Here is a 144,179-nt window from a genome sequence, read left to right as displayed (position 1 = left end):
TCCAGTGGGGAGCTACAGAGCAGGAACCAATTATCTCCACAAGCGGAACACCAAAAGGAAGATCTTTGCAGGCACCATACCACACTGGTGTGAATTACTCGACATGGGTTCAGCCTTCACACAGCAGCTTGTATACTGTGGAGAGCCAGCCTGAATATCAACCCTATCCACAAATAGACCAACATCACGACTCTACAAAAAGAGGGCTCACATCACACACAAGTGACATCCCTGGAGCACCCAACTCAGGTGGATCATAAAGATTGTGCCAATGATCCTGACAAGACAATTATTACATAAGGTCATTTTACCAAGACTTGGAGGCAAAGTAGATCTACCCAATTCATAGAAACAAATACAGAGAGGCAGCTTAAATGGGAAGAAAAAGAAACATGCCCCAAATTTAAAAAATAGGAAATATCCCCAGAAAAAAAAAGAACTAAATGAAATGGAGACCAAACTGCACCTGATAAAGTTCAAAAACATGGATACAAAAAAGCTCAAGGAACATAGTGAGAAATTCAACAAAGAGAAAGCATGTACGAAAGAGGATAAATAAATCATATAAAATATCCTCTCAGAAATGAAGAAATAATACCTGAAATGAAGAATACGCAAGTAGGAATCATAGCAGAGGATGGAGCATAGAATAGAATCTTTGACTTAGAAGAGAAGGTAGCAGGAAACAAGCAATTAGAGCAGCAAAGCCACGGTGGTAGGGGCAGAGGCAGAGGTGGTTAGGGGCAATCAGGCCAGCTGGGGAGAGTGGTTAGGGCTAATCAGGCAGGCAAAAGGGTTAAGGGTGACTAGCCAGGTAGGCAGAGGCAGTTCGGGGTGATCAGGCAGGCAGACAGAGGCAGTTAGGGGCGATCTGGCAGGCAGGCAGAGTGGTTAGGGGCAATCGGGCAGGCAGGTAGGTGAGCGGTTAGGAGTAAGCGTTCCTGGATTGTGAGAGGATGTCCGACTGCCGGGATTGGGCCTAAACCGGCAGTCGGACATACCCCAAGGGGTCCCACGTTGGAGAAGTTGCAGGCCCTGCTGAGCCCCCCCCCCCCTTTTGTGCATGAATTTCCTGCATTAGGCATCTAGTATATATATAATTTTTATTAAAGAGAGTAGTTTGAGACTTCTTGGATAGCAGAAATCATAGCAACATCCACATTATATGGGTACCAGAAGGAGGAGAGTGAGAGCAAAAATAAGGACCTATTTGAGAAAATAATGACTGAAAACTTCCCTGGCCTGGTGAAGAAAAAGACACACAAGTGCAGTATGCAAAGAGAGTCCCAAACAAGACACTTTATAATTAAGATGGCAAAGGTTAAAGAAAAGGAGATCTGAGAAGCAGAGAGGGATAAACAGATGGTAACCTGTTTATGGAGCCCCCATAATTCTGTTAGATGCTTTCTCAACAGAAATATTTCAGGCTGATAATTACTGGTACAAAATAATCAAAATGATAAAACAGAAGGATCTACAACCAAGAATACTCTACCCATCAAAGCTATCATTTAAAATTGAGGAGATAAAGAGCTTCCTAAGTAACCTAAAGGAGGTCATCACACACACACAAAAAGAGACAGTATTGTGGGAAATATTAAAGGGGCTTCTAGATAAAGAAAAAGAAAAAGGCAAGAGACATAATTATAAATGATAAAATAGCAATAAGTGAGTACCTATCAGTAATCCCTGTAATGTATATATCTAAAAAGCTCCAATCAAAAGACATAGAGTAAATGGATGGCTGAGAAAACAAGATCCCTACCTGTGAACAATGGGCCTTGAAAGGACTGACTCCGTCCTGTCTTTTGCCCTCCATCTGAATCATAGGCACTTCATCTTTTTCCCGGAACCTCTATTTTCTAAGAACTGCTGTTTAAAATTTTCCACCAAACACAGATGATCCTGTGTTGTTACTTCCAGGAAGTAACTAAACCAGATAGCCTCCCTGACAGAAGTAACTCTGCTATTTCTAGCTTCTGTAAGCATGCTTGCTCGAATAATGGGGAAAATAAGACAGTTTGGAGAAGGGGCTAGCTATCAGAAAAGTAAAGCCAGTAACCTAATGCACTTCTTGTTAGCCTATAGTCTAGTCACTGCCCCCTCTTAATTATCTGGTCCTGCAAGCCAATCTGCTGGCCTGAGGGTCTGATCCATCCTTGGTTCCTTCCATGCCAGATGTCTTCTGGTTATCTGAGCTGTGCTCAAGGCTATAAGCTTTCTGCAATATATCTGCTAAACACACTGTCCCCTTCCCAGCACATGTTTTTTTGTTGTTGTTTTTTTACCTTTATAAGCTAACCCCTAAGTTCATTCGGGGCCATGAGAATTTGAGAGACACAAGTCCTCTGAGGCCACTGGCTTTTGAAATAAAGACTCCAAATTCAGCTATCCGATTATGGCATCTTCTGTTTAGCTTGCTGGATTTCCAATATAACACATATGCCATCTACAAAAGAACAACTTCAACAAAAGATACACACATACTGAAAGTAAAAGGATGGAAAAGATATTTACTGTAAATACAAACAAAAAGGGCCCTGGTCTGGTGGCTCAATTCGTTAAGAGTGTTGTCCCAATACGCCAACTTTGCAGGTTCAATCTCTCATCAGGGATATACAAGAAGCAACCAATGAATGCATAAATAAGTGGAACAACAAATCGATGTTTCTCTCTCTTTCTGTATCTCTATTTCTCTCTTTTTCTCTCTCTCTCAAATCAATAAATAAAAATTCACTTAATAAAATGTTCCCCTGACCAGTGTTGCTCAGAGGTCAAGTGTCTACCTAGAAAACAAGAGGTCACCAGTTCGATACCAGGTCAGGACACATGCCCGGGATACAGGCCCAATCCCCAGAAGGGGGCATGTGGAATGCAGAGGATGGATGTTTCTCTCTTATTGATGTTTATAGCTCTCTATCCCTCTCCCTTCCTCACCTTGAAATCAATAAAAATGTATTTAAAAAATAAAATAAAATATTTTTAAATGTTTTTAAATGCAAACCACAAAAAAAGCTGGCATAGCAATACTTATGTCAGTCAAAATAGAAGTTAAATCTAAGACTATAACAAGAGACAAAGGAGGCCATTACATAATGATATTGGATCAATCCAGCAAGAAGTAATGACCCTTATGAACAGGAGCACTTCAATATATAAAGCAAATGTTGATACAATCATAGTTAGGATGTTAAATACTCCATTGACATCAATGGATAGATGTTTCAAAAAAATCATGAAGGCAAGAGCACCCTTAAAGGACACATTTTACCTGATGCATTTCCTTTTCATTTTCAGAGCATTATTACCCTAAAATTGCAAGGTATAAATTTTCTTCAAGTGCACATGGAATAGTTTCCAAGATAGACCATGAGCAAAACCTCAGTAAATTTAAAAAGACTGAAATCATTTTACACATCTTCTCCAACCACAATAATGTTCAACTAGAAATCAATTATCAATTACAAAAACAAACAAACAAATGTAAAAAAAACAACAGCAACAAAAAAACACACACAAACACATAGAGGGTAAGTAATCTGTTGCAGGGCAGTGAATGGGTTAACAATGAGATCAAGGAAGAAATTAAAGACATGTTGAGACAAATGAGAACATGACAACCCAAAATCTATGGGACATCGGGAAAGCAGCCCTAATAGTGAAATTCACAGCAATACAGGCCTACCTCAAGAAATAAGAAAAAACTCAAATTAACAATGTAACCTTTACCAGAAGACATGTTTTAAATGAGCCTATTGGATTGTTTTAAAAGGTGTGTAACATGATCTTAATTCAATTGATTGATTATGACAGTATTCTTTTCTTAGGGATTAAACTTCAGCAAACATCAATGATTTTACAGTATAAAATTCAGTAGCATTTGGCACATGTACCATGTTGTGCAATTATCACCCATATCTATTTCCAAAACCTTTCATCACTCCAGAAGGGAACCTCATTCTCATGAAATAGGAACTCTCCATTCGCCCTATCCAGTCTCTGGAAAACACTTGTCTGATTTCTGTCTCTATGGACTCACTTATTGGGAAAATTGCATATAAAAGGAATCATGCAATAAAATAAATATATTTTGCACTGTGGCCTGTGGGGCAAAGTGGTTGGAGCGTCGACTCATGCACCGAAGGATCACAGGTTCAATTCCCAGTCAGGACATATTTCCAAGTTATCACTTCAATCCCAGTTGTGGCCCATGTGGGAGGCAGCCCACAATGTTTCTTTCTCACATCAATGTTTCTCTCTCTCTCTCTCTCTCTCTCTCTCTCTCTCTCTCTCTCCCTGCCTGTTCCACTCTCTCTAAAATCAATAAAATGAAAATCAAACCACTTTCTCACTTGTGGATTTAACTATAAAAGGACTTATTTTGCATTACAAACATAAACAATGATAGGTAGGCCACTAGAAAATTTTAAGAGTGTCACACACACACACACACACACACACACACACACAATTCAATTGAGAACAAGAAAACTAATTTCACAAAAGAGCACTTTACCTTGAAGACTACATTGTCTGATGTAGGACATGAAAGAGCAATTCGACATTTGCTGTAAAATGTACAACATTTCTTTTTAAAAAAATCCATTTATTTTAAAAAATAGCAACAAAATTTTAAGTGAAAGATCAGCTTTCTGTATATCATATAATTATTCTTGATATAATTAACACTGGGCCTATGTTTAAAAAAAGCTTTTAGTTTTTTTATTTCTGCTGTTACCTCTTCCAATCTATGAACAATTTAATGAAGACACACTGTGCCTAGGATTAATTTGTTTGCACCACTTACTGGCTGACATAACTTTTATTCCCTGAACTGGAACACATCTGATGACCTAAATAAAGGTAGGAAGATACATTGTCCCTTTCCTCATCATCTGTCCCTGGTTCAAAGACTAATGAATGTCAGTCAAAAATGCATTCTTACTCCTTTAGCATGGAAACCACTTATTAAGGAGTTCCCAATCCTTCCTTTTACCCTCAAACCATACAGGAAGTTCTCTGAAATGGCGGAAAGTTAAATGTCCAAATGTCAAAGAACAAATGTATATGCTGTTAGCCTTCCCACTCCCAGATCAGACTTTTGCAGGCTCCATGCCAGTCTCCAACATTTAAATGCTCAGCCTATGAAGGCACAGACTCATGAAACAAGGACGGGCTCTAATGACCAAGAATAGGAGCTCTCTATTTCCCCTGCTGCTGGAAAACAAACTAATGGAGTCTGAGTTATCAACTCATAACATAGGTGTGTTACCCAACTCCATTAGTGACTTGACATCTTTGCACACTACGTGTTGCAGTTCTTATTACTTGCCATTTGTTTGCGGTACAGGAAAGTATTGTTGTAGGTAACATATAATTTTTAAAAATCCACAAAATCCTACCTGCATAAAGGGTCTTCTTCAGATATATCACATACTATTAAGGAAAAAAGCAAAGTACATTTTAAAACAACAACAGAAAAATACAGGACATTAAAAGTACCTGAGTAATGCTTTGTTAGAAAATATTCCTTTGGGAACACACACCATATACCAGAGGAAATATTAAGCATATTATTGGTAGGCCATTAATACATTAAGAACACTTACTTTCTCTTTTTAAATATATCAAATGCAAGAAACAAAAGAATGGGATCTGATATTTACAATGAACATAATCCCAAACAAACCCCATTAGGCTGACAGAAAATGGTATGGCACCATTTCTAACACAAGATGAGTAGGAAAGACTTTGTGATTCCGTTTGTATAAAGTAGAACCCCTTGAGACTGGCTCCTTCCACTGCTAGAGTGTATCTGTTCCCACCTCATAGAGCAGGGTGATCTAGACAGTTAGTGCTCTGCAGTAGTGCATGAGGTCCTTATTCTTGACCCTCCCCAACAGGTGGCAAATGTCTATAGAAATCAAGCTTATTTTGCTTGTATGGCATATGTCATCAGAATCTATGCTGATGAACAACAAAAACAAGCCACAAAGGACAAAGAATGTCTTGGATAGTTACATCCAATTTTCTTGACATTTTAATTTTTAAACACTCAAAAAGATACCCACCATATGATTCCAACTATACAACACTCAGGAAAGGCAAAACTATAGAGACAGTAAAAAAGATCAGTGGTTTCCAGGGCCAAGGGAGAAGGGAGGGATGAATAAGCAGAGCACAGAGGATTTTTAGGGCAATGAAATGATTCTACATGATAATCTTAATGGTGGATTCCTGCCATCATACATTTGTCAAAACCCTAGAATGTACACCAAGAGTGAATCTTAATGTAAACTATGGACTTTGGTTGGTATGATAGGTCAGTGCCGGTCTATCCAAAGTACCTCTCTGGTGCACAATGACAAAAATGAGCAAGTCTGTGGGTGTAGGGGACGTGGGGTTTATGGGAACTCTCTGCACTTTCCCCTCCCTTATGCTGTGCACCTAAACACGCTCTAAAAGTGTCTTATTAAATTTTTACAGTATTTGCGGAAAATGCTATTAACATTTGTCAACATATTTATGCTATTTTCAAGACACAGTCACCTTGTAAATTCATATAAAAATCCAAATATCAGAATATGGGTATTATCCACACAATTGAATGAATCGTTTGAAAAGGCATAAATAAAGCCAATAATTTTAAATGTATACTAGGGAAAGAAAATAACTAATAAATATGCTTGAATATCTTGCTTTATATTACAAACAGGGATTAAGTGCAACATAAACCAAAACGGAATCATCCATGTAATTAAAAGACACGTTTTATTATAATTTTAAATCAGAAATCAGTATGTTAATTTCATCTAAAATTATTTTAAAACATTAATTGGGTAAAAAGGAAAGCTTATAATTGCCTAATATTGCCCTAGTAATTTATGTACAGATACCTGTTAAATACTCAGCAAGAGTCAGAAAAATAACCAGCAATACAAGCAATTATGGATGATGCGACAAAAACCAGTACCATGTTATATTATTATATAACTGGCTTTAAAAAAAATAGGTCGCCCTAATTGGTTTGGCTCAGCGGATAGAGCATCAGGCTGTGGACTGAAGGCTTCCAGGTTTGATTCCAGTCAAGGACATGTACCTTGGTTGCAGGCACATTCCCAGTAGGGCGTGTGCAGGAGGCAACTGATCAATATTTCTAATTCTCTATCCCTCTCCCTTCTTCTCTGTAAAAGTAATCAATACCATATTTATATATATTTAAAAGTAGGTCAATGTCAAAAATTCAGTCAGGGCTATACTGCTATGCAGAAACATTTCATACAGCAGGTCTAAGACTGCTATCCTTAGAAAGTCCTACTTAAATGGCTACCCTTTATTTGGTGTCTGAAAACTTGAATCTGGGGAGGGGGTTCCTACCTTTGCCTAACTGATAAGAGTGGCCCCCTGTGCCTGGAGTTGCACAAGCAATGGGGTTCATGCTAAATACTTGCTTTCTTCTGGGAATCTAGAATTTCGGTACATGCTATGGGGAAGACGCTTATGTCATGAAAACCTTGCCACTGAGTCTAAGAAGACTGGTTGATACATATTTCATGTGTGTGGTCAAAATTTGACACTGGAATAATTAAGCATCTTCTGCTAACTCCACAGGGAGCGGACTCTTGGGAGCTTGTGCCTGGTGTCCTCCACACATTGTCACACAAACCTTTTCTCTTGGCTCATTTTCCTTTTATCCTTTCACTGTAATAAATCTCAGGTAGGAGCATAACTATATGCTGAGTCCTGTGAACCTTTCTAGTGAATAAGCAAACTTAGGTGAGGGTTTAGGAACCTCTAACACAATTTCATTATGTGACATTTTGATAATTTGGGTTGATACATGATCACAGTCAGAACTTGATTTCACAGAATACCTTTATTTGATTTTCTTCTGATCCATGTTTGTTTTAGAGACTTCTGTAGATGAGTAACTGTTGAAATAAAGGCATGAAAGGGATAAATAAAGCATTGATGTCAGAAAACAATGTAAAACAAGCAGCAATTCTATTTACTCATAATAAAAGTCACAGAATCCTAATGATTGACAACATATTCTATAATATAAAAGTTCCTCTCAAGAAAATTGTCCTCACACTGACAATTTTCTCCAACTAAGCAGGCTTTAATTCCTTTTTGCAATAGTAGTTATGAGTCAATCAAATAACTGGGGTAGATACAGAAAAAAAAATAATTATCACATGTAGTGTAATAGTGTTCTGGTGCTTGCAGAGTTCTTTTTATTTGCTCCTAATCCTTTTCTTAATTTCTTATAAAACTGAAAGCATGGCTCACCCATTAAAGGCAATTGTTGGCAGAACAAGTCAAAAAGTCAAAGAAATATTATCCAGAAGGTAGGGATACCCATGGATATTCCACCAAACTCAACATGTATAAAAACATACTAGTCTGTCTAGTTGAACTGTGGCTCTTTCCTGCTCATCTCACAAAGTCCTATTCTTCATGTCCACTCTAAATGCCAGTGCACTACCAGGAAACCTACAAATACTTTGTATTTCTCTCTCCCCGCCAACGTTTTACATTGATTCATCACAAAATTGTATGAACTAGACCTACTTTATTTTGCTACTGTCAACTACTTTATTTTGCTACTGTCCACTATTTATTTTATTTTGCTACTGTCAACTTTATTTTGCTACTGTCAACTACTCTAGTCAAACATGGGCTCTTAACAGATGGCTCTCTCTGGGGGGAAAATACCACCAACTATTATTGTTCCCTCTTAAATTAATAAGATTTTTAAGCAGAAAAAAAAATGAGAAAGACATAGACCTAGAAAAACAACATTTTAAATGGAATAAATTGAGCTTTCTGACTCATCTCTGCATGGATAGGTGAAACTTCATAATAGACTAATGCCAGCCCAAGGAGGCAAAATCTTCCTTTGTTTCCCAATCTCTTTATGTGGTTTCCTTTCATCTATCATTTACATGGGGCGGGGGGGCGGTCACACAGGAAACGAGGAACCCCAGGACCAATACAAACTGCCATCTGGTTTTGTAAAGAAATGTCTAACTGGAACACAGTCTTGCCTATTCACTTAAAGATTGTCTAAGACTGCTCTCACAGTACAATGGCAGACTTGAGTAGATATGACATACCACATGGCCTAAAATCACATCCTTTGCCGACAAATCTTGCGGATACCTAATTCATATCACAACCAGAAGGCCCTAATCAAATCCAGTCTTGTTACACTTCTGCTCAAAACTCCAATGAATCCCCAGTAAATGTTGCTGGCTCCCTACCTCAGTCTCCATTCTTGTTGGAGAACCATATCTCTATTTGGACATTACTGTCATGATACACAAAGAAGGTGGTATCTCCCAAGCTCCAAAAAGAGAAATAATTATACTGCACTCATCACAGTAACTAGATTACCACTAACTGGTTTAAGAATGATCATGTGATGTAACCCAAGTCTATAATACATTAGGGGAAGTCAAATGCAAGGCAATCAGTTTTCTTCTGATTTAAAAGAAACATATAGGCCACGCCATTGTGGCTCGGTGGATTGAAGAGTCATCCCAGGCACTAAGAGATGGCTGGTAGGATTCCCATTTAGGGCACATGCCCAAGTTGCAGGCTGGATGCCCAGTATGTGTGGGCAGGAGGCAGCCGAGCAATGTGATTGTTTTCTTGCTATTTCCATCTCACTCTCCCTTTCCCCTCTTCTCTCACTAAATATAAATAAAAGCATATTTTTTAAAAAAAATAAAGGAAGCATATATCTCAACATCACTAATCAGGAAATGCAAATAAAAGCCATAATGAAGTACCAGCTCACTCCTCTCAGCATGGCTGTCATCAAAATATAAATAAATAACAAGTGTTGGCAAGTATTTGAAGAAAAAGGAAACCCTCGAGTCCTGTTCATATGATTGTAAATTGGTACAGTCACTGTGTAAAGCAGCATGGAGATTACTTAAAAAGTTGGAAATAAAACTGCCATTCCACTTCTGAATATTTATCCAACAAATACATGAACACAAACTTGCAAAGATTTCCACACCCCTATGTTCACTGCACCATTATTTACAATAGCCAAGATATATAAGCAAACTCTGTGTCCTTCTATAGATAAATTAATAAAGAAGATGCAGTATATGTAATATTAATTCAGACATAAAAAAGAATGAAATCTTGCTAGTTAGAGCAACATTCATGGACCAAGTGGAGGGTTATACTAAGTGAAATAAGACTGAGAAAGACAAATACCATATGATGTCACTTACATGGGCAACCTAAAACTACAAAGCAAACAAAACAGAAGCACACCCCATGGCTACAAAGAACAAACTGATGGTTGCCAGAGGGTAGTGAGTTGAGGACATGGATGAAATTAGAAGAATATGAATAAGAAGTGCAAAATTCTAGTTATAAGATATATAAGCCACAGACATCTATTGTACAGCAAAGGGAATGTGTCAATATTGTAATAACATGGCACGGTGATAGATGGTTACTAGAGTTATCATGGTGAACAAATCATAAGGTATGTAAATGTCAAACCAATATGTCATACACCTGAAAGAAATATGTTGTGTGCCAACTAGACTTTAACAAAAAATTTAAAATTAACCAAAGCAGTCCTTTGGTCTTCACATATTGTCATGTGAGAATAGGATGCTTCGGAGCCATCACTAATTAGCTCACCAGGAAAGCAGACATAAGCATTGACAACCTCACAGCTGAATAAGGGACAGCACCTGAGATCCTGATGATATCCAGTGATGGCGAACCTACGACACGCGTGTCAGCACTGACACGCGTAGCCATTTCTGATGACACGCGACCGCTGAGGCGGCCGCATGCCGAGGATGAAACATTTGCTGCTCCTGAGGATGAAACATTTGCGAAATAATGTTTTTTCCTCAAAGTGACACACTACCCGAGTTATGCTCAGTTTTTTGGCGAAGTTTGACACACCAAGCTCAAAAGGTTGCCCATCACTGGAACAACCAAAACAATCCTGGTTCCTGTAGTTTCAGCCTCTGTGAATTAGCCACCCATTATTACCTGAAGCTAAAAGCATTCTATCTTATAAATTTCCCAAGTCCAGAGGGTAAGATCTACTCCTTTTTGTGGTACTAAAGACTTTCATAAGCTTGCCTTAGCTAGGCACTCACCTCATTCCCAACCATTCCCATAGCACACATTTTGCACATTGAAACGGCAGTACTCATAAATCCCCCAAAGTTAACATGCACATACATAGTAGCCCTTGGACTCATGTTCCTGTTGCCAAACATCACCCTTCTGCACCTTTACCTGGCAAACTTCTCCATCTGCAGGCTTAATTTAAATCCCACCCACATTTTTATTTTATTTTATATTATTTATTTTATTTGTGTGTGTAGGTGAATTTTGGAGGACATTTATTATAGAAGTTGGGGATAGTGAAACAAGAAAGGGTTGGGGAAATGAGCCTAGGCTCACCAAGAAGTCAGGTTTAGAGGGTTTGCCCAGGATGAATTGCTAGTGACCATTGTTGCTCTGGGCCCTTCCTGGGGTCCCTTAGAGTTTAGGTAAATCATCCCTGTGAGGAAAGAAAAAGGGGAAGGTTTGGGTGTGCAAGAATGTCTTTATTTTTTTAACACATTTTAAACATTGGTTAAAGAAAAAAAGAGAGTGAGAGAACATTGGTTTGTTGTTCCACTTATTTAAGCATTCATTGGTTGATTCTGGTATGGACCAGGATCAAGGATCAAACCCACAACTTGGCCTATTGGTACAATACTTTAAGCAACTGACCTACAGACTTCACCACATTTTAAAAACTAATTTTCATTATGGACTAAAGTGGCTGGCACATGCTACACGACAATAAAAAAGGATAAATAATGATAATGATAATGATAAGCTCCTAGTGCGTTCTACCACCTAGCAAGCACTGAATAAAGTATAGTAACTAATAGAAATCACAATGACAATAACAAGCTCTTGGAGGGCAGAGACTGTGTTTTTAAAACATTTCAATTCTGCAACATCAGAATAGCACTCAGTACCTAAAAGGCACCTGAGAGTTAAATAGTAGACCAATAAGCAGACAAATTAATTACTGAATTTTGACATTTTCTTTGAAAATTCTGATGTGATAAACACAGAAGTAAATCAGAGACAGCTCTCATATTATGAGCTCAAGGTCAAAATGATATTGCATTTTTGTATTTCCTATAACTTGCAAAACCAACGTACACAAGTCCTCTGGTAAAAGTCTACTAAGTCCAAGGTGTCCTCATACAGTTCAGATTCGGATTGCACAATGAAGTAGGTGCCACATCTGGCTAGCACACTGGCATCTTTGTCACTGTGAAACACTTTTGTATTTTTGTTATAATTTGTGGAGTCCTGAGTTGGGCTATTTGTATATTTATTGTTATTATCTTTTGATCAGAGCTTCTTGCTCTAAATAAATTACAGTATCCTGACAATTATCCAACAAACAGAAGGAAACATCTTGTTCTAGTGAATCAACATATCTCATTCTGTTCTGACTTCTGAGGAATGAAGTTGATGATAGTGAAGCCTTTTGTCATACTATGTAAAGTATCCTATGATTCTCAACAGGTATTGCCTTCCTGACTTCTGTGCTATTGGTAGGTATCTTTAAAAAACAACCTCTTTGGACCCAGCCAGCATGGCTCAGTGGTTGAGGGTCGACCTATGAACCAGGAGGTCAAGGTCCGATTAGCTCTCAAGGCACATGCCCCCTTTGTGGGCTAGATCCCCAATGTGTGGCATGCAGGAAGCACACAATCAATGATTATCTCTTATCATTGATGTTTCTCTGTCTCTCTCTCTCACCCTACCTCTCTGAAATCAATAAAAATATATTTTTTTAAAATCTCATTAAGATCTTTGCACACTACGTGTTGCAGTTCTTATTATTTGCCATTTGTTTGCGATACAGGAAAGTATTGTTGAGTTCCCAGTTTTAGCTACTTTTTTAATGAGACAAATCACTATGTAAAACAGGTTTCATTTACTGAATGTAATCCATTGCCTGTCAAAACTAAACAAAAGGTCCATTCTGTATATACAAGTGCAATCTGTTACAAAGTGAATATAGAGGAACATATACAACATCCTAACTTAAAATCTTTTTTCTGTTTTTACATAAAGATATCATATAGGATTTTAGGGGTCAATACTAAATAAATGAACTTTTCAAACAATATCACCCCAGACTTTAAAATTACCTACAAGTAACTTTTTAAATAATACTGAATACTATTCTACTAAAAAAGAGATTAAGAAAACCTATACATGCAACATACACATTGTTTGTTTATTTTTTATTGCTCCTTCATTATCAAAACTTCCTTACTCTTAATTCATCTATGGTAGGAGCACAAAGAGTAATTCACTACCAGAAGTCTTACCAAAATTGTTACTTTCAGAAGACTCCAAATGTCTTCTTTTTTCTTTTTTTTTAGAAGTTGGTTGTTGGTTGCTGTAAATAAAAAATGGCGATAAATAATATTACTATCTTAATACAAATATAAAAACTTTTCCCAAATATTGTAAATTCTTAGCATATGTCAGATAACATAAGAGTTAATATTAAAACATTAATTATACTACACACTTCAAATTTGTAAGTTCTACAAACTTCTAACGAAGCATGTAATTTTTAAAGAACAGTAGCATAAAAGAGTCATGATTTGAAGGCAATCCAGTTCGGTGAATTAATTAGAGTTGGCTTGACATGATGGCAAGTCTCTTGAACTCAGACATCCTAGTTCTATAAACACAGCTATTTGTTCTCAAACAAGTCAGTTTTCTGTGGCTCAAGGTCCTCCTCTACAAAATAAGGATCTAACTGCCTTACTTTATTTTTCCCCATTTTTTTATTAAGGTATTATATGTGTACATATCTTACCATTGCCCCCCCACCCCACTCCCATACATGCCCTCACCCCCCAGTGTTTTGTGTCCATTGGTTATGCTTATATGCATGCATACAAGTCCTTCTTTTGATCTCTTATCTCCCCCATCTCTCCCTAACCTTCCTGCTGAAATTTGACAGTCTGATGCTTTACTGTCTCTGTATATATCTTTTTGTTCATCAGTTTATAATGTTCTTTATTATCCATAAATGAGTGAGATCATGTGGTATTTACTTTAGAAGGTTGCTATGAGATTGAAATGAAAAATACAGAAGAAAAAAAAAGAAATGCTCAGAGAAACATTAAGGCAAAGGAAAAATCTGTTATTAAACTCTATTTGTTGACACTGTTTTGGAATCCCAAAGAAATGCTAATGTGAGTTTTTTTTAAACTTTCTAACATTCGAATGTTGCTGTTTTCAGAAAATGCTATTAATTTTGGTTATTACCTGTCCTTTCTTTGTGGTTTGTAATTCAGGGGATCTCAGTTACTGTATAACTTGCAACTAAATTTATGTACAAACATATTACCTCATGAAGTCAGGTAGCACAATGCTCCCTAAGTTTTGTTTTGAATCATATGAACTGTAGAAAACTAAAGAAATCAGGATTTCACCTGGACTACTACTAGCCTTTCTCTACCTCCTCAAACTGGGAACCAGCAGATCTTTATAAGAATGATGCTTAATCTCCCTGTCCACTCCCAATTGGCTTGGAAGATACAATCCTACTTGTCACACATGGATACTGATGGGTCATGCACCCATAGCAATTGTAAAGATCAATAACCTACTTTTGAATCAGAGCTTTCTGTTGACTGGCTTCCATGTGAGGCATAATTTAAAATATTTTGAAACCTGAAGTAAATTCAACTCAGTTGGGAATGTTTCGTTGTTATGGCAAAGAGATCAGTTGAAGGGCCAACCTCAATTTTGGAATCTCAGGCAGGCTGCTGCCTACTACTCTGCAAAAGGAGAAGTGGGACCTCCCACTAACTACGCAAAGATGCTCTAAGGATATGGAGTGACCTTGGGGTACGGAACTGGTAACAAAGGAGGAAGGAACGATTGTCTTTTCCTGCAGCATTATTTGAACCTCTCTGACAGCGTAGAATGGTTCCAACTAACACCTGCTTCTTCTATCCTAAGGCCTTCCTTGTTTCACTGTCCCTAGCTTTAACAAGTGTACTCTCTAATAAAAAACAAAGAATGAACAATTGTACCTTTCCATCGGATGAACTTTCGAACTTCTAGTTACTAAAAAATGCACCATTTTCTCTTTGTTTTCATATTTCGCAAGTGAAAGTGGTGTGAAGTCATTCTGTAGAGCATAAGAAACAATTTATAAAATTACATATATCCAAACTGAATATTAGAACTCATAAAAGATTCTCTGAACTTAAACATATAATATAGAAAGTAAATAAAAAGCAGCCCCTTTTGCCCTGGCTGGTGTTCTCACTGGTTAGAGCATTAGACTGCACATTGGAGGATCCAGGTTTGATTCCCATTCAAAAGCACGTACCCAGGTTGCAGGTTTGATCCCCAACCCTGGTCTGGGCCTATGGGGAGGCACCACACCTAGATGTTCTTCCTCTCTCTCTCTCTCTCTCTCTCTCTCCTTTCACTCTGTCACTCCCTTCAATTCTCTCAAAAACCAATGGAAAAAAATATCTGCTGATGAGGATGAAAAAAATAATAATAGCAACCCATTTCTTCTCACCTCTGTGCAGTCACTGGCTGCTCCTTCCCTTTATAATGTCCTCCACTCCCTCTTCAACTGATTAACTGTAACATCATTCCCCAAACCCACCTCAAACATTTCCAACGCGGGTTCCAAGAATCTTGGTTGGTGCCATAGCATCTACCATGGTACACTGTTGTGATTATGCTGCCTGTGGACTGGGGCTTCCTCTTCCCACTTGCACTCACCCAGCTCCCCTTGCTGGGTACTAGGCCTCCTCTTCCCACCCACACCCAGCAGCGCCCATTTCTTAAACCCTGTCAGCATAGCAACCAGTCCCCAACATCACCTCAATCCCCCCACCCCCCAAGCCTTCAGTCCTTCGTGGACTCTGAGCCTATCACCCCCGCCCAAGCCCTAACAGGAAGTTCTTCCTTCTGGGGTGGAAGGGTAGCTGGGGGACAGAGCTTTGCCCCTTCCAGGGACACTGCATTTCTCCAGCCCTCCCTGACTGGGCTTTGGAGTTGTTTCCATGGTGACAGGGCCTGATACATTGTATTCAGTGTTTGTATATGAGGAAGAAAATGCTTGTTCCCAGCTGGTGTGGCCCAGTGGTTGAGTGTTGACCCTGGAACCAGGAGGCACATGTAGGGCTTGTGGGCTGGATCTCCAAACGGGGGCGTGCAGGAGGCAGCCAATGAATGATTCTCTGTCATCATTGATATTTCTATCTCTCTCTAACTCTCCCTTCTTTTCTCTTTAAAATCAATAAAACATACATTTAAAAAAAAAAAAGGCTCGAAACTGAAGTAAAAACATGAATTTCAAATATTTTGTAAAGTTACTTGGTCTATACCTTGTTTCTCGTTTCCATATTTGCCATACAGGAAAGTAGCTTTTCCACTATAGCTGTGTTGTGACCAAGGACAGCATAGTGAAGAGCAGTGTTGCCGTGGATGTCCATCACATTTGGATCGGCACCATGGTCTAGTAGAATAGTGGCACATTCTTCTTGCCCACTTTGTATGGCCTGTCAGTATTATGCCAAAAAATTGATGATAAGTTTTTGGAATGCAAAGTAAACATCCTACAAGTTTCACAATGGCTTTTAGTTAAATGAGATAAACTCATTTTTATTCTAAGTAATTAAATTAAGCCCATCTCATGTTGACATAGTTAGCTAATACATACGTGAATCAGAGCTGTTTTGTTGTCAATATCACAGAGGTTCAATAGGCAATGTCTGCGTGCTAGCAGTCTCACCACTCCTGGATGGCCCTTGCCACAGGCCACGTGCAGAGCAGTCCTATGAAAGTGAGAGGACTCCTTAGGAACTTAGCGGGCACCAGATGAAAGCATACAATTGTCCATGTTATCGTAAACATTTCTCCCTATGCCTTCAAAACACATATTTGTTTTTCTTCTGCAGACAGTACAATATTTATTAGTTCTTGTTACTCACCACAATAGTGAAGGAGAAGCCTATTTGAATAGAGAGAGGATGACCTAGGGATTCAGCTCAACTTGGTTCTGATCCTATTTTAACTGTCACTTATTAGCTGTCACTTGGCCTTTCTGTGCCTCAATTTTCTCATCAGAAAAATGGAGATAAAAATAATTGATATCTCACAGGACACCATTGTTGGCTTTAAAGAAAATCTATGCAAAGTGTTTACTACAGTTCTTAGCCCAGAAAAAAAAAAAACACAACTCAGTAATTGTTAGATAATGTCATTATCATTATTATTATTATTATTATTACTACTACAAATTTACAGAAACAACATTTCAATTAAGTAAAATGATATCATTATACCTACTTTGCAGACCTATTATAAGCATCAGAAAAACATATTATTTCAATGATTCTAAAATGCTTATTTTCTCACACTTTAACATCTCTGCCATTGGAATCCAATTTTTAATTCAGAATGTCTTACAACCATTATTGGAAGCATTTAAAAAAATAATTAATATAAAAAATACTGACATCCTGACATCCACGGTACCTTACATTTAGTGAAATAATGCTAACTACAACTTTCCTCTTGCAGTTTTATTAAATAGTTGGCATTTAAATACATTTTAATTCTTAATAGCTTTATGGGGGTAAAGAGGACACAAAAGGAAATCAAGAAAAATTTTAAAGATAATTCTTACTTTGATTTTTAAGAAAGGCAACTCAAAGGAAGGTCAGGATTCAAATATTTAGGATGGCTCATTTTGTCCAGTATTTAGATTTATAGATTGTAGGGAAAGTAGATGTTCCCAATGATCAATATTAGTACTTATTACTATTATACATTGTCAAAGGGCAGTTAAAGGTTACCTTTTACAATTTCCTACCTTCAGAAATACTTTTGTTTGGAAGCAAGGAGAAAAAGCTTCAACCTGATGATGTCCTAATACTTCAATTATGAATTTCTCATTTTACTAATATTGGGCAACATGAAGATTGTAAGGATGAAAAGGGCCTGAGAGTTGGAGGGAAAGGGTCCTGAGTAGAATATTTCTGCTACATAATAGGTATTCAGGTTATATTTTATGTAAAAATGGATTGAAAGAATGGGTACACATAGTGGAAGAATTCAATATTTTTAAATAATTCTTTATCGATTAAAAAGCACTTCAGCATTAGTAATAATCTTTTACATTTTCTCTCTTTTTAAAAAAATGTTTATGGTTGAGAGTATTACAGATGTCCTCCTTTTTTCCTTCATTGTCTCACTCCACCTCGTTCCTGCCCCACCTCAGGCTTTCAATACCCTACTGTCTTTTGTAAAGTTACTTGGTCTATACCTTGTTTCTCGTTTCCATATTTGCCATACAGGAAAGTAGCTTTTCCACTATAGCTGTGTTGTGACCAAGGACAGCATAGTGAAGAGCAGTGTTGCCGTGGATGTCCATCACATTTGGGTCGGCACCATGGTCTAGTAGAATAGTGGCACATTTACCGATTGTCCATTGGTAAAATCTTAGGTTAATCTCTTCCTGCCTCCGCTGTTCCCCCTTGCCTCTGAGATACAGCAGTCTGTTCCATGTTTCTATGCTTCTGGTTCTATTTTATTCATTGGTATTTTTGGTTTATTAGACCTCTTGTTCATATATTTTGATTTTTAGATTCAATTGATGACTTCTACACTAATAAAATAGAAATATGCAACTTGACCATACCTCCATGACGCCCACCAGCCAATCAGGATTAAATATGCAAATTAACGTAACAAAGATGCCTGCTTAATTTGCATACACAGGTGAGAAGAGGCTGGGTGGGGTCAGATGCCTGCTATGAGGGGTAGGGTGGGGGGTTGTGGAGGGAGTTACAGGAGTGGCGCTCCAGCCAGTGCAGAGAAGACTCAAGGCTCTGGCCGGGATGAAGACTCCAGCCAGTCAGAGCAAAGACAGGACTTGGCGGCCAGAGCAAAGTTTGTTTCCAGGTGTCAGAGGAAAACCGGTGCCAACAGCCAGGGGAAGGAAAGACTATTGCATGAATCGCTGTGCAACAGACCTCTAGTATAATAATAAAAGCATAATATGCTAATTAGACCAAACGTCTTTCCAGATGACCTTCCAGGCGAAGCCGGGCTATAGCCACAGGATCAAGGAAGCCACAACGGCTGCAAGGGAAGGATCCAGGCAGCTGTTGAGGCTGCAAAAGCCTACTCTTGCACAAATTTCATGCATCTGGCCTCTAGTAAATATATATTTATTGTCATATTATTGTTTAGATACTTTAACTCCTCCTCCTCTTCTTCTTCTTCTCCTTTATTGTTCTTCCTCAAGAATACCCTTCAAAATTTCATGCATTACTGTGTTAGTGGTTGTGAACTCTTTCAGGTTGTTTTTTGTCTGTGATGCTCAGAAATAAATTTTAACACATTTTGCATCTATTTTTCAGTAATGTAAGATCATAGTATGCTTGTGTGTATGTATAACCATAATGAGTTTTTCTTATTAAGACATTACCTTTTTAAGAAGTACTGAGTGAAACAAACTATATAACTTAGCTTTTAGTATAAATAGAATTGATGTGTATAGGGAATGTATCTGAACTAGAGGCCCAGTGCACAAAATTTGTGCATGGGGTGGGTTCCTCAGCCCAACCTGCACCCTCTCACAACTGGGACCCCTCAAGAGATGTCCAACTGCCGGTTTAGGCCCGATCCCGCAGAGTATCTATAATAATAAAAGGGTAATATGCTAATTAGACCAGACATCCTTCCAGACATCATTCCAGACAAAGCTGGGGTCATAGAGAAGCCAGCCCGGGTCCCTGGTGCCTGCGGGTGGCCAGAGGGAATCCAGTCTGGGTCCCAGTTGCCAGAGGGAAGCCGGTGCCGGCAGCTGGGGGAAAGGAAGGCCTACTCTTGCACAAATTTCATGCATTGAGTCTCTAGTATTAGTATATCACTCTTTTATTAGGTCTCTCGCAATCCAAGATTGATGGATTCTAACACTCACCCTCCTGTTAAATTGCCTATTGCAAATGTCAAAAGCAAATTAATTTTAAACATCAGTATAAGGACAATCACTGGTCATCTTCACAAACTTTATGGATGGAAAATATTATTTTCCTCTTTTAACTTATTCCCTTTTTTCCAGGGACACTAAATATTTTTTTATTTGTCCATTGCTCAATTATACTTATGCAAAAAGCACTTTGTTCATGTTCAAGTTAAAGATTTTGTTCTTGATTTCAAAGACTTCTCTGTAAAAGGATGACATATCTTTTCTCCGATACACATATACTGCAAATATTTTGCAAGAACATTTTCTTTTGTTTTGCTGAGATTATTTTCTGGTAGACCAAGTGTTTGAAAAATTTTTAAAATATACTTTTATTGATGCGTAAAATATATTTTATTCAATGTTGAGAGAGAATCATTGATTGGCTGCCTCTTTCACACTCCTACAAAAAATAGAGCCCACGACCCAGATATATGCCCAGACCAGTAATCGAAACATGATCTCCTGGTTCTTAGGTCGACACTCAACCACTCAGCCATGCCAGCCAGGCTTGAATTTTTATATTGCTCAATCAACCTCCAGAAATTTTTCACTTCAAGTCTTTTTCAACATTAAAATATATATATATATAGACATTTGTGTATTCTCCTGGTACTTCTCTTTCATTGTGCACTTTTCTATAGTATGTAACATTATGATATAAAAATGTGTATAGTATAAAATCCTATATAATAAAAGGCTAATATGCTGTCAGTCGTCAGTCAGCTGTTCCACCAATCAAAGTGTAACATGCTAATGATAAGCTAAGGCCACTCAGCCAGTCACTATGATGTTCACTGACCACCAGGGGGCAGACAGTTGAGTGGTCGACCAATCGCTATGATGTGCACTGACCACCGGGGGGCAGACATTCCAACTGGTAGCTTAGCTTACTGCTAGGGTTAGACCTATAGGGACTGAGCAAGACAGGCCAGACATGCCCTAGAGCCCTCCCATGGCCCCACCCCAGCTGGCCAACCTCTCGTGTCCTTCCCTGGCCCCGATTGTGCATTGGTGGGGTCCTTTGGGCTGGCCTGTGCCCTCTCACAATCTAGGACCCCTTGGAGGGTGTTTTAACCTTTTGCACTCGGATGTCGACTGTGACTCGACACGGTTAGCATTAGAATAAAGGAATCGAGAAAAAAGCAAGCGAGTTCAAAGGGTTAAAGCCAGTTACGGTCCAATCCTACAGGCCAGACTGAGGGACCCCACTGGTGCACGAAATCGTGCATCAGGCCTCTAGTCAAATATAAAAATGTTGTATATACTTAATTTCATTTCCATTATTGATACGTAGTTAAATCACTTAAAAGTTGTCAGTAAAGTGCTTTGTAAGAGGAATTATGAGTGAGTCCATGTGCTTTTATTTTTGCTGCTCATAAATTTGGTCTTCGTGCTAGACCCCAGGTCAGGTGTCCATCAGGGAGGTGCTGCTAGGTCCCGGGAAGGAAGTCAACCCAGAGCCCTGGCTGACAGGAGGTTGCGCTCCACCTGCTGAGACCTGCAAGGGTGCACCTATCCCAGGTCCACCCACCTCCTCCCAGTGGACCCCAGGCCACCAGCCTCCCAGTCTCCATTACCTGCTCATCATGTCCCTATCGTTCCGAATATTTTTCCTGAACAATAGGATTTGCTTCACTCTCTGCAGGTTGCCCTCGCTGGCAGCTTTGTGGATCTCTCCCATATGCTGGTCTCCATAGTGAGGCGTTCTGGCTCCCACGCCACTGCTCCCAGGACTGGTGGGGGAGTCCATGGCCGCCACTCTGGGACTTCTCAGAAAAGTAAAAGCCTTCTCCATGGCAGAGAGTCTAGGGCTTCAGAGAAGCCTCACCTTCCCTCTGCTTTTCGCACCTCCTGAGCTGAATACGAGCTCTCTAGTCAACCACCGCACACCACAGCATTCAAGCAGGGCAGTTTGGCAGTTTAACATCTCCTCTCAGAATCATAGTAACCAAGCAACAGCCTCTGACATCACTGCCCCTGCGAATAGAACCTTGAGGTCAAAGGTAGCCAGAACACATGTGCAAAGTGCAAATATCTCAAATCTCAGAGACTGCCCGGGTGGGCGTGTCCCCTGGTTAGAGCTCCCACCCCAGCACCAGAGGGTGGCAGGTTCCAAAACTGGTGAAGAGCATGAACCAAAGTTGCAGATTAGATCCCTGGTTCCAAGTTCAGGGCGTGCTAGGGGCCGTCAACTCAAGTCTCTCTCTCACACCCATGTTTCTCTCTCTCTCTCTCTCTCTCTCTCTCTCTCTCTCTGTGTGTGTCTCTCTCTCCTACTGCTCCCTCCATTACCTTCTTTCCACAAAGTAATAATAAATATTTAAAAATTTTAAAAATGGGAAAAATATCCTCAGTGAGGATTAACAAAAATAAAAATTAAAAAATATATATCAGTTATTGCCTGTGGGCAGGTCTGGGCTCTGCCTAGACATCCCTGGGAGTTGGCCAAGTGTTTCCAGAGGCTTACAACAGTTAGTTATCCCAGTGAAAAAGCAGTCTTTGCCTAAGAACAGAGCTAGGGTGGTGTGGAACTTCAGGAGGCTCAAGGAATTGTGACGCAGAAAACTCCCCTTAAAAGACAATTACTGCAACCAAAGGACTTGTATGCATGCATATAAGCTTTACCAATGGACACAGACACTAGGGGGTGAGAACATGTGCTAGGGGCTGGAGTGGCCAGGGAGAGACCAATGGGGAAAAAACATATTGTAATGGCTGTGTACAGTCCAGGGAGGGTGCTTGAAATATCAGGGGAAGCACTCTGTAGAATATAAGATTGGGTAACCACTATATTGTACACCTGAAACTAATCCTATATAATAATCCTATATAATAAAAGGGTAATATGCAAATAGATCAAACGATGGAACAACCAAACAACCGGTCAGTATGACATGCGCTGACCACCAGGGGAGGCGGCAGCAGGTGGCAGAATGCGGAACATGGCGTGTGTCAGCGGCGACAGGATGGTGGAGCATGTTAGTGGGGGCGCCAGACCAAGGCGGGGCACTGGTCATTGTCATCAGGGTGAGCCTCTGCTGGTTACTGAAAATTCTTTGCTCTCACATGCCGTGGTCCCACCCAGCACTCTTACCTGCTGCTGGCATCGGCCTCACTCACACCCACTGCCAGCACCTGCCCCTGGCCCCAATCGCTGGGTGCCATCAGGGGATGCGAGTGGGGCCGGTGCTGTCAGCACATGGGAGTGGCAGTGGAGGGTTAGGGGCTTCTGACAGAGGACTGGGGGCCGTGGCAGGAGGGGTCAGGCGGGGGTTGGGAGGATGGGCCGAGACCTGCCTCTGTGCCCACCGCAGCCTCGAGGCCCACAGTTTCTATCAAGGTTCACGGATTTGTGCACTGGGCCCCTAGTACAGAATAATATTGAAAAAAAAGGGGTGGGGGCGAGATACAGAATCCTGCCCAAAATCAACGGCAAATACTTTATTTTGAAGTGTTCATGAAAGAGTGATTTTCAGAAACACTATTTTTCAATCTGGCAAACCTCAAAGAATTCAAAACACATGTGTTCTACTTTTATCCCCGGCAGATACCCTCTAAAGCAGAGGTTTTCAATATTTTTATTTCCAAAGCAAATGGATTATGCTCACATGAGCACACCTCTATGGCTCCCTTGCCCTCTTCCCTAAACTGTATGGAGAAAATAAAACAAGTAGTGTTAGGGATTTTCTTACTATCCACAAAAGAATTTTAGTACAAAGATCTGAGATCATTTTGCTGATATATCTTTTAAAATATTTTTTCTGGCAAATATACCTTATAAATGACTTGGCAAAGTTGTAAGATATTAAACATTTTGTAATACATTGTACTTTTACTATTTAAAAATTACCAGTTTATAGAAATAAATTTTTATAAAAGATTCTAAATCTCCTAGTGCCTCAGTTCATGTCTGTTCCACATCCCTCTGTGCCCCAGCCAACCTCCAGGGAACTTAGCAGACTCAACGACAGTTGGGTGTTTTCATGGTTTCTGAGAATAAGTGTCTGCAAGTACAAATTTATGAGAAACCAGTGCCCGTTCTCCAGATGGAAGCACCTTTCTGCATTCCTCTTATTCCTCCCCTTTTGGCCCACCTCTTACATTTATGTTTTATTACGCCCAAATACATTTTTGATCAATCCAACACTTATTTTGGAGCATGGTGTTCACATTTAAAAACTTTTGAAAAAAATGGCTATTCACATGTCCCAAACCACTTTTTCTCACCTAGTTTAAACTGTCACTTTACGGTGCATTAAATTCTCAGGTTGTGTGTTTTGTTTTGGGGTTTTCTGTCCTATTCCATTGAATGGTCTACCTCTTTCTGCATCAGCACTGCACTATTGCAACTTCTTTATAAAATGTATCCAAGTATGTTACAGTTCCAATGAGTCACTTTCTTATTCTTCCTTTTCCGTCATCTCCTGGCAATATTTACTTTGAGATTATTTGAGATGAATTTTTAATCAGTATTCTAAGTTTTTAAAAAATTTTAGTGAGATTAATTTAATTAGCTTGAGAATTAATTTTAACTGACAATCTCTTGAATCAGTATATCCAGGTACATGTTATGTCTCTTAATTTATTTAAGTCCTGTTATATGCTCCTCTTTGCTTTTGATATTTTTTTAAGTAAATCTCTTAAAAATATTCTTATTTATTTATTTATTTATTTACTAGAGGCCTGATGTACAAAATTTGTGCAAGAGTAGGCCTTCCTTCCCACTGCTGCCGACACCGGCTTCCCTCTGGCACCTGGGACCCAGGCTTCCCTCCAGCCCTGGCTTCGTCCAGAAGGATGTCAAGAATAATGTCCAGAATGACATCCAGTCTAATTAGCATATTACCTTTTTATTATAATAGATGTATGTACTAGAGGGCCAGTGCACAGATTCATGCACTGGTGGGGTCCCTTGGCCTGGTTTGCGGGGATCAGCTGAAACTGGCTCTCTGACATCCCCAGAGTGGTCCCAGATTGCAAGAGGGTGGTTCTCAGGTGATGCACCCCAGAATTGTGCTCCCTCCTCTCTGGTTCCGGGTGTGTCACCCGAGATCCACAGCTGCCAAGTAACCGCAGCTCGGCAGCTCCTGCACTGAGTGTCTGCTCCCTGGTGGTCAGTGCGTGTCATAGCTACCAGTTGGACGGTCGGACAGTCGGCTGGTCACTTAGGTTTATATATATACAAATTTATGTATTTATTTATGTATTTTTATTTAGAGAGAAAGAAACATCGATTTGTTTTTCCACTTATTTACACTTTCATTGGTTGCTTCTTCTATGTTCCCTGACTGGGGATCGAACCCCCAACCTTAGCGTTTCCTAACAATGCTCTAACCAACTGAGCTTCCCAGCCAGAATGAGATTTTTATTTTTGTTTTTGAGGTTATTTTTGTTGTTGTTGACATTATTACAGATGTGGTACTTCTTCTTCTTATGTAAATCCTGTCTATTTCTAGACATATCAGGGATTTTTCATTTTTTATTGTAATGGAATATTGTTCCATTATCATTATAAATGTTTATTGTACTAATGTCTATACATTGACAATCAGACTGAAGAAAGCTGTAATTTTGTAAACTGGTGAAGGAGTTGAGAGTTTACGGCAGTTTTTCAGGGAAGGCAAACTGGATGGAAAGATTTCACCAGAAAGATGTAATATTGAGGAATGTTATGATGCAGATAAAAAAAAAACAAATAAAGTAAAATGCAAGTAAGAGGGATTGTTTTTATTGAAGAATAAGATAATCGCTAAAAATAAAATTTATTTATATAAAAATGCCTATTTTTTCCACAAATTGCATTAGCCAAATTTTCAGTAATTCGTTTACTGACCTTATTATCTTCACCATTATGAGATCTCTAGTGCTCCATACATGTGCCCTCCCCATGAAGAAAGTCTGAATCTGCTTGTAATAAATTTTCCAAACTTTTGCTTATATCTTCTGCTCTGCAGAGCTCATTCTTCGACCTTGTGAGACACGACCCTGGGAGAAAAACCCTTGGCTTACTGTTCCAGTTATCAGCACCACTAGGCAAGAAAGAGTGTGATAACCAGGTGATCAGACCTGTCAGTGATTACCCAAGAAAGGCCTTGGACCCAATTGGAGCAGTGTAGGAAGTCTGTGTTATAAGTCTTAGTTTTGTTGTTGTGATTGTTGTTGTTATTGTATTTATAGATAGATACATTACTGAATGAATAAACTATCAAGATGGCTGCCCCCAAGTGGACACAAGATGGCCACCACAAGATGCCCAGCAGGGGAGGGCAGTTGGAAGGGCAGTTGGGAGGGACCCAGGACTGCAGGGGAGGGCAGTTGGGGGCAAGAAGGCCTGTAGGGGAGGGCAGTTGGAGGGGACCAGGCCTGCAGGGGAGGGCAGTTGGGGGCAAGCAGGCCTGTAGAGGAGGGCAGTTGGAGGGGACCAGGCCTACAGGGGAGGGCAGTTGGGGGCAATCAGGCCAGCAGGGGAGGGCAATTAGGGGCAATTGGGCCGGCGGGGAGCAGTTAGGCATTGATCAGGCTGGCAGAAGAGTGGTTAGGGGTGATCAGGCTGGCAGGCAGAAGCGGTTAGGGGCAATCAGGCAGGCAGCAGGTGAGGGGTTAAGAGCCAGCAGTCCTGTATTGTGAGAGGGATCCCAGATTGGAGAGGGTGCAGGCTGGGCTAACAGATACATACACCCCCCACCCATGTATGAATTTCATGCACTGGGCCTCTAGTTTAATAATAATGTGATTTTTAAAATCATTAACAGAAATATCTTATGAGGCAGTTGTGAAACAACTTCTACAAGAACTGGCTGATACCCAAAGAAAACTCTCTCTGACAGAGGATCTACTGAAGGTTGAATCACATCATAGTATGTGTTCACAATACAAAATACAAGCGTTGAAAAAGGAATTAGATGAAAGCAGAAGTTCAGTATGTATGAAATTTAGCATGTCATCAGTTAATCTATAGCTGGTTAAATAATATAAAGTGTTTTAGGATATTATATTTCATGGGCAGCTTTCTTTTGTATTTTCATTGTGATTAATTTATTATAACTCTATTATCTTTATAGTGCCCTTATTTCTTAAACCCTGGGTTTAATTCTGCTATTTGTATTTTATGTATTTTCTTATAATATCTGCCCTTAAGAAAATTGAGAATTATGCATCATTCTTCATAGAAGACAAGAGGCTTTTTTTCCCTACAAAACAATATTTTTAGTGATGTCTCCATTATCATTTTGATGCAATCAGATAAAATTAGAGGATAATACTTAATGGAATATTTCAGAAAACTGTTTTATGTCTTATCTTGGTGAATGGGTATTCTATAGATTTCAGAATAACTTCTATGGAAAGGTCATTAAACAAAGCAGTTACTTCATTTTCTCTCACTTAGAAATATTATGAAAGCAGGGAAATATTCAGGTATTGTAATATGGACATTCCTAGTAGAAAATTAAGGAAATTAAATCTAGATCCACTAATAGAATTTTTAAAAAACTATTGATATAATGGACATATCATATAATTTTGCAATTTAAATTGTATGATTTTATATTTTAAAACATATTCAGAGAGTTGTGCATCAAACTATGCCCTCAATTAATTATAGAATACTTTTATCACTTCAAAACCAAACTCCACACCTGTTAGCAGTCACTAGCAGCATCTCGTCTTGCCCTGTACCATGCAACAATCAGTTTAATTTCTGGATATTTCATAAATATTCAGTCACACACATTGCAGTCCTTTGTGATTGGCTTCTTCCATTTGATGTCACATTTTCAAGATTCATCCACATTATAACACATATCAATATTTAATTTATTTATTTTTATTGTGAACAATATTTCATTGTGTCGCTAAACCACTTATCCGGTAATCATTTGATGGACCTTTGTGTTGTTTTTACTTTTTGGCTATTAATAATTCTACTATGAACATGAGTGTACAGGTCAGTGTGTGCACAAACTAGTGGGTTTTCCTTTTCCTGCCATTGGATTTTTATCCTGTGAGATAACTGGGCTAATTTCAGCATCTCTCAGCCTTTACTCATGTGGTCCATTCTGTCTTTTCAGTTTCTGTTCCTCATGCCTAATCCATCTTCTATTTGGACCTAGCTTCCAATCTCTCCTTCTCCATGAAGTGTTCTCTGACTGTTTGAACTCTCATTGACCTAATTCTTTTCAGCATTTGTCATCTCGTCTGTGCAGATCAATTTAGCCCTTAATTTCACATTGTTTTAATTTTCTTCACCAGGGGTAATCTTGTCTTTGTGAGTATAAATTAATCTGTGAAGTCTATTATTTGATATGAAGGTGTTTCTCTACTATTATATCACTGGTTGTCTTGGGATTCAAACCCAGATATTTGATCAACACAATGTTGCGGTGAGGAGTCCAAATGAGCAAGAAAACACTCTAGTTTTCTCAAGCCTTCAAAGAATATAGTTGAGTATGCCAGTGAAAAGAACTTCAGGAGACTCTTATAGGTCAGATCTCTATGGAATAGTAAATAATAATTTTTAACCCTTTGCACTCGCTTGCTTTTTTCTCGATTCCTTTATTCTAATGCTAACCCTGTCGAATCACACTCGACATCCGAGTGCAAAAGGTTAAAGGCCAATAAGTATATCCTGTTGCTTGTGAAAAACATTTGCATTATAAGACAAAAAGAAAACAGAGAATGTTGGTCAACATCCTAAGTGTGAAAGTGCCCCCAAATTCAGAACATAACACTAGTCCACTCAAAGTAACACCAATAAGAATCAACATAAAATGTAAAGATCAGCTATATACAAAGGTGATTCATATTGCTCATGGTTTATGAGTATGTGATTGAAGATATTGTCTATCAAGAGCTAAAAGTGAGAAAGAAAAGTAGAGATGACCTCAGTAAAGGGGTTAAGGCTGGAAATGTTGATTAAGAAATCTGGTTTGAAGTGTTGAGGTTTAAGTATCTCTAAGAGAATTTTTAAAAACGAATAGGCTGCTCTCCCTTATTCTGTCTGTTTTGCTTGGTATTCAGTTTGTTCATTAAATTCCACATATGAGTGAAATCATATGGTACTTGGCTGCTACTGGTGGTGTTGATGTTGGAGTGTGGTGTAGAGATGGAGTAAGTAAGAAAAAAAAAAAACTAGCGAGAACTCATGGACATGGACAACAGTGTGGTGATTTCTGGGGTGTGAGGGATTGGGTGGAGATAGAAGTGCCCATAGAGGAGATACATGGTGATGTAAAGAAAAAAAAGAGCAGTGAGGTAGAAAAAAAAAATGTTTTTTTAAATCATGGAGCTGGATGATGAACCTATTCAGGGTCAATTTAATATGTTATCTTCTATGGTTCCTGTTAGATAATTTTTATACTAAAAGGTTAAAAAAGATCACTTTATGTGACCACTTTTTTTTATTGAGGTATTATATGTGTACATATCTTACCATTGCCCCACCCCACCCCACACCCATACATGCCCTCACCCCCCAGAGTTTTGCGTCCATTGTTTATTGACCACTTTTTTTTTAACCTATCTGCTGCTGGCATGGATCTCCCCTAATTTAATTTTCAGAGTAATCCTTTTCTAAATATGTTTGGGATTTTATCTTTTCAGTTTTGATCCTATCAGCTTTCTACATTTTAGGGGTTTTTAATTGATGCTATTATCATTCTGTCTTTTTTAAAAATATTTTTTTTCATTGATTTCAGAGAGGAAGGGAGAGGGAGAGAGATTGAAACATCAATGATGAGAGAGAATCATTCATTGGCAAACTCCTGCATGCCCCCCCCCTATTGGGGACTCAGCCCACAATCTGGGCATGTGCCCTTGACTGAAATTGAACTTGGGACCCTTCAGTCCACAGGCTAATGTTCTATCCACTGAGTCAAACCAGCTACAGCTCTTTCTGTTTTTAGAAATTCCTCATAATTTCTGATATATTGATTATGCTAAGTATATAATCTCTAGCCATATCTTTAACTTAAATATTCAAAACAAAGACCATTAAATTATAAAACAAGTTATTGAGTTTCTTAAACTTGTTGTCTTCTCTCAAATTCAATGTAGTTCTAGTCCATGGCATTCAACAGGTGAAGAAAAATAACCGTGCTAATACTTCCTTCCCCTCAGAACAAGCAAAAATAAAAATGAAGATAAAAGAAATAGAAAGAGTACAGTACTGAACATCATGGCTACTGTTTAGAAATGAACTGTGGTTGGAGGGAGAGTGTGTATGTGCTCATTGTTATCAGTTGCTGGAAGCATTAAAGGACTAAAAAAGATAACCCTCAAAATTTGTGAGTGCAATTATGGGATTGAAATTCAGATTCTTTTTTTTTTTCTTTTTTTTTCAGATTCTTATGTAAAAGAAAAGAATGAGTGGTTAAAATATGAATATGTGCATGAGACTTTGCATTAATGAATGTTAGAGTTCAACAGAAGGGGACAACAGGATGATAGAAAAAGCTAAAAAAATCAAATAAAAGTTATGTTTTTATATAACAGAGAAGACACTATATTTAAAGAGAAAAGTGTTTAATAGAAAAGAAGAAATTGAAATGTGGAAGAAAGCTTACAGAGAATGAGAGTCTTTATCTCATCCTAAAGTCAGATTATCATCATAAGTTAATGGGGCTGCATCGGAATTTTTCAAAGATTACCTTAGTAAGATGCAATTTAATAGAATCTGGAATAATTGAACAATTGATGAAAATGTATTTAGGACATCTTTAGAAACTGAAATGTCAATACAGCCTTAAAAAGTATTTTAGCACTTGGTATTTTATATATCAAAAGCTTTGTTTTAACAAATTTTGGCAACTTAAGTATCAGAAAGAAAGTGATGAAAATGTAGAGTCAATTTAAACTGCTATAAGAAGTCATTATTCTTGAAGTCTGTACTTATTGGCAACTAGTTTATAAACATGTCTACTACATTTCATACACTTCTCCACACATGTTATTCATGAACCCAGGAGAAATCATATTTTTAGTAAAGAAAAGCAAATCTCTGGATTTCTACAAATAATATTATTTAATTTTTTTCAAAGTCTCATCATGAAAAGGAACAAAGAAACACATTGATTTAAATATATCTCTGCAACAGAGCTTCCATCAAGAAATAAAGAAAAATGGTGATTTAAAAAAGATATTACCAGGTAAGCTTTTAATTTCTCAGATCATTTCTACCATGAATTAAGATGTAACTGTCACTTTAATTTATTAAAACCAAAATAAAAATTTATTTTCTATTTGTAATATTCATAATTAAACATATTATCCTATTTAAAAATTGACTGCAGAGATTCACAGCACAATGTGAAACTGTTTTGAGGGCCACGGTATTGTACTTACACTTTAAGGATTCCTAAAACGACAATGAGGATGCCTTTTGCATATCTATCAACTGCAAGTTTCATGTCTACCTTGAAAGTTTATTTCTGCAAGATATCTTCTCTGTCTGCTGATCATTCCTTCTTTTTTATAGTGTGCGTCCCATCAGCATTCACATAGGTTAATCTTGATTTGGCTTATGTTTCTCTCTCTTTTTTTAGTTATAAAAGATATCATAACACAAAAATGTCCGTATGACTTAAAGAAGTTGGGTAATGCTGTTTTTCCCACTCATGACTGTACAATGACATCTTTCTCATGCCTGTGAAGCCCCCACATGGCTTCCTTTCTGTTTATTGGCTGAGTTCTTAAGTTTGTTTTCTGATTCTCAACATCAGTGCTTTTCCTGTTACTTAACCTTTTCTCTACATTGTTTCATATCCCTTTCATTTTGTTAACATTGTGCTAGCAAAGATCTCTTCTTAAAGCAGACTTGAGGAGACTGTTACACATTATCTCTCTAATTTCCCTTCTTCTAAAGCCCTGCTCCTTCCCCATTTCCCTTCCACTCAGAATTCATAGAGTTTTCTTTTATGCTTCTCCTTCTATTTTGAATGATCTCCTTGATGTTGGTACTTTTCTTTCCTCCTTGTAGACTGTTGTCAGTAGGTACCAAAAGGTATGTTGGTGTCTTTTCAAAACATTCACATATCATCATGCTTTTCTTCTTCACCTTGGATACTTATCTCTGGTTTTTAGTTGATATTTGATAATAGGTTCATGTGTTATGTTAACATAGTAAAATGAATATTAATAATAACTTACTTATAAGAACTCTATAGAGTTACTATATTAACTCCATATCACACATGTCACCACTTCTTTTTCATCTTCCTCTCTAATAAAATGGTAATATGCAAATTAACCATCACTCCGCTACATAAGCCATGCCCACCAGCCAAGCCACGCCCACCAGCCAATCAGAGCGAGTATGCAAATTAACCCTAATCCAAGATGGCTACAGCCACAGAGAGCAAGGTTTCCCAGGTAACAGAGCAAGCCAAGCTTTCCATAGCCATTGCAGGCCTAAGCCTCCACTCAAGCTACAAAGTTTCAATTATAGAAGGTAAACAAATTCAAACAAATGGCGGCAGAATGGAGCTTGAGAGAGCAGGCCAGGGTTGCCGCCGGCAACAGGGGAAGCAAAGCTTTCCGCACACCCTGGCCAGGCTCACCCGCTTAAGGCTACAAAGTTTCAATTGTAGAAGGTGAATTAACTGCCACAGAAATGGCTGCCGCCCCAGAAATGGCTGCTGCCCCAGGCTACAAAGTTTCAATTGTAGAAGGAAAATAAATTCCAGATACCAGGGCCTCCCCTTGGGTTGCCAGGGGGCATGGCCGGCCTGCAAACCACCACAGGCCCCTCGCTCAGGCTGCCCCACGCCCCAAGGGAACCCCCACCCTTATCTGTGACACCCTTCAGGGCAAACCAGCTGTCCCCCACCCGTACACCAGGCCTCTATCCTTTCTAATAAAAGAGTAATATACAGATTGATCATCACTGCAACACACAATATAGCTGCCCCCATGTGGTCAAAGATCCTGCCCCCATGTGGACACAAGATGGCCACTACAAGATGGCCAGCAGGAGAAGGCAGTTGGGAGGCACCCGGCCTGCAAGGGAGGGCAGTTGTGAGGGACCAGGCCTGCAAGGGAGGGCAGTTGAGAGGGACCAGGCTTGCAAGGGAGGGCAGTTGGAGGTGATCAACCCTGCAGGAGAGGGCAGTTAGGGGTGACCAGGCTGGCAGAGGAGGGAAGTTGGGGGCAAACAGGTTGGCAGGGGAGCAGTTAAGCATCAACCAGGCTGACAGCGGAGTGGTTAGGGGGTGATCAGGCTGGCAGACAGAAGCGGTTAGGGGCAATCAGGAAGGCAGTCAGGCAAGCAGTTGGGAGCCAGCAGTCCTGGATTGTGAGAGGGATGTCTGACTGCCCGTTTAGGCCCGATCCTAGTGGGATCGGGCCTAAACGGGCAGTCAGACATCCCTCCAGGAGTCCCAGATTGGAGAGGGTACAGGCTGGGCTGAGGGACAACCCCCCGCCGTGCACGAATTTCGTGCACCGGGCTTCTAGTATTAATATAAGATTATAATTTAACTAGTTTGCTTTCAAACAAAATTAGATTTTGACAAATAAAAAAATCATAATTTATAATTTTGTTTATTTTATATGAAGGAACATAATATCTGTTTAAATAATTATTAAGTATTTACTCTTAAAGAATTTGACATTCTCATTTTGTACATTTCTGCCGACTAAAGGAACTTTTAAACATGATCAAAAGGAAATTCAATGAATGTGAAAATGAAGAGCTCAGTTTCCCCAGAGATTTAAAACCTAGTCTAATTAAAAAGGAAATTGAGAATAGAAGGTTAAAACAGAAGGTAATTTTAAATCAGTTTTGGAACCCCAAAATCACCTAAGTCGGGGAAATAGACATCATTCAATATTTTGAGCAGTGAAATATAGATTTTTCTGTTAATATTACAGATTGGTATCAATGAAAAGGACAGCTTTTTTCTTTATCAATTTTCCATAAATGTTTTTTTAGTGTGTGGGTTTTGTTTTTGTTTTTTATCTACAGTTTTACATATGTCTACTTTTTCCCCAATTGATCCCACCGCCCCAGCCATTCCTACCCAGAGCAAGCCCCCACTGCCACAGTGTCTGTGTCCATTGGTTATGCTAATATGCATGCATATAACTCCTTTGATTTCTCTCTCAACCCCACCTCCCTTGCCATTTGTCTCTGGATGTATTCTTGTTCATCAAATTATGTTGATCATTATATCCCACATATGAGTGAGATCATGTGATATTTATGTTTCTCCGACTGGCTTATTTCACTTAGCATAATGCTCTCCAGTTCCATTCATGCAGTTGCAAATGGTAAAAGTTCATCCTTTTCTATAGTAGCCTAGTATTCCATTGTGTAGAAGTACCACAGTGTTTTAATCCACTCATCTGCTAATGGGCACTTAGGCTGTTTCCAAATCTTAGCTATGGTAAATTGTGCTGCTATGGACATATATCCTTTCTGATTGGTGTTTCTGGTTTCTTGGGATATATTCCTAGAAGTGGGATTTCTGGGCAAATGGGAGTTCCATTTTTAGTTTTTTGAGGAAACTCCATACTGTTCTCCACAGTGGCTGCACCAGTCTGCATTCCCACCAGCAGTGCAGGAGGGTTCCTTTTTCTCCACATCCTCGCCAGCACTTGTCATTTGTTGATTTGTTGATGATAGCCATTCTGACACGTGTGAGACAGTACCTCATTGTCATTTTGATTTGCATCCCTCAGGTGATTAGTGACTCTAAGCATGTTTTCATATGTCTCTGGGCCTTCTGTATGTCTTCTTTCGAAAAGTGTCTATTTAGATCCTTTGCCCATTTTTGATTGGATCATTTATCTTCCTTTTGTTAAGTTGTATGTGTTCTCTGTAAATTTTGGAAACTAAACCCTTATCAGAAATATCACTGGCAAATATGTTCTCCCATGCAGTGGGCTTTTTTGTTGTTTTGTTGATGGTTTCTTTTGCTGTGCAGAAGCTTCTTATTTTGATGTAGTCCTATTTGTTTATTTTCTCCTTAGTCTCCATTGCCCTAGGAGCTGTATCCGTAAAGATATCGCTACATATGTCTGCTATTTTGCTGCCTATCGAGTCTTCTAAGATTTTTATGGTTTCCCATCTTACTTTTAAGTCCATTATCCATTTTGAGTTTATTTTTTAGTATGGTGTAAGTTGGTGATCTAGTTTCATTTTCTTTTGCATGTATCCGACCAAATTTCGCAGCACCATTTATTGAAGAGATTGTTTTGACTCCATTGTTTGCTCTTGCCTCCTGTGTCAAAAATTAATTGAGCATAATGGCTTGGGTCGATTTCTGGGTTCTCTGTTCTGTTCCATTGATCTATATGTGTGTTCTTGTGCCAGTAGCAAGCAGTTTTGAGAACCATGGATTGGTAATATAGCTTGATAACTGCTATTGTAATCCCTCCAACTTTGTTCTTCCTTTTAAGGAATGCTGTGGCTGTTCAGAGTATTTTTTTTATTCCAGATGAATTTTTGGCGAGTTTGTTCTAGATCTTTGAAATATGCCGATGATATTTTAATTGGGATTGCATTGAATTTGTAGATTGCTTTGGGTATATGGACATTTTAATGATGTTTATTCTACCAATCCATGAACATGGTATGTTCTTCCACTTGTTTATGTCTTTCTCTATCTCTTTTTTCAATGCCCCATAGTTTTCCAAGTATAGGTCCTTTACCTCCTTAGTTAAGTATATTCCTAGGTATCTTAATTTTTTTTTGGTGCAATGGTAAATGGGATTTTTTTTCATTTCTCTTTCTGTGAGTTCATTATTGGTGTATAAAAAGTTATACAATTCTGGGTGTTAATTTTGTATCCTGCAACATTGCCAAATTCATTTATTAGTCATGGACAAGTGCCAAACAATCTGGAGACGTGCTTCAAAACTCGGCATCACTCACATTGTCTTACCAAACAATCATTGTATCTGAAGAGAAGTAGTTCTTCCCAAGTCATTATCACTGACATTCCAGCAAGTTTGCTGTTGTTGATTATGATGTTTTTGTTTATATGCTCCCTTATTTTGTGGCATGTAACAAAAAATTTCAAGATAGGACTATTGGATTAAGGTCCCCTCCCCATTTTTTTTATACTAAACAATACAGGGCTCATCTCACTAAATTTTTACAGTGAGAAATGTAATTTCTCAGTAACCCAGGGAAACATTTCATCTTGGAATTCAACTCAAATCAACATCAAATGTTTGTAGTTCAGTAAAAGACTTATGGTATTAGAATCCAAATTTATAAGATTCATTAATTATTCTCATTTTGAAAGTATTATTTTGGGAAGCATTTGGTGACTCAGTCTTGAATGCCTCAATATGATAATCCTAAAACTTTTTTACAGATTATGAAATGTTAAGATGAGGGAAGAGGTAAGGTCAACATATTAAGTGGCAACGTATAGTCATTTTGTGGAGGAGAGATATGAAAAGGTCATGAAAAACAGAGTATAAAATCAAATGCAGATGATAAAGACAGTAAATATATTTTTCGGATTCCTGGTCATTTTAACTTTGGTCTTGATTCTGAGTATTTCAAAGTTCCACATTTTAAGACTATCACAGTTCACATAACATCTACACTAATAAAAGATGATTTACTGCAGTTTTATTTTAAACTATACTGGGTTTTTGTTTGTTTTGGTTTATCCTCACCCAAAGATATTTTTCCATTGATTTTTAGAGAAAATGGAAGGGAGGGGGAGAGACAGAGAAAGAGAAACATTTATGTGAGAGACACATAGATTGGTCACCTCCTGATTTGGGGGGTTGAAATTGAGCAGACATTAGGGGGGTTAACAATTCGTTCTTTTTAAAAAATATATATATTATTGATTTTTTACAGAGAGGAAGGGAGAGGGATAGAGAGTTAGAAACATCCATCAGCTGCCTCCTGCACACCTCCCACTGGGGATGTGCCCCCAACCAAGGTACATGCCCCTGACTGGAGTCAAACTTGGGACCTTTCAGTCCATAGGCCAATGCTCTATCCACTGAGCCAAACCAGTTAGGGCAACAATTAGTTCTTCAGGAGATAGTCCAAGCAGATATCCTAGGCAGGTGTCTTATCAGTATTTTCCCCAAGCCTGTAAAACATGTTTAGAGTAAAATTTATCAAGAATTCAAAAGAGACTTGGTGTATGCAAGAATACAGCCTTGAGAGTAACTTAGGGCTTGTTTGAATCAGAGGAGCTAATAATCTTGAAACTTAATTACTAGGTGCTTCTCATAGATTGTGGAAGTCTATAGCAGTGAAAAAGAAAGGCCTTTTTCCTGTCTTTACAATACATATACAATGGAATATTACTCAGCCATAAGAAAAGATAAAATACTGCCATTTGCAACAACATAAATAGATCTTCACAATATCACACTAAGTGAAATAAGTCAGATGGGAAAATTCAATAACCATATGATTTCACTAACATATTGGATAAACTGAAAACAACAAACAAACAAAGAAGACAAATGAAACTCATAGACACAGACAGCAGTATGGTGGTTACCAGAGGGAAAGAGGAGTTGGGGGAGTAGGAAGAGGTAGAGGGGGTCAAATATATGCTGACAGAAGGAGATGACTTTGGGTGATGAACACAATGCAGAAAACAGATGACCCATTATAGAAATGTACACTTGAAACCTATGAACATTTATTAACCAATGTCAACCTATAAATTTAATAAAAAATCTTTAAAGACCATTTTTTCAATGTTTTTGTTTTTCAAATATAATTATTGTTTCATTAAACTATTAATTATGTAACATAATCTATATATATAAAAGCCTAAATGACCATCGCGACCGAACAGGCTGCGCGGGGTGACTAGGCCGGCAGCGGGGTTAGTGAGGGGCAACCAAATGAATGAATAGCAGGCTGCGTGGGGCAACCAGGCCCACAGGGGGGAAGTTGGGGGCAACCAGGTCAGTAGAGTGGGGAGGAGCAGTGAGGAGTGACCAGGCTGGCAGGGGGGCAGTAAGGGGCAACCAGGCTGGAATGGGGGGCCATTAGAGCAACCAGGCCAGCGGGGGGGAGGGGCAGTTTAGGGCAACCAGGCCAGCAGGGGGGGCAGTTGGGGGCAACCAGGCCAGTGGGGGCGGTAAAGTTGGGGGCAACCAGGCTGGGAGGGGTGTAGTTAGCGGCAATCAGGCATGCAGGCAGGTGAGCAGTTAAGAGCCAGTGGTCCTGGATTGTGAGAGAGATGTCCAACTGCCAGTTTAGGCCTGATCCTGGGTATGTCCAACTGCAGGTTTAGGCCCAATCCCAGCAGTCGGAATTCCCCTAGGGGTCCCGGACTGGAGAGGGTGCAGGCTGGGCTGAAGGGACACCCCCCCACCACCATGCACGAATTTCGGGCACCGGGCCTCTAGTGGTTTTATAATAGAATTAAGTAAATTACTAAAATATTAAAAAGTTTCCATTTTCATTTTTAGTATGCTAAATGTCAGTAGAAATGATTGTTGTAAAAAATGCCTATTGGAGATTCTGAATAATTCTTAACAGTATAAAGAGATTTGATAATGATGGTTTAGACTAAGGAATCCAATATAATTTAGGATGTGAGCATAGTTTTATAATCCAAACTGTACAAGTTTTGACTTAAAGCGGCATTTTGGTTTGAAGTGTTTTTCAAATGGTAGTGTTAAAGTAGGTTTTATAGTAATCAGACTTTCTATTATTTTAAGTCATGTTATTTTGAAACATTTCTAAACCTTCATTTTTATTTTATGTCTTTAAAATACAACAGAGGAAGCGTAAAATGAAACACAATATTTGCAAAGCTGTGTAGTTTTTTGGGGAACATTAATGTGTGCATGTTTGTTTTCGATTAACCATGGCTAATTTCCTGAACAAGCTAAATAAGATACGAGAATGCTGAAAAAGATGTATCACAATCTGGAATATTCCTGGTATCTTACATGTACAGAATGACTTAAATGGATAAAATTTTATTTTAAAAATGTACAGGCCATTGGCATTTCAGAATGTATGTGGGTGTTAATTCACCGCAATGAGAGCCCTTGCCCATTAGTGGTAACTGTTAAGTAGCATATGATGGCCATATGGTTACTGAGGTTTAGGTTTCTGATGTCTTTTTCCCTATAAGCGGGTGGTCACCATCAAGTTCCTCCGGGGCCTCTGGTCGGGTCAGGGCGTAGCTGCTCAGGTCAGCCCTGAGCCTGGCCACCTGCCCTGGGTTTGGAGCCTCACTCCCTGAGGGCTGAGCTCACCCAGCCTGCCTGCCTTAGCCGCCCCTGCTCCTCTCCAACGTCACCCAGAGGGTCCTCCAGCTGCACGGAGACCCAGGTAGAGGGAGGACACAGCGCCCGCCTCCAGCACCAGGGACCTTCCTTCCCCGCGGGCTCTGCACTCTCAGCAGAAAGGTGAGTGAGCCGCCCTTCCTCCCCCACAGTGCCCACTTTTCTCTTTCTCTGAGCGTGTTGCAGGGCAGGAAGCATTTCTCATGAAGTTGCCTGGTTTCTCAAATCTCTGGTGGGCTCCCATCGCTGGCCGCCACCTCGCCTCGCTCCCCTCCGCTTCCTTCCTGCCCCGGGTGGAGGTGCCGCGGGGCCGGCCTCCAGGGCTCTGGCCTCTGCCTCAGTGCTGTGCTCCCCAGCCACCCACTGCCTTTCCCCGCGGGGCTGCAAGCGTGGCCATGAGCAAGACCCATGCACTTAACTTCCCTGGCAGCCACCTTTCCCCTTGGGGGCCGCTCCTGCAGGAGGGCAAGTGTGAGCAAGTCTGTGAGGGCTGCTCCACCACCTGGAGCGAAATTCTTTCCTCTTGGGGAGAGCGCTGCCTCACAGGTTGAAAGGATGACTTGTCAGAGGCCCCAGGAACTTGATGGGATGAGGAGGGATGGACCCAGCCGCTAGCTGTGAATTGGTGCTGGGTCACTGCTATGTGGGAACAGTCCTGTGCTCAACCCACTTACTGGGTTTCTCGAGTGTCTACTGTAGCAGGAAACTGCACTGTGTAGCACAAGTGTGTCAAACTCAAAGGCTAACACGGGCCAAATAAACAAGGTTTAAGTTTATGTAGCCGCAAAAAAACAAAAGCTTCAATTTTTATAGAAACACTAGAGGCCCAGTGCATGAAATTCGTGCACGGAGGGGGGGTTCCCTCAACTCAGCCTGCACCCTCTCCAATTGGGGACCCCTTCCTTGCAGGATGTGTGACTGCCATTTTAGGCCCGATCCCTGGGACATCCGGACATCCCTCTCACAATCTGGGACCACTAGCTCCTAACTGCTCACCTGCCTGCCTGCTTGATTGCCCCAGACTGCCTCTGCCTACCAGCCTGATCACCCCTAACTGCCCTCCCCTGCTGGCCTGGTTGCCCCCAACTGTCCTCCCCTGCAGGTCTGATGCTGCCCCCAACTGTCCTTCTCTGCTGGCCAATTTGGTTCTGATGGGTCAGTTCCCATGCCAGCATCAAAGCTTCGCCTCCTAAACAGCCATTGACTCCCCATAGCACCCAGATTTGGTTCTGATTGGTCAGTTTCAATGCCAGGCAGTGTCAGAAGTTCTGCCTCCTAGGCAGCCATTGGTTCCCCACAGCATCCACCTTTGGTTCTGATTGGTCAGTTCTTATGTCAGTAAGCATTTCCAGGCGCATCTCTGGGCCTGATCAAAGAAGCAGAGCTTAACAGCAGCCTGGAGAGAAAGAAAAGCCTGGCTGTTGGCAAAGATCAGAAAGAAAGAGGGAGAGAAAGAGAGAGGTAAGTACACTGATCAACAGCTTCCACTGAGGCTGCAGATCAGACCCTGACTCACTTTCTGGGTCTCAACCACCTGGGCAGTCAGTGCTGGGTTGCCAGGCTGCAGCTGGGCAAATCAGTGCTGACTTCCAGATGGTCTGCCTTTGGTCATGAGCGGTAGTTATAATCCTGGGCGTTTATTATTAAGATAGGTTTAGTTTGATAGAGACATGCTGAATACAAAGAGCTGAAATAAATGAGTAATCATTAACATAAAATAATAGAACATTTTAATAAAAATTAATATTTTTCTTGAACATTAACTTACCAGACACTGAATAACTGTGCAAATTAATAAGCGTAACACAAATAAACCTATTTTTCTTGTTCTCTGAAAGAGAAATATTTCCTATTCCCCACACCAAACAAGTCAGTACCAGACTAATAACTTGGCAATTGGCTGCTAAAATATTCGCTGCTAGTATTAGTGAGGAGAAATAGTGCGCTTGTGTGTAACCCTGGTAAGGGAAATGAATGCACCACAATTATAGTAATCAGTCATTAGTGAATGTTGTAGTTTGTTATTAATAACTAGAGGCCCGGTGCACAAAATTAGTGCACGGGGGGCTGAGGGGGAGAGTGTCCCTCAGCCCAGCCTGCACCCTCTCCAATCTGGTACCCCTCAAGGGGTCGGGCCTAAACGGGCAGTCAGACATCCCTCTCACAATCCAGGACTGCTGGCTCCCAACTGCTCGCCTGCCTGCCTTCCTGATTGCCCCTAATCGCTTCTGCCTGCCAGCCTGATCACCCCCTAACCACTCCCCTGCCAGCCTGTTTGCCCCTAACTGCCTCCCCTGCAGGCCTGGTCACCCCTAACTGCTCTCCCCTGCAGGCCTGGTCCCCCCCAGCTGCTCTCCCCTGCAGGCCTGTGTCCCTCCCAACTGCCCTTCCCTGCAGGCCTGGTCACCCCCAACTTCCCTCCTCTGCCAGCTTGGTCAGCCTTAACTGCCCTCCCCTGCAGGGTTGATCGCCCCCAACTGCCCTCCCTTGCAGGCCTGGTCCCTCTCAACTGCCCTCCCCTGCTGGCCATCTTGTGGTGGCCATCTTGTATCCACATGGGGGCAGGATCTTTGACCACATGGGGGCAGCCATCTTGTGTGTTGGAGTGATGGTCAATCTGCATATTACTCTTTTATTAGATAGGATAGAGGCCTGGTACACAGGTGGGGGCCAGCTGGTTTGCCCTGAAGGATGTCCCGGATCAGGGTGGGGGTTCCCTTGGCGTGTGGGGCAGCCTGGGCGAGGGGCCTGTGGTGTGGTTTGCAGGCCGGCCACGCCCCCCGGCAACCCAAATGGAGGCCCTGGTGTCTGGGGTTTATTTATCTTATACAATTGAAACTTTGTAGCCTGGAGCGGAGCCACACCTTCTGCTTGCTCCATGGTGGTAGCCATTTCTGTTGGGACTTATGTATCTTCTATCATTGAAACTTTGTAGCCATGAGTCGAGGCCTGGGCCTGCAAGGGCAGGTGGAAAGCTTGGTTTCCTCCATCGCCAGGGAAACCCAAGCCTCCCTCCTGCTTTCTGTGGCCATAGCCATCTTGGTTGGGTTTATTTGCATATTCGCTCCTGATTGGCTGATGGGCCTGGCTTGTGGCCGTGGCTTGTGGGTGTAGCTGAGTGATGGTTAATTTGCATATTACTCTTTTATTAGATAGGATTATCTATAACAGGATATTGTAAAGATTAAGTTACAAAATTTTTATTAAAATGCTTCTTACCATTATATTGGCTGGGCCACAAAAATTTTCATTGGCAGATGAAAGGACCACACTCACAGAAAGCAGGAGGGAGGCTTGGGTTTCCCTGGCCGCAAGTTTGACATGCTTGATGTAGCATGATATCAAACTTATGTTAGTTATTCATTCCCAGCTTCCACTGCCTAAATCTATAATCTGATTTTAGTTCCTTTGTATTTACACTTAACCTCAAGAAATTGGTTTTAATGAAATATTTAAATGCAAGTATGCTTTGTAAAAGTACATATAATTTATTCTAAACATTTTTCCTAAATTTGTTGTTTAACTGTCCACTAATTACAAAATGTGTGATGAATTCTGTAATGTAATTAAAAGCTGGAAGGTTGTTGTTGTTTTTTAATAGTAGCAATTTGGAATACCATACTTCTTTCTACATGTTCCCCAGTTTGCTTTCACTCTTGTCTTATAATTTCCTTTTTAAAATGTACTTCATTGGCATCTGTCAACTGGGACTTGTCCCACCCTTCTCTCTGGAAGAGAGAGAGAGAGAGAGAGAGAGAGAGAGAGAGAGAGAGAGAAAGAGAAAGAAGAAGAAGAAGAAAAAGAAGAAGAAGAAGAAGAAGAAGAAGAAGAAGAAGAAGAAGAAGAAGAAGAAGAAGAAGAAGAAGATTAAGAGGGAGGAGGAGGAGGAAGAGGAGGAGGAGGAGGAGGAGGAGGAGGAGGAGGAAGAGGAGGAGGAGGAGGAGGAGGAGGAGAAAGTTGAAATGAGTGTGGTCCTTTCATCTGCCCTACAGTTTCAGCATATACAGCATTAGGTCCCGGAAGCTCAGAATCTTTAAGGAAGTATCTAAATGTAGAAATGGTGTCCATGGAGCTTACTTTGAAAGCAATGTCTGATTCAGACTTTGGCCATATATCTAGAAGAAGCCAGTGCTGTAAGAGGCGATGTTATGAATGCAAAATGAATCTAGGGCCCTGACTTTTATTTTCAGTTCAGTATTTTCCCTTTTAATATACTACTAGTGGCCCAATGCTTGACGATTCATGCAAGAATAGGCCTTCCTTCCCTCCGGCACCCAGGATCCAGGCCTTCCCTCTGGCCAGAGCTGCCTTCTGCCTTCACTCTGGCCCTGCCACCCTCCTGTAGCTCCCTCCACCACCACCCCGCCCACTCCCACCCACCCCCCCCCCATCATAGGAGGCATCCCGCCCCACCCTGGCCGCTCTGCACCTGTGCTGCCCAGAGGTCTGGAGTGACCAGGGCAGGGCACCACCATCTTTGTTGCATCAATTTGCATATTCCCTCCTTATTGGCTGTGGGCGCTGTCATCTTTGTTGTGGAGTTATGGTCAATTTGCATATTTTGTCTTTATTCGATAGGATAGGTATGCTGAAGAAGTTTCTGTAAAAAGTGGGTGGCCCATTTGCATGTACCTAGCCTTTCTCTCAGAGTATAATTTTAAGGAAATATTCATATACATTATTGGGTACATTGTAACTTTCCTTTAAACATACAAAACTTTTCTTCTCAATTATAGGCCACAAATTTTGTCTGTAAAATACATTTCCTGTGTTTGAAGATAAGCTAAAAAAATCCACTTAACTGAAATTTTAACTTACATGTCAAATCAATACCATTTTTATGGGAAAAATCCAATTCTGTTGCAATACTAGTGAATAAAAATATGTAAAACAAATGATATTATTTACTAAAAATAATTAATCTTGAATGATATTGCTTGATTTAAAAAAGGAAATACAAAAATAAATGAATGTGGCTATATCAAACTAAAAAGCTTATCCACAGTAAAAGAAACAGACAACAAAACAAAGAAGCAGCTAAACAGATGATATTAAACTTCTGACAAAGGTTTACTTTCCAAAATATATAAAGAACTCATAAAACTCAACAACAAACAACCCAATCAAACAGTGGGCAGAAGACCTGAAAATGCACCTCTTCCAAGAAGATGGCCAATAGTTAAACCTCACTAGCAATTAGGGAAATGCAAATCAAAACTACAATGAGATACCACCTCACATCTGTTAGAGCGGCTATTATCAACAAGACAAGTAATAACAAGTGTTGGAGAAGCTTTGGGAAAAAGAGAGCCCTCATCCACTGCTGGTGGGAATGCAAACTGGTACAACCACTATGGAAGCAGTCTGGCCATTCCTCAAAAATTAAGAATGGAGCTACCATATGACCTAGCAATCCTCTCCTGGGCATATACCCAAAAAAACTTGAAAACATGTATTGGCAAAGATATATGCACCCCTATGTTCATTGCAGCATTATTCATGGTGACCAAGATGTGGAAACAACCAAAGTGCCCTTCAATATAGGACTGGATAAAGAAGATGTGTTACATATACACAATGGAATACTATTCAGCCATAAGAAAGGATGACATACTGCCATTTGCAACAATATGAATGGACCTTGAGAATATTATGCTAAGTGAAATAAGTCAGTCAGAAAAAGCTAAGAACCATATGATTTCACTCATGTGGGATATAAAACAAACTCATGAACACAAACAGAAGTGTGGTAGTTGTCAGAAGGGGGTGGGAGATGTAGGGGGTACACAGTGCAATATATAGACCTTGTAATATAGAAACCCACACCTGAAACCTATATGATCATGTTGACCAATGTTACCCCAATAATTTTTTTAAATAAATAAATCCTAGCTAATAAAGAGGGAATATGCTAATTAACCCTCATGCTGTCATAAAGATGGTGGTGCCCATAGCCAATAAGGAGGGAATATGCTAATTGATTGTCCCGCCCTCAAAGATGGCAGCACCCACAGCCACAAGATGGCGGTGCCCAGTCCCCTCAGCTCTGCTGCATGCCTGCCTCCAGAGTCCTCCAGTCCTCTAAACCCCCCAGCAGCCCAAGGCCAGCCTGAGGCTCAGGTAACCAGGGCCGGCCGAGGCTTGCACTACTGGCAGTGGCAGCAGCAGAGGTGTGATGGGGTGTCGCCTTCCCCTAATTGCCGGGTCGCCTCCAGCACCTGATGGCTCCCGGACTGTGAGAGGGGGCAGACCGGGCTGAGGGACCCCCCTCCAGTGCATAAATTTTCATGCACCAGGCTCTAGTAAATAAATGGCCAAATATAAACCCACCTCTCATTTGAAGTTTCTCAGACAACTCTTTAATTAAATTCATCTCTCTCTTCATAGAGCTCTTGTTTCTTACTCCAACAAGAAGCCTTTTAGTGGAGCTGTTTATGTGTGTCTGTTATTTAATCATGAGTTCCAGAAGATGAAAATTATGTCTTATTAATTTTTGTGTCCCCAACCCTGCATCCCACATAGTAGTTATTCAGTAAATCTTTTTTTTTTTTTTTTTTAAGGAGAGATTTATTGATTGAGAAGGTACCAACAGAGAGGGAGATCTAATGGTGCCTCAAATCCATCTTGCTCGCTGGACTAGGTTAAGGGGCTTTAGGGAGTTGGAGGGAACAGATATACAGAAGTGCTGGTGGGGCAAGTTTTAATTGGCAGATCTTGGAACTTGGCCATTTATGGTAAGGGGCACCAACTCTGGATCTTCCTGGACAATAGACCCTTGACTTCTGAAAGGGTTCGGGTGCTTAAGTTAAGTCCAGTCCTTTGGTTCCATACTGTATGTGTTTTTTTTGTTGTTGTGTTTTTGTTTTTGTTTTTGTGTGTTTTTTTTTGGGGGGGGGGGGGGCGCTGAGGAGGGGAGAGACTGGTTTCGAAAGATTCCAGCAATTGTGTTGTCCTTGTTTTTGTAAACTGGCAGACCATGTTTAATTTTGAGAAACCAAGCACTTGAACATCTTCATTCATAACTTGTTTTTTATGACCAGGTTATCTTTTTCCCCCTTCTCAGTGGGAAAGGGGGTTTGTGATACTTAACTGGCAGGAGGTGCAGAAGGACAAACATTTACATTTTGGCAATTTGGCTTCTCTCCTCCTTGGTCTCCTCCCTTCTGCTTCCCACTTCCTCCACGCCCTGGGCACAGGCCACTTTCTCTGCAGTGTTTGCTATCAACAGTTTCCATTCAATTTGTTGGCCCTCGTAGTTTTTTTTCCAGCTTGAAATAACACCCGAAAGACACCTGTATGAGATTTTGGTCCCATTTAGTGATGGTCTGGAAGACCTGGGCAGCCGGGTTTTCTTATCTACTGCGCTCTCAACATCCAGATTCTCATGCTCAGTCTTAAAATCAGATCTCGTCGCTAAGAGGCATGACTTGCAGTGAACTAAATACCCATAGGCTTTTAGCCCTCCTTGTTCTCATCAGCGCTAGCAAGGCAGCAGTGCGGGATAATATCCTGGAGGCGCTGTCAGCGTGGTGAAGGCTTGCGCCAGCCTGGCGTTTTTCTGCAGCTCTCGGTGCGCTTGAGTGCTGGGTGAACAGTAAGGGAATCTGTGGTTGGATTCTTACTCCAGGCAGAGAGCCAGACTCAGCTGAAAGATTTCCATCCAGGGAGAAGATGGCTGAATGGAGTAGAGCTTTTCACGCCGCCTTAATAAACTCAGCTCCGTAGGGAAGAAGGTGTAGGAGACCTGGGAGTGGCTTAAAGGGCAGCTCGTAGCGCTCTGAGCATTTCGCTTTCCCCGAAAGTCCTTGCAAGAAGTTGTTTTACAAAAAAAAAACACACACACACACACACACACAAACAAGGCTTTCTCAAGCATCCCGGGCACCTCAGTAGTTAGTTTGGGGAGGGGTTGGGGGAGGGTGGAGAAACTGCTAACATTTTGTAGATGAAAATTCCGCTCCCCAAGGATTCTCGCGGAGAGTGCTGGGGGAGGCGGGGCAAGAGGACGAAACGAGGATGCCCAGGAGGCTGCTATGCTCTCAGTGCCTGTCTGGATGCTCGGGGTTGGGTGACGGAGAAGGTGGGGCGAGGGCAGCGAGCAGAAATAGGGCTTTGGGCTCAGAGCACTGCCAGTCACCAGCGCAGTCTTCTGCCCGGAGCCAGTTCCCACGGAGGCTGGTGGGGTGCAGTGCGGGACGCCCACAGGGATCCTTACTCCCCAAGAGCCTCCGTGAGTCACCCGCTGAGTTCCGTTTACAATCCAGAGGAAATCAGGCACCGGGTGGGGCGCATCCCCGGCGCCGTGGGGTCACCCCAGCTCGCCTCTCCTGGCTGGTGTTACCAGCTCTGCGTGCGCTGCGGTGGCTTCCGCGCAGTTCTGTGCCTCCAGCGGAGAAAGAGTTAATCAGCCAGCACTAGACGAGCCCAAAGGGAAGGAAGGAAATTGCCGTCTTTCTGAAACTTTTTCCTCCCTCTCTTTTTCCCCTGCAGAGGTGAATGCCCGGAGGCGGCGCTGATTCTCCCCTGCTGGGCTCTACGCCTCTGCTCCTGGAGCTGCTGCCCGACTGCCTGGGGCCATGGACAGCCTTCGCGCTCGGACCTCCACTGGGACCCCTTCCGAAAGGGTGCGCACAGCCGCGGAGGGCGCGGAGCTGGCCGGGGAGAAGCTTTTCGCCTGGCTGACGCTGGTGCTCGGCCTTATCCTCCTGCCTTCGGCCTTCAGGGTGTCTCTGGGCATCTCCGAGATGTACAAGTTCCTGGTGAAAACTCTGAGGTGAGCGCCTGCAGGCTTTCGGCGTCCTCGCACCTCCGGGGGCTTCAGGGAGAGCCCGGTGGTGGGGGTAGGGTTGGGGCCCAGGGTAGAGCTGAGTTTAGGGGGAACCAGTTCTGACGGTCATTGGTCCGCCAGGGTGTGCATTTCTGTTTATCCTCCGCAGCAGCGCAAAGACAGCTTCTGCAGAGCTGGAGAAATCCGGGTGGGACTCCTGGACCACCCTATTGTTCCTCTTCTTGGAGGCAGAACTACCCCACTTCCTGCACCGTTATTGTTCTTTTTACCGATAGATTAACAGTGCGGCCGCCTTTTATATCATTCGCTTTCTTTATACCCATCACGCAGTGCCGCTGTCACTTCCCTCTCCGAAGTTTTCACAGCCCCTGGTTTCAGAGGTCCTTTCCTGGACTCAGGCAGCATGTTTATCTATTCAGTAAATCTTTGGTGAATTAATTGTTTAACTTAAAATCTATTATTTTTAACTTGTGGACCTGGAAGCATGGGCTCTAAACAAACATTTGGGCTGATAGATGTTATTATGTCTGTATTTGTGGAAGAAGCAAAACAAAGTATAATTATGCCATGACTATTCCTCTCTAAAAAAAAGGTGGGTTGTCTCAATGGTGTGTGTTTGGGATGGCCTCCAGGCAAACCATTCCGTCTGCACCACTGTTTTCTGTGGTTAGGCGATTGAGTGTAGGTATGATCAGTAGGTACCTATAATAATGTAAAATTGTAACCTGAGAAAGCAATTTCATATTCTGAGCCAAGAAAGTTTTTAAGCTATTCACGTACACATAAAAGGTAGAAGGTATACTGGTTAATGTTGGGGGGGGGGGGGAGATCACTTTTTAATCTGTCTTTATGAAAAAATAATTAAGGTGACTTTTTAAAAATTCTTTATTGTTGAAAGAATTATGAATGTCCCCCTTCCTCCCCATTGTCCTCTCCCAACCTGCCCCCGCCCCCAGCCCAGGCCTTCACCCCCCCTCCCATTGTCTGTGTCCATTGGTTATGCTTATATGCATACTAGTAGCCCTGCGCATGAATCCGTGCGCCAGTAGCTCTCTGCAGGACCTGGCTGCTCTGCACCCGCTGCCCAGAGACCCATCCACAGCCACGCTTGCCTTGTCACCGGGGCGATGATGCAAGCATCCCCCCTCACCAACCCCTCCCCCCCCCACCACCACCACCACTCCTTGCCTGCTGCCCAGAGGCCCTTCTCGGCTGGGGTGGAATGCTTGCCTCGTCACCATGGCGACGAAGCAAGCATTCCACCAGGCCACTCACGCTGCCCGCTCTCAACAGCCACCACCACCACACACACACACCCACCCCCGCCGCCCCGGGACTGAGGACTCCGGCGGGGCTGAGAAGACTGGGCGCTGCCATCTTGTGGCTATGGGCGCCACCATCTTTGTGACAGAGTGATGGTTAATTTGCATATTACCCTTTTATTAGCTAGGATAAGTTCTTTGGTTGATCTCTTACTCCCCTCCCCCTCCTGTCCTCCCTCTAAGGTTTGACTATCTGTTTCATGAGTCTATGTCTCTGGATCTATTTTTGCTCATCAGTTTATGTTGTTCATTATATTCCACAAATGAGTGAGATCATGTTATACTTATCTTTCTCTAACTGGCTTATTTAACTTAGCATAATGCTCTCCAGTTCCATCCATGCTTTTTCACAACAGCATAGTATTCCATTATGTAGATGTACCACAGTTTTTTAATCCACTCATCTGTGGATGGGCACTTAGGCTGTTTACAATCTTAGCTATTGTAAATTGCAATGCTATGAACATAGGAGTGCATATGTTCTATCTGATTGGTGTTTTTTATTTCTTGGGATATATTCCAAGAAGTGGGATTACTAGGTCAAATGGGAGTTCCATTTTTAATTTTTTAAAAATTTATTTTTATTGATTTTGGAGAGGAAGAGATATAGACATCAATGATGAGAGGGAATCATTGATTGGCTGCCTCCTGCATGCCCCCCACTGGGGACCAAGCCTGAAACCTGGGCATGTGCCTTTGACCGGAATCGAACCCAGGACCCTTCAGTCCGCAGGCCAATGCTCTATCCACTAAGCCAAACCAGCTAGGGCTCCATTTTTAATTTTTTGAGGAAACTCCATACTGTTTTTCACAGAGGCTGCACCAGTCTGCATTCCCACCAGCAGTGAACAAGGATTCCCTTTTCTTTTTTAAATACATCTTTATGTTCAGATTATTACAGTTGTACCTCTTTTTCCCCCCATAGCTCCCCTCCACCCGGTCCCCCCCACCCCCCCTTCCTTGCTGCGCAGCTAGGTGTACTCACCTTAGGTGCTCTCCACCAGGCTCAGGTCAGTGGTCCTGAAGCTGAGCGCCGCCTTGCCCAGCACCCCGTGCGCCACCCCAAGCCCACGGCCGCCCAAGCCCGCGCCAACAGCGGGCGGGGCGCGGCGGAGGGGGGGGGGGGGGCCGCGTGGACAATCTCCGGCTGAGGTCCTGCACCAACCACGGGGTCGCTGGGCAGGCGGTGGCGCCAAAGGCTAGGGGCGGAGGGCGGAGGAGCGCACAGCAGGCGGGGCGCGCAGGCTCCCTCCAGTGGCGCCAGCGGGGAAATGGGGAGGGAGGACGCAGGACCAGCTCTGGCCCCAGTGCTGGCGCTATTTGACTCTTGGGCAGGTAATCTCCACTTTCTTGGCCTAAGGTACTGTACTTTAGGGAGCATTATATACAATGGTGTTCAAAGATTTAATGGAAAATTTAAAGGAGCAGGATACTTTTATTAATCGAAACCACATGTGGAAACCCAATGTAAAACAGATGAGCGTGGAGCTTCTTCGGTGAAGTTTGGGGCCCAGGTGGAGCTGGCAGAATGACACTGGATGAGCTGGAGTTGCTATTGACTTCCCTTTGGGGAGAAGACAGCCACTCTGTATACTTGATTGGTTGACAGCCTGTGAAACAAACCAAAAATTCATTGGAATTGAACAGAATTTAGAGTACGGTGATTAGAAATAAGGCTTCATGCATGTGCTTTATTTTGGCTCTGTACAACTCATAAGAATAGACCTCATCTTCGAGGCATTACCATTTCTTCCAAGATCCTCATTTCAACTCCCTACTCCTCCAGGAGCTTAAGCAGGGAGATAATGGCCATCCCTCTCATATGAATAGTCATTAATACAACACATCTGGAAACTACAACTGGTTGTTCATTGTTACTGATATCTATAGCTTCCTATTGTCCTCCAAGTGACCTTGGGGAAGGTCATCTTCCCTTGGAGGTTTCCTTTTGATTTTCTTCTGTTGCTCATAAAGGCTAGCCAAGGTTTTGTGCATCTCTGTGCAATTCGGAGTCTCAGATGCTAAAGTTGGAACATCCTGGGACATTGTGCTCAAAACATGGAAGGGATAAGCAGACATTTTCTTATTGGCATTAAAATTCTCTGGGAGGGCACACGATGCAATATGCAGAGGATGTTTTATTGAGTTGTACACTTGAAACCTGTTCGGTTTGGCAAACCAATGTCACCCCAGTAAATTTTTTTTTTTAAATTATCTGGAAAGACACCAAGGGAAATATAAACACAACCTGACTGTGAAATCAAAGCATCATTTAAAAAACAAACAAATAAGTTCAATAAGCTAGGATTGTTAGTCTCTTATTAAAAGCAACTTTGGGACTATACAAAACAAACACAGAATTGGAGGAGGATTATTAAATGTGAACTTGTCTGTGTGGTGCAGGAAATTTTTCCACTTGGTTACTTCATAAAGAAATACGTAAAGATGAAAGGACTTTTCTTTTTCTCCTTAGTGTTGATACAAAGCATAAGAATTAATAGAACTTGTTAAAATTACAAATTCCTGCATTCCTTCAAACCCAGAGATTCTGTTTCAGCGGGTCCTGTATGAAATATTCCATGTGCTTCTAACATGGAGTGTCCCAGGAGGAAATGATTGTATCTGAGCTACCAAAGTGAAGACAGGATGTAGTCCAGGGACTTAAGTCCACTCTTCAAAACTAATTACCGTAAAGAACCCTCCCACATGTTTCCTGTTACTTCCTGCAGTGCCTCCCTCTACAATATTTCATTAGGTGACTGCTAGTAGCAGGCTCTAAGAAAAACAGAAGTAACTATTGTCATTAGTGTTGTGTAGCATTATATAGTGTTAGTCTAAACCATAATTGAACCATTAGATTATTCTTTTTGAAATTAATCAGCTTTCTGTTCTCTGTCCACTTAAAATTATTTGGAGAATAAAAAGTTTATACATCCCCTCTGACACCAGAATGTATGAGGTTTGGAAAATTCAGGAAAACAACTGAATTTTTTCACTAGTCTTTTGAATATTAGGGCCTCTCCTGTCACTGATTCATTCACATTCTACCCCCAGCCCTCCACTCTATTCAGACTTCAACCCACCAGGGTAGTCAGGTGAGATTTTTGGCCACCCCTGGCTTAGGCCACTGTGGAGTTTGCAGCAGGCCTCTCTCATCCTGGATACCAACTTAGTCACCGAAGGGAAAGCAGAGATGCTCCCCGCTTTGCCTGCATCTCCTGTCCTCTCCAGTCTGGCATCTCTTTTTCCTCTGCTCCTTCTCCTTCAGGTTCCTTGCACTGTATGTCTTATAGGGGAGGTAAAATAAATTTTCTTCTACCCTTCTGAGTTCATGGCTGAAACCCTGTAATAAAAGATAGATTAATTAGAGAAAAACAGAGGTTTATTAGCACATAGACCTCATGCATACATGGAAGACACACAGGCAAAGATGAGAACTCCCCGAGGTGGCTTAGAATTCAGGCCTAAATACCATCCTAATAGGGAAAGGTGAGTATTGCCGGACATTGAGCACCATTTAATGCCGGTGGGCTTGATTCGGCATCTAGAAGGGTTCTGGAAACCTGGAGAAGGGGCTGTGCGTAAATTAATAAAGAGTCCAGAGACGAGACATAATTTTGAAAGGCATTTGGGGGGGCAGAGAATCTTGGCTAAAGAAGACCAAGTTCTCCTTGTCTCAGGACCCCTTGTTTTTTATTAACACAATTTGTGCTAAGGCAGGGTGGAGATATATACATCAAAGGGTAGGGTTTCATACAGAAGTATTGTCAGATTGGAGAATTGCCTTCAGCTATTCAGGTGTTTGGCCAGGAGGAGGCAATATCATGTAGATTAAGATGCCCTGAGCTGTCCGGCAGCAAGCAATCATCCTTTTCAGGTTTGGGGAAATGCCTTTCAGCCATTCCAGCAGGCAATAACATATGTGACTCAGCCCTTGTTGAGACCCCAAGTTCTATCAACCTTTCGATGAAACTCTTGCAGTTAGGACATGCTGGAACTGGCTTCCAACAGGTGAGGGGGACTTAGGCTCTTAGGTGAGAGGAAATGGTTTTCAGGAGGGTGAGGGTCCTTAGAAGAATTCCCTGGTTGATGACACTGTTCAGCGGGGAATCTATGACAGTTGAGCTCCTTTTGGAGGATCTGTTTGTAGGCAGATGAGGGGAGTTCAGAGAAGACCTTTCCCTGCATTTTCTATTTTTCAAATGCCTACAGCTCAAAATACTTTATATACCAAAGTGGCATATTTTTGGTGGCATATTCTGCTACCCCTCAGTCTCCCATCTCCAGGACTCATGATGGCTTATATGGGTGGGTGCATTGGGTGTTACAGAACAAACTGCCTCTGGGCAGAGTTCCCAGCACTTAGCACTCCTTCCTCTGAGCGGATGCAAGAGTCTAAATGCAAGGATAGAAACTGCTGAAAGATGATGAAAAGCTTCCTTGCAGAGAGCTCCTTCATTCATTTCTTCATTCCACAAATAATTGCTATGCTCACTTTATGGCAGGCATGTCCTCGTAATGAGCAACACAGAGATGAACCAGACAGACCAGGTCCTAGCCCTCGTGAGGCTTATACTCTAGTGCGAGAAAACAGACAAGGGAGAGGGGGAGGAGAAAGGGAAGAAACAAGAGAAAAGGAAGATCAAACATTGTAGGTGCTGAGGAGAGAATTAAAGTAAGATGATGGATGGTGTGACTGGAGGACTCTAGATTGGGTGGTGAGGGAAAGGCTGTCTCAGATGAAACATCGGGGCTCTGAATGTCAAATCATTAATGCTAACATCAAAGGGAAGAACATTCAGGCAAGAGGGACTATGTGCTCAGGGAATATAAATTTAAGATCAGACCAAACAAAATATAATTAAAGAATAATTTTGTACCTCCACTAAATAAGTTTTCAAAAACTTTTGATTTCCCTTATTCATATCTCTCTTAAAATGGACTATTCAGATTCCAATGTTGAGAAATACAGCTCAGCAGAAAACACAGAGACAACTGAGAAATATTAGCGGCTGAATGGAATAGTCACTTCTGATAGTGACTAGTGTGCCATTCTTCCTAGGCAGGAATCCTACCTCTTCCTGATATCAGAGTAGGAAAGAAGAAAACAGCCCCAAACCAAGAAACCAAACCCAACCTAAAACATCCCACATCACCCCAAATAGCAATAACCCATTTTATTTACCAGCTTCAGCAGTGAGAGACGAGATGGACATCAGGGTACGACGTCATTATATTCCACATTAATTGCAGCAAAAGAGCAGAGAAGAGGTGAGACTTTGGAAAGAATGCTCAAAGAACTACACCCTTCCTCCTTGATTGTTTACATCAGACTTGCAATCAAATACTAAAAATATACCAGCTATAAATTTTTTGACCAACTCACCTGCTCTGGAGTGAATTGTGTCATGCCCAAATTCATGTGCTGAAGCCCCAACCCCCTCATGTGACTGTGTTGGAGATGGGGCTTTTCAGGAGAAGATTGAGGTTAAATGAGGTCATAAGGGCAGAAACCTGCTCTTATAAGAATAGGAAGAGACACCAGAGCTGGCCTCTCTCTCTCTGCCATGTGAGGACACAGTGAGAAGGCAGCCAGAAGACAGTCTTCACCAGAACCAAACCATTCCAGTACTTTCATCTTGGACTTCCAGCCCCCAGAACTGTGACAGTCCGTGGTATTTTGTTATGGCAGACCAAGTAGACTATGAGGTCACCTTATCTCTAGGGGCACAGAGATGGTGTAGTAAAATAAGTGAAGGAGCAAGACACACACTCCAGCCCCAAATTGGTATTAGAAAAGGAGCTAATGAGACTGTGGTGTTTTGAGGATTTAGTGTAGAATTAAAAAAAAAATACTCTCTATTTTTTATAACTTTGAGTTAATATATTGTTTAAACCAAAAGTTTAGTAATATTTTAAAATATTTTTTACATTTATAGCAGGCCATTTGAAATGTGCATTGACTAAATGAATGAATATATGAAAATGATACCACTGACCCCATAATTTACATTTTTCTCCCTGGTATTGAGGTTATCTTTATGTTTGACCAAGACTGGGCCCCTATTTAGTAGGTGGGTGTCAGCTACACCCTCCCCAAACAAGTTCAGGGCTGTAGGATGACTTAGAGGGCTCTAGACCATTGCCTTAATGGGTCTCTTCCTCTATTACAAATTTAAAATTATATATTTTAGAATGGCATTCTTCTTATTTTATTTTTTAAATGTAATATTTAAAAAAAATATTTTACTATTGAGAGTATTATAGATGTCTCCCATTTCCCCACCTCTTTGCCCCCTTCCACCGATTTCCCACCCCATCCCAGGCCTTCACCCGTCTATTGTCTGTGTCCATGGGCTATGACTAATTTGTACTTCTAAATTCCATCACCTTTTTCACCCATCCCCCCAACTCTCCTCCCATCTGGCAACTGTCAAAATGTTCTCTGTATCTATGAGTCTGTTTCTGTTTTGCTTGTTCATTTATTTTGATTTTTAGATTCAATAGTTGATAGATATGTATTTATTCCATTTTATTGTTCATATTTTTTATCCTTTTTTTTCTTCTACTTCTTCTTAAAGAAGACCCTTTAACATTTCATGTAATACTGGTTTGGTGGTGATAAACTCCTGTAGCTTTTTCTTGTCTGGGAAGATATTTATCTGACCTTCAATTCTAAATAATAGCTTTGCTGGGTAGAGTCATCTTGGTTGTAGGTCCTTACTATTAATCACTTTGAATATTTTTTGCCACTCCCTTCTGGCCTGCAAAGTTTCTGTTGAAAAATCAGCTGACAATCTTATGGGAGCTCCCTTATAGGTAACTAACTGCTTTTCTCTTGCTGCTTTTAAGATTCTCTCTTTTATCTTTAACCTTTGGCATTTTAATTATGATGTGTCTTGGTATATGCCTCTTTGGGTTCATCTTGTTTGGTATTCTCTCTGCTTTCTGGACTTGTATGTCTACTTCTTTCACCAGGTAAGGGAAGTTTTATGTCATTATTTTTTCAAATAGGTTTTCAATTTCTTACCCTTCTCTTCTCTGTTTGGTATCTCCATGATTCAACTGTTAGTACACTATCTTCATTTGGGGGGATTCATTTTTCTTCTTGCTGTTCTGATTGGGTGCTTTTTGCTTCCGTATACTCCACACTTTTTATTTGATTCTTGGGATCCTCTACTCTACTGTTTATTTCCTATAAATTATTCTTTATTTCAGATAATGTGTGCTTCATTTTTGACTGATCTTTTTTGTGTTGTTGATGTTCTCATTAAGTTCCTTGAAGTTCTCAGTAAGTTCCTTGAGCATCCTTATAACCATTGTTTTGAACTCTTTATCTGCTAGTTTTCTGGCTTCCATTTCATTTTATTCTTTTTCTATTGATTTCTTCTGTTCTTGCATTTGTGACATATTTCTTTCTCTCTGCTTGTTAGCTGTTTCCCTGTGCTTGTTTCTATGTATTAAGTATATCTGCTATGTCTCCCAAACTTGGTAGAGTGGCCTTATGTAGTAGGTGTCCTGTAGGGTCCAGTGGCTCAGCCTCCCCAGTCATCTGAGCTGGCACTCCAGATGTGCCTCTGTGTGTGCTATATGAAGTGTCCTATTGTAGTTGAGCCTTGGTTGATGTTGGCATCACTGGGAGGGATTGACCCCCAGGCCAATCAGTTGTGAAGATTGGCTGCAACTACAGAGGAAGAGCTGATGTACAGGAACTGACCCTATAGAGCAAGACTTGCTTCAGTGGGCCATCGGTGTTCACCGAGTCTGCCCCTGAGTGTGTCATTCATGGAGGTGGTAGGGTTATATTCCAGCATGGTCGAAACTGATCATCGAGTACCGCTGGCTCAGGAGCCTCCCAGGAGGTGCAAAGTCAGCCACTGCCTATGCTCTGCCCGGGGCCATCCAGTGTGAGCTACAAAGCAATCTGCAGATGGTTGCTACTTGTGTTGGGCTTGGAGGTGCCTAGGAGAGACCAAGCTATGAATCAAGGCAGGCTGCTGCTAGTGCCAGGCCTGAGGCCACTTATTGAGAGGTACAGGGCACAATGAAGACAGCTGCTATTTGTTTGAGAGGTTTTAGGAAAGTCCAAAGCATGAAGCAAGAGAGGCCAGTTGTATGGAAAAACCACTGGAAATGGCTTGGATGAGCCTGCAAGTAGGGAGGAGCAGGGAATCTCCAGGACGGGGCAAAAAGTGTGAGCCAGGTTGATGGAGATTCAGATATGGTGCCCTGCCTGCCAGCTCTGTGGTGGGGAGGGCTCAGCAAATGAACAGTAACCTCTGCCAGCACTTCTGTCTGGGAGAAAACTGCCCCTCTAGCTCTCACCATGATTCCAAGTAAGTTAGATCTTCCCCAAAATGTCCCAGGTTCCTTTCAAGCTGCTGTCCCAGCACTGGAGCTCAGAGGAAGTCTGAGTAAGTCCACGCACCGGCCCTTTAAGAGGAACTACCTGGGTCTCCAGCAGCCTCCATGTCACTCAGCCACAATCCCTGCTAGTTTTTACAGCCCGAAGTTGTGGGGACTTCTCTTCCTGGTACTGGAACCCTGGGCTGGGGGGGCCTGGTGTGGGGCTGGAACCCTTTACTCCTCAGGGAAACCTCCACATCCAAGATACACCTCCTGATTTTAAACTGCCACACAATGGATGTGGGACCAGCTGGTTCCATGATTCTGCCCCATGTCTCCGCCCCTCCTACCAGTCTCAATGTGCTTCTTTAATTTTCTAGTTGTAGGACTTATGTTCAGCTAGATTTCAGGTGGTTCTGAATGATGATTGTTCTGTATTTTAGTTGTAATTTTGATGTGGTTGTGGGAGGCAGCGAGTACCACATTTAACTATGTCGCCATCTTGTCTGGAACCCCATTCTTCTTATTTTAAAGGAATGAACATGAAAACATTTTCCTGAGCCCATGAAAAATATCATGAGTCCTCGGCACTGTACCTCTGGACCCTGACAGAACGGTTCATTCTCTGTTTCTGGGGTCTAAGTCTGGCTTCCATCACTTTTTAGCTGTGAGATTGGGGAGAGTTTATAAAAATGAGATGAATGAAGGTATAACAATATGAAGAAAATATTCCTTGTTAGCAAGAAACTTGTTTGGTTGGGGAGAGACTTTGATACCCATCTTAGGGTGGGATATGTGGTAGGAATAACACATTGTGCACTGGAGCTGATAGAGGAATTTGGAGGCAGTCAAGAACAGAAATACCGAAGGGCAAATCTTACAAAAAGGCTTCTCTTCTTCATTTCCTCAGGATATCTTTAGTAACATTTCCATTTCTCTTTAAACATTCTGAGAGTTGAATCTATTTGGGAGAAATCGAAGGTACTGAGTTCTGCTCCGAGGTGAGCCTGAGTGTAGAACAGAAGTGGCAATGCCTGAGTTACCTGGGAAGTGCCTAGTTCAGTGCCTAGAAGTGCCCAATAAATACTGTCTTTTAGTATTAACAGCCCAGCACAGGATCGAAAGCTCATTTCTGCCTCACTTGCACCATCTATACTGTGTCTAACAAATACACTAACTAGCCTAGATAATTATCTCGGGCAGTGGTCCAGCGGGGGATGATTTCATGCCTTCTCCCCTAATGGATGTTTGTCAATGTCTGGAGACATTTTTGGTTGTCACAACCAGGTGGGAGTGTGCTACTGGCATCGAGTACATAGCAATTGTGGATGTTGCTAAACATTCTGCAAAGCTCAGGACAGCCCTGACAACAAAGAATTGTCTGGCCCAAAATGTCTATAGTGTCAAGATGAGAAACCCTGATATGAGTCTTTTCTCTAATGACCACCCCCTGAAATAAAAAATGAGGGAGCACACTATGGGTTTAGCTGACTCTAAAGAAAAAATACAAAGCAAACAACTATATTTATGAGCTCCTTCCTTCCCACTGCCTCAGATGAACTAACTTTAGTATATAATATAGATATAGATATATATATATAGATATATATATATATACTAACTTTAGTATATAATATATATATCTATATATATATATATTCTGCGGAATAAATTACTTTTTTCTCAGGACCAAAAAGCAAAGGCGATTTTTCTAGTCACAGTATCCTAGATGCAAGTTAGGCAGCCAAGATTTCTATCTTCATCTAAGCTACCATTGCCCTCTGCTGGGGAAGTTTATGACTGCTGCTTTAAGTACTGAACAATAATTGACCCTGGTTCATTTTAATTTAACAAGTGTCTGGGCCACTAACTTTTCTTTGAACTTGTGATTGCCTACAAGGAGTGGGTTTATATTGATTTATGGGATAAATTTCTTTCTTATAAAATTTTAGACTTTTTTATAATGATTAAATATTCCTCATCCTTCTCTATGAACACAGAATTAATTCATGAAGCAGTATTAAAGCTTAATGATAGATACAAGTGAAGCAGATCCTAGGATGTTCTTTTGAAAATTTTGATTACTTAACCATTATAGAAAATTTGGAAAAAAAATATAGAAAAGTGAAAGGATGACCCGGGCGGCATGGCTCAGTGGTTGAACATCAACCTATGAACCAGGTGGTCACCGTTGAATTCCCTGTCAGGGCACTTGCCCGGGTTGTGGGTTTGATCTCCAGTAGGGGGCGTGCAGGAGGCAGCCAATCAATGATTCTCACTCATCATTGATGTTTCTATCTCTCTTTCCCTTTCTGAAATCAATAGAAATGTATTTTTTAAATAAAAATAATTTTTTTAAAAACGAAAAGTGAAAGGAGGAAGAAAAATTATGTGCAGTCCCACTTCCAGAAGAAAAAACACACAACTTTTTACATTTTGGAATATTTTCTTCTAGTCCCTTTTCTAGGAACATAAAGATGGTTTTTACAATGTTTTTATTGTTTGTTTTGCCTAGTTGTTGCATGCTATAGATAAAAATTTGTGTCCTGTATGCTTTTCTCTCCAAACATCATAATCATTTTCCCATGTTAGTATGAGCATTTTCTCTTACTGTGAGGAACAGGTGGATGTGTCACCCAGACTCCCTTTCCGGGGGAGGACTTGGTGCCCCAACTGCTGCCTTTGGCTCCTGCGCCTCAGGGATTGCCTCAGCTGTAGGGAGCCACTTGGACCAGGCTTACATCCAAGCACAGCCCACATCCAGGGACTGGCAGAGGCAGGTAGGTGGCACAGCCATTTCGCCCAATGGGAAGACTCTGTGGGCCCTGTCGGCTCTGGAGCTCCGCAGGGGTTCGTCTGAAGCTGGCCTTCTGCTTCTGGCCATGCTGCTTCCCCTCTTATCTTCCATGGTGTTCATTGGAGGCTACTTCCTGAATACATCCCGAATTCACAAAATTCTCTCTCACCATATGCTCATATAGAGCATATCCTCTGTGCCTGTGACTTCTAATTTTTTTAATGTAGTAATACGTACATATGTTAAAAAAATTTTTTGAACTGTACAAAAGGGGTTTCAGTGCAAAAGTAAGTCTCCCTTTAATCCTGACCCCACTACCCATTGTTATCCCCAGAGGCAAACACTGTTATCCATTCTGAGGGTATCTTAACAGGACTGGGCTGTACACATTCAAACATGGATGCTGTGGTGGTTAATTTTCTGTGTCCACTTGCCTGGATCACAGGATGCCTGCATAGCTAGTTAAACATTATTTCCTAGGAGTGTGTTTCCAGAAGAGATTAGCATTGAATCAGTGAACTGAGTAAAGTGGGTGGCCCTCCCCAGTGTGCATGGGCCTCATTCAATCTGTTAAGGGCCCGACTAGAACAAAACGCTGGAGGGAGGGAGGATCCGCTCATTCTCTGCCTGACTGTGTGAACTGGAGCATTGATCTTCTGCCCTCAGAGCTCCTGGTTCTCAGGCCTCCACATCTGGACTGGAGTCAACACCACTGGGTCTCCGGCTCTCAGCCTGGGAACTGCACCACTGGCTCTCCTGTGTCTCCAGCCTGCAAGCGGCAGGTCATGGGACTCAGCCTCCATAACTGCGTGAGCAATTCCTTATAATAAAGCTCTTTCTAGAGATATTTATCCATCCATCCATCCACCCATCTATCCAACTATCCTATTGGTTTTGGTTTTCTGGAGAACCCTAATACAGATACATGTCACTTTAATTTTTTTTTTTTTGAAACAATTCTGTATTTACAGAAGAGTTGCAAAATACAGAGTTCCCTTCTTTCCTTCACGCAGCTTCATCTTTTAACATCTTGCAGCACCATATTCACCACAACTAAGAAATCAACAGTGTACAATACTGTGAATCAAACTACAAATTTAATTCAGATCTCACCATTTTCCAGTGCTTTCCTTTTTCTGGACAGTGTGGGCCCCACTTTGCATGGAGCATATCACTTTCAGTGGCTTCGTGATATTCCTTCCAGCACATGTTCTAGAATTACCACACTTGTGTTGGACTCAAAGTAATTATGTTTTTTTAATACTAATATAAATAACATGCTGGTTCACAGTGTTTTGTTTTTATAACGTTTGTTCTCAATTTCTGGTTCATTTTTGAGGATATAGGGCAGTGATGGCGAACCTATGACACGCATGTCAGCACTGACACACATAGCCATTTCTGATGACACGCGGCTGCTGAGGCAGCCGCATGCCGAGGATGAAACATTTGCTGCTCCTGAGGATGAAACATTTGCGAAATAATGTTTTTTCCTCAAAGTGACACACTACCCGAGTTATGCTCAGTTTTTTGGCGAAGTTTGACACACCAAGCTCAAAAGGTTGCCCATCACTGATATAGGGCATGGCCGTTTTTTAAGGGTGTTGATGCCTGTACCAAATTTGCCTCCTACAGAGTTGCCAGTTCGCTCCAGGAACACATCACTGCACTTTCCCACCACCTCTTGTCAGCAGGATGACCTTTGATGTGACCTAAATAGGTACGTGCTGTTTCAGTCCCTTCTTCTAGTTTTTAGGACAATTTTCCACAGCTCTGTCACATCCCATGTAAGTCTGTTGAGTTCCAGCTTATCTCTCGGACACATCCCTCATGAGGCCTCCATTCTCCTGCCTGGGCTGGGTACTCTCCTGCCTCCTGCCCAACTGTCACCCTGGGCTGTCATTTTGGGGACTCTCTTTGACCCTCTCCTGAGCTGGTGTCATAGCCTGCGTTCCCCCAGAAAGTAGAACCTGAGCCCCAAGCTGGCTTGTAGGTAGTTTATTTTGGAAAGTGAGCCTTGGGAGCAAGAGCAGGAGCAAGAAACAGGAGGGAAAGGCATACAAGTGTGTTGTGGGAGGTAAGAGAAACTGATTGTATTGGCCTCTCCCCGCCGGGTCCTGGCGCCAGGCTCCCAAGACCCTTGTCATTTCCTTAATGATAAGAGCATCAGGAGCATCTCTTGTTCTAATATTTGCTCTTTTACCTCAGTTTCTGACACTGAGCTCTTAAATCCCTTGGTATTTTCTGGGTGATAATGTTACAGGAGTCCAGGGCAGGAGGAATAGGGAAACAGACAGGAAAGTTAAAACAAGGCCAAACAGTGTGGGCCATTTGCAGCCAGCTTGTAACTAACAAACCATTATCTTCCCCAGCCGAGGACAGGAGAACAAATGGTTAAAAAACCTCCCTAGTGAGAGAATATAGAAAGGGAGCAGGAAGGGGGAACGGAAAAAAAGGCAGTTTTACTCCCTAAACAGAGAAGCCAGCAAACTCAAAGCCTGGCAAGATAAAGTGCCAGGTGCTTCTCATGAATTCTGGGAAAGCCACAGCAAAGTAAAATAAAAAGGGACCTTGAGAATTAATCTGTACCAAAATAGTCAGCAGAGGGATTCTGAGACCTATAGATGAAGCTTAGTGGTCCCTCCTTTGGAAAAACTGCTGTTTGAAACTGCTATTTGAACTAATAACTAATAACTCTGTTATTCTTAGTCTCTTATTCCGTCGGTCAACTCTGTTATTTTTAGACTGTAAAATGACTTTGTTTTTTGCTTGAATAAAAAAGATAAACTTAACTGACCTTGCAAGCTAGCCTCCTAAAGGGGCTGATACACTCTACTAATTCACATATTCTGCCAAGTGTTTGTTCATCCAAGGTTACATGTGTTTGATTAGATATAATATGTATTCAAGGTTATAAGCTTTCTTACACAAAGAACTAGAAGGATATAAAAAGGAAATACTCTGTGGGATCCCCTTTCACGTCCAGCGTGTTTCAGGGTTCCTGTTCAGGTCCGGTTTCTGGAGAAGGCCGCAATCAAAATGAAAAGAGACTGGAAAAGAATTAATTTGGGTAAATGGGGGGCCAGGCAGGAGTCCACCTCTAGGGGGAGGACTACTCACTGCTCTGGCCTTTTCCATCCCTTTTATTGGGGTTCTGAGATACACCCATATCCTCTAGGCAGGAAATTCCAACAATAGACAATCAGCAAAAATTTACATATGATTAACAGGTGAGAGTTGCTTTAACTACCAATGTCTCAACTAAACAATGAGTGACTAGCTCTGACCATTCAGAGCGATTAAGGTTGACCAAAGCATTCCGGATTCCCTTTTCACATTTAACTTCCAATGTCTCAATGTTCGGTTTCAGGCAATACTCCCTCCTGTGTTGGTTCAGAATTTGACAGAGGTAATCTGCTCTGAACCTGCGCGTAATAAAGATGACTCCTAACTAATTGGCTCATTAGGCGTCTTGTCCAGCTCGCCGATTTGCGATACAACATAGACAGGAGGGTACATAATGCCTCAGACCCCCCACCCAACCTGCTCTTCAGATTAGCTGAGAACCTGTCTGCACTTCATAAACCAGAAGTATAGGTTTGCTTTTTCAATAAAGGCGCAGGCTTAAATTGCTTTAATAAATTGGCCTTTCACAACATAGTCAAGGTCTCTCGTATAAATTCATTTATATGAGAAGACTAGGCTCACCCTTGGGAACAGCCCTCTCCCACTGACTCAGGGGGCGGTCTGGTAACACCTCTCTGTGTAGGTGAGAGGGGTCTATAACAATAGAAGTGTCTTTTGTTCTAATAAGGTTACTCTGGGATTCACTTCAAAATAGTCTGAGGTGGAAAGGGGGCAGGTAATACAAGATTGGCCAGTATGATTGATAAATCATTCATTGATAATTGTTAAAGCTGGGTAATGTGAACGTGGTAGTTTATCACTCATCCCCCCCCCCCCCCCACCCAACTTCTCCTTGTTTGAAATTGTTCACAATGAAAACCCTTTAAAAATATGCTATTCCAGGTTAGAGTCGTGTGTCTGACGGTAGGAAGGAGGAGGAGCGCACATGCAGGTTGGCATTGATGCTAATGAATGACAGGCGCTCCAGATGTCTCCAGGTGCATGAGTGTGTTAAGACAGTGCATTTGGAGGGCAAAGAAAACAGTCCATTAACAAAAGTGAACGCCTTCTTCTTCCAACACCTGCTAGTTCCAGACTTTCCAAGCACACTTGTCAATCATGGTGAGAACCTGTCGTCTTTAAGAAATAAGTCCTAGTGGTTATTTCACCCAGTTCTCCGTAATTTATTTTAAAAAGAAACAGAGAGAATTAAGCCTGAAATATGTCCTTAAAGGAATGGCGAGGCACAAGGCCAGAAGATGAGCCATTCATTAAAGGCTGGCCATTTGTCTAAATTCTCTGTGCGTGCCATAGTGGCTGCCAGTGCAGGAGGAGTATTTAAGTATGATTACCTGAGCTATTTGCTGCTGCAAAGATGGATGGTTTCTGAGTGGAACCTCTTCTCACAGTAACCAGGCATGGTATTGAGTAAAATAATGGTCAGCGAGAATATCACCAGACCCCTAATGAGAAGCTGTTGACAGAAAATTCGCTCTAACGTTCATCAAAAAGCCAATAAATGTCAAAGAAGGAACTAGAGTTGCAGCAGCTCATAAATTCCTTCTCAAGGGGCCTCTGGAGGGGAGTCTTAGGACACCACACCTGCTCTTTTTCCTGAATGTTGCTAAATGCACGTCCAGGAAGCTTAGCGCACTTCGGGGTGGCTAAGCCTGGTGGTTTTGAAGGGATATCAATAGGGAGGCTGCTCCAGCTTTTGGTCAGAGGATCCTGTTTTTGGTTTTGATCCTGGGTAGGTCTATGTTCTTGAATCTTTTACCAGTATATCTTATCTGTGTGATGTCACAGTTTGTACTTAAGATCCTGAGAGTCAAGATCCTGTCTGGCTGGAAAAGCCAAAGATTTACATAGAAGATCCCATTTGCTCACCAAAGAGTCCAAATTGATTGTTCTTCTTGAGTCCCATAATACTATCTATGGTGTTCATTTAGACACCAATCCTATTGTTTTATGGTAACAGGTCTTCTGTTAGTAAATCTTGTTTTCACTTTTTTATTAGGGGAGGTGATGTTCACTGAGTGGCTAATGTGAACCTGCTTCTTTTTAAAATATATATATATTTTTATTGAGAGGGAGAGATAGAAACATCTTTGATGAGAGAGAATCATTGATCGGCTGCCTCCTGCACATTCCCCCACTGGGGATTGAGCCCACAACCAGGGCATGTACCCTGACCGGGAATCGAACCATGACCTCCTCGTTCATAGGTCGACGCTTAACCACTGAGCCACGCTAGCTGGGCTGAACCTACTTCTTGACTGAGTTTGGGTTCTTGCAGTGGCAGACACCAAATCAAGGACTGTGTGAACTTTGTGTACCTGGAAAGTGACCCCAGGAAGCACAAGTGAGGGCATGGGCCAAGGTCAGGCAGGGAAGGAGAAAAACCAATGAGGTTTTCATTAACCAGCAAGTCGGTGCTGTGGGCAACGAGGCTCAACCCTGCTGGGCCTTCTCAGGAAACACATCTCAGAATTGTTCCCTCAGACGATGCAAGGTTGGGGCATTTATCCATGGACTCATATCTGTTGTTGCTTGAGGAGTGTCACTGGAGGACCAATATCCCTCTACTTCTAGGTTGACCTGTTGAAGGCTGAGCAAGCTCCTAGATGTCAAAAATCACCCTCAGAGAGGCAAAGACAAAGGTGCTTGAGGGAGTGACTTAGGCTGCTCAAGCTGCTATAACAAAATACCACAGACTGTGAAGCTGAAGCAGAACTCTACTTTCTCAGAGTTTTGAAGGCTGAAAGTCTAAGATCAAGGTGTGGCAGGATTCGTTTCTCCTGAGGTCTCTTTCCTTGGCCTGCAGACAGCCACCTTCTCTCTGTCCCCACATGGCCTTTCTTCTGTGCAACACATTCCTGGTATCTCTCTCCCTCTTCTTATAAGGACACTGTTCTTATTGGATTAGGGTTCCATCCTCATTTAACCTCATTACCTCTTTAGAAGCCCTTTCTCCAAATACAGTCACAGTAGGGGCGGGGCGGGGGGGAACCTAGGTCTCCATCATATGAATTTTGAGGGAACATAAATTCAGTCCATAATATGGGGAAGTTCTTACCTATGGAAACTGCTCAGCACAACTGCAGGTGAAAGGGAGGTGGGTCATCAGCAACATTGCTCCACATGTCTAGTTCAGTTTAATCCTCCCAACTACTTGGAGGTAAGTGTTATCATTATCCCTAGTATAACCATGAAGAAACTGCAACTCAAAGAGGTTAAACAACTAGCCCCACATCACAGAGCTAGTCATAAGGGGTGGGCTCAGAGGCAACCAACCATCTGACTCTTATCCCATGATAACTATTTTGTATTTTAATTTTAATGTGGTTCATGACTTACCTTGTGTCTTAGACTAAGTTCCCAGAGGGTCAGAATTGTCTTACCCAAAAATCCATTTCATAGTACCTAGCACAGTAACAAATGAGACAATTTCAGCTTAAGGTTCAAATAAGGGTTTTAACCACTTCAATCGCTTCTATTAAGATAACTCTATTAGATATCTTCACCCCTTGCCAACCTACCATATATTGCATATATCACTTTATGTGAAGAATGTTTATCACCAGAAGTGTAATCATTTGGGTACCAAAGCATGCTTCCACTATGCTTTAAAGAAAGAAAATGGGCTTTATAGAACCCCTGGGTCTGATTTCATCCAAGTGAAATCAATATCAACCTACATTTTTACAAAGAGATGATTATGACGTCCCTGGACCTACAAAGAAAATGCTGCTTTCATTCATGTTCTGCTAAGCCATTTAACTTCCCATTACTATTTAGAAAATGTGGTCTGAGAATTTAAAAAAACACACCTGTCTGTATTATGTAGCCTGTCCAGGGGAATGTACCCTGGCCATATTGAACTGGACCTAACAAGTCTGCCCTTTGCTGGGCAGTGTCTATGCTCTGAGCATGTAAGAAATGAATAAGGATTAATGTGGCCCTGCAGGGATGCACACTTTTGTTGGGGGGCAGGAAGGATGGAATGTGGGACTGCGAATTAAAAACAATAATTTAATGTGCTTTACACAGAACATTAATTATGTGCAAAGTGACGCAATGTGGCAGTCACCTACAAGCAGGTAAGAGGGGCAACAGAATGGCCTGGTGCAGGAATCACAGCCCATGTTCCTGAGTTAGACCACCTGGCCTTCAAAACCCCACTCCCCATACAGGCTACATGCTGCTGATAGGTCTTTAAAATTCTCAGACCACATTTCCTAAGTCAATTTTAGAGAATTAAAAAACTGAGTCCTGGTCGGTTTGACTCAGTGGATAGAGCATCAGCCTGTGGACCAGAGAGTCCCAGGTTCAATTTCGGTCAAGGGCATGTATCTCGGTTGCAGGCTCAAATCAATGTGTATCTCTCATATAGATGTTTCTCTCTCTGTCTCTCCCCCTCCTTTCCACTCTCTCTCAAAAAAAAAAAAAAAATCAATAGAAGAGTATCCTCAGGTGAGGATTAATAAAAAAAAAACTGAGAATATGCCCCTCAGTAGCTATGTGAAGACCGGCAAGTCATTTAATATATTTGTGTTTTGTTTTTCATTGTATAAAGGGGTTCATAAAGCCTACCTCATAGAGCTTTTGTGAGAATTAAAGTATTACTGACTGTAAAATGCTTAACACAGTGCCTGGCACAGAGCAATCACACACAAACTAGAGCATCAATCAGCACCAAGTCACACTCCACTTTGACCAATATTTTTTTTATTTCCTTTTCTAAATTCCTAGAAATATCTAAAACTGGGAGTTACCATCTCCATACAAAATTTGGTAAGATCAATATTGAAAACATTTACACTAGTAAAAGGGTAATATGCTAATTAGACCTGATAGACTGGACGTTTTCCAGACATCCAAGCCGCAGCGGCTGCGAGGGCTGAGGAGGGCTGGCGGCTGGCAGTGGCAGTGGCAGCAGCAGCAGGGTGATGGGGGCGGTGCCTTCCCCTGATCGGCCCAGTTGCCTTTCCATGGGGTGCGGGCCTAAGCCATCAGTAGGACATTCCCTGAGGGCTCCTGAACTATGAGAAGGGGCAGGCCGGGCTGAGGGAACCCCTCACTAATTTTTGTGCACCAGGCCTCTAGTATAAAATAAAATGGGAATATTTCTTAAATGTGTAAAAATAACTTGCAAATTGTTTTGTGGATTGTGCTTAAACATTTCTGGGCAGGGCAAGGAGATTCGAAGGAAATCCTATCTAATAAAGAGGGAATATGCTAATTGACGCTCACACCATTCCAAAGATGGCAGCACCTATAGCCACTCAGGGAATATGCTAATTGACTGCCCCACCCTCAAATATGGCAGTGCCCACAACCAATAAGGAGGGAATATGCTAATTGACTGTCCCGCTCTCAAAGATGGTGGTGCCACAGCCACAAGATGGCAGTGCCCAGTCCCCTCAGCCCCACTGGGGCAGCAGACGTGGCAAGGCTGGGCCTGCCCCCAGGCAGGCGCACCTGCCTCGGGAGTCCCTCAGTCCCCTCAGCCCCCCAGCTGCCCAGGGCCAGCCCAAGGTGCAGGCAAGTCTCAGATGTCGGCTGCCCAGCCGCCCAGGGCCACCCAAGGATCAGGTCACCTAGGCTGGCCGAGGCCTGCACCGCCAGCAGTGGCAGCAGCAGAGGTGTGATGGGGCATCGCCTTCCCCTGATCACCGGGTCGCCTCCCGCTCCAGAGGGCTCCCGGACTGTGAGAGGGGGCAGGCCTGGCTGAGGAACCCCCCACCTCCAGTGCATAGATTTTCATGCACCGGGCCTCTAATCCTATATAATAAAAGGGTAATATGCAAATAGACCAAACAGCAAAACAACTGAACAACCAATCAAGAGTATAATATGCTAATGATATGCTAAAGCTGCTCAACTGCTCACTATGACATGCACTGACCACCTGGGGGCAGACAGTCAACTGGTCGACCAGTCGCTATGATGTGCACTGACCACCAGGGGGCAGATGCTCCAACTGGTAGGTTAGCTTGCTGCTGGGGTCTGGCCGATCAGGACTGAGCGGGATGGACTAGGCTCACCCTGGAGCCCTCCCGCGGTTCCTCCCCAGCCTGACCGTGCACTGGTGGGGTCCCTCAGCCTGGCCTGAGCCCTCTCGTATCAATATAAAATCAATAAGGATGTCTGAAGGCTGCACACTGGGAATATAAACCTCATGACACCTGATTCACCCACTGCTTCCCCTCATCCCCATTTCCCTGTGGAACAGCCAACCACGCTAACTGTGAGCCCGGTGGACCGGTGTTCCATTCAAGAGAACCTGCATGGGTCTCTGGTTGGGACCTGAAAAATAAGTTTTGAGCCCAAAATACAATGCAAGACTGAAATTTAATATTAACTGCAAAATGTCTATTTCAATGTTGAATTTAACTCTTACCTACTTGATGATTGCCCAGAAATAATCAGTTAATGCATCAAATATTTTTAAAATATTAAAAAGCAAATAATTCCATTTCCTTCCCTAACTAGAAGAATTATATTTGCTGCACAATATGAGTGTGTTCTGGTGTTTAATGTGATAGGAGGTGGGACTTCCAAAGGCTTAAGCACCGAGGGCTGAGGAAGCCCCTAAAACCTGCCCCAGGGGAGGACTTCAAGGGGCTCCTGGAAGTGTCAAGTCTCCTCATAGTGCTCTCCAGGCCACACAACTGCTCACAATTCATCACAAAGGCCCGATGCTCCAATGTAGACACTGCCAGAGAGATATGTCATGCCCGCCCTGGTGCAGGAGTTTACACTTTAGTATGCAGCAGAATCACTTGGAAATCTCTTTTTAAAATTCATATTTTGGGGTCTCCCATACCAGAATTTATGATTCAGCAGGTCTAGTGAGGAGCTCAGGGGTCTGCACTTGTACAGTTCAGACCTTCCACGGGCCACACTTTGGAAATACTCTTAGCACAGTGGGTTTTCAGAGGAAGGAGAGAGGAGAGGGGGCTGGCTGAGTAATGCAAGGAAGGGTAGCTGCCAATTTTGATAGAGATCTGCCTGCTGTAGGGACTTCCTAGCCATGACATCAGAAGGTTCAGGTGTGGCCTGAAAACCCCTGTGTCTGTCATGGATTTCTTGTTCTCAAATGTAATAAGGTATTTTCAATGTAAAAAGAGCATGCTCATATTCCTCATTCATTAAAGAGCATTTTCTACAAACAAAAGCTTCCTGTTTCAAGTTTCACGCAAGTTTCCAAAACCAGTAGTGTAGAAGAGGAAAAGTGTCCAGTCGGGCCATTTTTATGACTGGGCAACTGAGTGCTGAAAGGGGTTAGTTACATCACCTGCAAACAGTGACACAGCTAGTTGATGGCAAACCTGGGACTAAGCGCCCTTTGTGTTCCCATTTGCACTTTTCCGAATCCTGTTTGGGAAGCAAAACGGTTGGCTTAGCTGTGCCATTTCCGACTGGCTGCCATTGAGCACTGGCAGTCTTTCTCTCCAGGCCTCAGTGTGGTAGTCACGTTGGGAGGAATCTTAATGTGGTAGTCAGGAGCACAGGCTTCAGAACCATACAGGTCCAAGCCCTCCATGGTGGCCGATGCCTTCTCTCTCTGAACTCCCGGATAGCAGGGGGACAGGAAGAGCTATTTCATCGGGCTGCCTGACAGTTCTCTTCTGTAAAGTTAATCAGTCGTTCACTCCATTTCTTTATATTTTCCAGGGCTCAGGCCAGCCTTTGGAATGGTGTCTTGTCCAGGTGAGCAGGAGTGAACACCTGTTTCACTGACCTTCCAGCCCTATACTGCTGGGGTGATGGCTGCTGGGATGAGCTCAGCAAAGCTCCCTGAGAAGTAAAATGATACAGGGAAAACTGAATATACTAGACTTTCCAGAGGCAATCATGACATGTTAGCAGAAAATGTTCATTCTATGTCCCAGTGGAAGGAAGCTGATACATATTAACCCAAAATTTATATTAGCCTTGGGGTTAATTATATGACATCAGAAGGTAGGTAGCAGACTTTCATTCTGGATTATTTATGCACAAGAGACTATTAAGATTTATAGCTAGTCTCTGAGGGCACATCAGTTCACAGGCTGGGAAGGCAGCCCAGAGGCCCCAGGATTTCATGGTTTGAGGGAATCGTGTGACTCACACAGACACTGGAAAGTTGTTAACCTTTGCTTTTCATTTGCCAAATGTGTGAGAAGGCTTTGTTACTTTCTCCAAAGCCCAGAGAGTTTGTAACACCTTCTCTACGCTGTGTGATCTGGCACTGCCAAACAGTGATTGCCACAGCAGGGCCCTGGAGAGAGGGTGCAGTAGGGACCCCACTGACTGCACTGTTCTGGCAGCTCCATCCTTCACCACCTACTTTAGAACTGCAGCCAGCTCTTTATTAGTTTTATAGAAAAACTCCATTTGTAGTCTGCCAATAACTCAAATCCGATGTCCCCTGCACACTGGCAGAGTTCTGTAGCAAGGAGCGCCTGGTCTGTTATTTTGGTTGGAAAGCTGCCATGGAGCAGGAAAGTCACTTCTTCGGGCTGGCCTCCCCATAAGGCAGTGTGGCCAGGAGAAAGCATCCATGACTTCACCATGCAGATAGAGTTTGGAACCCTCACTGTACTCAGTGTCAGCTGTTTGATCTGGGATCATGTGGGCCTCCGCTATTCACGTGTGAGATGGAGATCACTGTAGGTCCTGCTCCCTGGGTGTGGTGAGGACTGAAGGAGAATGTAGCATGTCAGGTGTCCAGCAGATGGTAGTTCTAATGATCTTTCTGCTCAGGAGGGGCACTCTTAGAACAACCTCTTCCTTTCCAAGAAAAACTCTTTTATTAACCTTTCTAAACTTGCTAAAAAAAAAAAAAAACCTACACAAAAACATGCCAATCTGAATAGAAACCTGTGAAACCACTAGAGGACATCATACCAAGAAATGCTTGCCCTGAGTGAGAACCACTGGCTGTAGAGCCACATGGTTCTCGTCTTTGGTTGGTACTAACCAAATTTAGGACCACATTCTATTCTTAGGTAAGATAAGCTGGGCAAGCTTGAGGACAGGAGATTTAGAACATTTCTTGGCCAGACTGAACCAGAAGCCAGAAAGTAGCATGTTTAGGTCCTAAGCAAAGCCCTTGCTCAGCTGGGGACTCAACTGCTCGATGCTACTGTGGATTCTCACCAGAAGCTGAGCAGAGTTTGGAAGCAAGTCCAGAGCAGGTGATCTTTAGTGGGTAGGACGTGTGTTCTGCATCCTTCCCACCTATCCTGATGTTTTTATCCTCAGGTTGTGCCCAGGGTCCCAGTTTAACAGTAGCTCCAATGGCTAGGACATTCACTACAAAAACATCAGGCACCTACTCAGTGTCGGTAGTACAAAGAAAGAATTCATTTATTTTTTTCCTCAAACAGCTTATGTTCTGGTTAAAAAGATAAAATACAAGACTCTCTAAATACTTAGTATTTTAAAGTCACATACGATTATTCCAAAGCCATAGGCATGTTTCTTTCTCAATAGAACCAAGATGTGCAATGTGGAGAATACCTCATGGAGATTGGAAACGGTTCGTGTGTCTGGGCAAACAGAACTACCTCCCACCGTATGGGACATTTCTGATAGCGGAAGCAGGTTGGCATCCTTCTTTCATGCTTCATTTTATCATCACCTTCTCCCATGTCAGTGTGGTCCCACACTTAAGGTCCCGTGAAGAAGTGTATAAAATTCCAGGCTTACTACCACAGCTGACCCCGCATAGGTGCTCACTACCCTTAAATTAGCATTTCCTTTGAGTCTCCTTTCATCCTTTCCCCATGGAACCATGGCTTTGAATACAGACCCCATGCAGTGGGACCATTACTAATGGTACTGAAGCAGTCTGTCTGCTGTTCCTGTCATGAGGCAGCGGTGGTGGTGGGGGGCGGGGGGGCGGGGAGCATCCTGAGTGCTGCTCCCTGGGTCACACTCCCCCCATCCCTCTAATATGGCCGACTCAGTGTGACCAGACAGGCTTTCTCTTCTGGATGAAGGCCTTGATTCCCTCCTGCCCATCTTGCAAGGCCACATTGTCCACCATGGTCTGGGAGGCCAGGTGGTAGGCTGTTCTAAGGTCCTGGTGCACTTGCTTGTAGAAGGCGGCCTTGCCCAAAGACACCACAGGACGGCTCAACGAAGCGATCTTTCTTGCGATTCTCATGGTCTCTTCCTCCAGCTGCTCTGCCGGCACTACTCTACTGAGCAGCCCATGGAGCAAGGCCTCCTGAGCAGATATGGGCTCCCCGGTAAAAAGCATTTCTAAGGCGACCTGGGGGAGGAAACACGGGCAGTTATTAGGCACTCTACTCCTGACCCCCTGCCACCTAAGTCCCACCCTCTCCATTTCACTCTGCTGAGATGGTTGGTGTCCTAACTTCCTGACAACCTGGGCCAGTTCTCAGGAACAGATTGGATCTTTCCAGGAGCAAGGAGAAGGAGGGACTCTCCATGTCCTCCTGTTCCTTCCCCAAGCTGAACTCCCAGCCCTACAGAGGCAGGAGATTTGAGCTGCCTCTTTCAAGGGCCACGCACAGGACAGTGGCCACATCTGATGGTATGAAACTGAAAACACCACAGAACAAGGCCCATCACCTCGCACAAGCCAGTGCAGTGGTTACTTTCCAGAAGAAAGGGATGTCCAGAGAAGCCACCACCTCAGCCTGAGTTGAAAGAGCAGCCTCGTCTCCCAGAGAAGGAGGGGAAGAAAAGGAAATGCCTTCTAGGGACAGATGGAGGGGTCCAGCATGATGTTAACTTATAAGGAGGGAATGACCTCTTTCCACAATCCTCTCCCCCCAGATTTCCGAGGCCCGCAGAAAGGGGGAGTATACCTTTCTCATTCTACAGTTTCCTCAGTTCTGTCCGCCTGCCATACTGTGCCTCAATTCTGTAATTCTAAAAAGCTGAGCTTCTTGAAACTATAATGTCTGATTTAGAAAAAGGATTTCCAGATACATAAGAAACACAGTGCCTCTCCTACCCCTCTCCCCTTGCTCACTCTCCTGCAGCCCAGCTGGCATCTTTGCTGTTCCTTGAACACACCAAGTGTGCTGTCACCGCAGTCCTATACTTGCTGTTTTCCTTGGCCTGCAATGCTGTGTCCCCAGATAGCCTCAGGGCCTGTTCCCTCATCTCCTTCAGGTCTCTGCTCACCTGTCACCTCATCAGTGAGGTACTCCATGACCATACCTATTACAATTGCAATCCAACCTCAACACTATCCCATTTCTATTTTAATCCTTTGTACTTTCATCATTTAACAAACTATATACTGTACACATTTATTTATTGTATTATCTCCTTTGCTGGCATGTGAATTTGACTAGGACAGAGATTATTTTGTTGTTATTGTTAATCCTATCCTGAGGATTAATTTTCCATTGTTTTTATTTATTTACTAGAGGCCTGGTGCACAGATTTGTAGAAGGCGGCCTTGCCCAAAGACACCACAGGACGTTGGGGTCCCTCAGCCAGGCCTGCAGGGATCGGGCTGAAACTGGCTGTCGAATATCCCCCAAGGGGTCCCAGGTTGCAAGAGGGCGCAGGCCAGGCCAAGGGACCCCACTGATGCACGATCAGGGCCAGGGAGGGACCGTGGGAGGGCTCTAGGGTGTGTCTGGCCTGTCTCGCCCAATACCTATCTGCTGGACCCCAGCAGCAAGCTAACCTACCAGTCGGAGCATCTGCCCCCTGGTGGTCAGTGCACATCATAGCGACTGGTCAAACGATTGAATGAACGGTTGGGACACTTAGCATATTAGGTTTTTATTATATTTTTTAAGGAGCTTGCTTGGTCTCACTTTATCATACTCTCAGGCTAACCTTGACTGAGGTTGGTGTTCTGTTTTAAATCTTCACCCAAGGATATTTTCCCATTGATTTTTAGAGATAGTGGAAGAGAAATGGAAAGACAGAGAGAAAATTGAGAGAAATTGTAGGGAGCGGTTATAGGGTTAAGCCTCTGACTGACCTGTGGCAGGGTCACAAACAAGTTCATTTGGAAGGCAGACCTCTCCCAGCATAATTAAGCCTAATCCTGTAACTGATCCCTAGATCCTTCCTGGGTAGCTAGTGGGCTGTGGGAGGGGCAGCAAGTGCTGCCAAAACAAGTGAAACTTACAAGAACATTGTTAATTGCCTTGTTTGTCCCTGATTATAAATAAAGCCTCAGCTTTGCAGTCTGGATCTGTTCTGTGGCCTCAGCCAGGCACAGAAAGATCCACCCAGCCCCAGCTTTCAAATCTATCTCTGTGTCTCCTCTCTTTATTTCTAATATTTCTCAATCCCTGCCCGCCTCCACTTAGAACCGGTTCGTTCATCTCTCTTTCTGCGCGGGACGCGGAAAAGGGAGATCCCCGCCATGTCTGGCCCCCGCCGCATCAGGCCCCCGCATTTTGGCGACCAACGTGGGCCATGAAAGAGGCAACAAGAGGTAAGAGGCAAGGGATCGCTCCCAAGAATTGCGCGCGCCACAGATTTAAGAAATGTAAGGTATTGGGGAGTGTATTGTATTGAACTGAATTGAAATAGCCGGGTGTAAAATGTGGGTAATCCTCAAAAATGCTTTAAACTATGCTCATAGCTCAAAGATGCTGTTAAGCATAGTCAGATTCTTGATTTCTTTCTTAAGTTTTGTTGATGAAACCTGGGAAAAGGTTAGAAAGCAGTTGTGTGACCAATACTCAGCAAAAGTCCAGAAAAAAAATTCCTATTTTAATTGGTGATGGCCTTGATTCAGCACAGGAGAGCTTAAGAATGTCTATGTGGGGTGCTGTGGAAGGGTGCAAGTCTCTAAGAATACCATCTGCACCCCCTCCGCCTCCATGTGTAAACTACTTGTAACCAGATAGAAAAGGATAAAAGGAACTTCTCAGCAACTGCCAATAATTCTTTTTTCTTAAAAATCTTTTTCTTTCCTTAAAAAATAAAAATATATAAAAATTGAAAAATAAAATAAAAATAGTAAATGCCAGACCATCACTGAATCTTTCCCCCGGAGCAAGCAGGATGTGGGGGAAGGGAGACACATGGCGATCCAATATGGATGTCACTCCCCAAGAAAGCCACTTCTTCGCCTCATCTTTGCCATCTTTTTCTTTTTTCTTTTTTCCAGCTAATGACTTAAAGCTTTTACAAATTCATAAATGCATCCGGGATTTCTGTGCACATGTAAAGGGAAAAGGCCAGTTTAAAAACGAGTGCGCATAGTTTTGAGCTGAACTTAACTTTTTGCTGTGTACAGAATAAAAACCCGAGACTGTTTTGGCCTTAAAAATGGCGAAGATGAACCAGAGAAAGAAATACAGGCCAGTTCCCCAAGACATCTAAAGTAACTCTTGAAATTTCCCACCAGAGGCAAGTAAATAGCAGGAAGTAGATAGCCAAGTTTACATATGAATGGCTGAGAGTTTGCTTCTTGACTTCCCCAGCAGGAAAATTGTGACCGTTTTGAAATTTAGAGGCTGGGTCAAGCCTATCGGCTGGAAATTTAAAAGAACTTGGAAGTTTACTAAATCAAATGATAAATTTAAATGATCTAAATGTATTGAATTGTTATAATACTGAAATGTTGATCTTAGTATGCATTGCATGAAGTCTAGAGGATAGAAGTTAATCTATTAATTAAATATGCCTTATATTTTATTTGAAATGTATCCTTAAAAATGTAAAAGTATTATTGATTTGAGAAATGCTAAGTATTTAATTTTGCTACCTAAAATTTAAAGCTCTGAAAGTTCAAGGTCTCTTTTCTTGCCATAAAGAGGTTTTAAAGCTACACCCTTTTTAAATTTGCATTTAAATGGCTACAACTTTTGCTAGCCAACCTTCCTAGAAAAGGTCAAGTGGCTAGGTCAGAAGGTTTTTCCTGCAAAAGTGGCTCCTTTAACCTACAAGTTTGCTTCTCAGTTTCTCCGAGCAGAAAAAACATGGTTTAAAGTTAATTATTAGATTTTAAAATTTATTCTTAAGAATATAAAAATTCTTAAGAACTGCTAATATTTGACTTGCAAGCTCTGAAAGTTTAAGGTTCAAATTGAATTGGGAGAAATTATATAAATGTGGTAATAATACCTAAAATATAAAAACGTGTTTTTGAGAAAATAAAATGTGTTTTCTCTTAAATAATTAGGAATTCAAAATATGTTACTTCTTTGTCTGATTTAAAAAGGAGGATTAATCCTGTGATCCAAATTAAATGTAATTGATATTCTTTAAAATAATTTAAGTATATAATCTTCAAATCATATATATAAATATATAAATATATATATTTGATCTTTCCAAGTGTATTTCAAGGTTTTGAGAGTAGCTTTTAGATATTTCACGGGCCCCGAAATGTTTCAAAAGTCTGTTCTCTCTTAAAACAAATATATATTTTTAATTAAACCGATTGATACCTGGAATCACATGGAAAGCTTTATCAAGTAAAAATTAATTAACATATTTTACTTATATACATATATATTAAATGTTATGAAAGTTTTCGCCTGTAAGAAGGGCAAAAACAATATATTTCTTAAATATAGCCAAAATTTTCAACAGCAGTAGAATTTCAAGAAAGACAAAAGCCTCAAGCAGCCTGCATTTTTGAATCGGCTGGAGGTGGGACAGTTTATGCTTTTAGATCAGACCAATAAAGTATCAAACCTATAAGTTTACTGAATAAATTTCTTTGCCTTTTTTTTTTTAATTAAAGATACCTACTTAAGTTACTTTATATATTAGCTTTTAAAATATAATCAAGGTCTTATATAAATTAAGTTACATGAGAAGCCAATGTTTTTGTAAGTAATTGAATCCAAATAATATTTAAGAACTGATTAGAAGCCACCATTTACTGCCCGATTTTATGTAGCCTCCTGCATTAAGCTAGAGGCGGGGCAACATTTGTGGCTTGTGAATTCAGACGTAATTTTGCTTTATTTTTTTTTAAAAAAAGAAGATACCTACTTTAATTACTTAAATAAATTAGATTAAATTATAATCAAGGTTTTCAGCTTAATGAAAAGCCAATAATTTTATAAACAATTCTAATAACGACCAAAAACAGCTAGTGATTGTCTGAAATGTGATTTTTTACTTTCTTTTAAAAGAACAGATTGAGCAGCCTCCATGATGACCACATGTCTTACCACTCACGTGGTTTGGGGGCTGCCATCTTGAAATAACAAAGGCCAACCCCCTTCCTTTAAATAAGCCAATGTCTTTGCAAGCAATTTAAATAAGTCTTCTAAGAAAATTACTGAAGGCTTCCCATGATCCCTCTGTATATGCAAATTAGCTAATGGAATACTCTTAAAAAATAAATTTCTTGCTTAATAAAAAAGGAGGAATTTGAAAATTTTGAAATCTCTTTCACTGGTATTACAGGATAAACTGAGGATTGTTATTAAATATTAAATCTGATCCATACTAGTGGTCACCATAACCTTAAGAGAAATTGTTTCATGTGGCAAAGATTTTTAAATGAAACTCTCTATAGCCTGAAAAATTATTTTGGAAGGAAATAAAGAGAGGTTTCCTTCAAATATCATAAGGATTGTAATTGATAACCAATGCATTAGGCCTCCGAAGGTGGAGATAAGAAAAGATTAAATGACTTTCAGAAATTATTAGGGGATATTAACTGGTTAAAATCTTTTCTATACAAAAAGAAATTGATAGCCAGTTTGAAATTGAATTGCCATGGCCTAGAGCAAAGAATATCCTTATATGATATTATTCTACATTTTCATAATTTTTTATATTTTACAACAGCATATTGTACAATTATTCCAAACAAACTTAAAAATCTAAATTTTTGAATGTTTGGCAGCAATTTAAAAAGGACATGAAAGGATTTAACCCCTTCCACAGTGTGGAAGGCCCCCTGGGAAGGCACCTGAGCATTCTATATTGGCCCTTCTTGCCCTTTTTGCCAAGAGGGACCCTCTTCTCACAATCCAATTGCCCACAGCTGTTGCCTGAGTTTTCTGTTCATGCTGAGGTTGAAGCCTCATGGTGGCTGGTACCATGGATCTGTCTCTCACCCAATGGTGTGAGCTGGGCCCTCCAGGAGAAGAAACCTGGGTTCCCCAAAATATGTGATCAATGCCAGGGCCCCGCCAGCAGGCGAGGGGATCCCAAGGCAGGTGCTGGGCATGGAGGCCATAGGGGCATAGGCTACCAAGGAGACAGAACTGAACCTCACATCACCCTGCTTGGCCCCGGAGGATGGCTGGTTAGTCAAAGACGGGTAAGATTCCTCAAGGGAGGAACAACCTAAGACAGGCACAGTCGCAAGGGGCCATCAGGAGAGAATTTGGGGGTCAACAGAGGTGGGGCACAGAACCTCACCCCCCCAACATTGCAGAGGGAGGTCTCCTGCCCCATGGCTGCTTTGCGCTTCCCATGCCCAGCTCAGATCGGGACCCAGGCAACATACAGAGACTTGGCCCAGCTCAGATCGGAAAAAGACCCATATAACAGAGAGACATGGCCCAGCTTGGATTGGGACCCAGGCAACAGAGAGTTGGCCCATGGCAGCTGCCCTATGTCTAAATCCAGCCTAAAACCAGGAATGCTCAGGGCTTTCTCAAGGATGCAAATAAACCTTTCCATTAACATTTACAGGATAAACTAAGATTGTTGTTAGAGTATTAAATTTGACAGTAAAATAGTCAAGTTTTTCAGATTAATTTATATTGGCTAAATGAAATAAGTGAATATTCAAGAAAATCTAATTATACAAAAGGCTGTTCCTAAAGTATTAACCAAAATTTCTATTGGTAGTTCATTTCATGGTAAAATTGCTTAACACCCAATGAATCCAAAGCAGTCATATTTTTGTTGCAAAAATTAAAAATAAAAGGTCATCAAGACTGCATTAATTTTTTTTTTACAAAAGCCTCACAATAATTAATCAAAAAAGGGTAGTAGAATAATATCCTGTAAGTAAATTACATCAAGCCTTAATTGCTTTAAAATTTTACTTTAAAAATTATTTTGCTGATAAGGCACCCATGAAAAATCTTATGGTGTAAAAATAGGCCAAAGGAAAATCATTTGGACAAAAATCAAAAGGACCCCAAGTCTAATTTATAGAAAAGATTTCTTTATTAACCTTTGGTCTAGAATATGTTTATATTTCCAGAAAACACCAAGACCATGCGGATTCCTGCAACAAGGGATCCCAGAAAGGACCTGATAGAATTGTTCCAGCCACAGAATAAATAGTGGCCCACAAGAACAGAGGAGAAATAGTCCAAAAATAAAGATAGTGAAGATGCCTTGCCATAATAGCAGTCAGCACCTGTGCATTGCTGCAGGTTGCCCAGGACCAAGGGCAAGGAAGGTCGGTGTGCATGCGCTTCCAGACCATGTATGCACACCCTTCTGCATAGAAGTAAAAAATGTTTGATGTTTTGTGTTCTACCAGGACCCCTGACTTTAGGGTCTTGCCTTATTTCTAACACAGGGAATAGTATTAACTGCCACATTAGGATGTCACTCAATAGTGGAAAGAGCCAATCGTACTCTTAAAATCATTTATTAAAACGAAAAGGGGGAGACAGGTGTTATGTGTCACTTCAAAAGAGGCTCAGTCATGCTTTTTATACTTTAAAAATTTTTGAATTATAATGCAAAGGGTCGTACAGCAGGTGAAGGGCATCGGGCCTCCTGTACAATAGCTTCCACCGAGTCAGCTAGGTGGAAGGAAGGATAAACCAGACAAGAGTTTTATCAGATTCAGTAATAATGTGGGGAAGAGGTTGTGTTTTATATCTTTCCAGAAGGAGCAATGCAGCCAATTTGGGTGCCAAAGCATTACATCTGTCACTACAATGGACCCAGAGAAGCTCCTGTGTCCCTTCACTCAAAAGGACTGAGAGCTTCCCTGATGACAGTAAAGCAGAAGAAGAAAACTGAAAGCTAAGCTACACAGGGGACTGAGGTGCCAACATGGAGTCATCTGAAGAAAACGACTGAAGCACAGCAGATTGTGGAAAAGCAAGAAGTTGAAGCTACTTCTTCAATCATGTTTCTGGCCATGCACGGCCAAGTCTGAGGACTCTTGAGTAAATCAGCAAAAGAAACTTTCATTTAGTAGGAAAATGTTACTGTAGTTTGATTTCTTTATTGTTGTGTTGCATTGGCATTGTTTTATTAATAGCCATGTCTGGATTTTGCATTGGCATTGTTTTGTTATTGGGTTTTGCATTGGCATTGCTTTGTTAATGTTTTAATAGTCAGAAATTTGTTTTTGATGTTTAAATTTTACCTCCATTATTAGTAGTTTAAATTTAAAAGAAAGGGTGAGATGTAGGGAGCGGTTATAGGGTTAAGCCTCTGACTGACCTGTGGCAGGGTCACAAACAAGTTCATTTGGAAGGCAGACCTCTCCCAGCATAATTAAGCCTAATCCTGTAACTGATCCCTAGATCCTTCCTGGGTAGCTAGTGGGCTGTGGGAGGGGCAGCAAGTGCTGCCAAAACAAGTGAAACTTACAAGAACATTGTTAATTGCCTTGTTTGTCCCTGATTATAAATAAAGCCTCAGCTTTGCAGTCTGGATCTGTTCTGTGGCCTCAGCCAGGCACAGAAAGATCCACCCAGCCCCAGCTTTCAAATCTATCTCTGTGTCTCCTCTCTTTATTTCTAATATTTCTAAATCCCTGCCCGCCTCCACTTAGAACCGGTTCGTTCATCTCTCTTTCTGCGCGGGACGCGGAAAAGGGAGATCCCCGCCATGTCTGGCCCCCGCCGCATCAGGCCCCCGCAAGAAATATATTGATTGGTTGCTTCCTGCATGAGTTCTGACCAGGGCCTGGGCCAGGGAGGTGCATGCAACAGAGGTACGTGCCCTTGACCAGGATCAAACCTGGGATAGTTTGGTGTGCAGGCCGATGCTATATTCACTGAGCCAAACTGGCTAGGGCTATTTTCCCATTGCTTTAAGCTAGAGTGGAAGGTGGGCAGGGGGTGGGGTGGGGAAGGACATGGCAGGCAGCAGGACAGCACATTGATGTGAGAAAGACGCATCCATTGGTTGCCTCCCACACCAGTGGTTGGCAAACTGTGGCTCGCGAGCTACATGCGGCTCTTTGACCCCTTGAGTGTGGCTCTTCCACAAAATACCACGGCCTGGGCGAGTCTATTTTGAAGAAGTGGCGTTAAAAGAAGTTTAAGTTTAAAAAATTTGACTCTCAAAAGAAATTTCAATTGTTGTACTGTTGATATTTGGCTCTGTTGACTAATGAGTTTGCCAACCACTGCCTCCCACACCCTTGCCAAACGGAGTTGAGCAACGAACCTGCAACCCAGGTACGTGCCCTGGACTGGGAATCGAACCCATGACTCTTTGGTGCATGGGCCGACATCTAACCACTGAGCAACACTGGCCAGGATGAGTTTTCTTTTTAGTGTTCTGTTCATATCTGTGTCTCCAGCATCAGAAGAACGCCTTGCATGTGGCAGACAACCGATTAAATAGTCATCAATGAATGATTTAATGAATGAACGGATGAGGGCAAACAGTACAGCCAAAGTGGCACTTTAGTTCTTTAAAGGCTAGGTCAAAAGGTGATACAGCTTCCATCTGGCTCTTTCCCTTGGCAACACAGACTGAGAACCCAGCTGCCCTGCTCTGAGGAAGCCTAAGCCACACCGCCCAGAGGCTGCATTAAGTGCCTGAGTCCCCGCTGAGAGGCAGCCTCAGCAGCCAGCGTGAGTGAACATGCCTTACACTGACGGTCCCCAGCTGTCACTCCCCCACCTTGAAGTCTCCTAGCTGAGGCCACAGACACTGTGAAGCAGAGATCAGCTTTCCTCACTGACCTCGAGCCCTGTCCAAATTGCAGATTCATGAGCTAAACAAATTGCTGTTGTTCTGATCCACTAAGAATAGTGGTTATGCAGTGAGAGATAATGGGAACAGTTTATACTATATATAAGATATAGCACATCAGCACAACCTACTTACTGCTTATGTTTCTATGTAGTGGGCCCTAGAAACTTCTGGTGAGAGAGCATCTAGATCATAGTTTCTCAGTCTCGGTGCCATTGTATCTTTTGGATCAGATAATGTTTTGTTGTGTGGGTTTGTTCTGCGCAGGGTAGCATCCCTGGCCTCTGTCCACTGGGTGCCAGTAGTATCCCCCACTCCCAATTTGTGATGATCAGAAATAGCTGCAGGTATTGCCAAATGTCTCCAGGATCAAAATTGCTCTTAGTTTATTTATTTACTTTTTAATTGATCTTAGAGGAAGAAAGGGAGGTGGGGGGAGGGAGAAAGAGAAACATCAATGTGAGAGAAACATTGATCAGTTGTCTCCCAACCAGGGATCAAACCTGGGGATGTGCCCTGACTGGGAATGAATCCACCACCTCTGGTGCACAGGACGACACTCTAACTGAACGACACCGGCCAGGGCAGCCCCCAGTTTAGAACCACTGATTTAGATGGTTTTTTAAATCATGAGACTAGATTATGCTTCTGCTATCCTGGCACTTCTCTGTCCAGGAGACCAAGGAGGTCTTAACGGGATTAAAGCTGCTTGTGAAAGACATTTTGACTGGAATAGGGTCAGGGCCAGAAGCCTGGACAGAGTTCCTGGCCTACCTTTAGCTTCCTAAGTCACCCACGCCTAGCTTATGCCTCTTTCTGGGCCTCAGTTTCCTCACCTGCCTAGTGGGGTAATACTGTTTGGCATTGTGTTGATTTATGGGGACTTTACCCAGGCAGATTAGGTAATGGAGTGGCATTCCCTAAGAAAAAGAAAGCCTGTTTATTTTATAGTGCACAAGCAACAATCTTTACTTGGGCCCCTGAAACTTGAGGTGAGAGAGAAGAAAATACCTCCTAATAAACTCTTGTTCATTTTAGGGGTACTTTTTGGGTCCCCCCCTAACAAGTTGGTGATTTACTACTTCCTCCTCCCAGGCTATTTGCATTAAAAACAATAAAAAGGACTGGAGGCCAAGGCTCACTCACAGGGTGGTGGGGCTTGTGTCTGGATGTCCCTGAGGCCGCTTACTAACTACAGACCTTAAGGGAACAATTTAACCCATCTGAGTCTGTTTCCTTATCTGAAAAACAGAAATAAGACCACCATCCTCCTGCAGAATTGTCAAGATTAGAGACAATGTATACAGCTTACACTACAGTGCTGGGCACTCAGTAACACCCAATAAGTGCAGTGACTATTATTCACATGCTTATTCCAGCTATAAACATGTATGAATCTCTATCTGTGTTTTAGGGATCATGGCCCCAGAAAGCAGAGCAGTCTTCCAGATCCCTCCTAGTCACGCCGATGACAAGAACCAGTTGGTGGCAGTGGAGGGGCTGGGATGCTGGAGGACTCAGAGGGGAATGAAGCTGACAAGATCACCAGGCTAATTTAAGTGGCTGGGCAACCTGAGAAGTAAGTAAATTAGGGTGCTGAGCATGTCCTCAAAGACACTAAGGCACCTCTGACAGCCACTGGAATCACTGATAGAGTGCAGATTTGATGAAGTCGATCTGGGGGCTGAGACCTGCATTTCTCCAGGCTCTGGTGAACTGCACACCAGCTGAGGGTCAGTACCTTAACTCTCCTTCTAGCTTGGAAGTGCTACTCTGTTCTAATTAGACAACTGAGAAATCAGATTCTACAGATACATGTTACTGTAGGTAAACAGGTGGCAGCAAGTGTTCCTACCGCAGAGAAATGACTGGTTTGGAAGAAAGGGGTTCGGATCTTTCATGTGCTCTGAGGGGTGCCACCCACCGAGGCACCGGCTCCACATCTCTGAACAAGGCCAGCTCTGATAGGCAAAGGGCGCAGCTGCACCAGGCACATTGTTTATATGGTGCAATGAAGACACATTATTTAATTCACACCAGAGGAGAGAAACACTTCACAATCGTGGAAAATTATTCATGCCCAGGATCAGTCTGGCTGAACACAAGGGCTCCATGCCATCATTTCTGCTCCCAGTGGACCAGCTGCAGCCCTGGGTCTCTGTCACAGCTAAGCAGTTTTCCATAGTGACCAGCAGAGGGTACTGGTGACCCATATGTGTGGTCTTAAGCTGCCTGAAAAAGGCCACATTTCCCAATTAGGTCAGTTTGCAAAAGCACCTGCTTGCTACCCTGTGGATGTGCATGGGGATACCTACCCAACACCCACAGTTTACAGGCCTGTGTAAGAATGTGTTCCTGTGAGTGCAATCAAGCAATGACAATAGGTAGGTGTGTTTTGTTCAGGTTTAGATCTTTATAAATCCCCAGTTTTCCTCCCAAAGGGGGCCACCCAGGGTAAAATCTGTAGTCCCGAAACCTGGCAAAGGCCTTGAGTGCCAGCAGGCTTTTCACCCCACTAAATCCCCTTTATCACTACTGTGATTTCAGCTCATTAACACGAACCCAAAACTATATCTCTGCCTTATGCCTCCAAGTAGCCCCACATGCAGGGACATCTGTTACAACTGGAAAAACTCTGAAGACTTCAAAACAAGAATGCTACCCCTGACTAGTGATTCAGAGGCCTCCTGGGATCAGGACAGGAGGAGCACAGAGCAGGGATCCGAATGGGACAATACTGGAGATCCTCTCCCGTCTTCTGAGTGGGTCTGGCACTGCCAGAACTTTCTGTGGGAGGCCAGTTACTTTGGTCTTACAACATCCTGCCCCTTAATCTCTCATGCTGGACAATTATGCAACGTGGTTCTGAGAATTGGGCTTTGTGGGAACTAAAGTCCTGTTTTTGCCACATTTTCCTTCTCTTTCTTCTCAAAAACTAATTTAAATTTGAAAAATATGGTATAATGTTTAGATTTTTAGGACTCAATTATAAGCCTTGATTTTTAAAAGTTTGTTTTAAGAGAGAATGGATTCTTATCCTGACAGGACAATCATGACTTAAAGGTTTCAAATGCCTTAACATGGTTGAAGATGAACAGTTGCAGAGAGGCTAACCAGACAACCACCCTTTAATATGCAAAAGGCCTTGTGAGTTGATTTGCACAATTATGAGATAGTTTGTTAATACGCTGACAATGTTTTTAATGAATGCATTTTAATTTAATGTACTGGCACAAAGTAGAAAACACACACACACACACACACACACACACACACACACACCCCACATTTAAAGTCCATGTGTATCCTGACAGGATGAAACCACCCCCTTGGGCTGAGCACATTTCAGCAAGCTCTGTGTTTGGACAGGCCACTTTTTGTAGTTGTGGAGCCCATGTTCAGCCAGTTTTCATGTGTGTGTGTGCTGGTAGGTATCTCTATTCAGAACATCTGCAAAAGCACACACCTCTGTAAAAACTAATGAGGAGGCATTGTGAAAAAAAGGAGTGCTTCCCTAAATGTCTCTGGCTCTGTGGCTTGATTTCGCTTGGGTCTCATTTCTTTTGTGCCTCAGGCATATGGAGAACTGCTGACTTTTGTAGTAGATGCTAAATGGACATGATATCCTAGAAAGCAATTTAGTTTCCTACTAAATGGTATACAACATACCCCCCGCCCCCATTTTTAAAAACAGATTTCCCATTGAGAATGAAGATATATATATTTTTTAGAACAAGGAAGTCACTGGTTTCTACTCACAAGATGTTCAATAAATATTGTTTTATGTCTTATAGGAAGGGAGAAAGCTTTGTAAAGAAAATGGATTTAGCAAGGACAAAACAACGTTTACAATATGGCTCCTGGGGCAGCTTCAACATGCTGAGCTCAAGATGTTCCATGCTCCTGAAATACGAACCATCGTAAAGCCGACACACTCAGTATAGCAGTTACTCCAGTCCTTTCTAGAATACGACAGGCTGACAGCAAACAATCAGCCAGTGACACTCATATCCTAGCCTCTTGGTACTGGCATGTCACCATGCTATTACATGTCATGGACACCCTTTGAGTGCAACAAAACTGTCTCAACTGCATTTCAAATAAGATTACAAAAAATGTGTGCCTTTATGAAAACAAACAAAAAAAATCCAAAACCATAACTAGCCACATAGAGGGGCAGGCAACAGCGAAATGCATGATTCACGAAGTGAAGTACCCTGTGAGAAGCTACGCATTCCCCCCTAGACAAGAGGTCTCAGAAGGAACACTGCAGCACATCCAGCCAGCTGTGCTTCATGCAGACCATCCTGATTCAAATGGTACTTTAACAAGCGAATTTGGAGCCAACCCGCCAGTGCATGTGAGGGTTACAACTAGAGAGGAGGCTGCAGGGGTCAGATTACCTTTCTTGGCACTGCTCTCCCCAAGGCCACCCCAGGGGTGGAGCAGAAGAGCCCAATGTTTACACCTGGAGTGGCAAATGAGGATTTGTCACTGGCCACGGCAATGTCACAGCTGGCAACCAGCTGACATCCAGCAGCAGTGGCCAAGCCGTTCACCATGGCAATCACGGGGACGGGATGATTCTGGATCAGCATCATGACCTGAAGGAGCAAACATAACCAGTTCACATCCATCCAAGAGTGAGGTGCAACATTAATGTTTATTTCATGTGACTTTACTTCAGAGCACTTTTCATCCCCATGAGTGTATCAGATTCTATGGAAAAGGACAAGCAGGCACAAAGAGAACTTGCATTGAATTTTGACTGTGGACCAGACTGTGCTATTTGACTCCTGAGAAGCCCAGGAGGAAGGAACACTATGTTACAATTGAGACACAAGGCTCAGGGGGAAGGAACTGGCCTAAGGCCACAAGATCCACAAGTGGTGGCTGTGGGGTCTGAATGCACACATCTATCTGACTCCCAGCCCCTGGCCTCTTGGAGGCTGCAGTCCCCTCCTCTCCAACTGCTTCCTCAGCAGCCCTACAGAAGAACCAAGCTGATTCTCTCTCTGCGGAACAAATAGTTCTGTTCTCACTTAGCCTGTGTGGAGCTCTAGTGTTAAAGGTCTGACACTGATATTTGGAATTTCCTTTAAAAATTAAGATGGAAAAGGGATTGGAAGGCAATTTCTCTAGTAATTCTCAAATTGCCACCATGAATGTTCTTTCAATTGTATTAAAAAAGTGGGGAACATCCTGCTGTTATCTAAATAAATAAAAGCCCAGCCAGTGTTGCTCAGTGGTTGAGTGTGCACCTATGAACCAGGAGGTCATGGTTGGATTCCTGGTCAGAGCACATGCCTGGGCTGCGGGCTTGATCCCCAGTGTGGGGTGTGCAGGAGGCAGCCAATGATTCACACTCTTCATTGATGTTACTATTTCTCTCTCCCTCTTCCTTCCTCTCTGAAATCAAAATAAAAACCTATTTTTAAAAATAATAATCCTAATATATAAAAAGAGGGGCTGTCACGACTGAAACAGCCACACGGATGACCGAACAGCAGGCTGCATGGGGCTACAAGGCCGGCAGGGGGGTTCATGAGGGACGACCAAACGACTGAACAGAGGGCTGCGTGGAGCAACCAGACCGGCAGGGAGGTTAGTGAGGAACAACCAAACAACTGAACAGCAGGCTGCGTGGGGTGACCAGGCTGGCAGGGGGAGCAGTAAGGGGCAACTAGGCTGGAAGGGGGGAGGGCAGTTAGAGGCAACCAGTCCGGCGGAGGGTGGTGGGGGGGACAGTTAGGGGCGATCAGGCAGGCAGGCAGGTGAGCAGTTAGGAGCCAGTAGTCCCGGATTGTGAGAGGGATGTCTGAGGGGTCCCAGATTGGAGAGGGTGCAGGCTGGGCTGAGGGGACCCTACCCCATGCACAAATTTTGTGCACCAGACCTCTAGTAATAAATAAAATTCCTAAAACAGTGCTATTGGTAGAGAGCAGCCAAAAACTTGCTCATGTGATACTAGTTCCCCTCATAAGTCTCCAGAACTTTAACTTATTTTTGCAGCTTTTGAAATGACTTGATTTATTTCTCCACTTCTTGAAGACACTCTACACAGATTGTGTTGCTGTGGTAACTTCCATTTACAAATGGTTGCTCTTTGAACCCTGGCAGGGAGGGCAGAGAGGGAGAGAGGAGCTTCATCTGGGCTTTCCTACCATGACAGCAACTCAAAGAAAGATGGCCTTCATTGATTTTGCCCAAGGAACTTACCTTTGTCTTTATAAGCATTTAGAATTTGTCAGCTTTCTTATAACATAGCTAATTATATTTTTAAGGATATGCTGTCATGTTCTATAGTAGTGGCTCTTGATTTTTTGGGGACGGTGGTCACCTTTGAGAATCTAAGTGCTAGTGACCCTTTTCATAGAAGAATGTATTTTTATGTACCTGTACCCCAAGCCACGCATGGATTATGGGGTTCATGTATTCTAGGTGAGAATGGGATGGTCAGTAATAGAGCTCATTCATAGTGAGGTACAGTAACAAGGAAAAGAACACACAAGAAACTCAGAAATTTACTGAAAAGAAAGACAGAATTTCATTTTAGCTGTGCATGTCACCTGTCACCTAATGAACTTCAGTTACTTATGAAAAGTCAACGGACTGTGATTAGAGTTGAGCAATTTATCTCTTGTCTGCCACCTACAAAAGGCTAGGATTTCATGCTACCTGGTGGGAAAATATTTAGGTAATCCAGTATATATCAACAACATTAAAAATATTCATACCTTTGATCTAGGAATTGTACTAACCAGAAATCATCTGAAAGGATAAAAAGCCGTCTGGACAAAGATGTTCACCAAATCATCACTGTATAATAATAAAATCTAAACTAATAAGTATATAAAAATAAGGAAATGGCTATGTTAACTAGACTATATTCATTTCATGGAATGTTGTATTCCCATTAAAATGAAATTTTCCAAGAGAAACATCAGCACGGTAGTCTGTGCGTTGTGTAATGGAGCCAGCTGCTGAGGTTTGATGCCCAGTCTATCACTCACTCACTGCCTAACACTCAGTCTTCACATCTGTAAAATGGGTATAATAATACCACCAACTTTACAGAACATGAGAATTATATAAATTAATATGTCTAAAGTACTCAAGTGATTACCTGGAACATCAGAAGCATTCAATATTATATAATTACACAGTACAATCATATATATGTATGATTATTCAGACGAATATGTTCATGTGGAAAAATTATTAAAAAGAAATGTAGTGAACATTTTTATTAATTATAGTTCTCTCTGGGTAGTACAATCATGGTATGGTATCAATAATTTATTTTCCTTTTGTTTTTCTAGATTACCAAACTTTTCTGTACTACACATTTATTACTTTTATAATTCAAAATAATTTTAAATAAACTTAGAGAGCAATTTAGAGAATAAAGCTAGATAATTGATCCCCTAATAGTCAAGAACTGATTATTCCTCCTATTTTACCTCCAGATGAAGCACTTTTGGGGGTCCAGCCTACTCCAAAATGTGACATAAATTTAACTCTGCTGTAGCCTCATACAACAGCATTGCTGAGGGTCCACATTATATTCAAAAGCGAGAGGACCTATCCCGTCGTCATTTCTGGTGGGGTGTGAGGAGAAAAAGAAGAATCTCCCGGACTGGGGTTTCCACCATCAAACTTCACAGGATACTGAAGAAGACGGACAAGAACAGGTGTCTATTGAAAGCTGCCGCAGCAGCTCACAGACGTTACTATCACTCTTCCACAACCAAGTACTACTCATTCTCAATTTGCCCTCTTCCTGATTTTTAAAAATATATATTTTTATTGATTTTGTGAAGGGAGACAGGGAGAGAGATATAGAAACATCAATAATGAGAGAGAATCACTGATCGGCTGCCTCCTGCAGGCCCCACACTGGGGATCCAGCCTGCTACCTGAGCATGTGCCCTGATTGGGAATCAAATTGCGACCTGGTCTCATAGGTCAACACTCAACCATTGAGCCTTGCTGGCCAGACTGATTTTTAATAATTAACTATCATGCCATACTAAATGCATATCAATGCATTTTCACTCGGTTTGACTGCATCAGGGCTAGGTCTTGTGTAGGCACTGAGTCCTTTTCAGGGAGCTGGAGGCATCCACACAATCGGTCTTTATCCTCTGAAGAAGCCTGGCTCCCGCCCTTTGGTAACTTGTTTAGACCTCGGTACATGCAGATCCTCTTGCAGAATGATAAATGCAGGTCCTTTCAGGAGGATGGAGGGCTCTACTGGTTTTCTTTGATGATTTTCTATTTTGGTCAAACTTACTGGATATCAATAGGAAAATAACTTTTAAAGCACCAACCTTGGCAAACACAGGAGCAGAAGGTTGCATAATCATTAATGTGAAACAAAAGACCTAAGTCCTAGCTCTGGCTTGCTTTCTCCTGTCTATGACACCTCAAGCTAATCACTTTTCCCCTTTGTCCCTCCATGAAGTGAGAGAACTATAATCTGATCTGCAAATGGGTTTCTGGAAAGGCAAGGGAAAAAAAGGATGATAAAGAAGGTATCTTAATCACCTTCTGTTTCCCAACCCCCATTGCTCACATAGTAGATATCATTATCTATTTACCAGAGGCCCGGTGCATGAAATTCGTGCAATGGAGGGGAGGGGTCCCCTCAGCCCGGCCTGCACCCTCTTGCATTCCGGGACCCCTCAGGGATCGGGCCTAAGCCGACAGTTGGAAATCCCTCTCGCAGTGCAGGATCCCTCTCACAGTCCGGGACCCCTTGCTTCTTACCGCCCGCCTGCTCGCTGCTCCTTACCGCTCAGCTCACTGCTCCTTAGTGCTGCTGTGGAGGTGGGAGAGGCTCCTGCCACCTGATTTTTAAAAACATATATTTTTATTGATTTCATGAAGGGAGACGGGGAGAGAGATATAGAAACATCTGCTGCGCTCACCAGCCATGAGCCCGGCTTCTGGTTGAGTGGCACTCCCCCTGTGGGAGTGCACTGACCACCAGGGGCAGCTCCTGCATTGAGCATCTGCCCCCTGGTGGTCAGTGCATATCATAGCGACCAGTCGTTCTGCTGGTCATTCTGCCATTTCGTTGATTTGCATATTAGGGTTTTATTATATAGGATTGAATCATAAGTGATCAAATGAAAGAATGAGGAAGTTTATGAATGGTGAAAAATTAGGCTAAGTTATCTTAGGGTCAAGTTATGAAACTGTTTTTTATGTCTTGTTTCTCAACTAGATTTCCATTTTTGGTTTGGCAGGAAACTCTTTTTCCTTTTATTTCCCTCAATATTTTGCAAGCATCATACATTTGGCAGGTGCTCAATAAATACTCCTGAAATGAACAATGTGTTATGTAAAGCTGGATTCTATATTTAATTTTTTATTATCCAATGGTTGATTTGATACAATTATAAATTATCTTAAACTTTTTGTTCTTCCTCCTCTATATCTGTTGGAAATTTCCCTTGTTAATGTGGTTGAAGAGAAAAGTGAAAATGAAGAGGTTAATTTTTCTAGTTGGAGGTGATGATTATAAAGCTTGGTTGAAAGAAGGGTTTGAAAATGAATTTTAAAATTGTTATTGTTATTCCATTTATGAATGCTCTCTCTTTCCCATTAACAGAACTGTTTCAGTTTAAAAAATTAAATTATAATCTTAGGTTTTTTTCTCTATAAAGATGTACATTTCTATCCTTTACCTCTTAAGACATATATACCAAGACATACCCATGATGCTGGAGAATAGCAGCTATCAATACCAACAAATATTTCCCTTTCTTTGGCATATCACATATCAATAGCAAACTATGGTTGCTTTTTAAAAGTCTAAACCAGGGGTCCTCAAACTACGGCCCGCAGGCCACATGTGGCCCACCGAGGACATTTATCCGGCCCGCCGGGTGTTTTTGCCGCCGCTGCCTGTCCTGCTTAGCAGCCGACTCGTCCCGGGCCCGCAGTGCGCATGTGTGGAATGTGCGCCGCACTCTCCGACTCCCCTCCAACGGTCTGCGGGACGGTGAACTGACCCCGTTTAAAAAGTTTGAGGACCCCTGGTCTAAACCAAATTGTTGCTTGGATGAAGGACTCACCAATGGTCACAGAGGTTTTAGTAGTTCTGCTGTGGTTAGGTCTCACAGATAAAACCTTACCTGTAAACTAGAAGCCTAACTCAATATTTAATATGTGTAATTATCATTTTCAGGTTTGCAATGCAAGTTGTCCTCCTGGCTTACCTCAGAACAGGTTTGAAATACTTCAGTGTGATATTCTGGACCTTGCTCATCCGTCAGTTCCTTTAAATCATGCCCGGAAGAAAATACAGGTCCCTCAGCTGCAAATGGTTCCAATTGAGAAAAGAAAATGAAAAGGTATAAACAGCAGAGCTGAGAAGGTCACTTATTTGTCAATTGAATCATTTTAATGAACAACTGTATCATTGCTGTGGACACAGAAAGTTAATGGCCCAGTTTGGTAAGGATAATTCCAGTTAACTGGAAAAGTTGTAGCCAGTATTTTGTGATGACAATTCGACGTGAGGCATCTGTACTCAAAAAGGTCCAAGGTGGAAACCAATGAACACATGCAATTACACATGCAGTAACCAAAGCAGATGGACGGCTTCTTTCAGAGTTGTCCCTCCAGTCTCACAGTTTTGTTTTTGGATTTGATCGGGCCTAAATTTTTGACTCATGTAGGTCCATCAAAATCCACTGTGCCTTCTGCAACGACCCTGTCATTTAGTCTACAGACATTAGCCATCCGTACAGGCTGCAATCCGGAAGGTCAGAAGGTAAAGAGAACCTCTTTATTTTTAAAATATATATTTTTTTATTGATTAAAGAGAGGAAGAGAAAGGGAGAGAGATAGAAACACCAATGATGAGAGAGAATATTGATCGGCTGCCTCCGGCACACCCAATTCTGGGAATTGAGCCTGAAACCTTGGCACGTGCCCTTGGCTGGAATGGAACCCGGGACCCTTTAGTCTACAGGCCAACGCTCTATCCACTGAGCCAAACCAGCTATTGCGAGAACTCTTTATTTTTCACCTGGACCTAAGGATGTGGTTTTATTGTTATTGTTAAAATTAATAACAACGAAATGTAATTCTACTGATAAGCTGGTAACACTTTCTCATATTTTCCTTTTGTTGTGACTCTTTTGATGGGCAATATTATTCCCTTTAAACAAGTGAGGAAATTGTGTTGTCTGGAAGTTAACTGTCTTTGCTACATCTGTGTAACATCCCTGTGGCTGCTGAACGATATCTGTCCTATATCTTTTCCCTTTGCCATAAAAAACAGTTGATAATTTATATTCAACCATAGGTAAAAAGGTAACATTCTAAGTATCTGCCTCCAGAAATACTGACCCTTAATTTCTATAACAACAAAAGTACATCACAAGGTATCATCCCTTTTATTTTTCTATGGATGCTTTAAAATACTGACACTGATATTACTTAGACCATCACCATCATCACTAAATAATTCATTAACAACTTTTACTGGAGAAGAGCAAGGAAAGAAATGAGCAAACTGAAGAAGATTGCAGATATTGGTTCAAAGTTTGGTAGGAACAGACAGACAAACCAATCAAATGCTTGAGCAGCCTGGTCCCATCGACTTGCTAGGCTACCCAAAGGATCAGTGATTAAACTCCTCTTACCCAGTCCATGAGGAAACCAGTTATCTGATTCCAATTGGAATATTATGTATCTGACAAAAAGGAAAGACATTTTCCCTGCACAGTAATCTTTGCTATAATTTCCAGTTAATAGTGTTAGGGGAAAAAATAATGTCAACAACCAAAAAAAAGTAAGTGTTAGGACCAAGCCCCTCCACTACACAATACTTTTTCACAATGAATGTTCTTGTAAAGGGGCTTCCAAACAATTCTCCCATTAACTGAGGGGATCCCCAGTTAACAAAAGAATTTTGGAAAAAGTCTTCAGAACCCTGAGGAGGGATATAAGATAAGTACCTGAAATGATAATGACTTTCAGATCTTTGCTTTCAGCTTCATGAAGAATGTCACTTTGGAGAGATTTCAGCATTGCCAGTGACAGCGCATTCCTCCTCTTTGGATTGCTCAAGACAATGTTCCTGTGAAGAACATTTTATAATTACTGGGTCATGCACCAGTCAAAACAAGTGAGGACCCCTGCATTTCCTTTCTAATTTGGGAGCTATTTTTAAAACACCAGAAAAAAGAACTGCTGGTGCTTTGAGGCAATTGAGATGGTCTGTCAACTCTCCCGAGTTACGGCTAAGTCAAAACAAGGAGACTTCCTGAAATGCAGGCTGCGTTTTCTCCCTCTTCCCTTGATTTGTTTCTTTTTCAGATTTGCTGTCAGAAACATTACTGTCAGCACCGAAAGGGCAAGTCAGAGTCATTCCAAAATCATTGCCGCCCATACCTAGAGGCTTCGCAGTTTGTAAGACAGCGGCAGGAGCCAGAGGAATCTGACACACAGTGCCACCTTCAACTTCTTCCCATTGTTCCTCAGAAATAAATTAGGTTAGGAAAAGAACCAAAAGTCTGCCCCCATCTCCTCCCACCCACCACACGGAAGAGGCAGCCAAGGTGCAGCTGCCCATACATACATATGACAGCATTTTTCCACCTTTTATAGTGGCATCCTATAATTCTGCACAATAATTCATGCTGTCTGAACATGGGATGGTATGTGATGAACAAAAGGACAGAACCGTACAGCAAGAGATAACCATACATGTTATCTCACTAGAAGCTGGCACTCAGAGGCCTGCTCACTATTTTATGTATGCTGATTAACCTGTATTGTCATCTTACCGCCCATACACAGAAATGTCTTATTTTTGCTGTTATAAGGAATAAGCAGCAAGCCAAACATGTTATTAATATATGTTTTATATCTGTTTCCCACCCACATTTTTCTGTCTTCCTCATTCTTTTTTGAATCTGATATTCTTACTGCTATTTGTCATCTTGGATTCTCCATAAATAGCCTCCTATGTCACTGTTGTCTGGAAAACTACTTTGATGACTGAATCTGTGTAATACCATTTTCTTTGGAATACCATTTCTATTTTTGCTGCCATCTTTAGGTGGCTGTGATATTAATCGTTTCTCATGTGCATGCTGTCTCCTGAGTACAAAAATGACTTGCAGCTGATATGCTGATAAGACTGTGAAACCTGTATGTGGGGTGTGGGGGGTGGAGGGGAGTAGCCTGGAGATGGTGGTGAGAGAATTGCTGATAAACCTTCCAGTAAAATAATGAATGTGCTTGCTGCTGTAGTATACTCAAAAAGCTGCCATCCTATCCATGACAGATGCTTAAATAAAAGTCTAAGGCCTCAGGCAAAATTGTGTAAAAAGATGCCAGCCCCAAATGCCAGTGCTTCAAGGCAGTGTCTGCTCAAATGGGTCTCATTAATCCTTTGGCTTGCGTATGACACACCCTTTGAGAGTGCTCCAGGTTGCTGAGTTCACTTTTCAACCAGTGTCATTAACCAGGCTTCCTGCCCCCGTTCCTGCCACTCCACTAAAACTATTCTCACCTGGCAGCTCCTAACTGTCTGAACCAAACCCAGTGGCCATTTGGATCATGCTCTCCTTCTGGAAACACATTCCTCCTCTCCTGGCTTTTTAGTCCTTCTCTACTTCTTCCATGGGCTCCTAGCCTTCTGCTAACATCCAAATGCCAGCCATCTTCAGAGCTCCTTCTCGTGCCTAGGGCAGTACCCAATTCATAGCTGGCCCTCACCTACTGTTGAGAGGAACAGCTTTGAAAAGGAACATTGAGAGCTTGACTGAGCTGCTCAAATTCACCTAGTGAGTAACATAGTACTGCTTCCATGCTGGATTGGGGGGCTTCCTTCCTTCTGAACAATTCCCAGTATTTATGGTAGGTTGTTCTTCTCTTATCTCCCTTTCTGCTTCATGTTTCACTCTGGAGAACTCAACCAGGTCTCCTTTTACAATTGGGCTGCCACGCCACAAGTCAGGCTCCTGATCAGATGCAACCAAATTTTCAAACTGCCTTTGAAAATGGGCAGGACGGCCCCTGCCTGGGTCCTGCACTTTGGAACACAGAGCTCTGGGCCTCCTTCCAGCTCTGCCCATCCAAGCGAGCAGGAGACCACTAGGATAATGGGAAGTGCTCGCCTGGAATCACCTCCCCCTCCCAAACCTTGCTGCAGTTACCTGAGACCCTGGAGTTCCCTGGCTGTGCAGTGGGCACCCTAGTCCCCCGGGCTAACCAAGAAGAGTTGTTGTCTGTGGGGAGAGAACATCCAGGTCCAGGATGTTTTCATTGCCATTTGTTAGTTAACTGCTTCCTGTATTAAATTCTCAAAGGCTGGAGATGTGCATGGGGTGTCTGCAGAGTTATGGGCCAAGCCTCTGGAAGAGCAGCGGGAAGGAGGGGTGAAGAGGCCAGAGTGGTGAGCAAAAGCTGGGAAGAAAAGAAAAGCTGCAGGTCAGCAGCTGGCTCTCCATTCTGGGGGGACTCCTAGGAGCCTGAGGGTTGTAAATTCAAACATGACCTTCGAGGTTTTATGAAGTACTGCTTGTCAGGGCAGCTGAAGAAAACACATTTAGGAGTTCGTTTGTAACTTTTAAATATAAACACTTAAGATATGCTAAATGGGCCTCGCATGGGGTCCTTGACTGGCCAGGCAAATGTCAGGATGAGGCCCAGATGGGGCTGGAGACCCTTCACCCTTGACTTCACGGTGCGGCTCCCACTGTGTGCACAGGTATGGTTTTAAGGGGCTTGGGGCCTGCAGAGACAAAGGGCAGGGCTCAGGACGGCGTGCCCTTCACTCTGTTTATTGACTGGGCACTTGTGGGTGAGGGCCAAGCAGCAGCTCTGCCAGGCCTCCCCTGGCCTTGGAGCCAGGCCCAGCTCCTGGCCCAGACCCTCAAGGAAGGGCTTGCTCACAGGCGCGCGGCGGGGGCAGCGGCAGAGCTGCCCACACTGAGCCCGCGGGTCTGCGGGTTTGGGGCCGTCGAGGCAGTCCCACTTGAAATCCTCCTGTGTGGGTCTTGCCGGGTCTCAGACGCCACTGCGCCCAGGCAGAGGACTCCCCTAAGTCCCGCATCCGCGATTCCTTCCCACGGGACCACCTCGCGGGCCAGATCCCGCGGTGCCGGATAACGGGGTCCAGGGCAGCGGGCGGCGCCCTCGTGGGACTCCGCGTGGGGTGGCGGGCGCGGTGCCGGGCGGCCTCTGGCCCAGCTCCCCACCCCCCGTTCCCCGCCAGCCCGGCCCACCCGGGAACAGCCCCGCAAGCCTGCTGCCTGACCTGATGCCGTCCCGCTGCCGCGAGCTAGTGAGTCGCGACCCCGGCTCCGGCTGCCCGGCCCCGGCCGGCCCTCGGCTGCAGAAGCCGGCGGCGAGCGGAACGCACCGGCCGCGCCGGAGCCAGTCGGGAACCTTTGCCCTGAAGGCCCGCAAGCCCGCAGCAGCCGCCATTGGGGGCCTGAGACGCGCTCCGAGGGCGCAGGTGCGAGCCCGGCCGCAGGGCTTCGGCCGTGGGAAGATCCGGCTCGGAACTCCCAGGTCCCGGTCCGGACCGACTCCCAGGCCGGATCCCTCCGCCGCCCCGCCCCTCGGGCCGTCAATCCACAGCCCCTTCCCCCCGCGGTCCCGCCCTGGCCCCGCCCACTCGCCGCCCGGCCCCTGAAGCCCCGCCCCTGAGCCCTCCTCTCCTGATCCGCCTCCGCGGTCCCGGATTCCACTCCGGCCACAGGTGCCCGGCTCCCGAAAGGATGAGGCCAGGCCAACCTGTAGGCGATCTCCGCGATTTGTTTGCCTTGCAAGGCCAGATAAAGAGGTGAGGAGTGGGTTGGTCTGTTCCTTTCTGCACCAACACCAAGAATGTGGTGGTTTGCCTAGATTAGAAAAATGAATGTTATGTGGTGAGTGGTGTGACTTCACTTTGTTACCTCACCCCACCCATGAAAAACCGCCAGGCCTGGCAGATGATCATAGCTCGGGAGGTGAGGTATATCCCACTCAGGCGTTGACTTTTGAATGCTTTATGTCCTCCCTTAGAGAAACCCTAGGATCTACGTTTATTTCTTGAGTTTTTCAAATGCACCGGGGAAGAATGGGAGGCCCTTTCAGGATCTAAGTGGCTGCCACAGACAGGGCATGTTCTACACTTAAAGCTTAAGTATGAAGTGAATGTTTTCATTGTCATTTGTTAGTTAACTGCTGCCTGTATTAAATTCTCAAAGTCTGGAGATGTGCAGGAAACTTAGGAGAGATGGTGTCGTTGTTCAAATATCTTATATATGCTTTCTGGAGAGACATCATGCCCAAGAGCCTACACACCTTTCACACTGACTTTTGCAAGAATAACAATTGTACAAAAGCATACTAAAATGGTGCCATTGAGATTGTACAGTGGCTTAAAATAGTCACACCTTGGGTTCCTCTCAGTGAGGCTCTTATTAATTCTCAGCTTCATAATTGGGCAGAACACATGTACAAAAGGATATTTTGAAATGTCAATTGAGATCACCTGCACCTTGGTCACTTCCTGGGTCTCCACTCCATTCAGACAACCTGGTGTATTCTCATTCATTGCCTCCAAGGATGAAGGGCTCCGGCAGAATTCAGAGACAAACAGGAGGCAATTCTTGGCTTTTGAGTTGTAAAAGTCCAGCAGATGGGGGGTTGGAAAACACCAAACAGGCATAATAGATTGGGGTGTGGGGGGAGCTACTGGTAAGTCAGAACAAAGCTCTCTGCCTGAGACCAGATTAAGGTTCCCCAGGTTTTGGGGACAAGGATAGGGCAAGTAGAGCTTTTAGGAAAAGCTAGAAGAGGGCAACTGTTGTAGGATTTGGAAAAGGGATGGGCCAAAACCTCCTGGAGAAGTGGGAATGGTGGGAAGCCCCAGCTAGAGAGGAGGCAGGCTTGCTCATTTTCCTTGTTAGTATTCCATGAGACTCCAGGTGGCATGGAATGCCTGGGCAGATAAGCCTGAACACCTCCTAGAATTTCACATGGCCCAGTGTGATGCTCTGACAATTGGGCATTGCACTGGGCTCAGAGACAGCTGGGAGAGGTCTGGACCTGAGGAGGCTTTGAGGTGGGGAATGGAAGATGACTCAGCCAGTGTGGATTTGTGGTATAGGCAGTTAGACAGACATGAGCAGAGCAAGGATGATGGGCCAGGTACAGAAGGTCACCAAGTGGACAGCCCTGGATGCCTAGCAATGTACAACTGTAGGGTGAGACCTCATCCCCATGGTTACCTTTCCTCCTTTAGCATATTGATGGTCAAGCGGTTTGGACCTTTCTTCCCTGGAGATAACATCTAAGCCTCAGTTGTTTTTCAGATCCAGGCCCAGAGAAGCAGCAAAATCAGACAAGCAGCTGACCTCAGAACCAGCTGCATTGAATAATGACCCTCTGCCCTGGTGCCAACCAATCAATCAGTGGAGATCCCAACCCTGAAAGGACACACCTGGAAAGTTGCTTAATAGTCTAGTGCAGTGGTTCTCAACCTTCCTAATGCTGCGACCCTTTAATACAGTTCCTCATGTTGTGGTGACCCCCAACCATAAAATTATTTTTGTTGCTACTTCATAACTGTAATTTTGCTACTGTTATATGAATCGTTTTTGAAATATCTATGTTTTCCGATGGTCTTAGGCGACCCACAGGTTGAGAACCGCTGCTGTAGAGCCTAAGACCATCAGGTTGAGAACTGCTAGCAGGGTCGCCTAAGACCATCGGAAAACACAGATATTTACATTACAATTCATTAACAGTAGCAAAATTACAGTTATGAAGTAGCAACGAAAATAATTTTATGGTTGGGGGTCACCACAACATGAGGAACTGTATTAAAGGGTCGCGGCATTAAAAAGGTTGAGAACCACTGGTCTATGGAGATTTTCCCCTGGGACTGTCCCTGAAGATGACACCCTTAAAACCTTTAGGAGGGAGGACCTAGCTGCTCTCCCAGGAGCAAGGCTGCACCTTACCCTTCCCCATTCTCCTCCCCATCCCATCAAGCACATCACCTTGACCTTCCTTTGCCTCCATAACTTGTTTCCTCAGCTCATTTCTTCTACCAATTACTTCTTTTACCTCTTTGATTTTCTAAATAAATGTTCTCTTATAGTTTGAATCTTGGCTCTGAATTCTTTCCTAGCCAGAACTCAAATACCAAGGTTATTGAACCCAGGTCGGGCCTCACCCAATTAGTCTAACACTGGGTGCCTTTCTCACTGCCCCCACAGATTGACAAGTTGAAGATAAGGTGGGAATGAGGACATTTTGGATGGTTGCCATTACCTGTAAGTAGACTAGAATATGGTGAGGTATCAAAAACAACAAAACACAGGCTAGGTGGCTCAATAACAAAGCCTCATTTCTCATTCATGCTACAGGTCTACTGCAGATCAGCTGAAAGCTCTGAGCTAGGTCAGTGCTGTCCTCACCTAGGGACCTATTGGAGTAACCTCTGTCTGGAAAGTTGGCAAAGGAATCCTATATAATAAAGAAGTAATATGCAAATTGACCATCATTCCAACACACAAGATGGCTGGCAGGGGAGGGCAGTTGAGAGGGACCAGGCCTGCAAGGGAGGGCAGTTGGGGACAATCAGGCCTGTAGGGGATGGCAGTTAGGGGCAACCAGGCCTGCAGGGGAGGGCAGTTGGGGGCAACCAGGCCAACAGGGGAGGGCAGTTAGCGGTGACCAGACCTGCAGGGGAGGGCAGTTAGGGGTGACTGGGCAAGCAGGGAAGGACAGTTGGGGGCGACCAGGCCTTCAGGGGAGGGCAGTTAGGGGTGACCAGGCCAGCAGGGGATGGCAGTTAGGGGCAATCTGGCCAGTAGGGGAGGGCAGTTAGGGGCAACCAGGCTAGCAAGGGAGGGCAGTTGTGGATGACCAGGCCTGCAGAGGAGGGTGGACCAGGCCTGCAGAGGAAGGCAGTTGGGAGGGACAAGGCCTGCAAGGGAGGGCAATTGAGGGGGACCAGTCCTGCAGGGGAGGGCAGTTGGGGGGGGGGGGCAGGCCAACAGGGGAGGGCAGTTGAAGGTGGCCAGGCCAGCAGGGGAGGGCAGTTAGGGGCAATCGGGCCAGCAGGGGAGCAGTTAGGCATCGATCAGGCTGGCAGGGGAGTGGTTAAGGGGTGATCAGGCTGGCAGGCAGAAGCAGTTAGGGGCAATCAGGCAGGTAGGCAGGCGAATAGTTGGGAGCCAGCAGTCCTGGACTGTGAGAGGGATCCCAGATTGGAGATGGTGCAGGCTGGCCTGAGGGACACATATCCCCTGTGCATGAATTTTGTGCACTGGGCCTCTAGTAAAAAATAAAAATAAAGAAAGAAAGAATGGGGAGAAGTATGGACTGACACTTAAAGTTTCCTTCTGGAAATGCCACTTGCTTGCACATCTCATTTGCAAAAGCAAGTCATGTGGACACACTTCAGGTGTCTGGGGAATTACAAGCCTCCTATATATTTGGAAGAAGAGAGCTGGAATCTTTTTTAGTAGTGACTACCTAATGACTAGCACAATCGCCCAAGCAAAGAGCCTTTGTGTTCTAAACTAACTCATACTTATTATTCAGGGGTGGGGGATAGAACTCCAAATCGGCTTAGGTGAAGTTTCTGCCACTAGACAGAATGACAGTTTGAAATAGAAGTTAAGCTCATAAATAAAAACACCTGAGATTTACATCTATCCTCTTAGTCATGTCATGTGCTGCCGAAGAGGCAGAGCATACTCCCTGAGGCTGCAGGTCATGCAGGATCAAAAAGTCTGATCAGAATGATCACCATCATGGTCCAGAGTCCAGCAGCCAAGTACATTTCTCACCTTCATACTAAGGTTAGTACAAAGTACTGATAGTACCGTCTCGTGGGCTCAGTGGGACATGCTCATTTCCCCATGAGAACAACGGAGAGCAGTGGAGTCCAAACAGGGATGTTGCCCAGAGGGTAGCTTGAGCATGGGCTCTGTAGCAGATCTGACAAGCAAAGGCTATTTAGATTTCTCGGAGACTAATATTTGTGCTTTAAAAAAGACACATCTCGGGGTTTTCTCTTTTGGCTTTTCAACGTCTTTGATGAGTGCAATTGTCTGTGACAATGCAGGGAACAATCTATGACAGTCAATGAAAATTGAAAGCTCCTGATTCTAATAAGGTTTTTGATATTTCCAGTTGACCCTTCAACCTCTGGTGCTCATGGCAGTCTGTAAAGGGGAATAATTTTATTGTTTGGGCAGCTGCTGTTGGAGTGCTCATTTATTTCGAGTGGAAGCATTCAGGATGGTCCAGAATCACATCATTGAAGTCATTCATCAAAGTCACCTGCTTTTTTGGGATTCTGGTCCAGATAGGCTCAAACTTGCATGTTAGATATTGTTATTGTTGGCAAGGGTAGGGGCTGTATGTTCATGGAGTTTTCTGGCATTAGTTTTTGCTTGTTTGTGTTTGCCTTTGTTAAATTAGTACTAGATAAGTATTAAATTTAAAAAAAAAATTATGGGAGGCGGGGAGAGGAAGAGACTGCTTCATCCTAACACAGGACTTGGAGTAGAGGACCTAACAGGAATATTGGGTTTTGAGTTTCATATTTCCTTCAAAGACCCACAGATGCTTGGCAGAACTGTTTCAGAGACAACATCCACCTGCTTTTAAATTTTATTTAATAATAGAAACAGCTGCTCTTTAAGAAACGCCCCTCTGTGCCATCGCTTGCACATGGCGCTTTCCTGATGCCACCTGAGGATAACTTGTGAGGCAGGTGTCATTCATCATCCCAGTTCAGAGAAGTTAGCGCGGTGGGATTGGGCTCTGGAGGTGACCTAAAAGATGGTGCTGGGATGCAGGTTTCCACGCTCACCTAAATTCCTACCCCTGCTCTCCCATCCCTTTCATGTCTCCTTCCTCCCTTCATCTCTTCCAGAGTCCGCAGCTCTGGTTTGAGAGTGATGAAATGGCGATGGGCAGCCACCGCACTATCCAGGCGGGAGTTGATGTCACTTGCTGGAATGCTTGTCCATCCTTCAGCAGTGCAAGAGTCTTTCATGTAGGCTCTTTCTCCAGGCCCCCTCTGCCTCTCATTAATTTTGGTAGGGGCAGCTTGTCTTTCTTCTCTCTTGCTCAGTGCCCTTCTAATCTATTTTTTCCACGTGGGCCTTCTCCCTGACACAATTTAGTTCCAGGTTGCCAACAGGCTTCTCTCTGCCTTTGATTTATGTGCTCCTTCCCTGTGCCACGTGTCTTAGCCATACAGATGTGTCTTTGCTACGTTTCACATTTCCTTTCAAGACCCGCAGATGCTTGGCAGAACTTTGCAGACAGAACGCAGAACAAATGGCAGTTCTGGGGAACCTGGTGTCTCAGGCTTGCTGTGGGAATGAAGGAAGTATCAGAATTCTTCGGGGTGCAGAGAAAGAAAAGCAAAGGGCAGATTTTCAGCTACACATGGAGTGGTTTTTGAACTTTCTTTTTTATTAAGTTCAGGCCAGTCTAAGACAGGCATGTAATGACACGGTTCAGAGGTGCCCTGTGGGAGCTTAGTTTCAGCTGAGATCCCTCTGGCATCCAGCTGGCTCGCCAGTGCTAGCTTTCATCCTCATTCTCCTCATATCTGCCCCCGGTCCCTCCCAAAAAAGTCACAGGAGAGTCAATCACCCATAAACCAGAAATGTTTAGATCTTTCATTATTTCACACAACTGTGGGTACTTTGCAGTGCCCCAGTTTTATTTCATATTTTATTTATAATCCACCAGTCATTTTCCAAACGCCTTTTGCAAACCTAAAATTTCTTCACAAAGACCCTTGCTTTAAGTTGGTTGAACATTTACAAACTAAAAGGGAGGAAGGGTGAGTGCATGATTGAAATTAACTGCCTTTTACCCCCACTTAGTGAATGTTCTTGAGATTGCTCAGATGCCAACCAAACAAAGCCAATAATTTTAGGTAAAGGATATGGAAAAGTGATATAAACTGATGAAGAGGTGTGTGCTTCATGCATCGTGGCTATCGATAACACTTTGAATGAGCTTGAGAAAGTTAAAGGATCCTAATAATGGCATTGATGGAAACTTTCTGGAGGCAAGGAGTCATTTGGGAGATGAATGTTGAACATTTGACCCATTAAATGGTGCTAAAAAAGACAGTCATGTGGAGGCCGCAGAGCCATGCAGCTCAACATTCACAATCCCCTGATGAGGAAGGGACAACAGACCACAGAGCCTGTTTGCCTGGGAAGAACTAGTGCCAGGGCCCAGGCAGGGGCGGGAACCTACTGGTCCGTCTTTCACACCTCCCCCATCTACACCACACCTCCCAGTAATTACAATACCAGCACTCGAAGAGAAGGTTAAATTATGTTTCAATAACTGTAAGAGGAAAGGAAAATAGTGGGAATCCTACCATCAAACAGGTTAACCTTTAGCCAAATGGAACATTCCTCTGTGAATGTGGAGTGATCTATTGCTCCAATATCCCAGAGAGCCTCGGTGGAGAGCTGTGGTGGTGGTGGTGGTGGTAGTGGTGGTGTGTGGTGGTAGTGGTGGTGGTGATGATGGGGATTGGGGAGAGGGGGGGGCGGGCGGAGAGAAGGAGGGAGTTTGCTTAACTGGAAGGGGGACAATTTTCTACTTGGCTTCTAGGGGGGAGGGATGGAGCAGTTTAGTTCTTGGTAGTTAGTAGCTTACTCTTTTAATGACCTTAGCAAGTTATCTCTGAGCCTGTGCTAAGGACTTCAGAGCTTGCAAAAGCTAGAGCTGACTTCTCTGTGATTCTTGAGGAGAGCTTTGGGCACTTTACAGAGTGAAAAACATTAAGAGAGTAGGTGCGAACCAATTCCCCATGGTGTGTCAGCCTTCTAAGTCTGTGTGCATCTGTACAGAGCTGAATAGCTCTAAAGTTCAAGGTTTTTGTTTTTAGATGTAATTGACATATAACATATTCGTTTCAGGTGTACAGCATAATTTGATAATTGTCTATATTGTGGAATGATCACCACAGTAAGTCTAATTAGCATCCATTGCCATACATAGTTTCAAATTATTTTTCTTAGTAACTTTACTCTCTTAATTACTTTCAATCCTATCTAATAAAGAGGGAATATGCTAATTAACCCTCACACCGTCGCAAAGATGGCGGCGCCCACAGCCAATAAGGAGGGAATATGCTATTGATTGCCCCGCCATCAAAGATGGCAGTGCCCACAGCCACAAGATTGTGGCACCCAGTCCCCTCAGCCCTGCCTCCAGAGTCCCCCAGTCCTCTCAGCCCCCCAGTCACTCAGGGCCGGCCCAAAGCACAGGCAAGCCTCGGATGGCGGCTGCCCAGCCACCCAGGGCTGCCCGAGGCTCAGGTAACCAGGGCTGGCCTAGGCTTGCACTGCCAGCAGTGGCAGCAGCAGAGGTGTGATGGGGCGTCGCCTTCCCCTGATCACCAGGTCGCCTCCCGCCCCTGAGAGCTCCCGGACTATGAGAGGGGGCAGGCCGGGCTGAGGGACGCCCCACCTCCAGTGCATGAATTTTCATGCACTGGGCCTCTAGTTAAAGATAAATGTGATTAACTATAGTCACTATGCTGTACACTACATCCCCAGAACTTATTTTATAGCTGGAAGTTTGTGCCTTTTTACCACCTTCACCAATTTTGCCGACCTCTCACCCCTGCCTCTGGCAACCACCAATCTGTTCTCTGAATTTATAATTTCAGTTGTGTATTTTGGTTTGTTTGTTTTTTAGATTCTACTTGTGAGAGCATATTGTCTTTGTGCGTTTGTCTGACTTATTTCACGTACCGTAATGCCCTCGAGGCCCATCCATGTTGTTGAAAATGGCAGGATTGCCTTCTTTTTTTTGGCTGTGTATCCATACCATGTTATCTATTCTTCCACTGATGAACACGTAGGTTGTTTTCATGTCTTGGCTATCCTATATAATAAAAACTTAATATGCAAATTGACCAAACGGCAGAACTACTGGTGGAACCACTGGTTGCTATGATGCTCACTGACCACCAAGGGGCAGACGCTCAACCAGGAGCTGCCCCCAGCCTGCAGGCCCCAGCCCAGCCAAGGTGGGTGCCAGCGGGGGGCCCTCAAAGGTCCCACCAGTCACCCTGCAGAGGGAGGCAATCGGCAGCATTGGGGGGCAGGGCCGGTGAGCGGGCGGCACCAGGCCAGCCAAGGCAGGTGCCACTGGGGGCCCCCTGATTGCCCTGCCAGTCGCCCCACAGATTAGCCCTGGTCATTGGCCAGGCCTAGGGACCCTACCCATGCACGAATTTCATGCATCGGGCCTCTAGTTGTAAATAATGCTGCAATGAACATGGGGGTGTAGATATCTTTTTGAGTTAGTGATTTTGTTTCCCTCTGATGAATACCCAGACATGGAATTTCTGGATTATATGGTAGTTCTGTTTTTAATTTTGAGGAACTTTCTTTTTTTTAATTGAACTTATTGGGTGACACTGGTTAATAAAATTATATAGGTTTCAGGTATACAATTCTACAATACATCATCTGTATATTGTATTGTGTGTTTACCGCCCCAAGTCAAATCTCCTTTCATCACTACTTATCCCCCCTTTACCCTCTTCCCTCTGGCAATCACCATACTGTTATCTGTGTCCAAGAGTCTTTCTTTTTTTCTTCTTCTTTGTTTAATCCCTTCATCCAGCTCCCAACCCCCTCCCCTCTGACAGCTGTCGATTTGTTTTCTAAATCCATGAGTCTGCTTCCACTTTGTTAGTTTATTCTGTTCATTAGATTCCACATATAAGTGAGATCGCTGGTAGGTTTCCTTTTCATTTTGTTGACGGTTTCCCTTGCTGTACAGAAACTTTTTAGTTTGGTGTAGGCCTGTTTATTTATTTTGCTTTTGTTGCCTTTCCTTTTGATGACAACTCCAAAAAATTGTTGCCAAGACCAATGTCAAGGAGTTTACCACCTATGTTTTCTTCTTATGGTTTTAGGTCTAATGTTCACTTTTTTATTCTTTTGGGGCTGCTATTATTTTTATATGACATAATGTAATACAATTTCAAAATAGGTGGGAGTTAGTTTTGGTAACTTCCATCTGAATTGTTTGGAACTGCCTTGAGCTCTAGGTGCCTTTATGTTGTCTTTCTCTTCCAATCCCCCTCCTCCCTCCCCACAGTGATACCCTCATACTCCTTACACTGCACCCTAGCTCCAGCCCCATTCCCTTAGGCATATCTTCTTCCCATCCCCCAAGTGAAACTTAGCTTGGGCACAAGTTAGAGAATCACAATCTAATTAAACCACTGTTTCTGGCCTTATTTCTTACTCCTATCTTGATACCTAATCAGGTATTGTCCTTGTTCCCCAAAGCCAAGAGGTCCCAATCCAAACCCGTCCTCTGCCCTCACTTGATCACCCATCTTCTTTTTATTCCTACACAGGCTCAGAGCTTTCATGTCTCCTTGAATGCCATTCCTACACTTTCTTTCTCTCTAGACTGGGAGCTTGGGGGTTCCTCACCCTCAGAGTTTGGATGAGGCTGGTTCAAATTACATACTGACCTCCCTAGGAGCCTCTTGTGTCTCACTCCCATGCCCTATTAAGACAATTGCAGTGCCCTCTGAATATGGCCCCCTCACCTCTAGCCTTTCCCTTGTAATCCGTACTGTGGCCAGATTAGCCTCCTGGGAGCCCTTCTCTCCATCCCCATTGACAGTGGTCTTGGTGTAACTACCACTATCTCACCTGGCAACCACAGAGGCCTCATTACTGGTGTCCCAGAGCTGCCCATGTCTCATTCTTCACACTGTGCCAGAGAGATGTTTACATATTGTAGACAGTCAAGTTGCTCCCCAGTTTCCTGTGGCGCTTAAAATCCAGGCTCATTGCCATGACATGTAAGGTCAGCATGAACTAGTGCCTTTCCCTCCATGCCACCTCTTGCCACCCCCTCTCTTGTTCCTGCCCTCCACTCACATCAGCATTTTTCCAGTTTCTTGAGGTCAGGAAACTACTTTCTTCTTCTGGCCTGTATGCAAGTGTTAAAGGTTCATTTCCCAAATCTCTACCTGGCTATTGTGGGTCCTTCAGGATGTCATTTGCTCACAGAAGACTTCCCTGACCCTCAATTTCAATTAAGGTTCCAACCCCTCAGTATTCTTTTACAGGATCTTGTTTTTCATTATCTGCCTTATCATAATCTTTAATCAGGTTTTTATTTGTATGAATACTTCGTTATAATTTCTCCCTGCTATAAGCTCTGTGATAGCAGGGCCCATGTGTGTTTTTCTCAACACTCAGTACCCAACACCTTGTGCCTCCCACTGGTAGGCACACTAATATTCGTGGAATAAATCAAAGAGTAAGTGATCTTTTCTCCTCTGCTCAAGTGCCTTCCCTGGATCCCACTTTGTCACCCAGAGAAGTCCAAGTTTGTTTGATCATTTTTTAATTTTTAAAACATATTTTATATTTTATTTTTCAATGACAGTTAACATCAAGTTTTTTATCTTAATTTAAATTATTACCCTTCACAAATTTATGCTCCCATAACACAAAATTCCTTGTTATTATTTCCATAACGCCTTCATTTTTCTGCTTGAGTGACTTCATTTTACCATTAGTTAAAAGAATTCATGAGTGAACCAATTAATGACTGGCCCTCCATGAGACCCAGTCTATAAGGTCAATATCAAATACAGTATCTACCATGGAATTCATTTTGCCTTCTTCCAGCCTTCCATGGCACTTTCTCTTGAGCAATTAAAAGTATTTGTTGTACCTGGCTGGCATGGCTTAGTGGTTGAGCATGGACTCATGAACCAGGAGGTCACAGTTCGATTCCCAGTCAGGGCACATGCCAGGTTGCGGGCTCAATCCCCAGTGTGGGACATGCATGAGGCAGCCAATCAATGACTCTCTCTCATCATTGATGTTTCTATCTCTCTCTCCCTCTCCCTTCCTGTCTGAAATCAATAAAAATACATTTTTTAAAAGTATTTGTTGCTTTCTGCCTCTCTCTTCAAATTTCTTTCTGCATGTCTTATCTTCTTTGTTAAACTGTGAGCTTCTTGAGGGCAAGATTTACATTCTAATCATCTTTATATCTGCCACCACGACGCTTTAGCTACAGCAGGTGCTCAGTGAAGGCAAACATTATGGATAATTGATTCAACGTGGTTATAATTTTTCAAATAACTTAAATGGTAGTTCCCTTTAGAAACACATGAGGGTGCCCTAACCAAGCAAAAGTATAGAGCCGGCACTACTTGAATTATTTCTAAACTATTGTAAAAAGATGGGGCTCCTTTTGAATTCTGCCTCACTGGTCATATTGACCATCTGTGGATGACAGAAATGTAAGGGACAAGTCAGTGGGCAAAGTAAGAGAGTTATTAAATCAAATTCAAAGATTACAGCTGGCCAGAGAGACAAGGCAAGGTACCACACCTGCTTTCTCTGAATGAGGGGCCCTATCTATGATCGCAGACTATGGATGTAGCCTTGATATCATGGGTCTCCAAATGAAGAAGGTCTGGGAGTTGGGCTATGGAGTGAGCTATAACCCATCGAAATTCCTATGTTTAATCCCTAACCCATAGTATGATGGCATTTGGAGATGGGGCCTTTAGGATGAACTCATGAGAGAGGGGACTCCATGGTGGGATTCATGTCTTTATATGAAGAGAAAGAGAGAACAGAGCTCTCTCCCTCTCTGTCATGCGAAGATGCAGTGAGAAGGCAGCTGTCTGCAAACTTGGGACAGGGTTCTCATCAAGAACTTGACCATCCAGCACCCTGATCTCCAACATGCAGCTTCCAGAACTGTATGGAAATACACCTCTGTTGTGTAAGCCCCCCACTCTGTGGTACTTTGTTATGGCAGCCCAAGCAGACTAGGGCAGGCTGAGTGCTGGGCTGGGCTGGGCTGCCTTTCAAGCTCTTTTCTCTTTCACGGGGAAATTGATATTTAGATAACAAAATGTTGAAGCATAAGTTGGGAGCAGACCCATTGGATAGGGGATTTCAATCCCCTATCCAATCCTCTGATTTTGCTTTCTTAAAGTATATGTTGTGCTTTGAAGACCTATCTTACATGCACTAAAAAAGCATCACTTCTTTTATAACAAGTATGTTGGTAGCAAATCTCTTCTATTAGTTTGTTTGGGTCAGAATCCTATTTCTATTTTTGAATGAATTCCTTTCCATTTTAAATGTCGGGACCTTATGTGGGAAATAAGCTCTGAGAACTCTGGGATAAATTGATTTTTTTCACTATTGGTCTAAATGTGCAAAGCATTCATTAGAATCAATCCAGGGATGTCTCCACAACAATAGCCACATGCATTGCCACCTGGGGCACTTGAATACCTAGATTTACATCTGTCAAACCATTGCTTTCCTGATCCCTGTCATTATCCAGTGCTTTTTTTCATTTTAAAAAATTTACATGTTTATTTGGATAAACTGAATTTGAATAAGCTGAATTTAAAGGTGCAATCTAAAGTGGTTTACAAGCTGAAATAGAAACTCCTCCTTTCTCATCCTCCACCTCTCCACCCTTCCCTCCACCCTCTCAGGTGCTTTGTGCTATTGTGTGTGTGTATCAGTATGTGTGGGTGTCTGTGCATCATATTCTATATAAATTAAAGATGGGGCTGAGTTTCACAACTGGGTCAACATGGTGTAGCCATGATAACATAGGTGTCTTCCTCTCACCCTGCTACTTAGAAATGGTAGGAATCTCAGGGAAGGCTTTGAACTTCCACAATCCATGGAATTGGTGAAAAGGAACTGAACCAATTATCATTAGAGCTTGAGAAGTAGAGAGGTCTCAGTTTATATCTAAGTTATATATTTTCTTAATGTATATATTTTATAACATATGATATAAACTTGGAATAAGACAGTGCAATGTTTTACAGCCTGCTTTTACAACTTGCTTTTTCTCGTTAATCCTATATAATAAAAAGCTAATATGCAAATGTCCCCTCAACCGGGAGTTCAACTGGGATTTTGACCAGGGGGTGGGGCCAGCTGGCCAACCACCCAAGGCCCTTCCCCCTGACCTGCCCCCCCTCTAAACCCCAATCGGGGCAGGCTGGCCAGACCCCACCTGTGCATGAGTTTGTGCACCCGGCCTTTAGTAAATTATAAATAATTGCATGACACTAAATATTCTCCTATAAATAATTTTAATAGTAGCATGCTATTGTATTATATATCTCTACCATAATTTATTTAATCAATCTTTCTTGACAGACATTTAAATTGTTTCTAATTTTTATATTATAAATAATGCCACAATGAATAGCCTTTTTCATAGATGTCTCTGTACAAGTCTGATATTTCTCTAGGATGACTTTCTGGAAGCAGAGTTGCTGGATCAAAGGATGTGAACATAGTTGATGGCCTCTGGTACCTGTTGCCACACTGTCCTCCAGTAACATTGTTTTTCTGCTTTCAGGTGTTTTAAAGAGAAAGGGTTTGAACTTGGATCAAATTTAGAAAATACTTATTGATATGATTGAATTTGTTCCACGAAGATTGAAATTCTCACTGAATGCCTTATATTGTACATGTACATACAGCTTTGTAAAATTGAGTTTTTCGGGTATGTTAAAGACTTCTACATTCATACCAACGAGGGGACACATGGCAGAAATGGGGGTGGGCAAAGCAGGAACAGGAAAATCGAGAATCACTACACCTTTATTGGTTAACCATCCCAGATAGTTCACAGATTGATTAGTAAAAACTCCAGAGAAGGACCCAAATATTATAACTTTGAGATTAGCCTATCATGAACTTAAGAAACAGCATTTTACAAAATGCCTATTTCAGTTTGTAGGCAATCTCAGTAATCTCTGCCCCTTTGTAACACGGAGATGTATCTTCTCGCTCACAGGACCAAAACAGATCGTGTCATCATCTCCTCTTAATATTGGAAAGGGGTTTCTTTCCTTTTGTCTGCACTCTCTTTTATACACGAAGGAACTGACCTCCTTCAGTCAGGTATGCCCCCTTGGTTTTTTGAAAATGTTGCTTATATCCATCTTTTTGTTCCGTCTATCTTCCCCCTGCCTCCCTGCTGTGACTCCCTGCCATTACCACTTCCATTACACCCTTATCCATGGCTTCCACCATTCTCAGTGTGGTGAAGGGGGACATGACCTGGGCCTGGAATCAAGACACCCAGGTTCTAGTAACTTCACCTGTCAAAACTTGTCGGCTTATCTATCAAATGAGAAAGTTAAGCTAATTGGGACTATTAAAGAAAAATCAGAGCTGGACAGTAGTCACAGTGGTAAATGCACCTTTTATTCAGGACTATTGCAATAGGAGAAAAGAGATCCCAGTATAGAACTGCGCTCAACTCCAAATACAGCATAGGCAGGTGGGAATTTATAGTCCAGCAGCAGGTGGGGGCTGGTGAATGGAAGACGACTAAGAAGAAACACCAGGGGTGGGGGGATTTGGGCTAAATGGTCTTAACAGGATTCTTACTAAAGGCTGGCCAGGTGATCAGACATCACCTGGGAGATGGTGGAGGTTAAGGAACCCGATCAGATATTGAGGCTGATGAGATATGGAGGGTGATCAGATATGGAGGATGGAGACTGTAGCTAACCCAACTTAGCAGGATTCTTGCTAAAATTGGACAATGCAGAGATTTAACACGGAAGTCCAAAAATGGAGGCCTGGTTGAAAAAGAGTTAAGAGGGCTGGGTAGGGTTTGGTCAAGGAGAGAGACCTTGTCAGGATATTCTCAAACTAGGTCATCAGAACAACCCTGGGGGCTCTGAGGAGGGTCCTTTGGACTGTGGACTGCAGGAGGGTGGTGCTGAGGGGCCAAATGTGGTCCCAGCCTCAGCGTCAGCCTGAACAGCTCCACTCTTACTTGAGCACGTCTGTGTGCTGTATTGGTCTTACTCAAAACTCGCTTGTTTGGTTTACATCAGTAGAACCTTTTCTTCAAACTTTGAAGACCATGCAACCAGAAGATGTGTGAAGATCCTTCCAAATACACCACGTTAGCATTCTGAGTCCACCTAAAGCAAGCGAAGGGCTTAATTTTCTTCCTTACAGACACCCCCGGGAACTTGACATGAGTGGGAAAGAGGCTTCTCATGAATCACAGAAACTTGCTGTGCTCTGTCTGCCCGTTCCTTTTGTTAGAAGCATGTCCTTCAAGGACAGACTCTTCCTTTAAGAGGATTTCCACAGCCAATACTGAAACTCGGTATTTGAGCAAGACTTCCCCCCTCCCACTGATAAGTATTCATCATTGCTCCTGAGTTCACATTTCACAGCATCCATCTTCTGTGGGAGGCCGGATTATTCACCCGTTTCCACAACACATGCTGTAGTATGATTAGTGCCTGTTCTGCACAAGAGGAAACTGGGACACAGAAAGGATGAGCAACTGACCTCAAATAGCACGCATTGTCTATCAGGGGGAGTGAATCAGGACTGCAGCTTCCTAAAAACAGTTCCCTCCCTGCTAAGTGCTGCTCTGCCAGTGGAGAGACTTATTTCTCTTTTCTGATCTCTTGATGATACCGGGAGTGCTTCTCTCTTTTTATTTTCTTCTGGGGAACCAGCCCATCAAGATTGGCTGCAGTGCCCAAGGAGGCAGCCTCTGGACTTGGAAGGGCGGGGCCAAAGAGTCAAAAGTGCTCTGGGAGGGTGACGACACCTTTCCTGTGGGGCCTGCGCAAAGGAGGAGACAAAGAGGATTGCCCCTGTTGCCTGCTCCTACCTCTAAGAGTCTGCGTCTCTGTTGTCTTGGGGACCTACTTGTGCTGCAGCAAAGGGATATCACAGAGTAACACAGAGACAACCAAGCAGTTGACTGAGTCTCAAATCATATTTAAACTCTTGTCTATTGGTCATGACGTAAAACCCCAGGTCCATTTCATGTGCAAGAGCTGAGTGTTTTTGAAAGAGAAAGTATTTTAGAGTTTGAATGCTAAGAGGCAAAACCCAAAGTCAGCAAACAAAGGTTATACCATTAGGCAGGGCTTCCTGACCTTTCCCATTTTGTGGCACACACAGGAAACAGCAATGTGTACTCTATTTGTGGAGCATACCAGGCAATGCCACTGGCCACCCACCCAGGGTGACTGCACCGCAGGCCTCACCTGTCCACCGAAGGGATCAACATCTTATCCCACCCATTCTGGCTGCTGCCAAACATCAGGAAGCTCTGTCAAATGAACAAAAGTTGGGAAGAATCACAATGATGTGAGAATAGTGTTTCCCATGAAAAAAATAAAGGACATAAAAATGACATCTAAACAACAGAGACTCATGTGGATGCCCTGATCAGGGCATCGTGAGGGGACACTTGTCATAAGATCTACCCTTATGGCACTTATGAGTACTCTCCAGGACTTATTCATCTTGCATAATTGAAAATCTGTCCTCTGACCAACATCTCCTCATTACCCCTCTCCCAGCCCCTGCCAACTACCAGTCCTCTCTGCTTCTGAGTTTGACTCTTAGATTCCACATACACTGAGTGGCCAGATTATTATGATCTCTGAACACATAATAATCTGGCCACTCAGTATATATATATATATATATATATATATATATATATATATATATATATATATAAACATATACATACAGTATAAGCACCATCGTGTAGTATTTGTCCTTCAGTGTCTATTTGTCCTTCAGTTTCTTTCACTTAGCATATTAGTCAGCTTTAAATGAAGGAAATCCTGCCATTTGCAACAACATGAGTGACCCCATACACATGTTTTATACCAAAAAGTCAACTTCCAGTGAGCAACATCCTGTTCAGGTTATCTCATAGCATCAGCATCTGCGAGAACAGGAGACATGCAGTAATTAGCTTTGCACTGTTCACGCTGGGTGTCTAGGGTGACTTTATTTAAGCAAAGAAAACCTTGCTGGGAGGTGAATTCCAGTGTCTGCCACAAGGTTTTCCATGACAGCTTAGCCCCGCCCCCGCCCCTCCTACCCGCTGTGTCCTGCTGGCTCTTCCAATGGCCACTTTCCTTCTGTCTTTGTGGGGTGGGGCACAGGCACTCTGCTGAGAGAGCTAGGGCCCCCATCCTGGACCCTGCTGTTTGCTCGGGGCTGACTGCCTCCTCCCAAGCCCCTGCTGGGCCCCAGGTCAGCTCAACTCAGCTGCCCACACTTGATTTTGGCTTTGACCCTCCACCTTCTCTACTTGGCTCCTCCTGGACTTCTCTCACCTGTGATGGGACCTTCAGACTGTTTCCTCTGCAACTAATCCATCTCTTGGTTTCAGCTGGCCCTTTTTTGGCTTAGATATCAGCAATTCACCTTTTTAAAGCTGGGCAACGCCCACTTCTCTCTCCAGTCATCATTTGTTGTTTCCAACCACCTGATTTCCAAATCAGCTGGAGAAAGAAAAGTTATTCTTAATATGTTTTCCCTCATCTGTCTATTTCTTCCTGCCTCCTCTCTCTCTCTCTCTCTCTCTCTCTCTCTCTCTCTCTCTCTCTCTCTCTCTCTCTCTCTGCGCTTCCCAGGCAGAGGCCTTGACTCATCTTTCCTGGCAAGATGGAACGGGCATTCTGCTGTGAGGGTGGTCGGGTCAAGGTCCTGGACAGTCGTGGTCTTTTTTGTTTTGGGGTTTTCTTTTTTGCTCCCACTGGTCTCTGCTTTGGCTGGGGTGGGATGGGGCCCTGTGGGGAAGCCTGACACAAAGGCGGCCCCTCAGACTGCTTGCTGGCGGTACCTGCACCACAGCAGTCCCTCCTTGTTCCCTGTGCCCGCTGGGCCTCGGTCCTCTCACTCCCTGCCAGCCAGCTCCCTTTATGAAAGGACAGTTCTTTTTTTTTTTTAATATATATTTTATTGATTTTTTTATAGAGAGGAAGGGAGAGGGATAGAGAGTTAGAAACATCGATGAGAGAGAAACATCGATCAGCTGCCTCCTGCACATCCCCTACTGGGGATGTGCCCGCAACCAAGGTACATGCCCTTGACCGGAATCGAACCTGGGACCCTTCAGTCCGCAGGCCGATGCTCTATCCACTGAGCCAAACCAGTTAGGGCAAGGACAGTTCTTTATTTGGGGCCAAATGCAGCTTCCACTCCACCGTCCTCAGAGGTGTTTCTTGGTCTAGGGCTGCAAAGGCATCACCCCTGTGGGTTCGAGTGAATTTTAAGGCAACTTTGTATAGAAGGTAGGGGATGGAGCCCAGGTTTCTGGTTAGATTTTAATCTTGATTCCTGCTCAGCACCTGGAGTTGGTGTCGGGCTAGGGCTGGCCTTGTAGCCCCTCTGTGTGGGACACCCGAGAAGGTTTCCCGGACTTCCTGTTGTTAGGTCACACGTCATGTCAGAGGAAAATATCGGCACGTACCATTCAGATCCTGAGACACAGGCCCCTGTTGTAGCAGCACCTTTGCCTCCTCCCTCTTAAGCTGCCCCCTCAAAACCTAGCAGGAATTTTTTCCAACCAGGCTCTTAAAGTCTTTAAAAAACATCCATAAATTCTTTCTCCGCCGCCTCCAGTAGCAGATGTGTAATGCGTTCTGTGACTCTTAGGAATGTTCCGAGTGACGGCAAAGAAGGTCCAGGAAGGTTAAGGGACAGACGTGGGGTGCTCAAGCCTTAGTCCACATGAACCCCGGTTATCGTCCTCTCCGTGTAACTGTCAGGCTGCCTTTCCTCAGGCGTGGTTGTAGTCTGACAGATTCTTTGCAGCGAGGGTGTGGATGTTGATTCGTAAATTGTTGGAAATGTGTAAATGCGTGGGCAGCTGTTATCCGGATTGTCATACCTACCCAGGCTTTCCTTTCGCTAGTGTTTGCACACTCAGAGGGTTAGGCGTTCCAACGACATCCCTCCTGGCTTAGACTTCATGCGAATTCCACGCCTGCTGGGGGTGATTTCATACAAGTGCGGTGCATACTCCGGCCCGTTGCGCCTTGAATTCTGGAAACGCAGACACCTTCATGCAGCACACTTCTCAGAGGTGCTGCTGAGGGGGAAACCAGAACAGCTGGGGGTGCCCGACATAACAAACCGTTCTCCCAGTAAACACATATAGCAAGGATTTTGTGATTTTTATCAGGAAAGGAAACATAAGGTGGTGTTTATAATGTTTTGATGCCAGAGATGCTCCATGTACATGGAAAAATATACCCACACATCCTTGGAACGATGGGGGGGGGGAGGGGGGCGGTCAGAAAGTGAGGAGCGGCCGAGGGAGGGCCTGGAAGTGCAGACTAAATAAGTGCTTCCCTTCGAGGGGGGAGCCTGGTGTGCTGGTTCTTCTGCTTGAGCTGTGCTGGTGCCCGGAGCTTGACGGGCTACGAAGAAGGGGTCTGGATGCAAAGGTGGGGGGGGGGGGGCTCTGGATTCTAGTTATGTTCTGAGATCTTCCTCTAATGTTCCCGAGGTCTTTCCAGGCACAGCATGTTGATGCAGCCCAGCCACCCAGAACTGGCACCCGTCTGCTAAGCAGCCCCCTTGGCCAGCACCTGCCTTTCTTTCTCGGGATCTCAGGATCCCTCCTACTTATTCTGCAGAAAAGGTGGTGGGAGAGGGTGTGACTGCAGGATTCAGAAGGGCCTCTGTTAGGAACCAGCTTTACTTCTAACACCTAGTTACACGGGGAACGTGTCTTTCAGATGGCACAGGTTTGGGTGATCCAGGAGTCCTATTTCTGAAAGTCCTATACCTGTTCATCAGGTGAGGTCCTGCTGCTCTTCCCCCCACTCCCTGGAATGTCCTTTCTTCTCCCCATATGAAGAAAATAAGAAGAATGATAATAAAGCTTCTTCACTCAATCAGTGGATATTACTGAGCACCTGCTTTAGCAGGCATGGTTCTCAGACTGGAGAATAGGCCTGTCATAAAGCCTTACATGTGTATAGTTTGGTTTACAGTGTGCAAAACACTTTAAGTTCCACCGATCTTTTTAAAAATATATTTTTATTGATTTCAGAGAGGAAGGGAGAGGGAGAGAGAGAAACATCAATGATGAGAGAGAATCATTGGTCGGCTGCCTCTGCACACCCCTCACTGGGGAGTGAGCCCACAACCCGGGCATGTGCCCTGACCAGGAATCGAAACCATGACCTCCTGGTTCATAGGTCGATGCTCAACCACTGAGCCACACCAGCTGGGCATGCTTCTTTATGCATGTCCTTATTGTGGTGAAAGACACATAACATAAAATTGATCATCTTAGCCATTTTTACATGTACAGTTCAGTAGTGTTAAGTATTTTCACATTGTTGTGAAACAGATCTCTAGAATGTGTTCATCTTGCAAAAGTAGAACTCTGCACCCATTAAATAAAAGCTCGCCTTTGGTCCTCCGTCCAGCCCCTGACAACCACCATTCTACTTTCTGTCTCTATGAAGTTGACGGCTGTAGATATTTCATGCAAGTGGAATCATACAGTACTTGCCTTTTTGTGACTGGCTGATTTCACTGAGCACAATGTCCTCAAGGACCACCCATGCTGTAGCCTGTGTCAGACATGTTCTCCCTGGGGCAGGGCTACAGGGAGCATCAGAAGGCTTTCATTTGGGGCAGTCTGTGTGCAGTGTGGCACAGTAGCCCCCAAAGTGTATCCTTGTCACATGGATAGGTCTAGTTCCTCAGATTGTTATTGTTCCATGCTCCAATAGGTCTGGGAAATGCTAAATGAAAACAAAATCATATAGGCTGCTTTATTGCAGGATTTCTCAGCCATCAAGTCAGCATACATCTATAAACAGCCTGTTGTGGGTATGGTATTGTTTGAGGTGCTGGGAACACCGGAGGAGAAAGATGGGGCTCTTGTCCTTGGGAAGTTTAGATGCTAGCAGAAGATAGACCTTACACAACAGACTGCCCACTAGGAATGCAATTGTAATGACAAGTGAGTGCTGTGGGAGAAAGAGCTGTGGAGAGAGCATTTGCCTCAGGTCCTAAAGGATCTGTGGAATCAGGAAAGGCTTTTTGGGGGAAATGAAGTTCAAGAAAGATCTGAAGAAAGAAAAGATGTGGACTAGGTGATAAGGAGCGAGTAAAGAGCATTTTAGGCAGGAGGAGAGTCTATGCTCAAGTCCTGAGCAGGAAGGGTTGGGCGTCTCTACAGTGTTTTGAAAACAAACCTGATCAGGGAACCTCCTCCTCCACACCCTTCCCACCCTCCAGTGCCTCATGGGACTGGAATTTGTGTTATAAAAAGCTCCCTGGGAGCCCTAGCTAGTTTGGCCCAGTCGATAGAGCATTGGCCCGTGGACTGAAGGGCCTGTACCTGGGTTGAAGGCTCAATCCCTGGCCCATAGATGCCTCTCTGTCTCTCCTCCTCCCTTCCACTCTCTCTAAAGATGAATGGAAAAATATCCTCGGGTGAGGATTAACAACAACAAATCCCTGGGAGAGGTTTGGGAGACTGGGCTGTGCTAGCCATGCTGTCATTAATGGTCTCGGATACAATGCCCTTAACTTCTTTGAGTCTCATTTTTCTTATCAATAGAATTAGGGCAGACACCATGATTCTGAAGGCCCCCTCCAGCCACAGCATGCTATGAATGCATCTCAATGTCTTAGGATTAAGAGAGAAGGGAAGTCAAGCTCATTGCAAACGGGAATTTTTAGGCTGGAAGGGAAAGAATTCAGTGCTGAGGAAGATGAGATAGAACAAGGTAGAGAGGTGGGCATCCTAAAGCCTGAGAGGACTCAGTCAGAAGCTGTGTACTCCCTGGGGCCTCTCCTCAACATGCATGTATTGACCAGTTGCCATGGGGGTTATAGGCCCTGCCCTGAGTCCCAAGGGAGATCTGGGGTTCCCCTGCCCTCACCCCATTTGCTCTCTTCTTGCAAAGACACAATTTCCAGGGACATGAAGCCTAAAGGATTCTAGTGAGGACAAAGGGCTGATGGACATTGGACCAAACAGAGGCTGCCCGGAAATTGGCTGGAATCCCTTCCTGCCCGCCCTGCCCCCATTCCGGGAACACAGAGACCCTGGAGTGGGAATAGCGGACTGGAATCCCGGAGAACCCATTGGATGCTCCCACATAGGAGACTTTTAGAGAGTCATTTATTTTATAAAGTAACATGCTTGCAAAATGCCAACAGAGTCCTATTTTTCAAGCTCTTGCAGGTTGAGAAAAGACCCCTCCTCCCTCTGTGGAATCAGCTTGGAAATTAAGAACAAATAATGAATAAAAACTGTTATCTCCCAGGATCCCTGTTTCTCTTCCTCCCACTTTTTTAGCTCACTAGGACAGATCCTTTTGTTCTGTCTCTCCCTCCCTGCCCCAGAAAACAGACACTGTTTTTCTGCCGCTCTCAGATTACTTCACTGGGACAACATGGAGTGAGAAGCTCCTCCTGCTCCAAGGAAAATGGAATACTATTCCTATCTTTGAGTTCAGAATACTCTGAGCAACCCCACTCTAGCCCCACAATAGATGTAGATGTATGTGTTGCAAAGGTCCGTCCGTCTCTCTGTGCAACCATTGTATTCGTTTGCCAGGGCCTCTGTAACAAAGTACCACAAACCGGGTGGCTTCATTTGTTGTCTCTCAGTTCTGGAGGCTGAAATTCCGAGATCAAGGTGTCAGCAGGTTCCTGCAGAGGGCAGGGTCTGTCCCAGGCTTCTCTCCTTGGCTTGCAGACAGCCGTCTTCTCCTTGTGTTTCTTCATGTCGTTTTCTCTCTGTGCACATCTTTGTGTCCAAATTTCTTCTTATAAGGACACCTATTGTGCCCAGCCGATGTGGCTCAGTGGTTGAGCATTGACCTATGAACCAGGAGGTCATGGCTCGATTCCCAATCAGGGCACATGCCTGGTTGTGGGCTCGATCCCCAATAGGGGCTGTGCAAAAGGCAGCCAATCAATGATTCTCTCTCATCGTTGATGTTTCTATCTCTCTCCATCTCCCTTTCTCTCTGAAATCAATAAAAACATTTTTTTTAATAAAGGAAAAGTTGTGTTGGATTAGGGCTCACTCCAATGACCTCATTTAAAAGCCCTACCGCCAAATAAGGTCCTATTCTGAGGTTGTGGGAGTTAGGACCCCAATGTATGAATTTTGGGGAAAGGCAATTCAACCCATAACAGCCAGTAGGTGTTAAACTTCACTGTATTTATGGCTTACCTGGGAGCTGGTTAGAAATGGAGATGCCAGTGATACCCCCACAGTTTTGAATTTGATAGATCTGGGGTGCTGTGCACCTACCTACGCCCAGACCACAGCACTTTGCTTACCGAAGGCCTATAACAGTGTTGTGCCAAACACCTCATGCTGCAAAGAAATAACATTCTTTGTGTCCAGCTTTTCCTTAGTCCCCACTGCAGAGCCAGGCCCTGTTCACCTGTTGCCACACACCATCTTTAATTTTCCTGTGAGGTTCCTGTCATATCTGGAAGCTGCCAGGCCCACTTTGATGGTCATTGCCCTCTCTAACTGGCAGGCCCGGGGGTGTGATGGCTCAGGCTTTGGATTTGGAGCCTAGTTGTTCTGCTTAATGGCTGGTTGACCTTGGAAAGATTGGTGGGCCTCTCTGAGCCTGAGTTTATTCACCTCTACATTGAGAGCCGTCCTGATCCATCTCAGAAGGCTACCATAGTAATTGAACAAAATCGCACAGTGCCTGGTACATAGAGAGGGCAGAGTAGATGTTAGTTACTACTGTTACCCTCCTCTTACATCGGATGGCAACTCAGATTTGATTCACTTCTGCGGCCTACTAATAAATGTGCTAAAGGGCCCGAGGAGAAACTCCATTTCAAGGGCCTCAGGGGCTGTCTGTTCTGGAGATGAAGAGTGAGCCTCACCTCCGAATGGAGCATCCAGTGTTGGAACGTGAGATCTGTAAGGCATGCTCTGGAAACCTGGGTTAGATGTTCCCTACCCAGATGACTTCTCACCTCGAAGAAACCTGCCCACTCCAATGCAGAGTTGGGAAATGAGGCTGTTGCTGAGTCCACATTCCCTGCCCCCCCCCCCTCACCCCTGCCCCAGGACGGTACAATGGCTATGGGCACAGGGTCTGGAGTCAGACTGCCTGGTTTCGAGAGCTCAACACATCAGCTCTTGGCTGTGCCATCTTTTGCAGGACACTTAACTTCTCTGTGCCATGTTTTCTTCATTTGTAAAACAGGGAAATAACAGTGCTGTGAGGGTTAATTATATGTCAGGCTTCTCTCCTTGGCTTGTAGACGGACATATTGACGCAGTCAGAAGCTGTGTACTCCCTGGGGCCTCTCTGTGGAATGCCCAAGGGATGCCCAGATTGCTGGTAAGACATTATTTCTGGGTGTGTCTGTGAGGGTGGTTCTGAAGAGATTAGCATTGGAATCAGAAGATTGAGTGAAGAAGATTGCCCTCCCCAGTGTGTGTGGGCCTGACCCAGTCTGCTGAGGGCTGAATAGAACAGTGAGGCAAAGAAGGGTCAATTTTCTCTCTCTGTTTGAGGAGGGACATCCAGTTTTCCTGCCCTCAGACATAGTGCTCCTGGTTCAAGGGTCTTTGGTCTTGAACCAGAAAGTATACCATCGGTTCCCTGATTCTCAGGCATCTGGGTTTGGACTGAAACTACACCACTGGCTTTCCTGGGCCTCCAGTTTGCAGACAGCAGATTGTGGGACTTCTCAGTGTCCATAATCACATGAGCCAATTTCTCATAGCAAATTTCTGTATGTCTTTGGATATAGTATTGATTCTCTTTCTCTGGAGAATCCTGACTAATACACTCACCTACCTCACTATATTCATAGCTTTTTCTTGATGCATAATAAATGACCACAATTGTAGTGGCTTTAGACAACACGCATTCCTAATTCTTTAGGTCAGAAGTCCGGTGTGTCTGGACACTCTGTTTAGGCTCTTACAGGCAAAATCAAGACTCTTACCTGGAGACACTGGGGCAGAATCCACAGCCAGGCTCACACTGATTGTTGGCAGAATTCGGTGCCCTGCCCCTGTAGGACTAAAGTGTTCCTCCTCAGCTTACTGTCAGCCAAGGGCCACTCCAGAGCACCTAGAGGCATCCACATTCCTTCTCATTTGGCCTCCTCCATATTCAAGCTAGTAATGCTGCATCGAATCCTTCTTGTGTTTTGCATTCTCTGATTACCTCATCTGCCTGTTTTTAAGGGCTCATGTGATTATATTGGGCCCATGCAGGATGATCTCTATTTCAAGGTCAGCTGATTATATCTTCGAAGTCCCTTTTGCCATGAAAGATATTTGTGGATATGGTAGCATATTCACAGTCTCAGGAATTAGGGCATAGACTCTCCTTGGGGACCATCATTCTGCCAGTGAGAGTACTCCTGAAAGACTTTGCCCCTGGATCATAGGGCAAGGCATATTTTGTCTACATACAACTTTCTCTCGTGCTGTAATTATGTTTTGTTTTCTTCAGCATACCCTAGCAACTTGTGTAGTGGATGTAAATCTGCCCCCTAATCATCTGTGTGAGCCTCCCTTTGTGGCCCAATCCTTGTGGTTTGGGTGGGATGGATATTTTACCACCACCCTCCAGCTCCAGAAATGGGTCCTTGTTTTTCTAACAATGGGTCCCCGCGGCACACTGACTGGTTCAGAGATGGGCATATGACCTACAGTGGTCCATATCAGAACGATGTTCAGGACTTCTGATCCAGATGGGGAAGGCTATTTCCTTGCTCTGTGGGACTGAGGCAGGTTATTTTAGGAGCTTATCTTGGGCCATCTGGTAGCCAAAGATGAGAGAGCCTTGGCATGAAACCAGTACCAGGAAAACAAACAGGGCCAAAACATGGAAAGAAAGTATATTCTTTGCAGTACACAAATAATGAATTATTATGTTATTAACTAATATAATATTGTATGCTAATTACACTGCAATTTTTTTAAAGTGTGTTCTTGGTGGCATTGTTGAACTGCTAGATCAACCCTTACCTAAAGTCCACACCATTTTGGGCTTTTCATTTCTGTGTGGGCCAATAAGTTTCTCTTATGTTTGAAACCACCTTGAGTTTGGTTTGATCTTACTTGTCATCAAAAGCATCCCAACAGACAGAACTTGTTTAATTAACCATATGGTGATTTTACAGAGTGGAGTAGTGGATGGGGCCACAAAGAGAGGTGTGATCGGCCTAGTGTTCACCTCCCCCTCTGCAAAGGCTTCTAAAAAGTAGCCATGTTGCACCATTGTAGTAGCTTTAGACAACATACACAGCGACTGCAGCCTCAGGTTCCTCTGAGTTGTGGTCAGTAGTGGGGTGAGGAGAGGCCCTGGCAGAGCAGGGAGGAGCACCCAGTTGGAGAAGTGGTCAGAAAGGGAGCGCTGGACCTCGTGGGGACAGCCATCTCCTTTTGCCATCACCCCTTCTCAAGTACACAGAGCGAGGCGACACCTAAGAGGAAGGAAGGCTGTTCTCTGACTAATGTGTGGAGTCCTGGACAGTGCCTGGCACGGGGTGGCCTCAGGAAAGAGCTGCACAGCCTGGGCACTAGAGTTGGGGATGATTCACCTGAGAACAAATTTGTGCTTTTCCTCTTCTTCAGCAGGTACCTAAAACCACCTCATTGTTACAGGCTGAATTCTAGTCCCTTAGAATTTATGTGTTGAAGCCCTAATCTCTGCTAACTCAAAATGTGACTATATTTGGAGATAAAGTCTTTGCAGAAGTAATTAAAGTTAAATGCAGTCATTGGGGTGATTTTTAATCCGATATGGATGGTGTTCTTATGAGAAGAGGCCATTAGGACTCAGTTACACATGGAGGGAAGACCATGTGAGGACACAGGGAGAAGATGGCATCTAAAGCCAGGGAGAGAGGCCTCAGGAGACATCCCCCGCCACCCCTTTCCTCTCCCCCTCCCACTCACACATCTTGATCTTGGACTTCCAGCCTCCAGAACTCTGAGAAAATGTCTGCACTCTCCCCTACCCCGAGCCTGTCTGTGGTATTTTGTTATGGAAGCCATTGCAAACTAATATACCTGGATTGAATGGTGTTCTCCTAAAAGACGTGTCTACCAGGACTTGTGAATATTTCCTTATTTGGAGAATTGTCTTTGCAGATATAATTAAATTAAAGGTCTCCTGATGAAAACATTTGGGATTCACCAGGTGGGCCCTAAATCCAATGACGGATGTCCTTAAAAGACACAGGAGAGGAGAAACAGAGAGAAGGCCGGGTGAAAGGAGGCAGAGATCAGCATGATGCAGATTCTAGCCAAGGAATGTGGAGGATGCAGCACAGGAGACAGACGGGGGACAGATTCTCTCTCAGAGCCTCCAGAAGGACCCACCGTGATTTCATACTTCTGACCTCCCAATCTGTGAGAGGATACATTTCTGTTCTTTTAAGCCACCCAGTGTGTGCTCATTTGTTCTGGCAGCCCCAGGAAACAAGTCCAGCTGAGAGCTTACCTTTGGAGCACTCCAGGCTGGAGTTAGTCCTCGGGCTGTGGCTGCCAGGCTTCCAAGAACCCAGGCAACGTGTGCACGACTCTGGCTGGGAGGTGGGCCGAGATTGCCAGTGGGATTGAGAATACTCCAGAGTATTCTCTGCTCAGATGGTGTGGGCCTCTTGGGTGTAGGAGGAGGGGAAGGGAGAGCCCCATGAGAAAGATACATGGGTTTCCTGTTCATTAGACAGGGCCTGAGTGACAAAGGGTTAAAATAAAAGGGAAGTGGCCCTGTGTGCACGGTGATGGGAGCACCTCCTGCAGCTCGCACAGGGCTGGACCTTCCCCAGGTGGGTCTGTTCTGGGAGCTGCCTTTGAAAGTGGAGGAGAGTCTGTTCATCTCTGCTCCTGCGACCACTTCTCAGGCAAATGTAATCCCAGTGCAGGGATCCCAGTGCTTGAAATAAAAGATATCATTTAAGCCAGAGGTGGGGGGTGGGGATAGTTCTGTGTCCCTGCCCCTCCTCTGAGCTGACACCCACCACCTGTTGGCTCCATGCTAAACCCTGGACCCTGTGAACCATACAGCGCAGAGCCAGATGGCTCCCGGCGCTGCCAGGGGGAGGAGTCACATGTTGTTAGGCTTGTTACAGGAGCATCTGTGGCCAGGAATCAGGTGAGGAGTTTCTAATGTCTCTGGCAGACATACAGGTGGGTTTGCCAAGTAGTGGCTGCAGATTCCACCCCCGCCCACCCCCCCCCCACCCCCCCCGCGCCCACTCCAAGAGTATGCAGCACTTGGCTCCTGATGTCTCGCTGTTTAGCAGATTTTCCCTTGGTTTTCCCTGCGCCCATGTCCACTTCATACACGGTAAGGATGTAAGTTAAGGGGGTAACCTGATTCCTGGAGGGGCTGGAACTGACCCAAGGACCTATAGTTACCCAGGAGCCTTCCTTGGACAATGTGAGGCCCAAATCAGGGCAGGAAGGCCATGCTTTGCCACAGGACTGGCTAAGTTTAGAGTGTGCAGATGATTTTGAAATAATGATTTGAAAAGATTGTACAAAGTTGTAAGCTGGTAACTCCTAAGGAGTTGTCCTATCATGTGCCTCCCCTCTCACACGCCCACCCCAAGTGCTGCTCTCTGGCTGGGGTGGCCAGGTAAGTCCTGTCCCTGTGTCACCTACCGTGGATATCAGGGTGCATGGAGGGCAGTTTGCCTATGCAGGGGCCACTCTCCCCTCACCGTGCTAACTAAGCTTGTTCCATTGGCTTGAGACCACTTGTCATAATTCAAGCCTCAAATGCCCAAATTGCTAGTTACTGTACATGGAGACTCCTATTCACTTGGAGAAGGATTGGGCAGAGGAATCAGGACATGTGGGTTCTTTACAAGGTCCTGCAAGAGTGGCAGCCAGCGAGGTCATCTCTAAGGGTCGATCGAATGTGAGTGTAGAGTTTAGTTTTGAGTGAGGGTGGAGGCTTCTAACAGAAATGAAAGGATTTCTTTTTCTCAGATGTCAGTTCAGTTGAAAGCAGGTCCCTGTTTCCTTGGTTCTGCTTGAGGCTAAGAGGAAGTCTGTCTCCAGGTGAGGGACTGAAGGCTGGCGGAGGTGTGGTGTGGAGGAGACTGGGGCCAGTGTTTCAGAACCAGGAGGTGACCCCACAGCTTGGTGTCCTGCTCTTTTCTCTGCTGCCCACACCCTGCTTGGTGAATGCTTATTTCTAACTCCACAGACCTGCATTTTTCTAAAAATAAATAAAGCCAGACCACAAGTTTCCCTCTCCCCAAAGCCTAATGAAATCAACAGCAAAAACCTCTCTGTTGGTGATCAAGGACGGAAAAGAATAGAATCACACACTGTAAACTTTGAAAAGTGGTTGCCAAGGAAAGACACATGATACCCAAAGTAGCTCCTACCTCCATTCTCCCTCATCTCTGCCCCCAAAAATAGGATATAAAAAGGAATCAGGATTACCAGGTACAGAGAAGTGGCTATGTCTGCAAGACCCTTGTGGCCACACTGTGGCTTGGAAGAGTGGACAGAAAAGTGATCAGATCAGAGGGAAGTAAGCCACAGAGAAATCAACCACACACTAGGAGAGAAATAGAAAGTTGGAGCAGAAAACATGCAAAACTAATAAAGGAAAAAAGAAACATCTATACAAATTGATGGATGAAGAAACCTGTCCAGAAAAAGATTGAATCAAAGGAACAGAAGTAAATTCTAATGCCCTAAGTATTTCAGGCTGTGGTAGACACAAGTGGTTCCCCGGATCCCATCTAATAGTCTGGGTTGGTCGCTAACAGCATTTAGCTCTCACCTTCACTCAGGATGCCATGCAACCTCCCCTGTCCCCGGGGCAGCTGGAAGACATTGACTGCCTGATGACAAAAGGCTGACCCCTTGTCTTAAAGTGGGCCCTACCCTGTGGTGTGGTTCAGGCTCCATCCAGAGGGCTTACTGTGGGGCCCACAACTTTATGAATGACTTTGTGGGCAATACTAGGGGAGCATGGGGAAGAGATGGAGCATGGGGAAGAGATGGTTCATAGCAATTGGGAGTCATAGGGCATCTATTTCTCCACAAACAGAAAATCTCCTTTCCTCACCCAAGAAGAAATATTTCTTGGTGTGGCTGTGAAGGGAGGCATGTCTTCCCAGGCACTGAGACTCACAGAGGCTTTTCTGGGCCTAGCATCCGTGCCTAGCATCAGCAGACTGTGGGTGGTAGTGAGCAGGCGTAACTGGTTCTTTGGGTAAGGTTGGTAATGAGGTCACTAGCGAGCCATTCCTCCTGTTTGTTTAAATGACAAAGCCTGGTATAGCTGCATTTCTTCCAGATGACAATTAGAGGACACACCTGGGGACAGTGTGACTCCTGCTGATGCCATTTTCTCTTCCCAGATACTTCCTTCAACCTGTGTGTGAAGCCCCTTAGTAGAGAATGTCTTCTTTTCTGGGAGTCAGAGCACCTGTCCTTCAACATAGAGCACCACTGAGGCCACATCAGACAGAGCTGGCAAAGTTGGTCACCCTTGACTCCTGGTTGAGTAGATGATCAAAGGTGGTGAAGGAGAAGTACCTGAGACACTGTGCAGTGGTTTCTCCTGAATAACTGGTCTACACATAGTGCCTGGCTTGGTCTTGTGTGTGGCTCACCTGGATGTCACTTCCTCAGTGTGACCTCAGGGCTTCTCTGTGGAGCTCCTCCCCACCCACACCTCCCCCCAAACCTCTTCCTTCTGACATCAGAAATTCTGGTTAGACCATACATGTTTTCTGTATTATCCAGAGAAACAAAACCAATAGGATATACAGAGCTAGATACAGTAGGAGATTTGTGATGAAGCCTGAGAAGTCCCATAGATTTTCCATCTGTAAGGTGGAGGCCCAGGAAGGCCAGTGGTATAATTCCAATCCAAACCCTAAGATATGAGAACCAGGATTGCTGATGTCCAAGGGCAGGAGAAGATGGATGTCCCAGCTCACACAGAGAGCAAATCACCTTTCCTCTGCCTTTTTGTTCTATCCAGGCCCTCCCAGATGGGATAATGCCCACCCACACTGGGGAGGGCAATCTTCTTTACTCAGCCCAGTGATTCAAATGCTAATCTCTTCTGGAAACACATTCACAGACACACCCAGAAATAATCTTTTACCAGCTATCTGGGCATCCCTTGGCCCAGTCAAATTGACACATAAAATTAACCATCACTCTTTTCCTCAAGGTTTTGCCAAGAATTCAGGTGCTGCTCAGAGGTAGCAGCACAGCTGTCAAAGATCAGCTATTTGACTTCTTTTTTTTAAAAAAAATATATTTTATTGATTTTTTTACAGAGAGGAAGGGAGAGGGATAGAGAGTTAGAAACATCGATGAGAGAGAAACATCAATCAGCTGCTTCCTGCACACCCCCTACTGGGGATCTGCCCACAACCAAGGTACATGCCCTTGACCGGAATCGAACCTGGGACCCTTCAGTCCGCAGGCCAACGCTCTATCTACTGAACCAAACTGGTTAGGGCATATTTGACTTCTTGATGAATGACCATCACACTTTCCCTTAAAGCAGGGTTGGGGAACGCCCAGCCTGAGGGCTCTATGAGGCCCCAGAAATCATTTGGTCTGGCCCTGCCAAGGCAACCACAGGCGGGACTCGAAATTCAATGAATCTAGGAGCTTTTTTCATAGCAACATAAGTTTATGTTAAGTGAGTTATATGAAGCGAATGATGTTATAAATATCCAAATGGCCCTTGGCAGAAAAAAGGTCCCCCACCCCTGCCTTAAAGTCTAAGCTTTAGGAGAATATAGGATGGGGCTGGGGCCTGCAGGAAGGATGGAAGGAGTGACACAGGCACTTGGGTGGGCAGGAGGAGGAAGCTAAGGCTCGTTTTATCTACTTTGCAGGTCCAGCTTTGGGCCAGATATGGATAAAAGGGCCACTGGGAATCGGGGTCCCTGAGGGTACCAGGCCCAGGCCCAACTTCACCCTGTGTTTAAAAATAAGATCAATGCAGTGGTGAGCCGGGCGAGCTCTGGGGACAGTGGAGGAACCCAGCCCTGCCTCCTCTTCAGCAGGTCCAGTTAGGGAGGAGGAAGAGCCTGGGAGTAGGGCCCCATTGGCCTCATGCCTGTGGGGCCTGGCCAACCACTGAAGACCCCTCCTGTGAGATGCTTTGTTAGCAGGTTTGGCTCCTGGATGGTATTGTTTACTTTCCTTTTTAAGATGTTTGAAGTCCTTTGATGAGCTGGTGTTTACATTGCATGTTCTTTCATGTCAAATGAGCACTTGTTATTATGTAGAATTACAAAAGCTTTTCTAGGCAGATAGCTTCACAATCCAAGACTACCTTGCTTTCCCCAATGGGGTGGGGGCAAGGGGGATGTCCAAAACAGTTGTATGTTTATTGAATTTCTGACAATTTAGTGATATTTAAAATTCACTAGAGAAGTGACCCAAAGGAAGCTTCTGATGGATATTTTGGGGTCAAAATAAAATAATTCACATTTTGTAATGAGTATAATGGCCTCGATACTAGACAATTGAAATATGGTAAATTGAGATTTTGGGTTGGCGTTTTTTAGAGTAAGGCATGCCTGCGACGTAAATGCTCACTTGTCTTGTACCCTCTACGTAGTTCTCCTGTTTTCCCTTCCACTCTTTATCCTCGGCCACTTTTATTTTAATTGGACTATGACTCATATAACACACAAAGCGCTTTAGAAACCAGACCAAGACATTCAGGGACAGTCTCAAGAACCCCGGGGCTGGCAGGCACCCCAGCTTGAGGGGAAGCCATCCGTTTCCCTGGCCAGTCCAACTGGCAAAGGTAACGACAGGTGGGGGTGCCTGCTCCAGCCACTGCCCCTTTGTTTCCTGCTCAACAAATGAACCGGCGTCTGCTCTTCCCAAGCCCAGAGTCCTCTCGTTCTAGATCCTACCAAGTCCCTAGGGCAGCAGGAGCCCTGATGACTTGGCAAGGAAGAAGCGATGACTCACAAAGTTAGTTATGATTTGAAGGTGCAAAGCAGCTGGTTCATTTAAATGAAATTTTACCTTCCTCTCTCTCGTCCAAGAGCGAGCAGTCGGAGCCCTGGTTTAACACGGGCCTCGGGTGCCCAGAAGAACAAAGGACACTGGGCCTGCAGATCTGGTTTGGAAGCTGCTTGTGCAAGCGGCCAGGGCAGGGCCTCCCCCGTGTCTCTCAATCCAGCCCTCCCACAGCCGCAGTCCCAGGGTGGCCAGCAAGGGTGTGCTCATCTCCATGACCAAGCAGCCCTGGCATTTGAAAGGTAGATTCTTTTACCTCTCGTTCCAAACATGTGAGTTTGTGGGTGTGTTTGTGTGTGTGTGTGTACAGTGAGAACCAGAGAGAGAGAGGGAGAGACAGAGAGGAAAGGCCTGAAGAGCATATGGCTCCATCCCAGGTGCCCCTCTATTTCGCTGTAGTTCGAGTAAGGAAGTACGAGAGGCTTAACCCTTTGCACTCGCTTTTTTCTCGATTCCTTTATTCTAATGCTAACCATGTCGAGTCACACTCAACATCTGAGTACAAAAGGTTAAGTCAATTGTTATTTTACTAACAAAGAAAGAAGCTTCAACCAAACTTTGAAACAGACTAGCACAGACCTTCGTGATGGGAGGCAGAGATGCTGAAGGAATGTCTTATAAAAGTTGCCCTGTTTCACTTGGCTCAGTGAGACTGAGCAGAGAGGGAGTGATGCTCACTCAGTAGCTGACTCCGGAAAGTGGAGACTGGATGAGGGCAGATTTCATTTTGCAGCTTTGTGACTTCTCAGGAGGTAGAGCTATATCTCTCAGTGCCTTCCCCAAGAAGCAGGCTGAGTACAGTGTCTCAGTTTCCTGGATTGGGCATGGGCTGGGGCATGGAGCCCAGGCAGCCTTTCTGAGAGAAATCAAAACAAAAGCCAAGGCCAGGCCAGCCAACAAACAAGGGGTGGCAGGGTGGCTTCACCTTGTGAGCCAATTTTCACCTATTGTGAATAGTGCTACCAGGAACGCAGGTGCACACGTGTCTATTTGCGTCCCTGCCTTCAACGCTATTGTGCATACACCTCAGGATGCTGCTCAGGTCTCTGAGGAGACACCCTAACTGTCTTTCAGATTCCAGCAAGGCTGTCATCACCCCCGGAGGTTCTCAAACAGCAGGCTGCCCCCTCATGACAAGGCCCTGCCCATCTTTTCCTCATCCCAGTCACACAGAGCTCCGACTCCTGGGACTCGGGGCCCTTTTCTCTCTGAGCACATCCACGTCCGGGCCAGAGGCAGGGGCAGGGCAGGGCCTGGAAGGGTCAGGGCCAGAGGTAGGGGCAGGGCAGGGCAGGGCCTGGAAGGGTCAGGGCCAGGGGCAGGGGCAGGGCAGGGCCTGGAAGGGCCAGAGGCAGGGGCAGGGCAGGGCCTGGACAGCTGAGCTCCGATCTCCTCCAGTCAGCTGACAGAGGGCTGTCTGCTAGGTGAGGGGCCTCTTCTCAGGACACCTGGAAGGCTGGGACAGTTGTTCTGACCATGGCCCTGGGGCAGGGGCTTAGATAATGCTGTGCACACTCCTCCCCAAGAGGGCCAGGCCCAGAGCTAGAATGGAGGACCGTCTCTGGATACCTGACCAGGTGTGGCTGCTGGCCACACTGCATGTAGCCCAGGGGATTTTGTTTGGAATTAAACAAATCGAAGCACTTAAGGCAATTAGGGCATTACTGGTACATACTAGGTGTTCAATGGATGTTAATCTACTTTTCCTTTCTCTCTTTAAAAAATTTTTCAGTAAAATATACATAAAAAATTTACTATTTTAAGCATTTCAAAGTATACTGTTCAGTGGCATTGAGTACATTCATGTTGATGTACAACCATCACCAGCCTCCACTTCCAGAACTTTCTTAGCTTCCCAAATTTAATTTCCATACACATTGAACACTAACTCCCTGCTCTCCTTCTCCCCAGCTCCTGGCAACCACCATTCTACTTCCTGTGTCTATGAATTTACTACTCTAAGACTGCTCAGATAAGTTCATCATATAATATTTGTCCTTTTTGAATGACTTATTTCATTGAGCATAATGTCTTCAAGTTCATCCATATTGTAGCATGTTTCACAATTTCCTTCCTTCTTAAGACTGCCCTAATATTGCTTTGTAAGGATCGGTCGCATTTTATGAGTGGCTTCTGCCTTTGGCTATTGTGTATACACCCAAAAGTGGATCCTTTATCCTTCGAACCACCTTTAGCAGATTTGACTTTCAAGGACATTAATAGATATAATGGAGGTGGGAGTCTGTTTGCTGTTGTCTGTACTCACCTCAGACGGCTACTTACCCTGCCCCCTGTCTCCGGGCCCACAGATGAGAGACCCCCAAGCCCACTCCCTGGGTGGGTCCTCACTCACCCCAAACAAGCCTTTTTTTTTTTTTTTTAGATATGTTTTTATTGATTTCAAAGAGAGGAAGGGAGAGGGAGAGAGAGATAGAAACATCAGTGATGAGAATGAATCATTAATCAGCTGCCTCCTGCATGCCCCCTACTGGGGATCGAGCCTGTAACCTGGGCATGTGCCCTGACTAGGGGTGACCTCCTGGTTCCTGGGTCGATGCTCAACCACTGAGCCACACCAGCCGAGCCCAAACAGGCCTTTTCAGTTTCCTTTGCCACTGCCTATCCGGTTGGATCATTTAAGGACCAGCCTTAACCTCTTACTTCACAAGGCCTCCCTGGAGCACTGGCTGTAGCGACAGCCTTCTAACCCATGTCTGTGCCACCTGTCCTGGTTCCTGCAAGTCCAGCTTCCCCATTGGCCTCAGATCTTGTCACTTAAACTGCAGGATACAGACTGAGTTCTGGCCTGGCTGCACATCCCGGTCTTTGCCATTTCCACATAGTTGCTCAGTTTTTCCCTTTCAATGCCTTTGCGCATGTGGTCCCCCCTGAATGCCATCTGCCTGCCACCCCAAACCATCCCTCTAATATTTACCTCACCCAATTTATGCTTTAAGGATCTGCTCCTTTCTGTGTGGCCTGGCAGAGTAAGAGCTCAGAAATGTCTGACAAATGATCGAGGGAATGGCATTCCAGGAGGAGTGCAGGCACAGTTTTAATATTGCTTTAGACGCGGGTCATGCCTACAAAGGCTGCAGACTCGGTTAAGTCCCCCTGGGCGTCCATCCCCTCCTCAGCTGGACAGTTATGGACAGCTGATGGTTAACAGAAACACCGAGACCTCTTTGAAAGTCACTAAAGGACTGCGTGGTTGGAGGGTGCCTGTGGAACAGTGTGGGCTGGTGGCTGCTCTTCAAGGATTTATTGTACAAATTGACATGCCTAGATGTAGGTGTATGTCTATCTGTGCAGTGTTGGGGCTTTCTCAGTAGCAACGAATAGTGCTACTAGGAACATAGGTGCACACATGTCTAGCTGAGTCCCTGCCTTCAATGCTATTGTGTATACACCCAGAAGTGGGTCTCTGAGTAGTCCTCTCTGATTAGTCCTCTGGCTCACAGGGTCCCCTAGAGTGGGGGATGGGGCTAAGCTTTCCGCTGTCCTGGGAACAGCCTTGTCTCATCTAGGTTGCGACTTCCATATTTAATAACTCTATTTCTCCTGCCCTCAATCTGGGAGGTCAGCCTTCCCCCACGGGCTGCTTGCCCTACATGTGAGCGTATTCTTCCTCATTCTCTGCAGCCATTCAGGCTTAACTATTTACCCTTTGCAAAGAAGAACGTCAGTGCTAGAGTGAGACAGCACAGAGTTGGACAGGTTGTGGATCGCAAGTGGTGATTACACCACTTCCTCTGTAATGCCTGCAGAAGGATGAGCCTCATCCGTGTTGTACCCCACGTTGGGGCGGCTTAAATCTCCTTGGAAGAGAGACTTCAAATGCAGCCGGCCTGGTTTTAAAAGACCAGTTCAATGTGTGAGAGGCCATGCTGTCGCCAAGAAGCCAAACCTCTGAGACATGGAAGGAACCATTTAACCGCAGAGTCACGGGCAGCCTGTGTCTGACGGTCCCTTTTCCTGTCGTACGAATGTTAAGGAGAAAAGTCTTGCAAAGCCCTGTGTGAGGAGGACAGACTTCCCTTCTCTGTGGAGAGGGGCGTCAGGGCCTGTGCCACCTGCTGGGGGCTTTCGTGCTGTTTCTCCCTTTGGGGGTGCCAGGAGAACTGGATGAAGACCCTCAGTCCAGCTCAGGGGAGGGGAGTCGGAGTGAGCACTTCAGGGGTGACATTGGGGGGCAGTGAGAGCAGCTCAGTAGGGTTTTCTTCCATGTAGAGGGAGCTTCGCTAGCATAACCCTCTGGTTTCCTCCTGTCATGTCACTTCCTAGAGGGAGAATGGCATTAGGAGAGGGAAACTGGGTTTGCAGATCCAGTCTGTCCTCTTCTAGGAGAGCCAGCCTGCCTGTGGCCAGCACGCATCTGCTCTGCCCCTCCCTGCTGTAACATTCTAGGGGCAAGACCCCCGCCCGCCCGCCCGGTGAGGGTCTGCCCTGACCCAGCACAGCCCAGGATGGGTGGGCGGGTCTGCTTGAACCTAGGTTAGTGTTAGGAAGCCACTAGTTTGCAGATAGTAGAAACCACCTTTTCAAGGATTCATTTTGTCAGTCGTAAAGGTGATATTTTTGTCTCTATCTGCTTGGCTTCTTTGACTTATTTCTCAAAGGCTTAGAACTTGGATAGAGAAAAAGGGTGCTGTCTGGAGGACCATGTCTAACTCCAATAATAATAGCTCAGCCCCAAACCCTGGAAATGAAAAGAAAAAGGAGGTTGTGCTGTATTCAAAGCGGTGGTCTGAGACGTTGTGTGGTGAACTCTGCAGGCACAGGGAACAGGGAACACTGAAGCTCAGAGTGGAAGGAACAAGAGTGTTAAGACCAAAAAGCTCTGGTGGTGCTGGAACATTGTGCGTGAGGAAAAAGTGATTGACAAAAGGTTTGAGAAATCCCCAGACCAGATCATGCAGGCTTTGTAGGCTAATGGAAAGAGTTTGAATTTTATTCTAAGTGCAATGGGAATTCAGTGAAGGATTTAAGCAGGGCAGTGCTATGGGTCTTATTTACGCTTTGAGAAGGCATTCTTCATAACTCTGCAGAGGATGGTCTGGGGGCTCAGTGACGAGAATAGAACGAGGGATGAATCCTAATTTCTAGCGTGGTGATTGGCTGGATGTGAGTGCCATTGACAGAGTTGGTGAAGACTGGGAGGAGGATGGGGAAGCTCATTAAATTTCAGATGTTCCAAACTTCTCAGTGACAATGTTAGGTAAGAAGTTGGATATGGGCTCCAACTCAGAAGGTCTTGGGGAACCCTAACATTTAGAGGTGTGTGTAGGTGGACACCCATGCAAAGGAGACAAATTCCTGGCTAGTCCTGGGAGTCATTGACTAGAGAATGTTAGCAGAACGTCTTTATTATTATTATTATTATTCAGCAGGGTTTGGGGCTGACTAATACAGACAACTTCCTTTGGAAAATTCTGTATAGGCAGCCTACCCTTATAAAGAATGATTGCATGATTATATTTGGGGGAGATTTTTATAACTTTAAGGATTTTTTTCCTCCTCTATACAATAACTAATTGTCACTCACTTTTCTTTTTGAGGGCAAAGAATGCAGGAGTCCTTTTATTCATTACAATTGATGTCTTTTGAAAAAGGACCCCTTAATTAATGTTTATGGGGCACAGAGCTTTTTCAAAGATACCCGTCCTCTCCTCACACAGGCAGCTGTGTTTTAGAGCCTGATTTTTCACCCAGCCAAAGGACCCCACAGGGATCCATTAGTCATCTCAACCTCTGCCTCTCCACATCTTTCATAATGGAGCCACTTCCCTGCAAAGCCCCTGCTGGCTGAATCCCATTCATTCCCATGAAAGGGGCTGCCGATATTTAAAGTTCATTTCAGGAAGGTTTCATAATAAGAACTGGGGAAAATAACATAATCTCATTTGAAAACGTTTCCTTCCTCTGTTCTGCTGGTGGAATCAAACAATTCAGAGGCCCATCTGTCCTGTAACAGGTCCAGATTGCATGATGTGGTTTTGAAGTTGTTTCCTTTGTTTCAGGGCACCTCTGGTGGGACTCCCCCCTCCTGCCCCCGGTGTATTCAGACTGTGCCATTTGATTCTTGGATTTGCAATTCCAGAAGCCAAATAATGAGCCAGCTCTGTAGGAAAATGTCACTCTGCCCCGGCGATCAGTACCTAGCACTGGGGAGGGAAGTCAGGCTCTATAAGGCAGAATGGATTTTTGTTTAAGGGAACATTTTCAAAGTTAATATGAAAACACACAAGTACAAATAAAACCAGACAACCATCCAAATGTGAAGCTCTTTGTAACATGCTGACATGCTCGAAGGTATGTTGGGGAGTCTTTTCCCTTCCCCGAAGCTCTGAACAACCAAGGCATTGTATGGTCCTACCTGCTGCCCTGTGAGGCCCTTCCCTAATGTGCTCTCAGTCCTGGATGAAGGTGGGAGGGATGGCCGCCTGCCGCTCTTCCCCACTGTTCCATTCCTGGGTTTCCAACCTGTCCACCCCCTTCCCTCTGGCTTCTAGTCAAGGGCTGGCAACTTATTTTCCTATAAAGGGCCATGTCTTATCTGTTCAGGCTGCTATGACAGCCTTTGGGCAGGGACATCGGCTTTTTTCCTGCTTTTGGATTTAAACTAAACACCAATTCTTCCTGGGTCACAAGTCTGCTGGACTTAAGATGAAATACACCTTCGGCTTCCCTGGGTCTCCGGCTTGCCTACTCACCTGCGGATCTTGGGACTTGCCTGCCTTCATAAACACAAGAACCTGTTCCTTATAATAAATCTCTCTGTATATACATCCTATTGGTCTGTTTCTCTGGAAAACCATGACTAATGTAATCCCTTCCCACTGTAATTATCTGAAGCAACCCTGACCTCTTAGTTCCCTGAAAGCACTAAGTCCCTTTCCTCTGTGGGAACCTTCTTCCCTGCTTTGTGTCCTCACTAAAGCCTTTGGGAGATGACCAGGTCATGAGGGTGGAGCCCTCATCAATGGGATTAGTTCCCTTATACAAGAGACTCCAGAGAGTTCCCTAACCTCTCCCATCATGTAAGCCTCAAGTGTCAGCTTAAGCATGACTTCCTTAAGAAAGCCTGTCCCCTCTGCACTCCCATCCCCACTATCTAGGCAAAGTCCCTCTAAACTTCTCTCTTAATACTTAACATAACTATAATTTATGTTTGTTTGTTTATTAATTTATTAAAAAACTAGAAGCCCGGTGCACGAAATTCGTGCACGGCAGGGGGTTGTCCCTCAGCCCAGCCTGTACCCTCTCCAATCTGGGACTCCTGGAGGGATGTCCGACTGCCCGTTTAGGCCCGATCCTGGTGGGATCGGGCCTGAACGGGCAGTCGGACATCCCTCTCACAATCCAGGACTGCTGGCTCCCAACTGCTTGCCTGCCTGCCTTCCTGATTGCCCCTAACCGCTTCTGCCTGCCAGCCTGGTTGATGCTTAACTGCTCCCCTGCCAGCCTGTTTGCCCCCAACTTCCCTCCTCTGCCAACCTGGTCACTCCTAACTGCCCTCTCCTGCAGGGTTGATCACCTCCAACTGCCCTCCCTTGCAAGCCTGGTCCCTCTCAACTGCCCTCCCTTGCAGGCTGGGTCCCTCACAACTGCCCTCCCTTGCAGGCCGGGTGCCTCCCAACTGCCCTCTCCTGCTGGCCATCTTGTAGTGGCCATCTTGTGTCCACATGGGGGCAGGATCTTTGACCACATGGGGGCAGCTATATTGTGTGCTGCAGTGATGATCAATCTGTATATTACTCTTTTATTAGATAGGATAGAGGCCTGGTGCATGGGTGGGGGCCAGCTGGTTTGCCCTGAAGGGTGTCCCGGATCAGGGTGGGGTTCCCTTGGGGCTTGGGGCAGCCTGAGCGAGGGGCCTGTGGTGGTTTGCAGGCCGGCCACACCCCCTGGCAACCCAAGGGGAGGCCCTGGTATCTGGAATTTATTTTCCTTCTACAATTTAAACTTTGTAGCCTGGAGCGGAGCCAAGCCTGCCATCTCTGTGGCAGTTAATTCACCTTCTACAATTGAAACTTTGTAGCCTTAAGCGGGTGAGCCCAGCCAGGGTGTGCGGAAAGCTTTGCTTCCCCTGTTGCCGCCGGCAACCCTGGCCTGCTCTCTCAAGCTCCGTTCTGCCGCCATTTGTTTGAATTTGTTTACCTTCTATAATTGAAACTTTGTAGCTTGAGTGGAGGCTTAGGCCTGCAATGGCTATGGAAAGCTTGGCTTGCTCTGTTACCTGGGAAACCTTGCTCTCTGTGGCTGTAGCCATCTTGGATTGGGGTTAATTTGCATACTCGCCCTGATTGGCAGGTGGGCATGGCTTGTGGGCGTGGCTTATGTAGCGGAGTGATGGTTAATTTGCATATTACCATTTTATTAGAGAGGATATTTATCGTAAGTATTACATGTGTTCCCCTTTTTCCACCATCGACCCCTTCTAGCCCACCCCCACCCTCTGCCCCAGACCTTTACTACACTATTGTCTCTGTGTCCATGGGTTATGTACATACTAGAGGCCCGGTGCATGAAATTCGTGCATGGGCGGGGGGTGTCCCTCAGCCCAGCCTGCACCCTCTCCAATCTGGGATCCCTCTCACAATCCAGGACTTCTGGCTCCCAACTGCTCGCCTGCCTGCCTTCCTGATTGCCCTAACCGCTTCTGCCTGCCAGCCTGATCACCCCCTAACCACTCCCCTGCCAGCCTGATTGATGTCTAACTGTTCCCCTGCCAGCCTGTTTGCCTCCAACTTCCCTCCTCTGCCAGCCTGGTCACCCCTAACTGCCCTCCCCTGCAGGGTTGATCACCCCCAACTGCCCTCCCTTGCAGGCCTGGTCCCTCCCAACTACCCTCCCCCACTGGCCATCTTGTGGTGGCCATCTTGTGTCCACATGGGCACAGGATCTTTGACCACATGGGGGCAGTCATCTTGTGTGTTGGAGTGATGGTCAATCTGCATATTACTCTTTTATTAGATAGGATAAAGGCCTGGTGCATGGGTGGGGGCCAGCTGGTTTGCCCTGAAGGGTGTCCCGGATCGGGGTGGGGGTTCCCTTGGGGCATGGGGTGGCCTGGGCAAGGGGCCTGTGGTGGTTTGCAGGCTGGCCACGCCCCCCAGCGACCCAAGCAGAGGCCCTGGTATCTGGGATTTATTTATCTTCTACAATTGAAACTTTGTAGCCTTGAACGGAGCCAAGCCTCCTGCTTGCTCAGTGGCGGCAGCCATTTCTTTTGGAATTTATTTATCTTCTATAATTGAAACTTTGTAGCCTGGAGTGGAGGCCTAGGCCGGCCAGGGCTGCAGAAGCTTGGCTTTCTCCATCGCCCGGGGCAACCCTAGCCTCCTGCTCTTCCAGCTCCGTGGCTGCCGCCATTTCTGTTGGAATTTATTTACCTTCTATAATTGAAACTTTGTACCCTTGAGTGAAGGCCTGGTCCCGCCAGGATGTGTGTAAAGCTTGGCTTCCTCCATTGCCAGGGAAACCCAAGCCTCCCTCCTGCTCTCTGTGGCTGCAGCCATCTTGGTTGGGGTTAATTTGCATACTCACTCTGATTGGCTAGTGGGCATAGCGGAGTGATGGTTAATTTGCATATTACTCTTTTAATAGATAGTATGCATATAAATTCTTTGGTTAAGAGTCCCTCCCCTCACCTACCACACCCATCCACCCTACCTTCCCTCTGAGATTCCACAGTCTGTTCCATGTTCCTGTGTCTCTGGATCTATTTTGTTCAGCAGTTTATTTTGTTCATTAGATTGCACATATGAATGAGATCATGTGATTCTTGTCTTTCTCTGACTGGCATAGTTTGCTTAGCATAATACTCTCCAGGTCCCTCCATACTGTCTCAAAGGGTAAGAGATCCTTCTTTTTTATTGCTGCATAGTATTCCATTGTGTAAATGTACCACAGCTTTTTATCCACTCATCTACTGATCAGCACTTGGGCTGTTTCCAGATCTTAGCTATTGTAAATTGTCTTGCTATGAACATAGGGGTGCATACATTCTTTCTGATTAGTGTTTCAGGTTTCTTAGGATATATTCCCAGAAGTGGGATCACTGTGTCAAATGGCAGTTCCATATTTAATTTTTTGAGGAAACTCCATACTGTTTTTCATAATGGCTGCACCAGTCTGCATTCCCACCAGCAGTGTACTAGGGTTCCCTGTCATTTGTTAATGGTAGCCATTCTGACAATTGTGAGATGATATCTCATTGTCGTTTTAATTTGCATCTCTGATGATCAGTGACTTTGAGCATTTTTTCATATGTCTCCTGGCCATCCGTATATTCACTGTGGAGAAGTATCTATTTAGGTCCTTTGCCCATTTTTTAATTGGATTGTTTGTCTTCTTTTTGTTAATTTGTATGAGTTCCTTATATATTCATAACTATAATTTAAATTTAAAAGTTTAAATAATTTGCCCAGCCAGAGTGGCTCAGTGGTTGAACATTACCTATGAACCAGGAGGTCACGGTTCGATCCCCAGTCAGGGCACATGCCCAGTTTGTGGGCTCAGTCCCCAGTCGGGGGCATGCAGGAGGCAGCGGATCACTGATTCTCTCTCATCATTGGTGTTTCTATCTTTCTCACCCTATCCCTTCCTCTCTGATATATATAGTAAAGTTTAAATAATTTAAGTAATTGAATGTTTATTTGTGATTTTTCCCATTTAATGTCTGTGTCTCTCCCAGGTGATGAGTCCCCTAGGGGCAGAGACCACATTGTCTTGCTCAGCACTGTGGCAGAGGGACGAATGACCATGTGGACCCCTGTGCCTGGGGCTGGTGTTATACCTGGAGCGATTATTCTGCAGAAGACAACAGAAGTGTCAGGGTGAGATAAAGAAATAAATAACCTGCCTGCCTTAATCTGTGTCAAGAAGTGTAACTTCCGAAGAGAGAGGTGGTTTTTAAATTCTAGTTAGAAAAATCACTATTTCTCTGTCATGGTTAAGATAAGATCTGATCTAATTAAGGTGACAAGGTGTTTTCTAGTTGGGTAATTTTGCTTGTTGTGGTTTTTAAAGTGTGTGTATAGCTGGGTGATAAATGACTAAACGTCAGGGCAGGTGAAATCCTAGTTTTTGTTTCTTCACTTTAATCCAACTCCACTTTCCCTAATGACATCCATATGAGGATAAACATGATTCATTGCTTGTGTTTTTAAGTTAAAATGTATAAATTATAGCTCTCTGGTCTGGTATGCCTCATTATTTTCACTTTTCAGAGACTTCCTATTAAGCCTTGAGCACCGGGGCCTCCCTGGATGCTGGACAAATGAGGCTGAACTCACCGACTGGGTTTCCCAGAGGAAGGCCACACCTGTGCTTCTGAAAGGCCTGGCAGCTCCCTCTGTCCATCCCTTCTGCCTCTTGCCTCCCTTCTTCCTCCCAAACATGGACTTGGCCGGTTTCCATCAGAGGTTTAGAGTGGAATATTTCATTTTCCTATCGTGTCCTAAATTTTATTTACAAGTCTCTAAAGGACGCAACATGAAATCAATTGAAGAAAAGGGTTCCAAAATAATAGTAAACTTTGGTAACATAGGAGGCCATTCGTTAACAAATGAATCAGGCCATTTATTAACAAATGTGTTTTGAGAGTCTTCTTTGAGATCCTTGCTATTAAATGACTGAGAGTTATAAAGGTATAGTATTATCTCTTTGTTCCCTACTTAATTAATATTTATTGGATATTTGTCATATATAATGCAGAAGATGGTTGTTGGAACTGGAAAGTCTGAC

The 144,179-nt window shown here is 43.9% G+C and overlaps 1 protein-coding gene and 1 long non-coding RNA gene across 2 annotated transcripts; one reads left to right on the top strand and one right to left on the bottom strand.

Moving 5' to 3' along the window:
* Nucleotides 1–73,047: 73,047 nt before the first annotated feature.
* On the bottom strand, nt 73,048–99,097 carry ECHDC3 (enoyl-CoA hydratase domain containing 3). The gene is made up of 5 exons (XM_079766845.1): nt 98,827–99,097; nt 95,516–95,637; nt 93,767–93,864; nt 87,941–88,141; nt 73,048–73,980 (listed from the first exon to the last, which is right to left on the bottom strand). The coding sequence occupies exons 1-5, from the start codon at nt 98,994–98,996 to the stop codon at nt 73,669–73,671; spliced, it is 903 nt and encodes a 300-aa protein (XP_079622971.1). The 5' UTR covers nt 98,997–99,097; the 3' UTR covers nt 73,048–73,668.
* A 149-nt stretch (nt 99,098–99,246) lies between these two features.
* On the top strand, nt 99,247–143,842 carry LOC307097013. Its single transcript, XR_013813327.1, has 3 exons — nt 99,247–99,357; nt 143,128–143,269; nt 143,663–143,842. It is a non-coding gene; the product is annotated as an uncharacterized lncRNA (long non-coding RNA).
* Nucleotides 143,843–144,179: the final 337 nt, after the last annotated feature.

The sequence above is a fragment of the Cnephaeus nilssonii genome (assembly GCF_951640355.1).
Source record: "Cnephaeus nilssonii genome assembly, chromosome: 1".
Taxonomy (NCBI): Eukaryota; Metazoa; Chordata; class Mammalia; order Chiroptera; family Vespertilionidae; genus Cnephaeus; species Cnephaeus nilssonii.
This window is presented reverse-complemented; position numbering and strand designations above follow the sequence as displayed.

Excerpts from the sequence above, each read along its gene's own strand:
- ECHDC3 (XM_079766845.1), bottom strand. The coding sequence starts at position 98,996 with ATGGCGGCTGCTGCGGGCTTGCGGGCCTTCAGGGCAAAGGTTCCCGAC. Across the intron at positions 93,865-95,515 it reads GAAAGTCATTATCATTTCAG|CTGAGGGACCTGTATTTTCT; the intron begins GTACTTATCTTA and ends AACCATTTGCAG. Across the intron at positions 73,981-87,940 it reads GGAGAGCAGTGCCAAGAAAG|GTCGCCTTAGAAATGCTTTT; the intron begins GTAATCTGACCC and ends TTCCTCCCCCAG.